At 32.4% G+C, this 144,179-nt stretch overlaps 10 protein-coding genes across 19 annotated transcripts in view; 7 read left to right on the top strand and 3 right to left on the bottom strand.

Annotated features, from left to right (window-relative positions):
• The window catches only part of LOC148305960 (uncharacterized), a 14,805-nt gene extending 850 nt beyond the window's left edge, over positions 1-13,955 (top strand). The window contains exons 2-19 of one of the 4 annotated variants that reach the window (XM_088265785.1): positions 167-243; positions 1,223-1,347; positions 2,133-2,185; positions 2,866-3,009; positions 3,493-3,567; positions 5,011-5,201; positions 5,975-6,144; positions 6,970-7,105; positions 7,843-7,943; positions 8,875-9,036; positions 9,577-9,733; positions 10,502-10,644; positions 10,902-10,977; positions 11,275-11,428; positions 12,416-12,564; positions 13,015-13,084; positions 13,290-13,388; positions 13,684-13,955. In XM_088265785.1, the coding sequence (XP_088121911.1) occupies positions 167-243; positions 1,223-1,347; positions 2,133-2,185; positions 2,866-3,009; positions 3,493-3,567; positions 5,011-5,201; positions 5,975-6,144; positions 6,970-7,105; positions 7,843-7,943; positions 8,875-9,036; positions 9,577-9,733; positions 10,502-10,644; positions 10,902-10,977; positions 11,275-11,428; positions 12,416-12,564; positions 13,015-13,084; positions 13,290-13,388; positions 13,684-13,821 (2,220 nt within the window). In that variant the 3' untranslated portion in view covers positions 13,822-13,955. Of the gene's footprint in view, positions 1-166; positions 244-1,222; positions 1,348-2,132; positions 2,186-2,865; positions 3,010-3,492; positions 3,568-5,010; positions 5,202-5,974; positions 6,145-6,969; positions 7,106-7,842; positions 7,944-8,874; positions 9,037-9,576; positions 9,734-10,501; positions 10,645-10,901; positions 10,978-11,274; positions 11,429-11,572; positions 11,729-11,827; positions 11,907-12,415; positions 12,565-13,014; positions 13,085-13,289; positions 13,389-13,683 lie in introns of those variants that run through there. The other 3 variants (XR_015838076.1, XR_015838077.1, XR_015838078.1) reach the window with 3 other exon arrangements.
• A 610-nt stretch (positions 13,956-14,565) lies between these two features.
• On the top strand, positions 14,566-17,066 carry mRpL48 (mitochondrial ribosomal protein L48). Its single transcript, XM_088265856.1, has 4 exons — positions 14,566-14,692; positions 14,769-14,882; positions 15,109-15,242; positions 16,588-17,066. Exons 1-4 carry the CDS (start codon positions 14,678-14,680, stop codon positions 16,883-16,885), a joined length of 561 nt encoding a protein of 186 aa, XP_088121982.1. The 5' UTR covers positions 14,566-14,677; the 3' UTR covers positions 16,886-17,066.
• Positions 17,067-18,454: 1,388 nt separating this feature from the next.
• On the bottom strand, positions 18,455-24,076 carry BBS8 (tetratricopeptide repeat protein 8). 2 transcript variants are annotated; one of them, XM_088265855.1, is made up of 7 exons: positions 23,995-24,076; positions 21,777-22,205; positions 20,844-21,122; positions 20,323-20,592; positions 19,900-20,054; positions 19,284-19,458; positions 18,455-18,758 (listed from the first exon to the last, which is right to left on the bottom strand). In XM_088265855.1, the coding sequence occupies exons 2-7, from the start codon at positions 22,065-22,067 to the stop codon at positions 18,549-18,551; spliced, it is 1,380 nt and encodes a 459-aa protein (XP_088121981.1). In that variant the 5' UTR covers positions 22,068-22,205; positions 23,995-24,076; the 3' UTR covers positions 18,455-18,548. The 2 variants fall into 2 exon arrangements, with proteins under 2 accessions (XP_088121981.1, XP_088121980.1); XM_088265854.1 differs by lacking the exon at positions 23,995-24,076 and having other exon boundaries at positions 21,777-22,292.
• LOC148305957 (WD repeat-containing protein on Y chromosome-like) lies at positions 22,673-35,761 on the top strand. Of its 2 annotated transcripts, none has more exons than XM_088265853.1 (16): positions 22,673-23,044; positions 23,687-23,887; positions 25,080-25,191; positions 25,483-25,883; positions 26,333-26,509; positions 28,223-28,456; positions 28,895-29,147; positions 29,451-29,587; positions 29,691-29,779; positions 30,643-30,843; positions 31,465-31,569; positions 31,644-31,750; positions 32,144-32,202; positions 32,943-33,124; positions 33,647-33,785; positions 34,005-35,761. In XM_088265853.1, exons 1-16 carry the CDS (start codon positions 22,757-22,759, stop codon positions 34,395-34,397), a joined length of 3,078 nt encoding a protein of 1,025 aa, XP_088121979.1. In that variant the 5' UTR covers positions 22,673-22,756; the 3' UTR covers positions 34,398-35,761. The 2 variants fall into 2 exon arrangements, with proteins under 2 accessions (XP_088121979.1, XP_088121978.1); XM_088265852.1 differs by having other exon boundaries at positions 31,991-32,202; positions 34,005-35,760.
• Rab3-GAP (Rab3 GTPase activating protein) lies at positions 35,025-47,899 on the bottom strand. 3 transcript variants are annotated; one of them, XM_088265850.1, is made up of 10 exons: positions 47,706-47,899; positions 47,186-47,397; positions 44,980-45,229; positions 44,121-44,292; positions 43,432-43,572; positions 42,595-42,838; positions 39,524-42,040; positions 38,957-39,154; positions 38,241-38,422; positions 35,025-37,824 (listed from the first exon to the last, which is right to left on the bottom strand). In XM_088265850.1, the coding sequence occupies exons 1-9, from the start codon at positions 47,785-47,787 to the stop codon at positions 38,249-38,251; spliced, it is 3,990 nt and encodes a 1,329-aa protein (XP_088121976.1). In that variant the 5' UTR covers positions 47,788-47,899; the 3' UTR covers positions 35,025-37,824; positions 38,241-38,248. The 3 variants fall into 3 exon arrangements, with proteins under 3 accessions (XP_088121976.1, XP_088121975.1, XP_088121977.1); XM_088265849.1 differs by lacking the exon at positions 35,025-37,824 and having other exon boundaries at positions 37,970-38,422; XM_088265851.1 differs by lacking the exon at positions 35,025-37,824 and having other exon boundaries at positions 37,970-38,422; positions 44,121-44,289.
• Positions 47,900-48,134: 235 nt separating this feature from the next.
• Positions 48,135-52,201, top strand: LOC148305955 (serine/arginine-rich splicing factor 7-like). Of its 2 annotated transcripts, none has more exons than XM_088265847.1 (4): positions 48,135-48,220; positions 48,434-48,617; positions 49,385-49,617; positions 51,438-52,201. In XM_088265847.1, the coding sequence occupies exons 2-4, from the start codon at positions 48,438-48,440 to the stop codon at positions 51,613-51,615; spliced, it is 591 nt and encodes a 196-aa protein (XP_088121973.1). In that variant the 5' UTR covers positions 48,135-48,220; positions 48,434-48,437; the 3' UTR covers positions 51,616-52,201. The 2 variants fall into 2 exon arrangements, with proteins under 2 accessions (XP_088121973.1, XP_088121974.1); XM_088265848.1 differs by having other exon boundaries at positions 48,135-48,249.
• Positions 52,202-55,330: 3,129 nt separating this feature from the next.
• Positions 55,331-79,219, top strand: LOC148305954 (cGMP-dependent 3',5'-cyclic phosphodiesterase-like). Its single transcript, XM_088265777.1, has 14 exons — positions 55,331-55,594; positions 56,825-56,941; positions 59,060-59,158; positions 63,823-63,965; positions 65,371-65,638; positions 67,186-67,328; positions 67,805-68,030; positions 68,371-68,525; positions 69,108-69,266; positions 70,464-70,552; positions 72,087-72,276; positions 72,510-72,654; positions 73,153-73,298; positions 74,194-79,219. Exons 1-14 carry the CDS (start codon positions 55,445-55,447, stop codon positions 74,375-74,377), a joined length of 2,214 nt encoding a protein of 737 aa, XP_088121903.1. The 5' UTR covers positions 55,331-55,444; the 3' UTR covers positions 74,378-79,219.
• Positions 79,220-80,277: 1,058 nt separating this feature from the next.
• Pgm2a (phosphoglucomutase 2) lies at positions 80,278-91,164 on the bottom strand. Of its 2 annotated transcripts, XR_015838071.1 has the most exons (11): positions 90,887-91,164; positions 90,630-90,797; positions 89,405-89,496; positions 88,463-88,708; positions 87,498-87,720; positions 86,785-86,969; positions 85,818-86,026; positions 84,541-84,839; positions 82,994-83,214; positions 81,526-81,735; positions 80,278-81,284 (listed from the first exon to the last, which is right to left on the bottom strand). XR_015838071.1 is itself a non-coding variant. In XM_088265779.1 (10 exons), exons 1-10 carry the CDS (start codon positions 90,962-90,964, stop codon positions 81,636-81,638), a joined length of 1,821 nt encoding a protein of 606 aa, XP_088121905.1. In that variant the 5' UTR covers positions 90,965-91,164; the 3' UTR covers positions 80,278-81,635. The 2 variants fall into 2 exon arrangements, 1 of the variants encoding a protein (XP_088121905.1); XM_088265779.1 differs by having other exon boundaries at positions 80,278-81,735.
• A 1,280-nt stretch (positions 91,165-92,444) lies between these two features.
• On the top strand, positions 92,445-101,035 carry LOC148305952 (START domain-containing protein 10-like). The gene is made up of 4 exons (XM_088265780.1): positions 92,445-93,491; positions 97,111-97,243; positions 98,918-99,182; positions 100,650-101,035. The coding sequence occupies exons 1-4, from the start codon at positions 93,185-93,187 to the stop codon at positions 100,749-100,751; spliced, it is 807 nt and encodes a 268-aa protein (XP_088121906.1). The 5' UTR covers positions 92,445-93,184; the 3' UTR covers positions 100,752-101,035.
• A 36,911-nt stretch (positions 101,036-137,946) lies between these two features.
• LOC148305951 (uncharacterized) overlaps positions 137,947-144,179 on the top strand; it is a 17,460-nt gene continuing 11,227 nt past the window's right edge. The window contains exon 1 of the mRNA XM_088265823.1: positions 137,947-138,615. Within this exon, the coding sequence (XP_088121949.1) occupies positions 138,085-138,615 (531 nt within the window). The 5' untranslated portion in view covers positions 137,947-138,084. The remainder of the gene's footprint in view (positions 138,616-144,179) is intronic.

The raw sequence follows: 144,179 nt of genomic DNA, 5'->3' as shown, positions 1-144,179 counted from the left end.
ATTAACTAAGAGTTATCTAACAACAATTCAAAATGAGATGAAATTATTTAAATCAAACAAGAATGAAAGAAACTCATTTTAGTACGTATTTGCAAAGGTAATGAATATGTTTTAAAATTTTAGTTTATTTATTAATGTATACATTAAAAAATGAATGTTTTTTCAGAAAATGACCAAAGCTCAGAAGAAGGCGCTCTTAGAGCAGCAAGCTGCTGAAAGAAAGAGACTTCAGGATGAAGAAAAGTACAATTTTGTGTTTATCATTTCATTCGAATTTTTATGTATACATATACAATTCATTACAATTTTTATGATAATTAAAACAAAATAATATATCTATGTAGAATAAGTAATCATGCTGATACACACACACACACACACACACACACACACACACACACACACACACACACACACACACACACACACACACACACACACACACACACACACACGCATACACACACACAAACACACTAAACAACAAAATCTTCTGAAATTGTAAATTGATGTATGAAGTAAAGCACCTGAAATCGTCTTAGGAATTAGAATGGCTTCATTAGGTTCATAGGGTTAGAAATAATTCAGTGAATTATCTTGATATTTCACAGTATGGTTTGATTTATTGTAAGTACAGACATATACAATTTGCTACGGAGCAATACTCACCACAAACGTGACCAGAAATGCTCAGACTATTACGCATTTCATATTTCTCGTATGAGGATGAGCCTCGATCTGTCTCAACGCTAGAGGTGGCTATTTCCCAGATATAAATATTCACACCTAATCAAAATGAATTGTAATTATGTCATTAAAAAATATCAATTGAAATTTTAAAGATTTTTTTTGGATACTGAGTTCAACAAACGAATCTTGTGATTATTAACATTTATTTCATTATTGTTATCACACTTACGATTTCTCTTCCTATGAAAAAGATATATTAATATATATTATAGGTGTCTCATCTGAGATGAAGCATTTTTCGTTTTAAAACGGTAGATGCTTTGTATCGGTTGAGACATCTATAATATAAATTGATATATCACCCGTAGGGTGAAAAATTTAGTGTCTGATAAATAAATATGGAATGAAAATAATATCAATACCAAAAGAAATTAATTTGTGTAAGTTGTTGGATTATTATTGTCGTTATGATAGAAATGTAATGTCACAAGATCTTTTTTCTGAGTGAATGTAATATATTCTCTGTTTTTAGTGCAGCGGAAGCAGCCAATAGGAGAGCGGCATACAAACAAATGATCATAACACTGAAAAAGCAGGATGATGAAGAACAAGATATAAGAGATGTTGTTCTGAAAAATATAGTCCAACAATTTAAAGGTAATTTATTAAACTTCTCATTCAATATGTGTACATTGGCGGGTTTGTTTCTAACCAAAATACTCGACTAATGATGGTGGCCAAGATTTGGGCTTAAGAGGAAAGTTTAAACCTCATGCATCTGTTCGAAATACAACATACTTTGAAAGGCGTTACAATATGATAATTATAGTGCAGGAATGATAATTATAAAATAATTACAGTTTTATATATTGACACTGTGATTCGACAAAATCAATCGAGGCATAGGCAGTAAGATCAGGTAGAAAATGGGGGAAGATAAAGAGGATTCACACACAAAAATGATGAACGATGGACAGTTTGGATTTCAAGGATAGATAGTAATGCTTCAGATGTTTCTTGAAGGTTATTAGAGAAAGTTCATTTCGTCATAGTCTAACATTTGAATAGTACAAGTTTAACTGAAGATTGGTGTGTTATGAGGGTGTAATATAAATACTCCCTCCATACTTACTATAACAGTGATTATTCTCTGCGAAAAATCTCAAATTTAGCCCTACCTTTTTTGAATTCACGTGTTTCGTTCCTTTTCACATGGAGCTTATAAAAGTCAAAGTAAATAGATATTGAATGTCGGGCAGAATGATGATAGTCACACAGTTTTAGGTGATCAAATACACTAGCCAATCAAGGTTATAAACCGAAACATCCATATTTCTCTCTTCAACAAAACTTTTTGTTTCTGTTGAGAAATAATTTTTAAAAATCTGTCCTTCAGTTGTAACTTGTAATACTTTTAAAAAAATGTATTTATTTTCTTTCAGATTCCACCAAAATGAAAATCGGACTTCAGACAAAGATTCGCGAGCAAGAAGATGTAAGGTGTTTTATTATTTTTATACCTTATATTGATACAAATAAATAAGGAGATCTATGATGATTGCTTTTCAATATAGAATCCCATTGAGTATATGTATGTATATACGCATTCCATGGATCGATATGGTCAACAATGTAAATGTGCTCCAAAGAGCAAGAGTAGAAAAGTTGCTGACTGATATCAAAGTCCGGAAGGTGTCCTATCTGGGGCGTGTGCTTAAAGGGAAGAAGTACAAGCTGTTGCACCTTATCATAAAAGGCAAAATAGAAGGTCAACAAGGTGTAGGCAGAAGACAGATCTCCTGGCTCGGGAATATATGAGATTGGGGTTGGAACTCTCGAGGCCCTGTATAGAGCTGCCCGAGACAGGGACAATTGCTCTCAAGTGATAGTCGACGTAGGGGTGATCTGATATGACACACAAAGAAGAAGAACAAATGACCATCAAAAAGATAAGTTGGTCAAGTTGGTTGAGTGTCTATTTCGTTGGACTTTGACCTCTTGTTCTCGGTTTGTATTATATTCCTAATGATAAATAATTTCTTCAGGTTGTTTTCTCATTCAGCAAAATGTTCGCAGTAAGAAGAATCCTTTTTCTGGATGTTGTAGAGACCGTCTCCTGGAGAACAGAGTTAACATTAACTTTGGTAACGTTGTTAACAAGCTGTATATTTTTAGTGGGTTGTGTACATGCGGACAGATGGGAGCCCGGATCCCCGACAGCCCCCAGAACTAAGCGCCGCTCTGTACCGGTGGCAGCAACAGGAGGCTCAGGATAATGAATTTCAGTTGACACAGAAACGGGATATGGAGATACAACCAGTAAGTCATCTCCTCATCACCTATTCATCCATTTGATGAAGTGCTATTGCCATATATCCAAGGATTGGCATCTAATTTTACTTTTCTTTTAGTTCAACTCTCTATTTGCTTTCTTTTTATAATTATTATTTCATATTATTTCAGTCTTACCACTTTTATATCATCATTAAAATATATATAAAGCTGTATTATAAAAAGAATAAGCATACCCTGCCTACCTCAGAACAGGTATCTCCAAATACCTAGTGAGGATAGAGAAAAAAAAAAAATAATAAATAAATAATAATAATTAGAATTGAGTACAAGAATAGATACCTAATCCTGTATCATTTGTGAGTATTACCATGTAATCCAGAATCATGTCTAACAATTAAAAAGTAATCTGGCATGATATAAGAGTCGGGCCATGCAATTCTAACCTATCCTAACCAATTTTCAGTTTTTAATCACTTGTGCATAATCTTGTTTATTATATATTTACAGCTCCTTGAAGTTCTAAATGGCATCATGAAGTACCCGGAAGGGTATACTGACAGACAATTGCAGATATTCTATGAAGTAATAATTCACTTACTAAATATTACATTTAATATGAGACCAAAAAATACTGTATTGCAATGGAGTGAATAGTAAGTTTTCAGAGTACCTACTTAAAAAGATCTTTTTATTTTGGAAAATGCGTAAACATTATACCTTTCTTATTATCTTTAATGTGGGTTCATGTTATATCTGTAAATAAATATTAATCATAAGCATTAAAAGTTTATCTTACCAGCGTTCTAGCAAACCGGTGCGTAAAATTTTTAGATTTCGCCGAACCAGACCTTAACTCTTTGTTGTCACATAATATTCCAATTGAGATCATGTATCGGAGCACGCTCGGTTTATTTCGTCCGCCACATTGTAAAAATATTTGAACCTCACAAAGAGAAAAAAATATTGGAAAGATGAAAAAAAAAATAGTGGAAAAATTCAGTTAAGTTATTGCACTTAGTAAAAAGAATATCGTAAAAGATATACTTTTATACACTTAAAAAAATGTACATGTTAACAATGTTTTCCTTTCTATAACTTGCAGGTCTCCCACAGGGCCAGAAAGAGATAGAAACATTTAAGACAAAAATGTGATCCCCGTTTTCTCCGTTTTCATAACTCATAGTGATTAAGAAAAGCAGTTGCTCTTTACAAAAGAGTGCATATTGGATAGTTCATGATTGGATGTGCTTGAACGACGATGTACCTTTTTGTGCACTGTCATTTTCTTTCTATATCTTTGTGTCGGAGCGCACCGACTGTCATTTGAAGCTTTTTCATTCGCTTTTTACATGCCTTTTAAACCTATAATACCTACTGTTATAATTGGAGCATTCTCAGTTGTTATGTGAATGTTCTGTTTATGTGTAGAATAAAACACAAATAAATGAATAAATGTTAAATCTATTTTTTTACAGGGGGGGGTTGGGGTAGTACCCGAAGGGCGAACCGGTTCTTGAAAATTTTTAATCCCATCACTACTCACCAGGATAAAAAAAATCTGTTGTTTGGTGATGGGAGTCTCAAAATGTTGACAGCAAATAATAAGATAGTAAATCATTAATACAGATATTATATTTCTTTTTTGAGCAGATTAATATAAATTTAAAGGTTTGCAGTTTATACCACTTATATTTTAAGCCCAATTGATTTATGTTTGAATTTATTTAATGTTATTAATGTTGTTTTTTTCATTCCTGTGGACAAACTATTTTGTGCAAATTTGAATTTGAGAATTGAGGACTATGTATTGAAAAGTTTCTTAAAATTTTATGCTATCCAGTATAATTTTAACAAAATAACGGAATAACCTTCATGATACAATAGACAAGCTGTCTCTCCAATATATTATGCTCTTTTTGTATTGTACTCACCCCACCACAAGAGATTTCCACATGACGCATTATGTCTGGAGCCTTACTCACCGGAATTCATTACTCCTATTTGAAATAAGTGCTGCATTTTCAGGTGCGGGAAGAACTGAACGGGGAATGGTCCAGGACTCTGGAAGCTTGCAGCAAGTGCTGGGCTACGCTGTCAGGCCCGCGCGCGCCGCCGTGTCCGGAACGTCATGCGCACGCCGCATGCGCCCACCGGCTGGCCACCTGGATCTATCCGCCCGGCCCGCGCAAGATGCTGCGTCCACACGAGGCACCCACGTGAGTCCGTTTTCATCGATCTTACCTAAATAAGGTTTTTGCGTTTGAGGGACGGTTGGTAAGTGTAAGTACGCGTAGCAGAGCACATAGTATTATTCATTCATTTAACCATAATTACCTCTTAGAAAACTAATCCTGTATTTTTACGGTTACAAAGATTTACTCAAAATATTGTTAACTTTTTACCCTCAATTGGCATCCACAGCACATTGGGCACACGATTTGTGCAGCATACAGCACTTCATAAAATATTGACATCAACATGACTTTTTGACTGCAAACCCAACATTCAAATCATAATTTCTCTAGACAGTCATCATCATATTGATTTTTGGTTTAAAAACAAGCATATCTTAATTTTTTTTTTTAATTGGATATAATTCCGATTTTTTTTTCTTCTTACTGTGTCATGATATATTTGGGTTTTATTATCCCAACAGCTGCTGTAAACATAGGTAAAACGGTGAATCACAAGCAAATATTACATATGTGTATAATGTGATCATTAAAGCCTGTCAATGATAGGTTGTAAACCCTGTAATTGCCCAGATTTCCGTATTCCCTAATCATAAAAGTTACTTAAAACATCTTAGTTTATAGTTTTATGATTCACTTTTCCGTTGGTAACATTACGTTTACTATTGCTGTTACTATTCGAATTTTGAATACTGTGGAGAAATCAGGTTGCGATCCTGTTTCCGGAAATTGCCGAGTGCGGATACTCTCCCCAACACTGATGGTCCACTGTAGCCGTACAATATGACCATGTCCAGAGAGCCGGAGGAGATCCAGTTTGTGGAGCTCGGCATCACACTGACGCTGCCTGGCGGACATATGTGGCGCGGTGTGCTCCTGCGCGCATTGTGGCTGTCGGGAGACCTGCTGAGCCCCCGTAACCCACTATACCGGGATCCAGATACTATTCCTAACACAAGAGGGAATGGTATGTATCTACTTTGAATTTATAACTTTATTTTTACTAAATTTTATTTCAGCATTTATTGTTTATTAATGTTATAACATTTTGTAATATTTTAATTGAATGTTATATGGACTTCATCATTTTTTACACATTTGTAATTTTTATAAATGTAAAAATCCCTTAGTAAGTACTTCATGAAAAACTTACCATATACATACTCAACTTTTTACAATATGCGCTTTCCTGCATTTACTATTCATTACTTTTAATGCCTACTCTCACATACACAAATTCACTTACTGATCATCCAAAAAAGTGTATTTGCAACCAAAAAAGAGATCAAATGTGCATTTCTTCCCTTTCTGTGCTTTTGTACACAAAAATCATATCTTGAGTTAAAAGATATTATATAAAATAGTACTGATTTGTTTTTAATCATCAGCCTTCTTCTTCCTCAAGCCCTGTCTGATCCCCTGGATGTTGGCTCAAAGTATGACTTCAGTCAACCCATTTTGTGCAATCCAATGCCTCTTAGACTTCTCGAATCACAATCCAGTCACATTTCCACTTTTCCAAGCCAGGACAGTTGACTTCTGATGATACAACATCTTTTTTCAATCTTGCCCCTAAAATCAACTTATGTATTTAATAATTATCACCTTAAGATCTTAAGGCGATTTTGTAAAGAAACCTTAATGTTCCATATATAATACATATTTTGAAACCAGATACTATAAGTTAATTTAAGTTTTATTAGAAATTATTGCTTAAATAATTCAGTATTTAGTGTTAAGTCTTATTACATTGTTAATTTGATTCCATATTTCTTTTCGATTCTATCTTCAGATTTGTACGAATATACAAAACTGCAATACGACAAGGTGGTGGAAGTGAGAGAGGCCCAAGCCAAGGCAAGAGCTGCATTCTTTAATGAAGTCAAAGCAAGAATCGACCAACTCAACAAACTTATTGGGGAGGACAAGTAAGCCCATAATATGAACAAATAAATAAAAATCATCATTGTATAAAAATAGATATTCCAAAAATATAGATTTCATTATCATAGATTAATGGGTGTAGTATGTGGTATGTAGAGTTATGACCATTGGCAACGTTACTTTTTCCACGTACTTGTTACTTTTTCTCAGTTTATATTTCTTTCTTGCCATTGTTTTGATCTCAAATATATCAGGTGCTTAGGAATACGCAATATCCAACCAAATGCATGCACTGATTTGCGTGATTAGCTTTAAATTGATGAATCCAAAAACCATATTATGTAGCAACTTTCTCATCTAATGGTATGGTGTAGTATGAATCTTATAATAAAATCTTGTATAAAAAGCAGTAAGATATCTGAGCCGCAATAGTAGTTTCTTCAACTATTAGCCACCAGGCTGTAAAATGTCAAAACACAAACTGTCCTTCTAGTTTTAGCTGGACTAAAGTTTGTAAATTATTGTATAGTTATTTGTTTATGAAACATACTGTTTTTTTAAGGTTATTTTGTCATTTTGTCATTAATTTTTGCTGATAGTTTGGACTGCATTTCAGCTTTATTCTCTGGATAATATATCAGCTATGTATCATGCCACACAATACATCCATCATTCTTTGATGTGATGAACAGCACACAGCATTAAAATATATTTAAAAAAATATTTTAGGAGGTGTGTATATCTCTAAAACGTTGAACTCTAAAATGTTGAATGTTTGTAGGTATGGAGGTCTCAAAGCAGAAAGGAATGAATTAGTGGAGTTAAAAATAGCTGAACCTGAGCCTGTCGTACTTCCGAGAGATGCCCTTTTTCAAGAAGAAGGTGTGAACAGTAGTATTGTACCCTCCTAATTATTGGTACATTATAGTTATGGAAATAATTTTTTTAAATTCTGGCTTTGCGATCTAATAATAAGAATGGTAAAAATATGTGTGTGTGTGTGTTTTTTTAACTGCTTATAATTACGGTGCTTATAATCTTATAATTATAATTGCTTATAATCTTATAGTCTGTAGCGCTTTATAGTCCATAAATACGGTACCACTGATTTCATGTTTCATATTACATCTGAAATGAAACACATATTAATATTTAAAGTATCCCATTTCTGTGCTATGAATATACTGCGCTTATCACATGTCGTGATGTTGTATTATTTATTTATTGAAAAATATTGAGAACCATTAATTTTTAACCAAATATTGAACATAATATGTAATTAATCCACAACATTTTTACTATGGGTTGCTCAAACATTGACACAAGTTAGTAAATTATATGCAGTGTGAGGGAAATTAGATATATTTTGTTTGTTAACAGCAGTCGCCGGAATCAATATACCCCAAACTTATCATGAAACTGTACAAATGATAATTAAAAATGATGAACATCATTTTAAGCCTAAAATCATTATGATGTTAATAATCTATCCAGAGAAATTCTGGCTTTAATGTTGGGTTCCACACTATGTGCTGCACAAATTATGCACCAAATGCGCGGTGGACGTAATCAAATTGTCAAAAACTGTGTGCAAATCTATGACAATTTAATTTATTTCTCTTCAATATATGTATATGTTTACACTTATTCAAAACCAATACAAAAACAATTAACAGCACAAATTAATAATCAGATAAATGGATACCAAAAATAACAATAACATACAATTCAATTCAAAATATGACAATTCAAAGTAGAGAATAAAAGTTATCATGAGGGTGTAATTGTTAACTTTTTTTGTATGCGGTTGCAGAGGACGAAAATACAGCGGCTTTGGATAAGTTGAAAGTGCAAGTGGAAGATAATGAGGTAAATCTCCGTAAATATCGACTATGTGGAGGACTTCTCTACATAGAGCTGCTGCAACAACCACCACGTCCCAAGACTATGAAGGGAGACATCATCATCACCATGAGTGAGTACTCTCCCATTCTATACAGATCGAGAATCATGGACACAAATGTGTGCTGCCAAAAAGTTTATCTTTTCTTTTATGAGAAAACCAATGGTAGTAGTTTTCATTTTGTCCGCGGGCACTCTGTACTACAGTAGAACCACTCTCTAAAGTTTTTTATGTTAGGATTACGTCTATATGAATATTCATAACGTCTAAAAAATACAATGGAAGAAAGAAAAAAATATGATGCAAACATCAGAACAAACATATTGTAGTCATACAGGAGAAAGTGACCAAGTGCATTTTTTTACAAAAACCTGATCATTGACTATTTGATATCTTACTAGCTCATATTGCCCTGAAAAAAATCCCAAAGGATTTTAAACTTGGACGTATAATATACTGACTTGGTAAAAATAACTAACTGCATTGATGTGTATTTTCTTGCCAAGCAAAAGTGACTTAAATGGCTTTCCTAAACATTTTACGTTTTGTTGGTTGGTCACTTTCTCCTGTACTTCGATATATAACATATACATTGGAACATATTGGTTGTAGTGGAAGCGCAGGAGGCTTTGAGTCCAGTGGAGTTTCATGAGGAGTATGTGGCACCGCCGCCACCCGCGGCAGGTGCTGTCCGCGCTCCCGAAGAGATTGAGGCCGACATTCGTCGCCAAGAGGCAGCGCTTGAGAAGCTGGTCCTCGTGCATATCCTGTGAGTCTCTAACTCTCTTTATCTGTCTCACAATATGAGATCGCGTTTCAATTCAGTTGGGGGTCAATGCCATGCTCCTGATGTAACTGCAACCTTTTTTTATAATTTATTAAAAAATAGGAGTTTTTGATTTTTATAGTGAAAAATTTGTTTGAAGTTTTGAAAGATTTCAACTTTTTAGACTCTTACATCCTCAGGTCTAGCTAGATATCTTCCAAGGACGTGATACCCTTTATAACACAGGGACAAATTCAATTTTTTCTTCTTCTTCTAACCCATATCCGCACCCCAATGGTGCATAGGGCACTGCATCATATAAACGCAGTGTGAAATTGATCGTTAACCCATGAAGGAAAGGTGATCAGGCCTCCGCTTCAGGTACCAGTCCAGAGTAATGTTGAATAAATTCACATTAGATGGAATAATATATTTCCTAGTATTTATCTACCCTAACACTAAAAAACTCGGATAATAAATCATATATTAAAATTTTAGAGGCTATTTTACTGGATAGATGTGAACTTAGCTGTGACAATGAATAATAGTTTATTCACAGACTAATTATTACTTTCTATCTTTACACAGTTCCAGGCTAGTATTTGCACTTACATTCCATTTTCTATCATCCTCTAGCAGAATCCTATTTCTAAAATACATACCTTTCAAAAAGTTAAATAAGTTAGGGTCGCATCCATCTCCTCCATCAGGCCATCAATCATAATACAATGACAGTCTTCATTGCGCACTTTGTATGATATTTTATTCCAGTCTCCCAGAGACAGTCCTGTGGCTGGAACCTCCGCTAGTCTGCTGCTGGGACGAGAAGCGCAACACCTGGAGCACCTCTGACATACACGACCTCAAGTACAATGAGGACAAGTTTACCCTGACCTTCAGGATCGGGATTTTCAGTGAGTACCAACTTGCAATACGCAACTTGACTATGTTCCCTACTCAGCACCTAGTGTGCGCCCTTTCACATAAAGATGCATTATATCGGTGTATTGGTACAAAAGCTTTTATACCTGTGTTAGTATTACTATCCCGATTTATGTCTTTATATGAAAGGAAGTATACCTAGTTACCAGTCCATACAACATATCATCACAACTATTGACTGTGCTTTGTCGTAAAGGAAAAAATATATTTTCATTGGTTTTTTTTTTAGAACCTATCGGATTTGCAACTCTCAAATACAGCAACCTTCCTTACCAAGGATGGGAATTGAAGCCAAATGTATCTCGGTAAGTATAAATATTAATACAACATATTCATATTACGTGGATGAATGGTAAAAGAATCCCACTCAATATTTTTTTAAAGACATAATTTTGTAAATACTTACCTATTATAAAAACATCAATACAAATTTCTTTCTATGAAAGCGACTAGAAACACAAATCTACAAATCCCTTGGTTGATGATTCTTGAAAATAAAAATGTCCAGATATTATTTTGTTAACTATTTAACAAAAAAAAAACTTTAATGAATGTGAGTCTCTCCTTAACTATTTTCCCAGTAATTATACTTGACTTTACAGCACTGGTGTTGTGGTGACTATCATGGGGGCAGTGATAGTTCTAGAGTTAGAAGTGTTGACTTCCGGAATCAAGGTAAAGTCCATTCAGAATGGTGGAACAAGGGCTCTACAGAATATGGTCTCCGAAACATTCACTCTGAGAGAACTAACAGGTGTAAGTTTTTTTTTGCATCAATTTTATGTGCACAAATTGTACACTTACACTATTAGGTGGTTCAAAGACATTGATATTATATTCCCTTAACAATATTACATCAAATTTATTCATCAAAACTCACAAGAGGTCCTCTTATTGTAGCATGATTTCGAATTCTGAATCCCATATGAAAGGATATGAAATACTGGAGAAGGTACAAAGAATGGCAACTAAAATGGATTTATAAATTTTGAGTAGGAAAAAAGACTACGAAGTTTGAAAGTGCCCACTCTGGAGGAGCGCCCACGGCACAACAAAGTAATTTAATCCAAACATTAAAATCTTCGAAAGACATAAACCAATTTTTTATGTGTTAACATTATAAAAATCGTGTATATATATATTAACACATTTCAGACAGGTGTTTTATACGCCTACGACCGCTGGCAACGTGGATTTGATAATTATGTATATATGGTTAAGACCTAAACAAAGAGATTGGTACATAATATTCATTTAAAACATCAAATTATTTCTTCTTTGCTGACTTTGAAATGAGGGCGGCGCAGAAGGTAAAAATACCCTTCCCGTCCTTAACCATTGATCGACCGAACGGTTAGAAATACCTTTCCCGTCCGAAGTGTGTTAAGGTATAGCACGACGGAGGAGTATGATAACTGTAATTAATTAAAAAAGTGTTACTATCATTCGGTCAGTTTAGAGCAGATTTCTTAGCAATATGCAATGTTTTAAAATGATTCGTAATTGTGTCACAATTACATAGTACATACATATAAAGTTTTTTCAAAACTTTTATTTGTGAGTGTAATTTCAATGCAAACTTTTGACAATTTTGGAGTAACTGCAACTTTTAGGCGACATAATTTCCAATTTTTCAAAACAAATGAGAGCTTAAATTAAACTTATCTCAAAGGTTATATTTTTCTAAATGTTTTTTATGCATTTTTTTTCAAATACAACAAAAACTTGATTGATTTCTTTTAGCGACTGCAAGCTGGTGGGGTAGACATGTTTCCCACAGAAGATGCACCCTTTCTGGTAGAAGGCAGTTGCTCCAAACTACCTGTCATGGAGGAGCATCTCTACCACTGTATGGCACACTGCTGTACAGCATATAACTTTCAGTGGTCAAGGTAGAGTGGCTATGGAATAATAAAGCTCCTACTGCAGTAAAACTGGAATTTAAGTCATTTTATCACTTTACTCATTTATTTACACAAAAAACCTTAAGTTTTGTAAAAAATTTAAAAATTACATTATTTTGTTTCACCCAGCGACATTTTTCTTTTAAAACTTTTGATAATTTATAATAAACAAAATTCGAAATATTTATTTTTCAGGCTCATTTTTATATCATTATTAAATTATTATCATTAATCTACCTTTTTTTGATTCCCAAACTGATAATTCATGAAAAATATATTTCTACAGCCACCACGCAACTTGTATGAAAAATAAACTGCTGGCATTGAATAACGACACAAGGATGCATTTATAAATATTTTGCTATGTTCAAAATTTATCATCAAACTAATTTTGAGAATTTGCCCAATCATGAGATAATTTATAACATTCTTTTGTAGGTGGAATGTGTCGGCTGGTAGGAGAGCCATCGTACAACAGATGAGAGAATTCTTGCAAACTGATATTGAGGTAACCTAACCTCTCCTGTTGTAAAAAAAATTTTTTTTGAAAACAATTTACTGTTATTATTATTATTCTTATTTTTTTTTTTTTTATATGTTTGTTTTCTTTGTTTGTTAACAATATAACTCAATTCTAACATTTTTGCTGTCCAATATACTGGGTTCAATTCGGTTATATGAATTTGATGGTTTGTATTGAATTCTTCTTTCAGACTTTTGAAGTTTTGCATGTCACCCCATTACAAGCATCACTTGTCGTAGCTACGGAAGTATCAGCTGAATATAGTACAGAGACAATACCTGATCTAGCTGTAAGTATTCTAAACATAAACCTTCTTTTTCAAATTGCTCAATGTCTCCCTGGGATGTCTGAGACTGGCTGCACAATCAACCTCCCGATTCTGGGCCAAGTCGAAGGCAGCGATAAATCAGGACTCCGCTAACATCTTTATTTAATCGATCCATACTATGAGACACTATCTTCATCTGTTTGTTGAACTGACTCTTTGTCCATTCTAGCATTATGCCTAAAGTAGACTAATATGTAACTATACACCGAAACTAGAACTGTTCAACATTTTTTTCATTACTTTGATTAAATTTTAGTTCTATCCGGACCTGTACAGCTTGGTGGCGGGACACGGAGGAGAAGAAGTCAAAGGAGTTTTGACCAAAATTCCCTGGGAATTGGTGGAAAATGTTAAAGATCTCTTGTGGGCCATCAAACCTTGCAGCTTCTCCTAGTCCAACCTTACCAGATCTGCTGATGCATCAGTGCCTATAATCAATAGGAGTAATTCTACCACAGGCTGTTAAATGAATAATAACCCTCTTATGTGTTAAAATATAAAATAAAATCTAATGCATTTACAATTTTATTTAAATTGTTTGATTTCTTATGTTTTTTTACAATAATTTTGGTTGATAATCCTAAATGTGCTTTTTTGATACTCATGTATTTTTCTACATAAAAATAAAACTAAATGTTTTATATTTATTCAACAGACAACATCACAAAAGTAATAAATTTGCTTTGGGAACATTGAAATTGATAAATTAAGGTTTTTTTGAGTAATTGGTTACAATAACATAAAATAAATTTTACAATTGAAAATGTAAAAGTCAATTTTACATTATTATATTATATTGCATGAAAAAAGTAATTGGACCGTTAAAAAATAAACTTTTGTTGTTGCAAATAATTGATAAATACTGCAAGTAAATTAAATCCACGTCCAGAATGTGTTTTTTTTTAAACTACGTCTTCGGGGTGAAGGATTGAAGTCTTGTTCCACACCTTAAATACAGTTTTAAAAATAGTTGTTCACACAGTATGTAATTTTTTTTTAAATCGGTATATATGACACGTTTTATTTTAAGATTACGAGGGTCAAAACTGCCAGGCGTCTATATTATAAGTCACGTTTTAGGTGTGTACTTACTCTATGGTCTAAATTTGACAGATTATGTCTACTTATCTCTGTGATCATTTTCAATATAACCTTCAAATTTAAAAATCAAATATCAAAATAAATTTACATATTGATAGAATAAACATACATGTCGATTTTTATTTTATAATCTAATTATAAAACAAATAATGGCGTTTTGGAAGGTACATTAAAAAATACTTCACAAAATGTAAAATAGGTATCCGAGGAGGAAATCATTATTATTTTTTTCATTTATAGGTGTCAAGATTTTTACTTTCTACAGGAAATAATATTCGTAAAACATCACCATTTCCTCGAAACTATTGCGCATATAATAATAACAACAATGTTTATGAACCAGATTATCTTGCCGTGAGTGTAACATTATATTAATTATCATATTTACGACCAAGTTTTAAAGTTTTTTTTGTCCTTTTGTATGTATTTTTTTTTAAATACTGCTATATGGCTCTCCTAGTACACTGTAACTTGCCTTAATGTTACAACGATATAGGTAATTCTGTACCCTGTATATTCGATGGAGTTATGTATAAATACACATATGATTCGTAATAAAGTATTGATATTATTTTTTCAGGAAATGGAACCGGATACTCCTATATATGACTCATTAAATATTCAAATAAAGGGCTATGATTATCCAGTTATAGAAAGTTTTCAGAGACTTGTCCATAAATTTGCAGAGACTTTGGATATTGAAGTTGATGAAAGGTAGGGATTTTTAATTAAAAAAATAATATATGAATTTTTCTAATGTTGGTACTTTTAAATTATGAAAAAAGTAATCAAGAACGAATCGCACACAAATATAAAATTAAATGTGTTCCTGAAAACAATGCATTTAAACAATCAACTTAATTAAGTTAAAAAACGATGAGGCCTTGCCTTCATATTTTTAATGACATGATCATTAAAAATATGAAGGCAAGATTCTGTGCTCTTGATTCATGGATTTGGTAATGAAATATATTTATATATATTTTTTTATATTTATTGTATTTAAATTATAACATGAGTCATGATACAAATAATATTTAATGATACAATATTTCAGTAACGAATTACCTCTCTAATAGAGCGTACTGCTCGTGTTTAGGGATCCCTACCTATTTTGCAAACAAAATATATTTAAATTGAAATTATAATTACAATTTATTAAATAAAATAATAAGTAATGTATATTTGAAGGAATACCGATGGCAAAAGTGAATGAGTTGAAGGTTGAAAACATTTATTTATTTATTCAGACATATAATAAAATAAGCTATATAAAACATTGAAAAGTATAAAGCAAAAAATTAAGATACTTTAAATTCAAAATAAATATTACACCCAGTTGAGGAAAAAAATGGAAAATCCGTCTCAAAGCAGTGTGTTAATTCAACTGCAGAAACATTTCCACAAAGTAAGCATTAATAATATATAAAGCCAATATGTACATAACATTAAAATGTAATATTATTTATTTTATTTTATTTTATTTTATTGGAAGGAAGAACAACAGTTACAATATATGATACATACAGAATACAAAAAATAAAATCATGAGTACCAATTATAGTTCTTCACAACTATACATAAGAGAGGTCTATATAAAGGAAGAGACATGAGACAAGGATGGGATAAAGAGAAAAGGAGATGGCAGTGATAGGAAAAGAAGAAAAGGAAAGGACAGGGAATAGAATTACTTTTTTAGGTTTATAAGATTTCGAACAATTTAGCTTTAAATTACGTTTAATATGTGTTTAATATCAGATAATATTCACATTTAAACTTTGTATTGTCCGGGAGGGTGACAATGGTACTTCTATAAAATACATTTAAAAAAAAAAACCTCTAAATTGTCAGTTTGTGACTTGCAATACAAACACTATACATATAGCAGAGATAGACTGAGGAAAACTCGGAATGATCAAGTACTTCAAATACATGTGTCAGACTGGAGACTTTTTAAGTGATGTGTTACATAGGTTGGGTCGATATAATAAATAGTTGCTTCATCGGCAATTATAGGGTAATAATAGTAAGATTATAAAAAGATCTCTTTATATTGCAGTTGGGCAACACCGTGCCAGAAGTTAAAACTACAAAAATACAGACCGATGAGTACCGTGGTCGATACGGAATACGTGCTCTCTGTATATGAGAGAAATATTCAAATCTGCGATGTGCCTTCCACAAGTTACTCGTTACTACTTCGACTGATACAAGAATCTATTCCGGAGGGGGTTTCTATAGAAGTTCACGAGTCACTAGAGGAACATCAAGAGATCCGATATGTTCCCGATAATCAGCTTAAAGCTCTCAAGGTTCAACTAACTGAAATGGGCGGTCCATCCAAGAAGAAAAAATAGAATATTACTTGATCATTGTAGGGTGATTAAATGAAAATATTTTGCATTGATCACTAAATATTTATGTTTAGTCTAAAATTGGATGACCATTTAAAAAATATGTATATACATGTATCCAAGGTGTTCAGTATTGTAGAAAATATGGTTTTGAATAATTACTGTAATAAATTCATATTATAAACTGGATGTTTCTTTTTTTATACAACTCATTTGAGATAACACTGAATGTTTATTTGTTTTTATTATTATTATCAAACTTATTACTTCACATAACATACTCTTATACATGGCAGGTGCCATGGCGTAGTTGGGTAGACTGCATCGCCGGTTTGATTCCCGCCAATTGCAAAATAGATTTATAAAATATTTTTTTTTAATTGGTCAAGGTGATTGTGATGTATTTTTCACATTTACTTTACCTATCCTTACTATCCTACGTGCAAACAACCCTCTAAAACATGGGTGGCCAACCCGCGACCCTTACGCGGCCCGCGGACATATGATGAATATATTTTTAAACCAGTGTTATAAATGTGATACACTGTTTTATACATCAACAAAATTTATGCGCTCAAGTATTATCTATGAGCCAAATTATGCATGTTGTTATAAAAACTCAATGGAGCGCTACGTGCAGCGCAGTCAAGGGATAACTGGAGAAGAGTCATTGCTTCTGCAAGGGTCACAACCCTCAGCAATGAGGATTAAGACGGAGAAGAAGTTATAAAAACAGTGAACTATATCCGTTCGCACACTCTTCAGCATCGTCAATTTAAGGCAATCTTGAAAACCAGTAAAGCTGTGCAATTTCAGCTATTGAAATAGCTTTACAAAAATTAAGTAAACGTAAAGAAATTAAAATCTCGTACTTAGTGGCCATTGATAAATGGGTTTTATTTTAAATAAAATTGGTAATATTTTTCAACGTTTGTTTCCTTCGCAAATCTGATCGTAGTAATTTTTTTTTTCACAACTACCCTGATTGCACTTTCTGATTACCTCTGCGTTCAAATTGTTTATAATACTTACAAAAAATCAATAAGTATGAAATTCGTTGTTATAATTTTTTTCTAATGTCTGTATGCGGCCCTTGGGAAAATTTTAGGTTAACAATGCGGCCCGGGGTGCAATTTGGGTTGGCCAGGCCTGCTATAAAAGAAGAAGCTTTGCGGAGTCATTTAGAAAAAAATCATCATTGCTAATTTACGCAGTATTCTCATATTTCAATGCGAGTCTAATATGATGATTATGGTCAAGAGTATTTATTTAGTATTGAGGGGTATAAATAATACCTCTGTTTACCCGTATACATGCTTTTTCCCAGGAAAGTTGGATCCATCATCCATTTAGTGAGCATTTAGATCATAATGGAATTATTAATACACGAGGAGTGCAAGATATGAAGTGAGTGGCTATTCAATATATTGCATCAAGAGACTCAATATATATGTACGAGTATGTAAATCTCTGACCAAGAACTCTCAGCTGTCCTTCCATTTCTTACTGAATTGTCTAGGTTTGAGTGTTTAGTAACATAAACTTGTATGATTCAAAAAGTTAAATTAAAAATACTTTCCACATGTTTATTTAACAAAATAGTATTTTTATAAAATATTGTTGATAGCCATTTTGTTTGATGAGATGACGCAATCTGATGATGTAACTAGAAGGCCTTAATATTGGTGAGGTTTTCTTTGGCCTCAACCAATGTAGGGTCGGCTGAGAGAGCTGCAGAGAGAAGAGATTGTGCAGTAGTGGACCTTCCGCGACGAGCCTCCAATGTTGCCAGGTTGTTCAAAGCGGCGGCATGTGAGGGATCCACACCCAGGCATAAACGCAGGCACTGAGTGGCCAAATTCACATCTCCGATTGACTAAAAAAATTTAATTGATTAACTTATCAATAAAAATGTTTATGTACATACATACTAAATAAATCTGGGTAACTTTAAACTCCTGGACAACATTGACCAAAATTAAAAATATTTCAATTTTTACCACTCTTATATCTGGTTCAGTGCACTACAGATATAACATTTTACTGACTTTGAAAAAGACACCTTCTTACTTAACAAAAAAATTAACACATTTGAAAACATATTTCACCAATCTATGGTATAGTATAATAATCATTGAATGTCAGTCTGGAGTTTGCGTGTTTTTAATTTGGTCATGGTAACAATTTTATTTAGCACATATTTTCTCGAATATATCTCAGAATTAATGGATGTTCTTATGCAGTACATTATTAAAATTTTGATATCATTTATAATGCTATTTAGCATTACCCTGATTTATCAGGTACCTAACGATAAATACGATAAGTATTGATGTATATTTAATATAATTTCTAACAAGGGAAGATATATTCATAACATAAATACACATATTTTACTTACCAACGCTAGATGTGAGAGATTGTACCATAGACTAGCGCACATATTAGGTTCTGTAGCTAGAAGCAGTGCCCTTCTAAAGCAAGCCAGGGTCAGGTCCCAGTGTTGTGCACGAAGACAGCATAGTGCCAGATTGCTGAACACTTCAGCTGAATAAGCCCCCATTGCCAAAACGCGTCTGTCAGTTATAATTATGTTAAATGAAGTAATCTTATATGGAATTATTAAAGACACATTTTCATAGACTAAAAAATCAGTCAATAAATAAAGTTTAAAATAAGATTATTATCATATAATTTTCAGATAAAAAGGGTATCAAAATATTCTACTAAAAAAATAATAACATATTTGTATAAATAACAGATATTTAAGAGTTACTGAAACATTACAGAATTGCAAAAAATATAGAATAACTTTGTACAATTTAATTTCTTTTGTTTGTTGATAAAACTCATCTTGAAGTAAAATAATATTTTGAATACAGTAATAAGAGCATCATAAAACGTATAAAGTAATTTTTATTATTTACCTAATATGAGAAGTAAAAGGTAAAATCTGAAGCACTCATTTGCATTTGTCAATGTATTTTTTAATACAAGGTAGACAATATTAATTTTACCTGTAATATCTAAGAGCTAGCTCCGGTTGATCATTATAGAAGTGGTAAACAGCGATACTGGCAATGGCTTCTGTATTCATAGCATCTTGTATAGCAACTAAGCGATATACTTTAACAGATTGTGGCAGTTCACCTAGGGCTTCGAGTAATCTTGCCTAAAATTTAAAACTCTTGAATGAATAACAAAAATTATAATTGATCTCTCTATTAAGCCCTTCTTAAATATAAACTTTTCATAATATTCCCATTATAAAGCAAGTGATACATACAAAAATCACATCCATAAAAACACGATAGTTTGATTATGTAATTATTGTTTTCACCACTATAACTCAAAAATGCAGACGTAGCTATCAATGCTTGAAAATAATTATTTTTAAATTGTCACTTAAAACATTTTGCATACATATTTTCAAATTTTACCTGTTCTGTCAGTAAACCGACATCTCCTGGAAAAGATTTTTCAGCAGCCCGACACACTTGCAGAGCGGCGGTCGGTTGGTCAAGGCGACATAGGACCCGAGATAGTCGCAGAGGGGTGTCACAACGCCGCTGCTGCTTGACTGCACTCTGGAGTTGCTGTTCTGCATCTCTCAATAGCCCCAAGGCAAGATAACAGCGGCCTAGGGCAACCTTCCACCACCAGTCTGAGAAGTTACACGCTTGCGTAGCGTGTACTGCCAGTTCCATTGCCTGCCGGTCAGATTGTGAAGTAAAGATTGGTAGCATATTTTTTATAGTTAAAGGTTTCATTTAAGTATTTAGTTAAGAAAGTTATAACTATGAAAGGATTATCATTTTATCAGTTTTGCTCTTTTTTAACAAGATTAGGCTTAGTTAGATAATTAAAAATTTAAAAGACCTTTTTACTTACAGAGGTTTATTTAAAACATTTCTTTTGAGAAATTGAAATCAGTATCATAAATATTATAGTGAGTATTTACATTTTTGTAATCTCCCTCATGGAAGTAGAGATATTCGAATAGTACTTTAGCCACTCTTTGATCCCTAGCATACTTAGGGACCTCGAGCCTAGACAGATCCACCAGAGGTTGACTTCTGTCGGCCTCGGAGGCTGTCCCGAGGCGCACAGCCCTAGCATGAGCCGTCGCTAGAGCAGCACGCGCTGTGGCGGGCGTCCGAGCCGTACGAGATAGTCGGGATGTACCAGCTCGGGCTGTTGCGGGAGTGTGAGCTGTGGCCAGACCAGTTCCCGGGCGCCGCTGAAATAACAATTGAAGTTCTCAGACACCAAGTACTCACCAAATTAGGTTACTGATAACTTCTATATCAATATTTTTAATTTAGGAAACACCCAGAAGATACAAACTCGTCGGTTGGCAAATCTTACAAAACCTAATACATTCATTAAAAATGTGATTAACAAAACTGTAAAAGTCTCATTTTATGTAATAGTTTTCCATTTATGATGATAATATGCTCTACATAGTGAGCGTTTATGAATGGTAGAAGATGATAATGATTGTAAGAAATAATTGTTCTATATATTATCTAGGATTTTCATGGTCATGCTAACTGTGTTTTTCTAGATTAATTATGCAATGTATGTCATTCATACTCCTTGTCTTTGTTCTGGACTGTATTGTATCAAACATTATCCAGGAATCAAGGTTTAGTATAGCGGTCCAAAATGTTATCAAGAAGTGCGATTGGTACATAATAATAATAATAATAATAATAAATTGGGTTGTGGTCCCATTGTTAGTTTCTGGGTTTGAACCCACTATACCACAAGTTGATTTCTATTTTTACTAACGGGGCACTTAGGTCTACAAAATAGTAAGAAATTGAAATATTTTTGTATGTTATAAGTAACAGAAGTATTTATCTTTAAAAAAACTTTTTTTTTCAAATACCAAAGCTGTGTTAACAGTCTGCAGCGGATGCCTGAGAGAAGTTCCTGGTCGTGGTGCCGTTGCCACAGCTTCGCTCCAAATCCCCTCCCCATTTCCCAGCTCTCTAATCCCACCGTCAGCCCCTTCAGCATCCAGTTCATCTAGTTTCACACAAGCCGTCAGTGCTTGCAATTGTAATATCCACGCCGCCTGATCCGAAGGATTGTTTAGTAAAATAGTTGCACATTTCTCTGAGCATTTTTCATATTTTCGATTTCTGTACAAGATGAGAGCCTCATATAAAGGTTCCATTTACTTTATTCAAATTTGAAATGTTGCAAGTTCTTACTTTATTATTATTTCATATTCTAAATTAACGGGGAATTGAATACTTAAACTTGTATAAGTGTTTTATCTTAAACTTAAAAAATTCCAGGACCAAAGATTCTTCTACAAAAGAACACAAACTAAATTAACAATGAACATTTCCAATGCTTCGTTTATGTATAAAATCAATATTTAATATCATGATATGACATTTCCCATGTTATTGTTTTTACTTGGTTGCCTAGAAACCAATTTGGAGAGAAAATAATTATGGTTTTTATGGCAACATTTAAATGTTGGCAATCAATGTATTATCAATCATGATTTCACCTCTCTATCATATAACTGTTACAAGGACTTGCAATTAAAACAAATAAATTAATCGGATATTTTAAAATAAAATGAATTAAAGCAAAATGTTTCACATATTTTAAAACGGTTTACTAATAATAACTGATGTAACATTCCCAAAACTGTCACTGTTTTTACTAAAAATAAAGAAGGCACTGAGTTTTGGTAGTTAAGTAACAAGTTATATTCATATTATTTAAAATAATTTAATGTTCAGAATTTAAAAAATAAATATACATTGTTGAATAAATTTAATATAATGACCTTTTTTACATTTTTGTTTGTAATTATAAATTAATTAAATAGTTTAATTTAATGTTATTATGGATGAAAATGAAGAAGAAGAATCGGAGAAGTCTGAGGAATCTCTTAAAATTGAAGAGTCTGTTATAAAAGCTAAAAGTAGAGATATAAAAGATGAATCTGTTGAAGAAATAAAAAAAAAGATTGAGTTGGATAAAATCTGTGAAATTAATAGCTTGCCACTGGTGAAAGAAAAGTTTGATGCTGCTTTATATAATGTTTTAGATAGAGTTGGATTACAAGAAGCTCTTAAAGATGTATTAAATATTGAGTTTGATGATGAGGATTTCAACATATTGTTTTTAAAAGTAGGTAAATTGTTCCATTTTTATTGGAATATGCTGTCTATAGATTGGGTCTCAATTACAAAGGAGAAAAAATCCAGTAAGATTAACACCCCAACAATATGGTTTGCATTCTCTGCAATATGTAGTTAACGCCTTTGTAATACTACCCTTAAGGAATGAAGTTTATTTGAGTATTTTGGGTAAAAACCTCCATCTCTTAAGGTTCTTGTGAAGTAAATAGAGTTAAAATTTTATTGTATTTATTTGAGATTCATTCTAAAATATTTTGCATACTAAGAAACAAGTATTTTTTTAACACTTCACTTTTCATTTTTTGCTTAGTTCAAATCTGTGCACAAATACTTGATTTATGTATTAACTCGGAGATTCAATAAATACTGAATCCCCGAGGTTATCAATATATTACTTAACTATTAGGCATGAATGATATTTAGCCAGATGCAAGATTAAAAAATGAAACAACTTAATATCTAAGACCCAGTAAAAATAATACCCAGATCTGTCTGTCCTATAGAATGTCCCAGTTATTAAAATTAGAAATCATATTAATTGAACTCCGTAACAAGTGACGCTTCATTTTATATTATTATTTAGAGGAAATAAAGTATATTTGTATGTTTCTTTAAATTGTATGAATTCTAGATAAACTCCAATAGAAATGGCGTAGTGAACTGGGATGAATTTGTGTCTTACTTGTTGTTGTGTTATGCGGCTAAGGATAGTTTAGAACTGAGATATGAAGCAGGAGGGCTGGTGCCTCCAATTAGCATGAAACCAATAATCCTCAAATCTAGACACCCTCACGCTATACATGAAATATGCTTTTCTCTCAATATTGACAAAGTAGGTGATGGTTTTTTTTTTAAATATAGCTATACTGTATTTTTATAAAAATTCTTCAAAAAATAACTAAATTATACAGATACTTATCACAACCAAGAAATTAATACCTTTTGTCAGTAAGAGAAAACTTCTAAGAACAGTTTTTTTCCATGTGATATAATGAATCCATATTGCCACAGTGATTTTTCTCCGTCATCGTCGGTTAAATATTCAAACTTTTTTTTAACATCAATATCAATAAATAAATTTAATTTTTTTTTGTGATAGACTTTCTAGATTCTATGGATACCTTGAAAATATATTTTTTATGTACATAAAGAGAATCTAATTTTATTTTTTAAATATATAGAGTACGTTATATCTGATTTATTTATGTCTGGTCTAGTGTGAAAATTTAATTGAATTCAATTTATTTATTCATTTTTAATTAATATACACATTACAAACTAAAATTTAAGGTGTATACATTAACGAAAATCTAAAATAAGTAAGAATACTATTGGTAAAGATGCAGAAGAATCCCGCTTCGGAATACTTTTTCAGACACATGGAACAGATATTCGGCGTCATATTCAGCATAGCGGTAGCTCTTTCTACAGTGATAACCAACGGCAGGTTGGTCCTGTATATAGGACTTTGAAACAATCTATGCTGACGCTGTCTTAGGTAGCTATCGGGAACATACAGACCAATCCTCCGGATGATTTCAGGATTATCGATCATACCGCGCAACGATCGATAAAAATGCGTAATCAAATACACATTCCTTCTAAAATGTATATATCAATGTTCCAACACACTATCATACTATTACTCGTAACAGTGAATCTCTTTTTTAACATTTTTTATTGCAGTTTTCTCAGTTTTTTGTTACATGTAGTTTTATTTACAAAAATAATTTCTTGTATAAGGACCTAATATTTTTAATAGTCGAAGAATTAACAAAATAACCGTACATTGTTTTACACTTGCTCTCCTCTAATTTTTTCAATCACTGAATACGTTTGTGCACCCATAGTTAAATTGATAATTTCATGTAAATGCCATGTTTACATTACATCAATGTGTCATCATTATCTGAAAAAAGCACTTTTTTAAAATTTATTATACGTGTTTAATTTTGATGGCTAAAAATGCTAAACTTTTATCTGCAAAATGATATTGTAAATAACTTTATTTAAAAACATAACAGAACAGCTGGGGCAATCCTATTCAAGGGACTTACGTTACCCTTAGTTTTGAAGGAGTCGTCAACTGGTGGACTTTGGATATGGAGTTGATTAGATCTACTACAGCTGATTGTGGTAAGTATTATTTTCTTGAATGTTTTTTTGGTGATACTGGTTTCAATAAGCACCTTTTCATCTTCAGGGATAGATATAAACTGTACATATCCAATCTGAAGTACTTGTCGAAATCGGTTTGAAAAAGTACCAAAAGTAAACGTGGTTAAAAACGAAGTTTACATTTTATTTTAAATAGTAGTAAGCATTAATTTCTTTGAAGTACAGAAGAGTTAGGTTCTCTTTCAAAATTACTCGGTTATTTTACTTTGAATCTTTTATATTATTATTCAAAAGATGATCAACTTCTAGCTATGAAAAGAGATTCCAATACAAAGACCACCCTCCTGCGAGCTGTATGCATGCCGGATGTGAACATCCTTGCCATATCTACTTCACAAAAAGAACTTTATTTCTACGATACCACGGCTGGAGGTCTGACAGCCCGAGTCATCATAGTAAAATGGGATTACAATATCAGCTGCCTTCATTTCCACAGCGATAATTTTCTTAAGCTGTTGCAGTCATTCAGGTTAAATGTAGGAGACTCCATAATAGAAAGGCCCAAGGAACAAGATCAGACCTGCTTTCTTGTAGCTGGAGATGAAGGAGGAAATGTCTTTATTATGTCGTTTAACACATGGAATCTCGGGCCCTTCCAAAAGAGAACTGGCAGGATGCTAACCAAACTCACTTTCAAAAATCTTGTTAAGGTCAGCAAATAGAGTGTATTTTATTAATATTTTCTAATGAGAGAATTCATTAATATTTCTCTTGATTCAAGTATTGGAGTAGGCTCTTAACTTCTTTTGCATAAATTGTAATGTTTAGTCAATACCCAATATTTAAAACGGATGGAATATATTTTTTTAATTATTCATAATCCTATTTATAATCCTATTTATAATCCAATTTATAATCCATGTAAATAATATATGATTAAAAAGTCAAATATTACTTTCTAAACAAAATTGAATAAAATAAAATTCCATGTGGAAACATGTGAAACACATTACTGATTTAAAGAATAATAAAACAATCCACAAAACATTCATTCACTATAGTTTTTTGTACAATTACACAGGAAAAGTATCCAATATTTTTAATTTGACGGATGAAAGGTTATGAATCTAGACTTTAAAAAAGATTATTAAATTTCTAGGGAAAACTAAGTGGAATGGCGGTGAGAGAGTTGTATGGACTACATAGTGCTCCAGTGTGCCAGGTGTCATACTATTCCAGCCTGAGCAGCGTAATATCCTGTAGTGATTGCACCACTGGACTGACTACTTACAGCCTAACAAATTCTAATATGCGCAATATTTTTGCCATTACCATGGTATTATCGATTGCCTCATTTTTTATTATTACTATAAAATAGAATAAATCTAAAGTGAATTCACAGAAATGGAACTACATACCAATATCCAAAAAAATATAATGTACCAATATCATAACAAGATACAACAACATATTGCTCACTCCTTTCAAGAACGTTATAAATCAAAAATTGTCAATTTTCAGTTGTGCATGTTTTCGGAATGCCCAAAAATTGTACTATATCCTAGCAAAAGAGGCATATTTTTAATTTAATATTTACCCGCTACAGAGCAGAAAGTGTTATTTTTGCATTTTTAAGAAAAGGTATTGTTTAATTATTTTTTTAAATATACTTAATATTTTTCAAATGGAGAAAAAACCTTCAGATTTTACCTAAAAAGATTAGTTACACAGTAAAAAGTTCAATAAGTGGCTTGATATTTATTTTTAATAAATTGTATTATTTTTTTAAACATTAAAAACGTTCTCCTGAAAAATCAAGTATTTTGATTTATGACGTTCTTGAAAGGAGTGAGCGATATGATATGCAAAAAAATTAAATTTAGTTCTAAACCTTCTCCTCCCGGTGATATGTATTTGCTACAACTTGACTTTAAAAATAAGAATATCAATATAAATTATAATAGATACGGGCTCAGAATTTTTGTAATCCTCCGTAATACTTTTACGTCCTACATAAAATTATTATAATATAAAGCTATTCATTTGCAGCGACAGAAATAAATAAATTGTAAAATAAATCGGGGATAGAATCACCAATACACAAACGTTTCTCAGAGTATGCGTGCGTGCCGCACTTTACGTACACGAGCATGTGGCTTCATACTGTTTCCGATGATTTTCGCTCATTTTGGCAGCGCACGAGTCGTCGTTCGGGGTGGTCATATCGCTGCGCCAGCTTTGGTGGCAATTGCAATGTATTTTTTTCTCTTTTTTAGGTATTTACCAAAGTTAACATTACAAAGTTGATGCATTTCAATTATGCTTAATAAAAACAACATTTAGGAATATTTACATTTTTCTCATTTTTAAATCACATTTTCATATGGTGTACAAAATACATATCACCAGTGCACGCGGAAGTTTTTAGCATCGTAAGGGAAGGGTTAATATAGTTTTTTTCTTTCTCATAGGCCTTTACAATAAGCTCACAATATAACCAATTCCTATAACATATAATTCCAAACATAAAAACAGGTCAAAAATGTTCTTTAAATTTTTTTATCACATACCTGTATGTAAAGAGTCAAATTATGTCCCGTGAATAGTGTCACATACTCTTGAGTCAGCATTTCAATTTACTCCCACTCTGCTATGACTGGGTAGCTATTTTTAAGTACAAATAGCTCAGCCTTACCTGAAAACTATTATTTTCAAATAAATTGATAAAGACCTAATAAAATGTAATGAGGGTCACAACCCTCAGTAATGAGGAATAAGACGGAGAAGAAGAATAATATAATGTAATCTTGGCAGTTCCTGGAGACCCTTAGTAATTGACACCATAATGGAATTTTGTAAATCCTCATTTTATTAGTTTGAGTAATTTTATTTCACAAATTAAAAAGAAGTAGAAAACTCTGGGCAGTATCGAAATGAAGATGAAACCTATACAATCTTTCATTTTTCTCATCGCCCATAGACATTTTCACTTGAAAGCACATACAGTCATATTCTATATGACAACATTATGATTGTTTGATTTTCACAGGGTGTTTTGTGCTTTACGTTTGATGAGGAATGTCATACTATAGCAACTGGCAGCAGTAACGGTACAGTCTTTCTGTGGAGTGCGTTTGTCCCGTCACGACCTAGCTGCAGATTCCGTGGCCACCATGCTCCCATCCGCACCGTCTTCCTGCAGTCCAAGAGTACCAAACTGTACTCCCTCGATACCGCACGCATCATCAAGGTGTGGAGTACGCGAGACCAGTCATGCCTCCAGGTGATATGAATAATATGTAATATGACATTAGTCCACCTTGCCAAGGAGTGCTTTTAACAGCAAATCAACACAAAATAATCCATAAAAACTACATATTATCCAATTAAAGTTTAAATTGTTAAATTTGGATGCCTAATTTACAGTAACTTGGAACTTAACAATATGTATAGCTAAAAATCAAATCTTGCCAAAAATATTTGTAAAAATATTTTTATGTTGAAATAATATTTTTATAAAATATCAAGAACATTTACTTCGAAATTCCATCTAATTTCCTTCTGCATATTTAGTCAAATTAAAATATCCTATTTTATTTTTTCAGGGGTGATATTATGCACATAAAAAATGTATACTTAATTGAATGTATCAGATGATCGAAATGTGTGTAATGTAACGGCATGGTTTATGATCTCTTTAATTAATTGATTTCATCTATAGACCTACAGGGACATACCATCAAGCATAGGCGACCACACGCCCATTGTGAGTGTGTACAACATTGCCAACAGAGACCTGATCTTGGCGAGTTTGCAAGTAGCCATCATTCGCTGTGACCCCAAACTGAATCAGCTCCATACAGACGGCTTTACTCATGCCAAGCCCGTGTCGGTGGTCTTGTACAATGCACTCTTCAAGACAGTGGTCACATGCGGGAGTGATAGCATCATCATATGCTGGGATATTACAACTGGTTACTCTTTTGTTAACAATTTAATTAGGAAAAATATATCCTTACTGATGTGGTCCAATTTATTATATTGGTATTGCTATAACAAAATTTAATAAAAATTCATTTGCGATTAGTATATATGCAAAAGCAAAGTTTTTTGTTTTCTCTGCAGTGAAAATTAAACTACTAAAATTAACAATAAGTGTCTTTACGTTTTTAACCCTTTGGTTAAGTGAGTGTTACTATATTGCCTTTCGCAACATTTTCTTATTTATTTGTATGAATATTGGGCAGAGTAAAAACAAACTACATTGGTTCCATCAGGTATCCGCCAAACCACAATATATGACGCTCATACAAGGGTTTTCAATGGAGAGACAATAGGAGTTGAAATAACAGCTGCAACTTTTGATCCTGGATATCAGTTACTTCTCACTGGAGCACGAGATGGATCTTTGAAGGTTTTTGTTTTCTTGTGTGTCCTTTTCATCTACATGCCTATTTTATAATGTATTTTTCATATTTAATATATTTAATTTAACATTAAAATTCATGATATTTTAGACATGGAACTTCAATACTGGCTCCTGTTTAAAGAACATGTCTATTGAATACATGAATGAAGTCACCTTTGTTTTGTGGATTTCAAATAGGTGAGGATTATTCTCTGAAATAGGTCTTGATTTGACAACATTTGAATTTATCTCAGTGCATCAACCTGAAACCTCTATCTATTGTTTTTACAGGGATCTATTAAAATAAACTATGAATTCGGGAAAACAATGAATGCGGGATTAAGAGGTCAATACGCAAATAGATACGACCAAGTAAAGATACCGTCCTCCCAATCTGCATAACCATTTGTAGGCTAAAATTTTAAGAAGAATACATGTTTCAGATGCAAATGTATTTATTTAAAAAAAAATACAAACCTGTATAGAATTTAAAAAAATAATTTTGTTTTTTAACTGTTTTATTTTCGTAAGTCAATAGTATATTTTCGGCTTTGCAAATAGTATTTTTTTCAGCATCTGTTATTGAATGTGCATTGTAGAAAGTTTTCTTTCAAAGAGTGTGCACGCTTCTGGAAATTCAGGTACAAGCCACTGCTCCTTTTCATCAATATCGACCTCTCCTGCTATCGGTTACACAAGCTTTCGATAGTTTCTATCCCATACGTTGTAGATTCTCTATCTCGTTGCCGTTGAATGTAAAAAAATTGGAAATAATGTAAAAAAATTAGACAAAATGTATTAAATATGCACCTTAATTCGAACGATAAATGCGGTAAATGGTGATAGAGAAACGATCGATGCGGTTTAGTTTAGTATGAAATTAAGTCGGGATAAAATAAATAAACGACGACACGAAAACGATTATTCGAGGAACAATAGATAGAGGTTTCACGGTAAATGCTTTTCTGAAGTCCAGGAATAATGTCATCAATTTCACATTCCTAAAAATAAAAATCATTAATGAAAGCTGTGAATATATACACATTGTTTTTTATGTTTAGAATTTTGGCTATTGGCTGGAACCGCCACATAACAGAGTTTGATGACAGTTCAATAAAGGCAGGAGACACGGGCAAGATTTGGGAGACCCGTCACACTGAGGACGTGTCCGGTGGTGCGCTGAGGTCCACCGAAGTGCTAGGAACCATCAGCTTTGCTGGAGAACTGATTCTGTGGAAACTGGATACTGGGAGACCTGTCAGGTAAGGCCGACTATAATATTTTTATTCACTTATGACTGATGGCAACAAGTTTCAGGGTGCCTGAATTCCTTTTTCGCAACTAATTTTAATACTACCCGTTTTTACCTGTATTCACAAACCACAAAAAAAAAACGGGTTAAGCTAGTCCTTACCCTTTGTAATATAATAATAATAATAATAAAACCCTTATCCGCACCCCAATGGTGCATAGGGCACTGCTTCATATAAACGAAGTGTTATCTTGATCGTTTATACATGAAGGAAAGGTGATCAGCCCTCCGCTTCAGGTACCAGTCCAGGGTAATATTGAATAAATATTACAGTGAAAAAATCACTTGTATTTATTTGACCCCCCCTGGGAATTGAACCCGGGACCTCCAGAGCGGTAGCCAAGCATGCTGACCATTACACTACGGAGGCAGACCCTTTGTAATATACTAGAGAATATAATTAACTTAAGTGGATAAGGGTAGAATACAGGGACCAATGACTGGTCTAACCATTTTTTAAGTATGGAGCTTTCTCTATCAGGAAAAATTATTAAGGCAAATGTGAATATGCGCAAGTATATATGATTATGAGTTATGTGATTATGTACATAATTTTTTTTAAATATTCCAGACAGTACTTGTGTCAGAATCCAACACAAAGGATAAAAATCCAATATTCCAAGAAAGCGGGATCAAAAAAATTAGGATCGTCTTCTCGATCGCAAGATGTAATGAGGTAATAATGCACATTTTTCTCTATTTGGTGCTAAAATGAGATAATACATTAACCTTATATTTATACAATCTCAGGGTGAGAAGGCCGCGAGACGCTCCTCCGGATATGCCTCAAATGATCCAGCAAGTATCCGCACATGCTATTATATTCCTCAGTACGAGGCCCATCAATGCAGAAACTGGTAATTTGTAGATCATCAGATAATTAAGTGAGCAAGTACAGTAGTACATAGTACAATAAGACATTTAAAATAGCCCTTATTTCTAAAGAAAAATTCAACAAAAATATTCATAAATCAATCCTGATACTTTTGATAAATTGAATTATTAAAAATCGAGGATTTAGTCAGTTAACATATATATTTTTTTTTGCTTAGGTCATTTTTTGTAGTGTGCTTACAATATAGTTGGTATATATTTAGCTAATTTCCTGATTGGACTGGGTGATGGAATGGTGCAAGTATGGTCTGAACATGCAGCGGGCGGCTACTTGACCTGCTTCTGTGCCGTCCACACAGAAGGAGATTACGTGACCTGCCTCACTACGGACGCCGATAACAGGTTCCTCTTCACAGGCACGGCTGCCGGCTATGTCAAGATATGGCTCATGGAAAATTACTACACTACCGAACAGGTAAAATCTATCTTCTTCTTCTTCTCATGATGGATACTGGAGATGCCAGACTCAAGGTTTCCAGGAATGAGACTTCTTTCTCAATTTATAAAACATTTCAAATGAGAAACCATATTTGTCATGCGTGGAGATTTAGTGTGTGGTAGGTGATTTTAAATCAATATTCGAGTTGAATGTAAACAGATGTTGGGAATAAGCATCTTTAATTATGGATTGCTAAGATACAAAACTTTCATAGGAATTTTTCAGATTCTATTGTAGTTTGTAACAGAGGAGCAGCGGGCTTCAGACATATAGCTTGACAAAACCCCTCCATAGTTTAATGTTCAGTACGCTCGGCTACCGTACTGGAGGTCCCGGGTTTTATTCCCAGGGGGGATTAAATAAATATAAGTGATTTTTTCATATATATTTAATCAATACTTATTTATATTCAAAAACATATTACATACATAAGTCATATGTACATAAAATATTCCCGATGAGTAATTTATATTTCTCATTTTGGGACATGGGATTAAGGTTAACAAGACTGGAACACAAATTATAGAGTAACAAAAAGTATTACCTCGGACTGGTACCTGGTCACCTTTCCTTCATGTGTTAACGATCAAGATAACACTGTGTTTATATGATGCAGTGCCCTATGCACCATCAGGTGCAGATTGGGTTTGAAGAAGAAGAATTAAAGTTTACTTTTATGTTACCTATATATGTATATAGCTTTTGAGTTGTGATAGGTGCACGTGAGCATGCCCCGGCTTCGCTTGATGTTTCCATTCCTATGGAAAGACCGCGTGGAAGGCCGAGCTAAGCGCTTCTGTCGCAAGCAGCCGCTGCCTCTCTTGTGCTCCAGCTACCGTGCTCATCTGCGGAGTATCTCCACTCTCGTATATATTGCAGACCGGAATTATGTCTTGAGGTATGATGTAAACTGGCTCGTCAACACAAAATACCAAAAATGTATATATGTATGGGATGTGTACATGAATGCATGTATGTATACACATATCGAGGGTATACTGGCAAAAAACATTAACTCTAAAATCCCCGTTATTTAAAGCTTTTAGCCTGAATAAAATGCCCGCTATTAAACTTAAAGTTGAATTTATTTTTAAAACCACATAAATATGACATTTCAAACTACTTAGTGTATTTTGCTAGTTTATAGAACTTTATAATACTGCAGCATTAAGTCAAAATTGCATATTTTCGAGTTAACGTTTTTTTTTTCAGTACACCCACGGTATATTTGTCAATGGAAAATTTAAATCATATAACTTCAGTTTATTTCCAACTACTTACCTCTCTAAATACAAGAGTGAAAATCTTTATTGGAGACATACAGCATTAACAAAAATATGTACCTTAGTACATAGTTTGTAATATGTAGATACAATAAAAACATATTGTAAGAAAAATTTAATTAAAAATAAAATTATAGTGGGAGTGCAGACAGCAGCGTGAGGATCTGGAGTCTACAGGGACAGTACCTTGGGACTCTAGGAACTTTCTTGCCTTGGACTCTGGAGCCCCGAAAGCCACCCGACGTTAAAAAAGTGGCCAGCTCCACCACTCTCAAGGTAAACATAATACATATTGTAACTTGCCACGTGAAATATAAACCTTTTTATATTCTGTGACAAGCGATGAGCCACATTGTGTGTAGATATCACGGGTTAAAATTCAGAATTTTAACACATTGTTAATTTAAATAATGTTTTTGGAGGACGAATACAAAGATAGTTTAATAGTTTGAGATATCAGATCAGATGTTTTTATTTGATGATTTTCATAAACAGGTGTGGAATGGTGGGAATGTATCTCGATACGTGTTGATCCGTGGACGCAGCAAGTTGGAGATCACCATGAGCGAGTTCCGCCTGCTGAGGACCATCGACGACAAGTTGCCATCGGAGCATCTCCTGGAGCGCGTCTGCCGGCTGCCTGCGCATCCGCCCCCCATCCCGTCGATCCTGCTGGACGACTCGCTGGCGCACATTCCCATCTACACGCACTTGATCACGCCGGGGGCGCAGGCACTGCCGCCCCGCCCGCGCTCCCCGCGCCTCGTTCGCGCCGTGCGCCAGAGGAGGGAGCTGCAAGGGCCACGCAAGCAGCTGCACTTCGAGGGACAGGAAACCGATATACTCAAGAGAAGCGGATTCTCGTTTTACAAGAAGGGAACCGAATGATGCTCACCTTAGACATAATGATGTCACAAGTTAAACAATTCACCCCTAAGTGCTTATATTTCCCAAGATTATTATAAACCATTTGTTTATTGTTTTAAACCCATTTTCTTCTTCTGGCCCCTATCTGCATCTACGTGGTGCATAGAGCTGCGCATCAAATTGACGCAGTGTTAACTCAATCATGATTATGTGAAAGGTGATCAGTCCTGCGCTACAGATTTATAAAATGCATATGAGAGAAGTGAAGGAGCTCAGGGAGAAGGACATTACTGTTATATGGAAAACGAAATAGAAGAGGAATAGTCAGAACCATGTAAAAGGAAAATAGGAATGCAGCAATGGCTAAGGCAATCATGGTTCCATACCGGTACTCGTACTCGTACTAGTTTGGGTAAGTACACTCGTAATACATTCTCTTGAGGATCCTCTAATATTTATTTGAAATTACCCAGGACTGGTCCCTGAAGCGCAGAGCTGATCACCTGGCCTTCATGTAAGTAACGCTCAAGATAACACTGGGTCAATATGATGCAGTGCCCTATGCACCATTGGTTCTGGATAGGGGTAAAAAGAAGAAGAATTACCATATGGCAGATATGTAGGGAAAAAAATAACTAAAAGCTACAGAATATTTTAATATATTTAATAATACAGAATATTTTGATATATTAAATATATTTAATAACAATAACTATTTAACAAAACAACACAAATATAGGCAGCTGGAATTATATTCTAATAAATAGTGAATTCAACATTTCCTAGGACTAGAGTATATATAAAATATCCAAGGAAAATTTAAGGTCTGTATATCAATCCCTAACCAGTTTCTTATGAAAATATTACAGAAGTTGTAACTAACTATGCAACAGGTTTCCAAAAATGTCAAACGGTCAGAGTTAAATAATTTTAATTCTAAAACGTCAAATATTCTCTCTGCCAGTTTTTACTAAGTTAATATTAAATTATTGAACATGTTAAATGATCAAATTTTTATTCCCTAAAGTGGCGGCAAAATATTTTAAAAATCTCTCCTGAATACTCGGTGTTTTACCTTGTACATACCAATATATTTAATTCTGAATAAGGCCTTTTTCTTGTGCCTGTAATATCAACAGATGTATCAAGTATACAAAATGAATATAATTTAAAGAGCTTAAAAACAAAATTTAACATGAAAAAAATATTATATAAATAAAAACATAGCGTTACATAAATGTCGTATTAAAATAACGAAAAGGTAACATTGTCATAACTTTTATTAAAAACTTACATACTGCAGTACAAAACTTAACTACAAACCTACATAACTTTAAATTTAATAAAAAAATATTCACCAAAATATTTTTATTGCTAAACCAATTATTACTATACAAATGGAAATATTTTGTATATTGTATACTACTTTTAAAAAAAAAAACAATAATAACTAAGTTTTTTTATAATTTTTTTGTCATTACTTCTTTTTTAGTGAAAATAATAAATAAAAACTTGAAATTTAATTCATTTTTAATATGATTAAAAAATATGAACTTTCAAAAACTCTAATTAAATAATCGATACTTTTTATTACAGTTTTACTATTATTTTCATATTTTATGAAAAAAAGTGAATTGACATGCTTAACATAAAGCATAGTTACATGAAATAAATACCTATTTTGAGGGAATTACAAAACAGGGTTCTATATTTTTGGTTAACGCTTTATACTAATTGGATTGTGTTCCAATCAGAATTTCTAGGTTCGAATCCACTCTTCTTGATTTCTATTTTTAATAATAGGCCGATAAGCCTTACAACAAAACGGTAAGTTGAAATATGTATTTGTGTTTATAACATGATTTTGTCAAAATAAATCTAAATTAAAACACCCCAGTAACATAACATTGCCAGAGGAAAATAAAACATTTATATAAATATTTAGGGGCATTAAAAATTAATGCATAATTTAATTTTTTTACTTAAAAAAATATATGACTTAAAAACTCAATTATAAAAACTCATTTTTAATTAATGTTTTACTTAGTAAATACCACTATTTCTTAAAATCTACTGTGACACGTGTTTCGATGCATTCCGCATCATTTTCAAACACCGTAACATACGGTGTTTGAAAATGATGCGGAATGCATCGAAACACGTGTCACAGTAGATTTTAAGAAATAGTGGTATTTACTAAGTAAAACATTAATTAAAAATGGATAGATTTTACCACAAAGTGACTGCCGAATCAATTAATGAAATTATAAAAACTCACTTAAAAACTCAATTATAATGCAGGTTTCAAAATTAATTTAAAATAATAATATACAATGAAAAAATACCCAATTCAATGATTTGCTAAAAATGTAATTCCAGAAGTCTGTTGCTCAAAATGTTTCCATCCCTGATTCCTTTGTTATTTTGTATGTTATAAAATGGAAAATCACAAAGTTAAGTGCTCAAATATTGATTAAATGAATCATGTACCAGCCAGTTTACAAAAGTATTTTGGACAAGTGCAGCTAAATAAAATAATGAAATTTAATTTGCAAAATTCATAATTGGCATCAATAACATACAGCTGAAAAAACACTAAATCATTATCGTTTATTTATCTCTACCATTTCAAAATGTACTTGTATTATTTTTATAAATTATTATCCACTGGTTTCATTATTGCCACAATACATATATAAATTTACCCAGTTTCTGTGCAGTTTTGATTAAATATATACAATCAAATTGTTAGCACCCAATAATCACAAGCTAGATTTTGCTGGTAATAGGTACAAACAATACCTTGGTAAAAGTGCATAATACTGTACACATAGAAAAAAGTAATCAAAATAATTCTTAATGCTTTGTAAAGATAGCATTTAAGGAACCAGTCCACAAGTTTGAAGGAAAAAAACCAGATGAGTATGAGAATCATACGGGTTATTCCCTTTAAATTTTTTAAAAACCATATTGAAAATGCTTTAATTTGTGCATTTAAATCACCAAAATCTTATTGAAATTCAAACACAATGGATCTAGTCCATAATACACTGTTTAAATATGTTATGAAACCGAAAACCTAAAAAAAATTATAAGTAAAATAAACATTTATAATAACGGGATAAGTTCATAATGTGTTCCAAATTCTAAACCTCCTTAACCCAAGTTCAGTAGTGGTGTGAATTGTTGACGTTCGTAGTAAATTGTAATGTCATAAGTCACTTTCGCAGGATGGATTACCAAAAAAAAAACAATTTAACTTGAATGTGGACTGGTTTGTCATAACCCCAGCCATTTCATATTGTGATTTCTTCATGAATTACATGATTTGTTCAATAAGACATGCTGACACAAAAAATATACAATAATACCAACATCCGTCGACTGCTGTGACTAAAATGCTCCTGGATTGGTTCGGACTTACAGCTGTTCAACTGTCAGGACAGTTCTGCAATGCAATTAAGTGAGTGTAACAATAAATTATCCCAATTTATTAATTGAAAAAAATGTAATTTGTTGATAGATGGATTTAAATTATTAAATAAGGTGACTTGACTATGGCAAAATTTGGCTACCGCTGGATACTTTCTATATTTTGAAATCAATATTCTAATGGCTTACAATAATAAATCTCTGATATTTAGTGCAATTAACTATAAATCAGAAAAAAGTAAGGTTATTTCATAAGTGCCTCAATTGATGATTCACTGATTTATATAATAAAAATCTAACTACATTACTACATATATGTAATAATATTAGATCGGATTTATAATTTACATAAAAACGTAGAGGATTTACTTTGTTTTACCAGAATTAAACTTAAGAAAATGTTGATATTATGAAATGAAAAATTAAAATTACCAATGGTATTATTTGCCAATCCCGAGATGTTCTTGGATATTTTTACATGAATCGAGGAGAATATTGGCCGTTTTAAGTTGAGGTGAGCTGGTGTCATAGCCTCCTCTTGCAATGATGGCTTCAAGGAGGGTACGAGTTGGATTTAAGCTTGTTACAACTGTCGTCTCATTATTTACTTCCTCCTGAAATAAATTGAAAATTAATACCAGCAAGAACTCATAAATCCTTAATAATATTTTTTTTTTTATAAGTAAAGAAAAGAATACTATTCAGAGTAAAAATATGTAAAGTATCATTGGGGTAATGCTGTCATACTTAAAAATAATATGCAGGTATAAACACAGTAGACAGGCATCATGGGGGTTTTATTATTTTACTTATTTTTACTGTTTTATAAAAGGGCTACTTAATAAATAACAATACTGCCTTTACGATGTTGGAGCTAATAAAGATCTCAGTAAACAAAGTTTATTTAGAATGCTGTATTTTATATTCATTCTGAGTGATGAATGTGAAAATGCATTGATTGCATGTAAAAAAAATGTGCAGTGTTCGAGAGACATGTTATGAGAATTTATAACTGTTGAAGATTGTTTATCGAAATCCATTTTGGAGATATGTATTAGCCTACAAAAGTGCATTTAATACATAATTTAATACATCAAAATATGTAATTGACTTAATTTAACATGCACAGCAACCAAATATGTACTTACTAAAGATTGCAAATAGGTTGTGACAGCTGTGGATAGAATGGAGAGAATGTCTCCCTTGTTAACAATGCCTTCCATGAAATATTTCAACCTCCTTCCTGCCAGGGGAACCAAGAGCTTCAGTAGAGGCTGAGCATCGGTCACAGAAGCCAGAGCATCTTCAGCTATACCATCCAAACCTTGTCCATATAACCGGACGACCTGTATATCAAGGAATAACTTATATCGTATAATATTGTAAATGACCGAAAATTGTTTTAAAATATCATCATGAAAACTTATACAAAAAAGAAGCAGTAGCTTGTATCAACTTACTTTGCAAAGTAACAGTAATTATGACTTAAATTAAACCAAATTAAATTTCCTTCCAAAAATGCTTTACAATATTTACAATACTTACAATAAGCAGTATTTGTATTTTATTTATAACTTATAAATAACTTAACAAGGGATAATCCTAACTGAACCTAAGATTAACCTGCTATGATTGTGTGAAACGAGTTAATAAATTGATATGTTAAAATGGAAGCATAAAAATATATAAATGTGTTTGTTTATGGTAAAACTTACATATATTCGCCTGACATGATCACTATCAACTCTCCATATTCTAGCGAGCTCATGAAGGCGATCTATCCACATGTGTTGGTCCAAAGGTAACTCGGCGCATTTGTTTACCAAACGTCCCAAGAACTGATGTCGTTGTACAGTTACTCGACTGTCAATGGACTGATGTCCCACTAAGACATTAACATCAGCTTTTAAGGAACCAAATACGCACCGCTGGCTTTCCATATCAAACAGATAATTCAGGTGCTTCCAAAAGTTTGTTCCTAAATAGCATTGGTAGTAGATTGCTGCACAAAGCTGATAATGAACTTGAAGAACGTCAATATTCACTTTAGAGTTCGCCAAAGCAACTTCAGCTAAAGCTAAACTGCTCTCTTCCCAAATCGGCTCAAATTTTAAAATTATGTCTCCACTTTCACCGCTAGACAGAGCGCTGCATAAAAATACATCGAAGAAGTCATAAATCACCTCCAAATATTTGAGCAGCTGGATTTCTGAGAGACCGATATTCTGTCTGCATAGCTTTTCTCTCGGTAACTTCCCAACTTTGCTGATAAGTTTGTAGGCAGGCTCAAATGTGTGAATTAGGTGTGTGGACCAAATTAAGGAGGCGATACCACATCGCATGGGAATTTGTTGGATGCTTTTTAAACAGTGTATCATTGTTTTCAAGTATGTTAATTCTTCTATGTGTTTTACCCAATACTTAGAATATTCCCAGCACATATTGATAATCAGACTATCAGTGTTTAAACTGAATGGAAATTGTTTTTTCAAAAGCTGTAATTTATCATGTAGGGACATGGTTTCTTTTTGTAATTTATTATTTGACTGTTCTGTTTCTAAACATACACTAATTAGCCCTTTGGGTTTAGATTCATTCTCTGTATCATTATCATTTTTGACATCACTCTCCATTATATCCTTGGGATCAACTCCAGCAGAACATAACCATTTGGCTGTCAATTCCGATATTGATCCTTTGCCACTACTATAGATGTATTTAAGATTAATTTCGGGTAATTCTATATGAAGTTTTGGTATTGTATTAATGTTTTCCAAATTCTGAGACAAAATAATACTAAGTAAAGAAATGTCATCTAACTTCCCGATGAGTAAACCCCACTGAGCATTATCTCTGCTTAGACTTACCCAAGCATTGTCTTCCAAAGTATTTTGGCTGTTTTCCACATTTTTCTCTATTTTTTGAGCAGCGGCTCGACATATCTGAGCAGTCACCATACTTCTAAAAGGACAAGGAGCTTCTATTAACAGGTTTCTTATAGACTGCCACCAGGGAGAGGTATCATTATACCCAACGGAAATATGTTCAAAGCCTTCAATCTCACAAATGTTCAATAAAATCTTCCCAAATCTTTCCATTCTATCGTAATCAATCTCTTCTATCGTTTTGGCCATCCAATATAAAAAGAGCAGTTTGCAAAGATCAGCAGGAAGGAATGGTTTCCATGTGGAGCATTCTGCCCATAGACATTTCCATTCGCAATCCCCGTTTATACAGGGATCAAATATTTGTTGAGCAACAAACTGGAGAGATTCCCGACTGGCATTATCTTTAAGTTTGAGGAATTCCTCATCGGCTGATGTATCAAAGGGAATGAAAAAATCTGAATGCAACGATCTCTTGTCTTCCACAAATGTAACCTTTGCATGAACACCACGTTTCTGTTGAGCTGTCGCTGCAAGATTCAAGAGCTGTTGGAAATTTAATAATTCATTCTCGGTAATGAGTGATGGCTCCGTTTCGTCGGCATCGCTACAATTGGAATTTTCCTCCGGGAACTGTGACAAATCATCATCAGTTTGGGTTTCACTGGAGCTGTTCAGAACTAATTTAGATTCCATGCTATTTTGGATTTTCGTAACTTCGCAGCTAATATCTTCTGTATCCATTTTATTTACATACATAAACAATCTTATCAAAGCGTGCAAGTTTTTAACTAGTACCCTTAATTTAGTAGTTTCAACAGACACAACTGTTTCATGATCTTCTTTTTGTGCTTGCAAACAATGAATATACAATAGCAAAATACCGGGAGGAACATTTCTGCTGGCTGCCATCATTTCAATACAGTGAATTTTGATATCTGATGTTTTTAGTTCTGTAACAGTGTTGACGACTTCTTTTTTTAACTGCTCAAAGTTGAATTCTTTTTCCTTGATCAAGAGCCTCAGTCTTTTTACCAAGTGAACATCTCGAGCTCTATCCGAGTTCTCATTATTGAGGGCAAAGTGGAATGGTATGGAGAGTTGCTTGATCTGGCCATCGGGGTCTATGAGAGCGAGGGACGGCTGCGCACTTCTGGTGCGGTGGCTTCCCTGCTGCAGGGAGCCGTGTGCGGAGTAGAGCAGTTTACCGTGGAGAGCTGCGGAGAAAGCGGCGATACGAGGCCCCCGGAGAGGCCACACTTCCAGGTGACCTCGCTTGCCAACATATAACACTATGAACAATGCGCGTCTGCCAATCGTCTTTCGTTTGTGAGTTTTTTCATGGACCTGGAAAAATGGTCAAATTAAAACATAAAATTACTAACCATAATAACAATATTTTGTGTGTTCAAATCTTTATATACAAATATTGGAATTAACCACCCGGAGGAATTTTGAAAATGATTTATTTATTTATAGATATATTAACAAAGAAAAAAAAATAGATGGGGACATGAAAGTCATGACAACTAAAAATATTATTAATGAATAGCTGTTAAAAAAGTATTAGAAATATAATAATGTATTTCGTAATGCGTGAAATAAAAAGGTATAAAGTTACTTTTTTTTAAATTTCATGTGGCTTTGAATAAAAAAAAATAATAAAATTTTTTAAAGACAAAATTTATACAAATCCTTTAAAAAATTGAGCTTTAGTATCTTGGAAAATAAAGATTTCGTAATAAATATTTGAAGCACTAACTTTGTGATTTGCAAATTAATAACTTTTATTAATTAATGCTGAGGAAAAGGCTATTCACTTCAAAACATGGCAACACGATGATTGAATTATATATAATAAGGTAAACATAGTTTTTGATACAAAGGAACTGGTAAATTACCTCAAGGAAGCCGCACTGGCCGTCCCGGTAGCCCTTGAACATGCGCACAACGACAGAGCGGCGCGCGTCCATGAGCCCCACGCGGCCTAGCGTGTCCTGCAGAAGCAGCAAGCGCCGGTCAGGGGAGGGGGACACCCAGGCGCCGCGCCGTTGGGGGTCGCGCAGCTCCACGGTGGGCAGGAGGCGGTCGTGCGCAGCGGGTGGTGCCGGCGTGGGCTCTGCACGACTGCCTCCGAGCCAACCCCTGAGGAGGAAAAACATTTTAAATACAACAATCAGGCTTAGCAAAAGTATTCAATATAACTCTGGTTTGTCGGGTAGAAAAATATTCAATACTTTTTGTAGAAAAAAACATTAAATACATATAAAGCGCCCTTGAGGTAGTATTTTACGAAAATGGCGCTACATAAATTATCCAAATTAATTTATTATATTTGATATACATATAATTCATAAAACTCATAATTAAACCCCAACATATTTTTACTTAATATAACTTTCATAAATTATGAATATAAAAAGTATTTGAAAGTTCCCAGGTTCAGTGTATATATTTCAACTGTTTTTTATTAAATGGATAGTCCGGAAAGCTTTCATTCTAGAGCCTAGTTTGCAGGTAGGAAAGGATGGATGAGAAGGAAAGTGAAAGATGTAAATAACATCGCAAACACCCAATCGAAGTGAAAATAAATCTTTTGAATTAATGTTGCTTTTGGTGGGAATCTAACTCGTAACACCATTTTTGCAGTACAGAATCTACCCACTTTTGTCACGACACTTCAAATTTAAATAAAACCCATATGTAATAATAGATGATATATAAAGAACTCGTTTTACATTATCTTATTAGCAGCTGCTTTTGCTACTTCAGTCAGTAAAGGTTGAGCTGTTCCTCCTTCCAGAGCTTGGTGGAAGCCGGCATAGGGCTCCCCTACACCTACCACCACCGTGTTGTGAGGCGCCACTGATCGGAGAGACCTGAAAACATGACATAAATCGCAATAGTAATTAACATGAAAAAACTCAGGAGATTCCCAATTCACAAACTACAAGCATAGACAGGATGTTTTCAATCAATGGATGCTGGTATTGCCCAGACAGTTTTTACAATAAAATTAATATTATTTTATATTTGATTATAAAATAAATAATAATAGTAGTATTCCATAACCAGGAATATATAAGTCATCATTTTAATAAATTTAAATAGAAAATTGGTTGTTTATATTTCTGGTCTCCAAAAACATCAAATACTTGAAAGTGGAGTGGTCAGAAGTCGGAACAATCGACGGGTATGTATGAGGAGATGGATGAATGTGGAAGACAAAACAAATATATGCAAACACAGAGTAGTGCAGCATTCAAAATTCATTTTAAGACAGAGAGAAAACAGGATGATGGTTAGTAAGTTAATTAAATTATTATATTATTTATAAATTAGTAAATAATGGTATGAAATAAAATATATATTTTCAAACTTAAATGGAATGTTAATGAGAAAAATAAAATACTATCTGAAAATGAACCTTGTATAGAATCCCTCGTGTATACTTGCAGTGGCGAAATAATCAAACGTGTTGGTCTGGTCTAGGCCGAGAATGCATGCATCGTTGATCAGGTTATAGCTGTGGAAACCGAGTTTCTTAGTCAACACACTGTTTCCTTCCAAACTCTCCACCCCCCTCCCAGCCTGTTCTGCTGAATATCAAATAACACACAATCTATGAAAATGTTCACGGGTAAAAGGTCAAGCATAATAATAAAATCTTCTTTGACTTCTATCCACACCAAGTGCTTTATGACAGTGTTCCGCAAACTGTTTATATTCAAGATACACCTACAAAATTAAGAAATTTCAGAGGTGCATATTTACCGTATTATGGTAACATATTTAACATATTATGTTCAATGAGAAATAAGAGCCTACTTAACTGAGTACAGGCAATCAAAATTTGGAGCAATTGTGTTATTTTCACAAAACTATACTTTTTTCCGCGGCACACCAACTAATCACCACGGTACACTAGTGTGCCGCGGCACACACTTTGCGGTACAATGCTTTATGGGACACTGCATCGAATCAATGTGGTGTTAACTCGATCGTTAATCAAATGACCTAAGAGAATTTACGGAGACAAAAGGTCCAGGTTCGATTACCAGGAGAATCAAAATAAAATTCAAAAGTGATTTTTCGCTATAATATTTATTTAAAATTACGTTGGACCTGAAGCGCTAAACTGATCACCTCATATAATCAATAACCAAGTAAACATTGTGTCAATTATGATGCAGTGCTCTATGCACCATTTGGCGAAAATGGCACTACATAAAATATCCAAAATTATTTATATTAATTAGTGATCTAAGTTAGGGAAGGTATTTTACCCCGTGCAAGCTGCACTCTCGCGTAGCTCAGCAGCTGTATCAGGCTGGAGCTGGCGAGCCGACACACTGCCTTACTATACACCACACTCACTTCATCCGTCTCGTTCCCGTACCGTCCCGTGAAGCACTTGAGACACAGAACTGGAGAGTCTTCAAATCTCTCCATGAGCAACAGCTGGCCTTGCTCCGTATAGAACCCAACTTCCCCGGATCGGAAGCCCACGGCTATACACACCCAGTCAGAATACACCTGGATAAATCAACCAAACTCAATAATACTCAATAATAAATATTACACATTTTATACACATATTTATTTTTATGGCAATCGATCAAGATGATTTCTTTACCAATACTTCATGGGTGCTTAAAACGATACTTAAAAATATATTGTCAATGGTTTCATGAAATAGTAATCAAACCTATTTATTTCCTGGTATGATAAGGAATACTAAATTTTAACAGTTATTTTAACAGTTTGACAATTTTGAATGTTTTTAGTATTAATACTTTTATTTAACCCATCGGCCTACCTGCCGCCAAACCTTGGCGGTAGGTATGTTTTTACATTCGCAAATCATCCGCACTTTAAGCTACGCCCCCATCCGTGGTAGTTCATATTATAAAGATACTTTCGTGTGATATCTACAAATCAGTAAAGAAAGCTTTTTGTAATGCATTATATCTTATAATTTTTATACGAATTTACTGACGACACTTGACCAAAGATGTCCCTGTAAGGATAGAATTATCCTTTCGATTGAAATATCAACTAAAATTGGTTAGAAATCAAAACTTTATCAAAACTTTAATATATATTATTATATATTATTTTTTCAAGTTTTCTTGTTAATTTATCACATTTCTGATCTAGACACATGATAAAATACATGCATAATAGTTATATGTACCATATTTACTGGTAAAACAGTAAAAGTTGTAATTTTATCAGAATTTATTTTCATAACTCGGTTGAATTTGAACGCCTTTGACGCTTTTAACACGCGAGCATTATGATTGGTCGGATTGATTTGTACCACAAAAATCAATCTGTTTAGTGCGTGATACCTTTTTCTGCATTTGAATATTATTTCTATGTTTGTTCTCGTTTTATCAGGTGCAACATATTAGCGCCTCATTGTTTGACAAACCATATCACCTCCCCTCTGAGCCGGGCAACTTTTTTACTTGCGGAGTTACATTCAATTAGCGTTTTTGTATACATGTTTTGAAAAAAAACAGAAATGCGGAAGGGTTAACAACGTTTCATTTACTTAATCAAAAAATTCTTTAACACATGATTTTCACCCCGATGCGTTAAAGAATTTTTGACGGCTGAATCAACAGAAAACAATAGTATCGACACACAACGGCACAATACCCCAGAAAAAAACTATTTAGAATAGGAATGGCTAAGGTTATCTACGGAATTCAACAGTCTGTTTAGATGTAAAACCAACATTACATAAAAACAAAATATTAGCACTATGGGATTGCAGTAAAATCTCTATAATATAACCGTATAATGATATAATGGACTAAATGCATGGAGGGAGTGTCCGTTAAAGCCGAAAGTCTGTTTAAAGGTCTAAATTTTTTTAGTTTTTTTAAAAATATGAACAGTGTATTAAGATATAAATAAACAATACAAAACACAAAAAATTCTATTTATTGTCTTTGGACACTTGTTGTGAAGTGACATTTTTTTTTTATATTGTTGCACTTGCTTTCAGTAATCCTGCTTTGAAAAAGGAATAAAAGAAAAATTCGTGTTAATATATGGATGCTTCAATTCAAGTGTCGCCGCATGTAAACAATTTTTAGCGGCCACGATAATCTTATTCATACTTTGTAATTATCGTGGCCGGTAAAAATTATTTACATGCGGCGACACTTGAATTGAAGCATGTATAATATTAACATGTTTCTATTTTTTTACATTTGACCAGATTCTTTGTCCGTTATATCCGAGATCCGGTAAATGGAGGTTTGTTATATCGAGGTTTTATTGTACTAGTCTTTGGGGATAGTGTGAACATTTAAGGTGAGTGTATACCTGGGAGGACTGCCCACAGGATAGTGTAAACATTTAAAGTAAGTGTATACCTGGGAGGACTGCCCACAGGATAGTGTAAACATTTAAGGTAAAAGTATACCTAGGAGGACTGCCCACAGGAGAGTGTTGACATTTAAGGTAAATGCATACCTGGGAGGACTGACCACAAGAAGAAATGGACAGGGCCAATAGAGCCGTGGCCTGACTGGGCAGAGTGCCATGCCAGCTGCCAACCAGCATAGTGCAGTCTCCAGCACTGTCCCACTGTGTGCAGAGGATAGACAGGCGGTCCTGTCGGCTGAACACCAGCACTGAACCACATGGAGACAAGCTCGCTTCACACTCACTTAGCCAATTGTCACCTAAAGTAGAATACAATACCTCAATATAGAATATAATATTCAAAAATCAATCCTAGGGGAATATGATGATAGTATTTAAATATGAATACAAAGTTTTTAAATTTTTATCTTCAATATTACACAGCATGTATCATTTAATTTTGTCTTCCTATGAAATATTTAAATTATAATGACAACCTGTGACTACAGACAATTTATATAATAAAATATAAATAAGTTTTTAAAATACGTATGTCATTACTTGTGGAAATTACTAATAAATACATCATATTTTTAAGTGTTAAAAATGTTTTAAATTAAGAACATACCATGCCTGTCTGATAAAAAGAGAGATTGTTTGACTCTTTCAATATCCTTACATTTAGAAAATACTTTTACTTGGCAAAACATTATAATGTAATTGATAATAATCGCATTCTAACAACAAATATAATATCCTTTGTTTTCAACAAATGAAAAAGTTTTTTGACATTTGACGTAAATGTCAGAAACCATATGACATACGGCTTTAGTTAAACTGAGAAAATAACTAAAAATAATTGCAGCAATTGTTTAGAAGAAAATAGTCTTTAAAATTGAACGACTAAGGGTTAAATTTGAAAACTGTTCAATAAATTGTTTATGGTTATTTCTGATTCAATTTTTATGATCTGGCAACAAATAGAAAATTATAAATTGCATGTTTATTGTTTGTGGCGGCTTTATGTCGGCTTCTGTGGTTGCTTTTGGGCTCGCTCACTGTTTTATTGGCTTTGGTTTCTGATATTCGATGTCGCGCATGTTTTCTTGATTATTGTGATTTTACAAAGGAGACCGTAATAAAGTACGTTAAATAAATTCTAAATTAATTAGGTATTAATATATAACATTATTATCCCATCTAATTCTCGTATTGATGTGTATTTTTACCTTGCGAAGTCGCCGATCTTCGGAAGATTCGCAGAGTTGTCGCCATTTTCGACTAATCTCGGCAAATTTTTCGTAAGCGTTTGGTGAATTGACTAACGTGTAAACTAATCTATATTCTTATTTTCAGCCTAATGGCCCGATACGGGTCAGAATGCAAGTTGTACGTAGGAGATTTGGGAAACAACGCTAGCAAACCTGAATTAGAAGACGCCTTCAGTTATTATGGTCCGCTGAGGAACGTTTGGGTTGCACGAAATCCTCCCGGGTTTGCATTCGTAGAGTTTGAAGACGCTAGAGATGCCGAAGATGCGGTGAGTTTCGTGGATGTTCTCATAATCATGCCCTCATTTGGTCTAAAAATCATGCACTCGGTAAAACCGGCGTCCTCTAAATTGACACTGAATGTCGAACAAAACATTGCGAGTAGCAATATTCGTGATTTATTGCCGGTCCATTGAATTGACATGTAATAAGTTTGTAATACCGCAAATGGGACAAACACGTTTCTCTCTTCTTTTTTATACGTATTTGCTAATTTGTGTAGTAGCCAAGAAACTACTTGAAAATTTTTTAAAAGCGCTACGCAGCGGCGAGTTTTGGACGAATTTCCTTATAAATTTTTTGACAGCCTCAATCCTCATGGCCTGATCCCATAGAGTAAATTTGCGGCGTATATGAGAATCCTCAATGAAAGGGAGATATTTTCAATAAGGAAGGCAAGCAGGCGCAAGTCTGCAGCATCACAAATTCTCTTCTTCATCTTTTTATAGATCCTAGAAATATGTCTGTGCCGCTGCCTGTTGCTCTCTGCACCTTTAGGGGGGTCAACATCCTTCAGGGTTTCCTTGAAGGGCAATACTTGAAAGTTTGTCTTCTGACATTCTGTTTACATGCTCATTCCAGTAGCTCGTAAATTTTATTCGGATAAAACATTTTCAGAGGCCATCTTTGTCCTATCCGCTGGCAGTAGAACCCAATTTTTTTTATATTGAAATTTACCATAATTTCGGCTGCTTTCAGGTTTTTTTGTAAGAAATCGATGCGTTTTTATGTGTTAGTGTTCTCTGTATTACATCAGGTGAGGGGTCTCGACGGGCGGACAATCTGCGGGCGGCGAGCGCGCGTAGAGATGTCCAACGGCAAGAGTGGTGGCGGCGGGGGGGGTGGCGGCCGCGGCTTCCGGGGCCCGCCACCGCGCTCCTCCCGCTCCGCGCGTCCCTTCCACCCGGAGGACCGCTGCTATGAGTGTGGCGACCGTGGTCACTATGCGCGTGACTGCTCCCGCCTCAATCGGCGCGGTGGCCGCAGGAGGTATACAACTACTAAATTTGAACTGATGCCAATTCTTCCCCCCACCTTATCTCTTTACCACTCCTTGTATGGATAGCATACATGGATTATCAGGGAGCCCGATTATCAAATAAATCTTTACAAATTAAATGCTGTTGAAGAGTGTTCAAGAATTAACAAATACATATTGCTATATGAAATATTATATTTGCGGATGGTTTCAACATTAGTAAACGTTTTAATTTTTTCCGGTTGACAATATGAATACCAGCAAATGTATGATGATATTAATCCGATGGAAATATAGCCATCTGTAAAGAAATTTTTAAGCTACATTTCTTTCATATATATTATTATAAATGATAATAATAAATGTAAATACTTATTTTTATAAAACCTTAAACATTAGATCTGTAAGTGCAAGGTAAAGAATCAAAATACCGAAACGTCTAATGGTCAAGAGAGACAAGTGAACAAAATAATTCACTCAATAGATTTTAGGAAGTATACGTAAAATTATTGAACATTATTATCATTTTCAATCATTTTTGCATTCTAAATCTGGTAGTGACACTGATTTGCCTCTCCTGAATATTTATCATTTTAGATCCTTTTTAAAATTACCTTGCACTGCTGATATGATGATATATTTTATATTGAAAAATCTCAAAAATGGGTTTTTTGGAAATTTAACTCCATTTTTCTTATTAAACATGCTATGTTGATAAAAGTGTTAAATATGCTGTATTATTTAAGTATAAGATTTGTTTAATAATGTGGCTATAAAATTGATACATTAAGATCTCCCATCATTAAATATTTAAATTCAAGTACCCGATTACGAGTGATTACGCGCACCCTGTGTCGTGTGAACAGCACTCGTATCGGTAGAATTAATTACACATTGTTGTTCCCTAAACTAGCTCTGTTTGCTCAGCAATCTGTTGAGAGTTTACTGTAGCTTGAGAATGTCAGGCGAAGAGTGAAAGCGCTGGCTGTCCTAGTATTAATAAGTGTGGTACGGAATAGAATATAACTTACATTGGTGCTGCTATGTTTTATAGGTTATTGTTACCCACTGTATCAGTGCTTATACTGGCCGGTAGTTGAGCCTCGTAGCTTCTCTGCGCTCCTAGGAGAGTATTCCCTTTCTTCTCTACCCGGCCACTGTCAGTGTGAGAGTAAGCGGAGAAACAGATATAGCTCTGCGACTTCCTTCAGCCCACGTTAGCTCCTCTTCTCCGTCCGCTCACGATCGCCCATCTTTCCATTTATGAGACGCGCACATTTACGTGAGTTATGTACGTTTACAAAATACAACATTTTTACTAATGTCACTTTTCAGTTTCTATCTTAGTCTACATTACATTAGTACCTCCGAGTTTATCACTACTGCGACGTGACTCCTAGTATCATCGCACAGTTGTGCCGCCACCGGGAACACAATATGCGAACACGGCGCTGCGATTCTGCATTCTCCATACTGTAACTTGTATATAGAAAACTCTTTCCTTTAATCGGACCTAAATCTCCATACATAATATATGGAATATGACTTAATATGCTATATCGGAATGGAATCTCATTATTTAACAATAACCTTACTGCTATATTAATTATTAAGTTTCAGATAGAAAATTACCTCTTTCAATTTATATGCTGTATTTTTAAGTCTGAGTTTATTCTCAGTGTACTCGCAAAAAGTAGATTTTATTATATATATACATGTGTATGTATATTTAAAAAATATGTTATGGGTAACTTGTAGTACAATGTATCATTGTTTAGAAGTGTGAATATTTGGTTTGCAGTGTTTTGATTGGTGGTGTTTGGTGTTTCAGGTCCCGCTCCAAGTCGCGGTCGCGTTCTCGCTCACGTTCCCGCTCCCGCAGGACCCGCAGCCGCACCGTGTCCCGCTCGCGCTCGCGTTCCCCGCGCCGCTCGCGCACCCCGCGCCGCACCCGCTCGCGCACCGCCTCCCCCTCCACCCAGCCCGCTCCCGCCACCAACGGGGACTAGTCCCTCACCCCTCACCCTCGCCCTCACTCCTCGCCATTTGCTAGTTACTCGATGATAACGCATTCGTTTTATTTTCATTACGTTGATAATCATTTATCAGACATTGGTACAGTTTATTTTTACATAAACACATTTCTGATTTGAGGGACCATCCCCTTTCCCGAATCCTATCCCATTCCTGTCATGTGTTATATTAATTGTATTTAAGATACAGAACACTCATTAAGAATAATGTCTGGCAATTTATGTGATCACAATATAGTGTTTCATTATCTCGCTTTTGTTAGGAAAAGATTTTTTATGATGTGAATACGCCAATCTTGAATTCAGAAAAATAAAATGATTGTTGCAGTCATTTATTTAGTTAAATACATGTTGCATACTAAGAATAGCACGCTGTTCAGTAAGTAAGCATGAACATATCCAGAAATATATTCTGGGTGAAATAAAGGAGTTATCCTCTTATGTTGCTATCTAATATGCAATGAATTTGCCAAATTTTTCTGTTTTGACATTGTCATAAATATTATTTTATTACTCTGAAACATTTGTAATTTTGATCAATAAATGGATTTTTAATACAAAACTCTTCGCCTATTTATTTATAATAAATTTGTTGTTCATGATATGAAGAATACAACAGGCCATGTGAAATGAGAAGGCTGCGTTTCACACTAGAGAAAGCTCGAAGCCTTCCAAGATTACTGGCAAGATTGACTTATGTGTGGAAACAACAGAATTTCACTGTAATGTTTTCATAAGGATTACTATTATATTCATAAGGATTACTATTATATGTATATATATTATAGGGGGCTGTAAATCAATTCAATTTTATGCATGGCATGCCATATTGATTTATACTTGTTTATGGTTCACAAATCGCTCACTCCTTTCAAGAACATCATAAATCAAAAAACTTGATTTTTCAGGAGAAAGTTTTTAAAGTTTAAAAATATAATACAATGTATTAAAAATAAATATCAAGCCACATGTTAAACTTTTTACTGTGCAACAGATCTTTTTAGGTAAAACCTGAAGGTTTTTTCTCCATTTGAAAAATATTTAGTATATTTAAAAAAAATAATCAAACAATACCTTTTCTTCAAAATGTAAAAACAACGCTATTTGCCCTGTAGCGGGTAAATATTAAGTTAAAATTATGCCTCTTTTGCTGGGATATAGTACATTTTCTGGGCATTCCGAAAACATGCACAACTGAAAATTGACGATTTTTGATTTATGACGTTCTTGAAAGGAGTGAGCGAAATGTAAAACTCGCATGCGAGTTGAACTTGTACAAAGTTCTTGGACATCTATGAGTCTAGTATGAGAAATAGGACAATTTAGCAGAAATTAGATAATATCAAAAAAGTGGAAAAGAGAACTCTGGTAAACGTACTTCCATAAAGGATAAGTATCAAGCTCGTCTAACTAAAATGCATTAGCAGAGGGAAGGAAAAAAATTATCACAGTCAACAACCCAAACAAAAGTTATGGAGAAATTTATTTATTGAGAAAATTCTAGCAACCATTTTTCAAGACTTTCGCTTTGAAATTTCTGTTGTGAATAGAGGGGTGTAAGATTTTCATTGAAAATTATACTGATGAAGCCAACTAACAGCCATAAAAATAAAGGACATCTAGAGATTTTCCTATCGTGAAATCTTACTTTGGTGAGAATAGGTTGACGTCGCCCACCTTATCAAGCTGATATACCTTGGGAATATTAGAAGGAGGGGTAGGGAGATGAAAGAAAATTCAGCACAAAAAATATACTTAAATTAATTTAATTAAAAATATCAAAATTATACGAAAGCGACTTTAACTTAAACTAATCTTAAATTTGCTATCTTAAATTAGCTTAAAATTAATTAATCCTATCTTAAATTAAACTTATTCTAACCTTTGGTGGAAAAGATGCGCCATGATGCTGGGGTGGCCGTGATCCTTTGTGAAAAAGCTGCGCCGTTGGATGCTGGGATGAGGTTCTTCTTATGACGGGCCGCCGTGCGATGATTCTTGCTTCTTATCTTCTTCTTCTCCTAGTAGAGCTTCAGCTCTTAATTTGAGGCTTATGACCCGGCGTGGGTTTGCTTTTGATACTCCGGATGAGTAACTCCCTTTTTTTATCTTCTTTCTCCCTGCGTAGAGCTCCCGCTCTTCTCCTCGTTTAAGTCTTAAAACCTGGTGTAGGTATGCTCCTTCTAACTGATTTCTCCCGACTGCTCGATCCCCCTGATCTCTCTCGACTGCTCCTTCCAACTCCTCGATCCCACTGATTTCCCGAATGCCCCTTCCAACTGATTTCCTCTTATTTCCCGAATGCTTCTTCCAACTCTTCTTCTTCTCTGTGTCTTCTGACTGACCAGCCGTCCAACTGGTCGATCTCCTCTTACGACTTACTCCCTCCAACTGATCCTTCCAATTGTTGGCTTCCAAGTCGCTATTCCGACCAACTGCCGGCTTCCAAGTCCCCGACTTCCAAGTCCCGGCTTCCAAGTGTTCGATCCCACTGATTTCTTCCCGTTATATTCGGTTTCTCTCCTTGAAGATCACGCCCTCGAAACCATTTTTCATTGGCTGACGGTGCGCTTGTATCCACCCCCAAAATTTTCAACGTCTAGACATTTCAATTAGCAAACTTAATTTTATTTATAATATAATGAAGAATGCTCTTAGTATAATAATAATAAAGACCACCGGGAAATAATCCCTTTACAAAGGCCAGTGGGTTGGCGACAGTTTTTTATGATTCAAACCTTTTAAATACATTTTAGTTTTACGACAGGTAAATTATAAAAGGTCGGAGCCATAAAAAATATTTGCGCGCACAGAAAACAAATTTACCTAAGACTCATTAATTAAATGGATTGACGATTGATTTTTTTAGCCAGCCTGAAAGGATAAACGTGGTTTCAGCACGTCAAGGTAATGAAAAATATGAAAGCTACCTTCTTCACATTCACGCCTGGTTTTCCTGTTCCAACAACCCCCATGGTAGATTTAGCCCTGACAATTTGTCTAATATAATTTAAAGTATTAGTGTCTACCATGTCGCATTTCATTTTAATATTTGGTAGGTATTTATAAGTTTTGTCAGTAATATATATTTTTTAAAGTTTTCAAATTTTATTCATAAAAATAAGTATTTTAGTGCGTAATACATAGTAATATTTTACAACATCTGCATTGTGCCACCGTAGTCTTGCATTATGTGGTATGTTTTTTTTGTACTTTTAAATTTTCGTCAGGAATGAGGATGTGAGGAGAAAAATCCGACAAAACCTCATGCTGGAAGTCCTGAAGAGGAGAAGGTGGACATGGTTGGGACAAATTTTCAGAATGTCACTTGAGAGCATAAACCCCTCATGTCTCTTCTTCCAACCCCGTGGATTCCGGCACCTTGCAAGGCCGCTGACGATCATTCATCGACTATACTCAGCGGAACTTTGAGATTCCGGACTGACCTGAGAGGAGGCCAAGGAGATGGCATGTGACAAAGTGACTTGAAGACGGCTCGTATTGGCCATATGCTTCACCTAAGGAGCGAACATGGTAAAAATAAATAAGTTGAAAATAATTTTAAATATACCTACCCCGTTTACTCTTAAGTTCTTACCTAGAAGAACACGAAAAGAATTATATTAAGTAGCCTTAAAATATTTAAAACTAAAAAACAAGTAAACATTGGAAATGGTCTAAATCAGTCTGAATGACAGCAGTCGTGAATAGTTGTGAGATGTTCAGAGTGTTCTGTTATAACCGGGTCAACGAGGCTTTGAAACCTTAATTGTTTGTATACTTTTAATGATTACCTTTGTGAAATATGAATGATAACGATTCTGTGTCTACTACTGAAAAACAGTTTCCAAGTGCTAAACATCTCGAAGTTAGTGATCCAGGGAAAATATTAGAATTATGCAGTTCTTTGGAGGAGAAAAATTCGACCGATTTGCAAAGGAAAATAAATATTTATGTAAGAATGATTCCCTAATATTGTGTCAAAAGGGTGTTACTTGTCACTAATTATTAATTAAAATAGTACCCGGTGATAATTATTCATAATAATAGTAATCGGAAAAAAAAACATTTGGCATATTAACAATTGTTGTTATTTGTCAGTAATAATTTATTTTTGCCAGTTGATCGATTAGGCGGGTTGTTTTGTTGTTGTTCTAAAATTTTATTATTTTGTATTATTAAATTTGAATTCCATTTAATATAAACAACTGAACTAAATGCATTGAGGTTTTATATATTAATATACAGACCAGATAAATGCATACCGGTCCCTTTAATTTTAAACATTGACGTAATAATATAGAAAGTATTTAAATTCTTTATTTAGCTTTATTTATTGTGTTTTGTCCCGCTTTTTTTAAAAAGTCCATTTGATGATAAATCATTATCAGCAAATTTTCGTTTTTTCATTTTACAATACAGGAAAGAGTTATTTTTTTTATTATTCAAACTTGTAAATATTGTGTTATCTATCTAATGGTAACTTTTATTTAATTTTTAATTAATATTTAATTGTAAAAAAATATTCAAGGGCTGAATATATACTTAATTTTTTTAATTAAATGAGCCAGGAAACACTTTAAATTTTATTGTACCTCAAAGAAGAAGTTTCGTAAAAATTTTGCTCTTATGTGTTTTATAATTTATTGTAAACTTTTTTTATCATAATACTCAATAGATGAAACTTGTTTTTTTTTGTTTTGAAAATAACATTGTTAATTTGAAGGCATCAAATTAAACTTAGTAGTTGGATTTCTGAGGAACCGGTTGGAAAAAAATATGTGGATACTGAACTGATAAACTAGGTGTGACAAATGAAATCAAGAATATTATTTGTTTGTTTATTTTTATGCTTACTTATCATGTTGTCTTTATTATACAAAGATGTATAGTTTTGACATTCTCCATCTGGATGGTAATTTTGCTTGTGAAATCTATTCATATAATAAAAATGACAAAATATAAATATTTATAAGTAGGTACTCCTTCAGCGTCCCAGGGATGGTCAGTAAAATTGACATTATTTTTGACACTCAAAATTCTCATTGTTACCTCTGTAAATGATCAATTAGTCACATCAATAAGTACCAATGACGTAAATATTTGTCAATTTTGTTTATCGTCTTCAGGGCTGTTACACATTTTTTAAACCTTATTAATAATTAATATATATTTATGAATACAGCTCCAAGATCAGACCGGAGCCAAGACATGCTTCCTTATGACATTGCTAGAAGCAGCGGAAGAAGCCATCATCCAAGCCATAGGAGAAAAATCTCTTGAAAACACACTAAGACTATCAGTAAGTATTTAAAGTGTCCTAAAAAAAGTCTCATGAATCTTAAAAACAAAGAACTTGGTTAGGGAAATATCTTGGTGGAATCGACATGAATTATTTATTTACAGTAAGCAAAGACTTAAATGTACTTTGTGTGATTGCTTTCTCATAAACTCTCATAAAGTAAACTTTTTTTTTTAATTTAAAAAAAGTGACCTCTTTGGTAATAGAGACTTCAACCTCAGCCAATGGATGAGAATAGAATAATGCATTATATTTTAGAGCTTCTCTGCAGAGTAGAAATTTTGGTCTGTGACCCAAACTCTCAAAGAGAAGATGAAGCATTTGAAATGTGGTGCTATAAAACGAATGGTCGAAGTCTCATAGGTTGAGAGGAATTGAAAAGATGTTTTTAGATGCATGGGAAAAGAGAGAAGAAGTTATAGACCTATAATGAAAACAAAGGTAGAGTACTTTGGCCAATTATGAAGGGAGAGAAGTACAAAATATTATATATTATACTACAAAGCAATGTTGAAGGTAGCATAGCATAGGAAGAATTAAGGAGCGCAGTTCCACTGTAGCACGAAGTCGCTGTTTAACTATTTCCGGTCCCCCAAAATTAAAAAAAAATGTAGGTAGGCAGTTACATTCCTATTGGAAAAAAAAAATTGTCTTCTGCTCCTCGTACTGTTGTAATAGATACGAGTGACAAAAATGCAAGCTTGGAATTTAAATAAATAATACTAATGATGAAAAAAATGTTGAATAACATCCGACATGGGACCTAAGAGCAAAAAATCTATGTCGAATGAGATTCGACATTGGACCAGTAACGGTTAAAGTGACTCGAACAAAACAAAATTAGCCACGATTTATAAAACAAATTTAAAAATTCACATTGAGTATTATTTTACAAGATTGAATATAAGAACTTATACTAAATATTTAGGCATATGCATATTGTGGGGTCAGATGGACGAAAGGCTATGAATCCTAGTCATAGACATTTTCTCAAAATTTTACAAAGTTGTTCTTACGTTTTTGTTTGTTCAGATAAACTATAACTGTATTAAAAAAATCTCTATTTTTATTAGCATCAATGTACCTAACAATAACTGTGGCATATCTACTTAACAAACAGTCGATACATATCTTGACACAGTTATCTCACCTTGGATCTACATAAAAGCTTGTCTATATTTTTGCCACTATAAATTTATTGATAAGGATTGATCGTCCATACTATGTTATCAGTTTTATGACTCATTCACTATGTTATATCGCCGACTACTGCTAAACATGAAACATTACAAACAAACTTCAGGTTCACCCTTCAAATTATTAACTATGATCATCCAATTTTATAGAATCATACAATATTGATCACATTTGCCTTTTAATAAAGCTAGTAAAATAATATTGATTACTATGCAATGGCCACTATCCCACTGAGACCAAATTTTAGATGAAAATCCAAAAACTGTTTAATTTTGTTTTGTATTTTTGTAATCTAACTCCAATTTAAAAGACTGTAAATTGAAATCTTACCAATACCATTTTTTTTGCCAGACTCCTCAGCAGACTCATAATTAACTTGATTTTGAATTTTTTCGGTTAATATTTATTTCAGGTTTAGGTTAGTTTCAGTTTGGTTAGATCGAGTTCTTACTCCTAAAATTATATTATATATTGTGTACAGTTCATATGCAATAATAAGTGTAATTTTATTTTTATGCTGTACAACATACGCCAAATTACCTACCGTTAAGTCTATAACACAAAAATCTATAAACTTTTGATTTGTATCGAGTGATAGAAAAACATTATTATTTTTAAATCTTGGAAAGAATTTCAGCATAGATGGTATGTTTAAGATTATTTTGTTTTCTCATGTAGTTTTCAAATGTTTTTCCATAACAGATGTAAATCGAACTTCCTCCAAAAAATGACCTTCTATTTATTGAAGATCTTTTATTTACACATATTTGTGTAGAATATAGAGCTTTATTATGATATGTCAAACCTTTGTTAGCCTGTTGTATTAGATTTTGTTAGAGTTAGATCTGGTTAGGAAATAATTCCTAAACTAACATTTATTTATTCTTATAAGTTTAAAATTTTGTAAATATTATTTTTTAGGCAACTGATGCTATGGTTGCTAATGTACTCTCTAAGAATGAACCATATGAAGCTAAGTTGGCCGATTTAGATACCGAATTTCTGGAGCAATTACAGCAGGTAAGAATATTATTGATTTGTATTTCTTTATTGTCCGTCTGTACCATATAGTGGTGTTAATACATTATGCATGAGGTGCCAGATCTCATTCCCACTGGAGCTAGTTGATGGTATTGTAAATACCAAATAATGAAAAATTTTAGTATGCAAACATGTGTATTATAAAACATCATGATTTTCTGTATTTACCGAACTGTTCATGCAGTATTCATTATTTTTTTTAAGTCTATCTTGAATATTGACAAAAAACATCAATAGTATTGACTGGAACATACATCTCGGCTTTTAGATAATAATCACCCTGTTAAAAGCAGTATGTGTAAATTTACTATCTTTTGAAGTGTTGATTCATTCAGTAAATGTTAGACGCGGCTTATGCAATGTTTGAGTTTATAATAAACTGTAGTACTCTCCAAGTTACCGGTACTTCATTCCATAATCTAGCCCATCATTTTATTACGATATTGTATTTTTATGGGAGTCCATATTATATAAATATTTTTTTCTGTATTTTGGTTTTCTTATCTTTATATCTAAATTATCAGCAACAATTACAATAGTGTTATGTACATAGTTTGAACTTTGGTATAATCAACGATTTTTACATTTAATTGGAAATACAATCTTAACAATAAAACAGTAAATGATTTATTTTATAGTAGAGCATGTGATTTGTACTATAAATATACACATTTTTATATGTATCTTTATGTTAATATATATTCATATATATATATATATATATATATATATATATATATATATATATATATATATATATATATATATATATATATATATATATATATATATATATGTGTATATATATATATATATATATATATATATATATATATATATATATATATATATATATATATATATATATATATATATATATATATATATATATATATATATATATATATATATATATATATATATATATATATATATATATTAATATATAAGAAAAATCTGCGATGTTGAAGATGTTGTGCGATGGGGAAGAGAAAGAAGACGTTTCTGGAGAGATCATGTGAGAAGAGCGAGTTCGGATCGAGTGATGAGGGTGGCAGCGGACAGCAGCATAGGCGGGATCAGACCCCCAGGAAGACCACCTAAACGATGGAAGGATAGCTGGTCTTCCACCTCCCAGGAGCGACCCGAGAATGACAGGACCTAGTCCTAAAAGAAGAAGAAGAAGATATATATATATATGTATATATATATATATATATATATATATATATATATATATATATATATATATATATATATATATATATATATAAATATGATTACAATTTAAATCATATTGGGCTTTTAAATTATTACCTGGTATTTGATAGAACGAAACTTTGGAAGGTATTATCAGCTTTATACGAGGATATTACATATGCATTACGGTAAATGGCTCATTTTTATCTAGGTTTGGCAAATCTCAAGGCGTCAAACAGGGATGTGTAATGTCATTGTGGCTGTTTAATCTATACGTGGATAATTGCATGAAAGAATTACAAGGTTTAAATATTGGAAACACTTTTCAAGAGACTAGTAAGAGATGCCACTTGCTTCATCAAGCAACTACAACCATTTGTAGCGCTGTGCTTTATGCCATATTTTATTTTAAATTAGCGTAGATGCATTATTTAATAAAAATATATAAATAGAAAAAACAATGCAATTACGTAAAATGATTATTATTCGTTATAATTCATTCCTTTTGGATTTATAATGCGGTAATATTATTTTACTCATAAATTCTGAACTATAACACCAACATATAACACTAAACGCTATAACACCACCATTTGCCATCTTCAACTTTGAGTCAGGTGCTAATTCAATAGTGAGTAATAGTAGACTTTGCCAACTTCATCTGTATCTCCGAAATTAGGATGATTATAATATTATATTTAAGGGTCAATAGTAACAGAATGAGAAATTGACTACAAATATCTATTGTGATAAAGAAAAGGTTGTGGTACACAAAACACCCCTTTAATGAAGATAATATGTATAATTCTGTTCACCTATTCCAAACAAGGTCAATATAATGTGATTGCAGTTATTCTTGAAAAATCTTGCATTCTCTGGTTTACAATATAATGTAACATTGAATAATGCATGTCATTCTTTCCATATCTCTATTGGTTTTTGAATCTCATGTAGTAGATCAGGTATAGAATAGTTTAACAGCCTTGATAGTTGAACCATAATAATCGAGCTACAAACGCACATATTTGTAGTCAATATTTAGGTTGCTCTAAGATAGTGTTTAGATAGTAAACGTTCTGTTTGCTTTGTAATGTAAATTTCCTTAGATTCTGTATCTTGTTCTGAATCTCGCAGGTACACACTGCAGGTCTCCGTATGCGTGTTTATTTAACTCTTAAAAATACAAAATTATCCATATCATTGTTATTTGCGTTCCCGTTTCTTCATAATTCTTATTATTATACCTATTGTTGAAACAATAAAATCATAGCTTATGTTTTCAAATTAATTATTTATACAGTAAAAAATATATAATTAAGAAAAAAATATAGTGATTTTTCAAAACATTGAAACATGTGTGATTTGAAGTAATGGTGGTATTTACCAGGTGGAATTTAAATTTATAATCAATAGATATTATATACCACAAAATGACTGTGAAATCAATTAATGGAATTATTTTTTGTAATGAAAGATAAATGAAGTTATTTTTCAAACACACATATTATTGTGTGTTCAAAGAATGAAGGGTCTTAAAGGTACATACGTACATTTTTAATATCTTTCCAAACAATTAAGTTGTCTACCGAATTGATCTTTTGAAAATGGCATTATTTTTTTCCCTGCCAGATGTGAATATAATGGAGGATTCTCACGGAATTGTAAAACACTTTATTTGTCATTAAAATGGTTGGCTTTTACAATGTATACATGTTGTGTAGCTATTAACATTCAATTAATATGTCACTCGTTAACATGACTAGTAATTTAGTTAATGACTCCACGCAGAGTTAGAGTTTAGAGCATGTACGATAGCATACATTATTACAGAATATGTCTTGCAATTACTTTAATTGCCTCATTTAGTAGTAATAGCATATTCTTAGTCAACTAGTATTTTTCAATCAACTAATGCACTGAAGTCACTATAGATAAATTGTGGTTTGGTATTTAAATTAATGTACTTGTGCATATACTTATTTTATAATACTTTAAAGATCAATAAAAAGTACTTATTTTTATCTTTTATATAAATCTGGCTTTGTATTTCAGACATATAGATGTGGATTTTCGTATGATATGTGCAATTTCTTGAATATTGATTAAGAACAGTAGTCTATTGTTATGAAGATGTTGTAATACCTGCGATTATAAGGCGATTACATTCAAGTTATTTAGTATTACAAAAATAATTACATCAATTGATTTGCTTGTGGTAATATCTATCCATTTGATGTTTAACTTATAGTCAGTAAATGCTACTATTTATTAAAATCCTCCATTAAATGTCACAAGGGCACAACTTTCAAATCAGGCTATGTTTCACATATACATTGTCGGTTCGAACCCATTCTACCACAATTTGATACCTAAAAAAAAAAATTAGAAAAAAAATTAATAACTTCATGATACTTAATCTGTGTTAATATTACAAGATATTATACATATATTATACAAGATAATATACAATTGTAATAATATTACAAAATAACTATGATCAGACATTTTTTTACACATTAGTTTATAAATAATCTTTGGTCCTATAATCTGATTTCATTACTAGAATTGAAATTTTTCTAATTCTACACTTTTTTATTACTTTTCTGTGATAACGATGTATTAGTCATATTGCAAGTAATGTACAACACGTTCCAAATGTAATACGCATAAAAAAGTTTTTATTTTTTACTCTAATAACTAGATCAAAAATACTATGTAGCATTACCAAAGTTAGAGTTAAATTTGGTTTAAAACCATTTTAACATTTTTATAAAAAACATTAATGAAACAAAAAAACTTTGTTATTCACTTTTTAAGCTCTCTTCCAAAATTATACTAGTTAAGTAACTACATACATGTTTCTCCAAAGTGCTTTGTATGAATTCAGCAAATTGTGTATTTTTGTGTAAATTCAACAAATTTGTACTCAAATAAATGTAATAAAATACCTAGGTACCTACCTATACATTTTATTAAGTACTTACAAATATGTAGTACCTACATAAAACAGTTCTACCACCAGATGTCGCATGCGTCGCACAGAATAAAACAAAAGACATCCGATAGAAAAAATATAATATTGTTAACTGTCAGAATCAGATAGATAGATAGATAGATAGATATAAAAATATTGTAAAGATTAATTAAGAATAAACTTTAATTATAAACTTTAATTACAAAGCAACACATTGTTTATTTTATTATTATACACCCACTTTACATATTATTTACACCCAATTTACAAAGAAAAATATTACCACGTTATATAAATATCTCTATTTGTTTTTTTTTACGCAGTTTGATTATGCCTTCGCAAGGCGAAACGCATATTGGAAAAACGAATAAATTTTACAGAATCATACATTTTGTTTTGGTTTAAGTTTTAAGGATCCTAAAAAGCTTTTTGACGGAGATAATAATAAAGAATAATATTTTTTTTGCAGATTGGCACCAAACCTGACCGGGTGTTAATGGTGCCAGTGAGGAATTCCACCAGAAATACCGTTCTTATTGCCGGACTAATTGGAGTAAACTGTGCAGTGGATTACCAACAGCAGGCCGTTGCACATGTCGAAGAAGTTTTTCGGTAGGCAATACAACATTTATTGAGATGATATTTATTTTATAGAAGTTTATGTTTAATTTGAAACATATCAAGTTGGGTAAACACTGTGTCTATACTTTTCCAATGGGAATGTTGGGATTGTGGAGTTGTTGGCATCATGCTACTGTTCAAAATACTGTTCTATACTTCTCCAATGGAAATGTTGGGATTATGGAGTTGTTGGCATCATGCTACTGTTCAAAATACTGTTCTATACTTCTCCAATTGAAATGTTGGGATTATGGAGTTGATGGCATTATGCTACTGTTCAAAATATGTTTGTTGTCGGATGGGAGTAGATCGCTGTAAACAGAGCATGAACGATTTTCGTGAGCTTATCCTATAGTTACAAAACAGAGTATACTTGTTTGCGATTGTGTTGGATATGCAGTTTTATACATTTAACTTTTACTAAAGTGTTTTAGGTGCTTTTGTTGTATAGAAGGTTGACTAACCAAAATATGTGACCGTGCTTATCTTGTAGTAATCCCTATGTTGAATTATTACGGTTATCTATAAGTACACATAATTTTATATATATTAAGTACAACTGGTATGCAACTCTTATCTCCACTAAAATAAATAAAAATATAATTCCTATTATTTTGGATTATCAGTTCCTTATATGTATTTATGTATGTATGTCAAATACAAGTATTTTACATGTTTGCATATTTTTATTTGTAGATGTTCTACTGATGTCATACGAACTTTCTATTTATTCTACAACTTAAAAAAATGCTTTCTTTCATGTATTTTTGAATTGTTTTGAGAAACCATCTGGTAGATTTTTGCACATGGTCAAGATCGTAATCCTTTATTTTGTTTTTTGTAATAGCGCCACTGCGGCGCTTATGTCTTAGTCTTCTAATTATAATTACTGACTTATAATAATTTTAAGTAGGAAGTAGGCAGGTACTGAATATGTATGAGGTGGACTAAGAATTAAACCTATATTTTGTAGTGCCACATTAAAATTTATTTTTTAAAAATGTTGTTAAAATTATTAAATATTATTGCCATCATTATTGACAACCTCTTCCCATCTGTTTTGTAAATTTTCAATACCCCTTTTGTAAAATGTCTTTTTCAAACCCTAATTCACACCCCAATGGTGCTCCCCAATACTGCATCATATTAACGCAGTGTTATCTTGATCGTTAACACGAAGGAAAAGTGATCAGTCCTCCGCTTCAGATACCAGTCCAGGGTGATATTGAATAAATATTAGAGTGACAAAATTACTTATGTTCATTTGACCCCCCCCCCCTGGGAATCCAACCTAGGACAACAATGTGTTAAGGCCCATGATATTTTTCCATTCTTCAATTCTGCAATAGCTTATTTCATTGCCTGGATGTATTTTAAATATTTCCATTGTATCCAGGTTCTGCTTGTCGTTAGTGATGAACACGGCGCGCGGCGAAGAGGAGTCTCGCTTGAAGCGGCAGTGCCAGGGGCTGCTGCTCGTCGCGCGCCGCCTCTTCTCCCAGCTGGACCACCTGGAGGAGTTGCTGCGCGGCATCATGGCGGAAGCCCGCTGCCTCACCTCGGCGCAGCGCTGCTCCCTGTTCCTCATCGACCCCGATCAGGGCGACCTGGTGGCCAAAGTCTTCGACGGCGTGGACGGCAAGGATTGCTCACGCCCGCATGACGTTAGTCAATCTACATTTTCTACATATTCTACATAATTGTTATTCATTAGATAGTAGAATTCTACGATAGAGACCTTGGGAGACAAAAGAGGTGTCGGAAGACCCCAAAAGAGATGGTCTGACGACATTGTCGCTATGGGGGGTAAAAACTGGCTGCAAGCAGCAACCAACTGGAGGAAATGGGAAGAAGGAGAACAGGCCTATATCCAGCAGTGAAAGTCAGAGGGCTCATAAAGAAAGAAGAAAGAAGTTATTCATTTCAGCCTTTTAACGTAAATTGTGGAGGTACTCACCAAAATGTTACATTTCCATTATAAATGTTACAATTCCATTATAAATGAGCAAATCTCTTGATGACCTTTTATAAGTGTCAACATATTTTGCTTAAAAAAAAATCCAAAAAAATTGCCAGAGATTTTTTTTAGAAAAATAATTGTTGCATGATGATGAATTTCCATTCCCCGTTGATGCAATTTTATCTGATGAAAAATCCATAGTTTAATTGTTTTAACTCTGTGCAAGCAACTGAGTATAATGACTACCTGTGCAAAGGTGACTGAGACATCTAATATATAAAATAGTAATAAATAGGAAAAAAACTTCACAAATTATTTGAATTTCATAATAATAATAATAATAAAATTGGATAACTTATATAGCGCCATTTTCGTAAAAAAATACCTCAAGGGCGCTTCACTGTGAATGAATTGGGGAAAATATTATGGTGGAAATGATTTAGCAAACAAATGTGTTTTTAGTCTTTTTCTAAAGATCATCTCACTCTCACTATTTCTAACCATTGGTGGAAGAGCATTCCACGCCGTCGGTCCTGCAACAGCAAAGGCACGCTCGCCAAATTTAGTGCGTTGGTTGCGAGCTGGTAAGATCACTTTGCCCATTGCAGATGTTGTAGCCGATGGAAGCGTGAGACGTCTATCAGCCAATTCATCTGGAATACACAGCTCCTTAAGATACTCTGGAGCCATATTGTGTATTGATTTATACATGAGTAGGCAGAGTTTATACTCAACCCTTTCGGGAAAGCGTAACCAGTGGAGTTTGTGAAGTAGTGGGGTTATGTGACTGAATTTAGAAATTCCAAAAATTAGTCTCGCTGCTGCGTTTAACACTGATTGCAGTCGAGTCATTTTATTGTTTGGTAGACCCGTGTATATACCGTTACAATAATCTACTCTCGATATTACAAACGCATTTATTAATTGACGGGCAGCATCAACTGGCAGATTCTTGCGAATGCTTTTAATTTGCCTTAGCTGATAAAAACATGTACTTGTTGTTTTGCTAATTTAAGTCTCAAGGGAGAGATCAGAATCTAAGAACACGCCGAGCAGTTTGACGGCCGGTGTAGTTGTACTCTTTGGATTGAGTGGTGTCGTGTTATCAATCAAATTCTGTCGTTTAGGTGTGGCTATCCAGAGATGTTCCGTTTTGGACGGGTTTAACGTCAATCTGTTTTGCCTTTAATTATTCCAAAGAAAATATATGCATAATAAATTTTGTATTAAAATATGTATCTGTTGATTTAGGCACCTTCCGAAGTGCGTATCAAGCGGGGGCAAGGCATAGCTGGCCATGTAGCAGAAACCGGCACCATTCTCAACATTCGCGATGCGTATGATCACCCCTTGTTCTACAAAGGTCTTGATGAAAAAACTGGTTTTGTTACAAGGCATGTTATTTCAACTTACTAAATTTGAACATTGTTTATATTCTGATTCTGATTCTTTTTAAAATATACTAAATTTATGGCTTTTTTGTAGAATCCCATATTATTATTTTTCTTTGTATTTATTTTAACTGATTTTAGTCCAAGCCAGTCCATTCTGAGCTCTAATTGGCATGCATTGAGTACTCCAAAGGTTGTTACTCTGAAATCTGTTAGCTGATAACGGTTTATGGAATTTTGGCTTTCATTTAATATAGAAGGCATTGGTACAGAATATGGTACCTACTTACCTTTTTTTTTTAAAAAAAAATTAAGTTATGTGTGTTGGTTGAAATGTTTGAAATTATGATTTTTAATGTTGGCAATGTAGATTTGGATGAAATGAGTATAATTTTAACATTTAGAAGAATTTTTATAAAATACAATTAAAATAATTTAAATAGCCATTTTAAATCAATGTAGATGATTTTTCATTACAGGAATATCTTATGTTTTCCGATTCGGGATGAGGATGGAATAATTGGCGTAGCGCAGTTGTGCAACAAGGTGGGAGGTAAATACTTCGATGCCTGCGATGAAGAGGTGGCCAATGCTTTTAGTATCTACTGCGGAGTCTCCATCATTCATTCAATTGTGTACAAGAATATTGCTGATGCACAAGCTCGGACTAAAATATCCAACGAGATGCTCATGTATCACTTAAAGGTAAACATTCTGTAATTAAAGAAATAATATTACTAATTATTGTTATATAAAATTGTATGATACTAAAGTATTGTCAATGTATCATAATTCCTAGATCTTCGTGATCCCAAAAATATTTTATTTATGTATGTGTTTCTTCTAGATTAACAAGTTTATAAATGATAATGCCTTGCTTCAAGTGATTTATAAAAATTGTCTATGATTAATCCACAACAAATTAAAAATGTTTGGAACGATATTGCAGTGTTCGACTCCCGTATTTATTGTTAATTCTCGTTGTGGGTAAATCGTGTATCATGGTTGTGTACTAGATTTCGATAAATGATAAATAATTGTGCAGGTGAGCAACCGAGATGTCAATAAGGTGACCAATTGCGGCAGTGACCACGTTCATCCTGGGCTCCGGGAGATCAGCTTCAATTCCCGTTCCCTCTCCCTACCTGAGACACCATGCTATGTGCTTCAAATGTTTGAATCTCTCGGATTATCCAAGAAGTAAGTTACCACCTTTTCATAGTGGATGCATTTTGATGAGAAATTTTTAGGTGATTCTATGGTGAAATACCTTTTTGCATTATTTCTAATTAGCCTTTAATATCCCAAGTCATAACCCTTAAGGGACTCAAACACAAACTTGTATGACTATTCCTTCACTTACGTCTTCTGTATCCCATCAAGTATATTTTACTTCCAAATTTAACTATCCGGACCTCAGGACTGATCATTAAGCCTATATAAAATTAACGATCTATAAAATTCCGCGTCCATCGTGTGTTTTTAAAGTTATGGTTATTTTTTACATGTAGTGATAAATACCAATACATATACATCCTTTAATGCTTAATTCATATTGTAGATGTGAAAGAGTAAGCATCTTTAGGTGTGAGTAGGACCCAAAAAAGTACATATTGTCAAAAGTAATGTGCACACTTCTTGTGCTTGTAAAACACATGTGATTAATGAACCCTTGGATTTCATAAAGTTTCTTTTATGCAGCGGAATGCATAATACTAATCAGTCGGTAAAACTCGCAATTATAAAGACTGGTTTGCATTTTAATTAAATTAATATTTTCAGGTTTGAAATAAAGCGTGACACCCTCGCTCGCTTCACTCTGTACTGTCAGAAGGGTTACCGAGACATGCCGTACCACAACTGGTCTCACGCATTCTCCGTCACTCACTTCGCCTACGCAATCATCAAGTCCATGGGTTTACTGGAACGTGGAATCCTCACGTAAATCTATTCATATTCATGACTAGAATAACTTAATACAAAAACATTATTGTACTTATACAGATCTGGTGTCCATTTCCTTTCAGAGAGAGATGATTGTAATCCTTAATTTATTGCTTAGAAAATTCTGTCTTTGATTTGTCTCATGGTTGGATTGATAAAATACAGAATATACCTTAGATTCCTATTAATCTCATATATTATTTACATATTATATGTTATCGTGTATGCGTATTGAACCTTCGTGTATGTAGGATGCTTTTTTTAAGACATATTTTTTACTGTAGTATTTCTCATTAACAAATTTTGCTAGAGTTCCTGAGTTTAAGTGTCAAATATGGTAACATTTTACTGAGTTATTTTAGTCGTCGGGTTGTGGTCTCGGGTTGTGGTCCCGACTCTCAAGTCAGAGTTTCTTGGTTCAAATCCACTCTACCACCATTTTACACCTATTTCTAATAATGAGCCGCTTAGGCTCACAGAAATATTATGAAATTGAAATATATGTGTTAATAATAAAAAAAAGACAAATATTTCTCTTTTTTTTAATAAAAAAAATATTGTGTATACTCAATTGGAGGACTCCTTTGGTGTTTAGTTTGAATATTGCATGTCTTTTCTTTTTATGATATGTATTATTGTCTTATAATATTATAAGGTCCTGATAGTTGTGTTTTTATTTGAAATATTTTTATTTTATTATGTAGTTTTTAATATAATTTTTCATACTATACAAAAATCGAATTAAATGTCATATCCATTGAAAATATTAACAATACAGCTGCCTCAAACCAAAACCAAAGATCCAAAGTAATCGAATTTTTTAAAATGAATTATAAACATTTATTTGCTCAGATTTTTTTTTAAATTTTAAAATTCCAATTTTTAAAAAAATATGTAATTTAATATAATTAATATTTTTTATGCATTTATTTTTGCAAATTTGGTTTTTATAAAATGCTCATTATGATTGTTTTTAAATTTCACTGTAATCTACTTATAACAAAAATTTGAAGAAAAAATGCATTGTGATCACTTGGTTTTGCTTTAGGGCAACTGATTATGTATTTTTAAAATTTTCAATGGGGATGCTGAATGCTAAAGAAAGTGGTGTGCGGTAAAGTAAAGAGAATGGATCCCAATCCCAGTTCCCATAGTCGCAGTGAGAGCTGTAGGTGTTTGTGTTTTGTGTTCCAGTGACCTAGAATGCCTATCCTACCTGGTGTCCTGCATGTGTCATGACCTGGACCATCGTGGAACCAATAATAGCTTTGAAGTCAAAGGAGGTATGGTTCCCTTTACTGTAATAATAGGGGTACCGTAGAACGGGGCTACTTGAACTTTGATTTGATACTTGAGCCCGGTACAAAAAAAAATATTTAGATCGTGGTATCGATCGAAGTATCGTGACAATAAGTGTCACTTGTCAGGGAAACAATGAATCGTTTAAATATAATTTATAATTTTCTTTATTTTCTATGACCTTCATCTTTCTGGTAACGTTTTAATGCCTTTTTCAAAAAAGTTGATGAGCATTGACTCAAAATATTAAGTTTTTATTCATAATTTTTTCAATATTTTTTTCCTTCTAAGAAATGTTTAGATAACCATTATCTTTTAAGTTATTGTGTAGATAGAATTCAGCAACCATTTTTACACACATCAGAAGTGATGACATAGTTTAATAAAGACGTTTGTGATTGCATTTGTAATATCTCTTTGCACACATTCACTCTGTCGCCGAGGTGCTCGTTGCTTAGCGCAAATCTATTAACCCCCTCTTTACACTTTCCGATTTTTAAACATTCCATTGAACACTTGACAATGAATATCCGAGTGTGCTTGTAATTTTTTGGAAAAAATTAGTTGGATTGTTTTCAATTTCAGTAGCCAGTTTAACTTCATCCACTTCAGTGTGTCTTCTACTTCTAGGGATATTCATCAAATCAAAGTCCCCATATCGATAAAACCATCTTTGACACTTGCGAATGTCCAAATTATCCCCTAATACATCACAAACGTTCCTGGTGGCAACCGTTGCTTTCTCTTCCTTCAAAAAATGATGTAGCTTCAAATTTCAAACGAATTCTTCACTCAGTTCAAATTGATTAATTGTAAATTGGATTATGGAAATTAAATAATTTAAACTAAAATCAGTTACAGGAAAGTGTACTTAAAATAAATACAATACTCTACTAATAAGAGAGAATACACATTAAAAATGGATGACACTATAAACGACATTAATTTCGGGTACCCCTATTATGTATCTCTGGACGTACTGATTAAATATTCAATGCTTATAAATTCTATTGAATATCGTTTTATATAAAAAACTGTATTATTACAGATTAACATATTTTTCTTATTATATACAATATATGTATGCTGTAATCGATGCCACGTGTGGTCCATGCTTCTATATGGTTGCGAGACATAGAAAATGAACATCGCCAACATTAACGAATTAAAGTCGTTTGCAATTTGGGCATATAGAATCCTCAAAATATCATGGATAAATTTTATCACAAATTAAACACTGTTAAATTTGTTCTACAGGACAGATAACATTTTGAAATCATTGCAAATATCAATATGAAGTTTTCACTTTTATAATATTATATATTTGTCAAGTTCTTATTTTTGATAAACAAATTTTGCAAATGAAGATGACAAATGTAATATCCCTTTATATGTAAAATCCGATATCCCTGCTGAGTGATTATTTCCAATTGAAGAAGGTTAATTCTATTACTAGATTTGATTGAAGTTGTCAACTAGCGCTCTAGGACGAGTGGTAATCTTTATTCCAACTGTCAGGTTCCCTACTGGCATCTCTCTACAGCAGTGAGGGCAGCGTGATGGAGCATCACCACCTGTCCCAGGCTCTGTGCATCCTCAACACGGAGGGCTGTTCCGTGCTCAAGGGCATGTCTGAGGATAACTACAACCGCTGCCTTCAGCTCCTTCAGGACTGCATTCTGGCTACCGATCTTGCAAACCACTTCAAGTTAGTCATACTTATAAATCAATCTTATAGTATTATGCAGTCTGCTTTTCCTTATGTGTTGTTTATGCAGTTTGAAAAAATATATTTATTAAAATCAGCTTTTGTTATTTTGCTAACCAAAAACTTTAAATATCTTGATGACTTTGTCCCATCACTTTGAATTAACAAACTTTACTGTAGTTATATTTTTTAAATGTTGCTAATGAAGTAAATAACACGCTGTAAAATTGCAGACACATGGTGCATTATGAGGAAATGATACAAGAAGGTTTCCGGAAAGATAACCCGCAACACCGTAAGCTGCTGCTCACCATGCTCATGACGTGTGCCGATCTCGCTGACCAGATCAAGGACTGGGCTTGCATTAAGAATGTTGCCGTAAGACATTAAACTTTATACATATTTGACTAAATGACGGCTCATGTCTGCGATCCTATCTGCCTCCGTAGTGTGGTGTTAAGCACTTTTGACAGTATTCCCAGGGGGGTCAAAATAAATATATGTGATTCTCACTCTCAAAATAAATATATGTGATGTACAAGACTTGTCTTGCCTTCATGCGATTGACGATAAAGATAAAAATACTACATCAATACGCATTGCATAGTTAAGTATGTACTTTGTAAACACGAATAACAATCCCGCAAGGATGACGATGAATCTAACGAATATGTTGGCTCACAAATATATAAGTTCTACTCGAAAGTATATTTACTTACTACGATGGTGCAATTTTCTACACCCCTAATTGAAACGCCTAAAGTTTATGAGGTTTACAAAAAAAAACTTGTTGCTCCATCAATTTTTTCAAAATTCTACCACCGACTTTGTTTTCTAAATGTACTATGTAGTTTTATCAATAAAATACAAATCTAGGCGGCTGTGTACACGGAGTTCTTCCACCAAGGAGATGAAGAGAAGCAGCTGGGGCTATCTCCCCAGGTGATGATGGATCGGGAAAAGGCCTTCATCCCTGACCTGCAGATACAGTTTCTGGAGAACATCACTCTCCCCGTCTACAGGCAAGTTACTATTCTCGCTTATTTCAAAACTCCCACCCAATTCTTCAAAGTGAATGGAAATGGTCTGTATACAATTATACACAGTTATGGCTATCTGTTTTCTCTACATATCCCCACAAGAATGCAGGAATAGTGCCTAATAGTTTACTCAGTTGATTCAAATAATGGTAACCGAAATTGAAGTTCTGCAAAGTGCAGTGATGTTCAGTAAAAAAATTACGGTTCACAAAATCGTGTTTTACTTGATTTTGCTGATTGGACTTAAATTGGATGAGTTCAGGAGCTGTTCCTGATAAGAAAAGTGGAGATGTATGGGGATTGCCTACATCTTAGGGACTAGACAGGCCACTTGAAGAAGAAATTCAGACTATGATGATTTGAAAAATAGCAAAATATCAATTCAATAAAATGGTAATTTGAAAAAGTTAGATATTTCTTAATTCGTAATTAAATTATATAAAAAATAATTCAAAATATTTCATCCAGAAGTCAAAATAAAATGATGATAATTTAATAATATTATGATGAGGTCAGGAGTTGGAACAATCGCCAGTTGTGTATGGGGAGATGCATGAATGTGGAAGAGGCGAGGAGTATTTGCAAAGACATATTGGCATTTTATTCGGTCCCTCCAATTTTTTTTCTGTAAAAGAAAATTGTTTAAAATATGAACCGTTTTAATTCTTTTTCTTTTGTCTCCAATCTGTGGATTGGTCTACAGCAACAAATGACACCTACTTCGCCACTCCAGTCTATTTTGAGAAACCCTCTTCGGCTCCTCATATGTCGAACAGCCTATGTCCTCGCAAAGATATTCGCAGCGTGGGCGTCCTCTGGCGTTTGTTCCCTCTATCTTTTAAATCAAATAGATATAAATAAGATTTGTTGTGACTAGGTTGCTAGCCACTCTGTTCCCGCCGGTGTGGTCGTGCGTCCGTGTGATGGAGGATCACGTTAGGCGCTGGGCGGCGGCGCGGGACGCCTTCGGGCGCGCGGGCGACGCGGGCGGCTACCTGCTGCTGCAGTCCGAAGACCTTGATCCGCAGATAGAAATGGTTCTGGCCAAGCAACCCGCTTAACTTTGCCCTGATGCTCTGCCCTATCATCACCAACTTTACAATTTACAGGAAAATTCTGAGTGGGGACTGATTTTACAAAGACTTATTTCCTTTTTATCGATTATAAAAGTTAATCAAAATTTTAGTAATGTTGCTTGTATATCTATCTAAATATTAATAATAAATTTGGATAGTTTATATAAGCCTCAAACATGGTATATATTTAAGGGCGAAGACTGACCGGAGCATTTCGTCGTAACGTAACATGTTACGATGCAAGCTTTCAGGCAGTCAGTACACCGAGCCGAGCGCTCCATAGTTTCGGATGCTCGCCGCGAGCGATGTTACGACAAAATGCTCCGGTCAGTCTCCACCTTAGTGAAAATGCTGCTTCAAGTTTCATTTGGAAATAAATCCTTTCGAAAAATCACTCCCCATGAGTAATCAATTGCAAAAATACACAAAATCATATTTATTGTATTTTCATGAGTTCAGATGACAATTTAGCTAGGGAGAATGTTATCTCACATCTCTCCTCCGAGATTTATGTAGTTGTTATATATAATCCAATGTTGAAATTGTACCTTATATTTCAAAGGATTATTAATCTCAATCGCACAACAACCTGAACCCACTCAGCTTGACAGTAGTGGATTTTAAGTACTACATAGAAAATAAAGTAGCATTTTAAACTGAATCTTGAAAATTTTATTTTAAAATTTGAATGTTAATGGATTACAAAAATAGCTTAGTTGTAGAGTACAGACTGGTTCTGTAAACTCCGCTTTAGAGATATTTAACATTTAAAATCTTATACAATACTTTTTATGTAACAGTGTATGTATGTACTGTTTATTTTATTTTATTTGCATTCTTTTGTCTTTAAAATATTGGGGTAAATTTGGCAAAAAGTGAAAACTGTATTTTGTCCGCAATAAATATTATGTACAAAAGCTGAACTGATATTTAGAAGGTTTTAAAAATGTTATTTTTCTCTTTGATAAACTAGTCTTGTTCTATTATAAATTGTTTACCTTTGTTTTCCATTTTTCACAAGTAAAAAAAATATAAATATATCACAATTTTTTTTAGATTATATTATATTAAAAAATACTTTTTAGAAATATTTTCTATTGTGTTGCAATAATTATTCAAATAGTATAATGTCCACTAATTTAGCTATGAGGACCTACTAGGGAGTTAATATAAGCAATATCGCCACTGTTCACTGCTGCAACTTTCATTATCAACAATTAACAATTTCAAACATTGTTTTTAGTACATTCAACTGTTTATTGCTGTTATAAATGCACTTTTAAATTTCACCCCATGTGATAAATACAAATAAGAAAATCATTTTCCTTTAAAATATCAAAACAGTTTCATCATACTGGAGAACAGAAAGTCAGTAGTGATGTTCCTGGTTTATGTCGGTTTATATTTTATATATATTGAGATGTATTTAATTTTAATAATGTACTCATGGTTTTTATTAAAATACCAGCAAAAACTTGCCTAAATAGACTTATATAAAATGTCGTATTCCTATACCTATGTAGAACTAAAACTTGTTATGCATGTTGGTCCAAAAAATAATAATTAGGTAATTTAGGTATAATAATGTGACTTGTTCTTTAAAACCTTTTTGCCTAAATTAAATGTTATATCCATTTATCTTAATCATATCTCTGTTGAATTTGTAATAATTAAAATTATTAACTTTGACAGTTGTTGTTAGATATAGCAAACGTTAATTGTTACAATATAGAAGGTATGTATGTCTTAATATGTCTGGGGATGGTGAACAAAATTGTCACAATTATATTAAATGAATTACAGATTGAGTTTTGATAGAAGCACATTGATAGGAGACATTAATGCATCCGTTTGATCATTTCACTACGCTGTTGACAACCCTTTCACTTGCGGCAAACATAGCCGATGTGTCGAGCTCTCCAAATTCAGTTCCATCACATCCGCTAAGTTTTAACTTGAATTTATATCGCAATCTCCCAAAGTTACTGTAAGTAAAATCAAAAGATCATTTCAACCACCCTACTCTCGGGTTATTTTCAGGCATATTTTTTATAAATAGGCAAAAAAAATCACAATGTTTGTTGTCACAAAATATTGTCAGGTATGAAACAAAAATTGATGAGACAAAAATTTGTCAGTGTATCCGGTACGCATTAAATATTTTTGAAACAGATATTTTTTTCTCGTGCGCGTAGGTCATACGGGTTAGCGCAGAATGGTGAAGGAAAACCGCGCGTATCACGTACGTTCGTATGTGTAGGGCGGTTAATAAAAAAAAATCAATTGAATAAAAACAACACACTGTAGATACTTTCCCAGACAGCCAAAAAGCAATTGGGGTGAAAACATTGATGCACTCATTGAATTTATGCAATTATGCTTCAATTGAAGTCGTTAATCTCATGATACACAGACCATATCCGGCCCATTAATAAGTTGAGTAACTTGGAGTAGATTAATAAATTTAATGTAGATTAAAAGTTTTAAAGCTATTCTGAACTTTTTTAAGCAATATTTTAGTGCCTCAATCAATTTAAAAGAGTGAGTATAAAAGCTCCCATAGTGCTCCTTCAAAAGATGTGTTGCCTTCAATTTAGATTATGAAATATTTTAAAGCTATTCTCAACTTTAATGCAATATTTTAGTGCCTCGATTAATCTCAAATCTAGTATGCATAAGAGTAATAGTACATATTGGTAAGGTATTTAGTGTCTCAAATTAGCGTTATTTGAACAAGTAAATGGGATCATGTCACAATTTATTTTGAATACTAAATACTCACTTGGGGGACTAGGTAGAGATTTATTATTTATAAAACTATATTAATTATATAGATACATATATATTATTTCTCGCTTCCCGATAATATTTTTAATTCTGAAGCTTTAGAATGTGAAATCTTTCATGTGAAGATTACATTTACCTATGTATTTTATATGCCTTTTGTGTAACGTAACTAAGATTGACTTCATTGTACAATTGTACATGTCTTGCGCTTTGATAATATATTTAAAATTAACTTGTAACATCATTCTCCACCGTGGAAACTCATGAATTCCAATCGGTGCATATTTTTCTATAGTAAATGTACTCTTCTTTAATTGTATCGTTGAATATACTAAATAATTCAAGTTTTAAATTTAAATTAATGTCTTGCAAAAGAGAGAAGATTTTCTTTTTTCTTTACATTGCATATTTCGCAATACAGTTGTCAGTGACGATTTTGTACTTTTAAAACACATGTGTCATTTGAAAATATGTTATATCAAGTTTTACGTGGTTATATTTTTTTTAAACCACTAGTAATATGCTGTTATGATAATACTTTTAATGAAAAATGAAGTATAATAATGGAGCAATAAAAATAAATTTTGTGATGCCAAATCTTTGCCAAATTAATTTTAAAATTCTGTAAAATGTTTACTTTTCTCGGAATCTTAATTTTCGCAGTAACTTAATGTACATTTTGGTAATCATATCCACTGTAAAACATATGTGCAAAGTAAAAATCTTTTATTATGAAAATATTCGATCATATCTTTAATATTAGATTACAGAAATATGTATATTTATTATTCATATATTTTCAGTATATTAAAACTACTTTTCACTTTCAAATACATAGTTCATAAAAAATACTTGATATAGTAGTTATCTGAATTTAAATTTTTACCGTCTATATCATATTTCTTGACTATACTGTTACCAAATTATATGAATGACTTGAGGAATATTATATTTAAGCAATGTGAATATTAACTTGGGAATGTAAAACTTTTTTCTTTAATATTGACTGTTTTATATCTCAGGGAACTTACATTTTCTTTTGAAACTTGTAAGAAAATATAGGATAAGCCATTAGTAAGTGAGTGTTGAAAAGCAGGTGCCATCTTTATATTATATTTATTAGCATTTTTCATTCGGGTTTGATTTTTTATAAAATGCAAACACATACAATTTGGAGCGATGTACGCAAAAAAAGCAAGTAGAGATGCTTTAATTGTTGTAAACATTTTTCATTTGATGTTTTGTGGGGAATATCGTCTCGAAATTCAACAATATTGTATGGCCACTCGGCAACCTGGATCACTCCATTTTAACTTCTTTTATGGTGCTACCTGTAAAGCCAGGAGTATATTAATTGTCCAGTATCTTGTCATTCGGAACGCCAACGTTCAAATGTTTGTTCAAAAGGAACACTGGTTCACATTATAGAAAGTGCCCTAAAATAAGCCGAAGCATCAATATTTTATGAGACCAAAACAAACTTCTACACAACTAAATGCCTAGAAATATATCAATCACATATTTTTTTCTGATTTATTATCTGATAAAAAAATCATTCACTACTTAATGGCCCATTTGACTGTATAATTCCTTTCTACTCTGTGAGTTGTGCCATTTTTACATGATATAACATTGTCTGTTGTCTCGTTATGCATGTTAAATTTGAATTTGTAATAGTTATTTGAATAAGGAATTTCTGGAAAATTGAAACAAATAATTAATGTAGTAGAATTTCTCTAAATGTACGTAACTACTTAAAAATAATAATTATTACTTTCACCTTCAAATTAATTGTTTGGTGCATTTCTTACTAAAAAAATTAAAACTAATGCAATAAAAATGTTAATATTTCTAGTTTTCTGTAACGATTTTTACTGTTTATTTTTTATACTATCAAAACTCATTGACTGCTAACAGACCCATTTTTAATGAAACTCGATTTAAAAAAATTGTGAGTAGTTTAACAGATTCTGAACATTGACCAACCTTGTCTAAATTTGAAACATGTACATTCCTACTTATTATATTATTAAATTATTCCTCTGTCTGATTTAAATACATAATTGTGTAATTAGTAACTTTGGATTTACAATATCACCAACAATTTTTAAAAAAATGTTGGGTACTTTCTGCTCCTGTTCAGGTTGTGAAAAACACAAAATATTTTTCAGATATACATTATAATTTTAATTTACTTTATATAATCATTAATTATTTGGGAATCTGGAATTATTTTAATTTTAGTTAGTTTTGTAAAATTAAATCATTGTATTATTCATTGTTGTAATGATTTATTTATTATTTATTTATTATGTTCTCACACAAAACATGAAATAATGTAAATCCTAGTCAGTGAGTCTTTATCGTCAATTATTATATTTACTTAGCGGTTTATGTGAAAATAAAATTCTTGTAACTTTCATTTGTTATCATTTTATCAGAACTCAAAATAAAGATAATAGTTAAATATTCTGTATGTGGAAGATCATAAAGAAGTTGAAAAAGAGTCTCAAATGGGTATTATATATCATAGCTTATGTGTGATGTATAATAAAGAATTTATGTATGTACAGATACCCGAAAATTCTGAAAAACCTTGTGCACAGATCAAGAGAGAGTGGATTGGGATGCAAGATTTCCAATCTACCTGCCCTGTTCTTTAATCTTAATTGCATAGGTACCAGAAAAAGATAATCATTTGAAGGCTGACCGGAAATATAGCGATCTTTGTTCTCATGGTGTTCCTGCTTTTGTTATTCAACTGGAAACACAATCTGTAGTTGTTTTAAAACGTAGTTTCTGGTAAGGTATATGCCATTCCACAATGTTATTTAGCAGAATACAATGTTATTCTTATGTCTTTTTCCATGTTAAATATTCACTTTCAAGATTATAGATTTTTTTCGGCATTATCATGAACAAAAACTCTGCACTTAAGTGGTACTTAGGCACTGCATCCGATCAATATGCCGTTAATTTGATCATTAATTGTATGAAGGCAAGGTTCTGGTATCCTCAACTCAAAATTTTGCTAGCTATTGACAGAAAGCGACATTTAGTAGTAAAAAAAGATATTTAGGTGTTCTAAAATAAAACAGTTTTCCAACTGCAAAAATTATTTCTTTATTTCGACAATTTCATGCTACAGCTTAAAATAAATATTGTTAGCGAATGTCGGGACTCTACATAAACGTTCGTGTAAATTACACAAAGATGCCGGTAAATATTGTATGGTTTTGATTCAACGCCTGCTACAGCCTCTGCTCCTTCTAAATAGTCTGAACAAGGCCTTAGGAAACAGGGCATATGTAATCGAACCATGTACTTTTACGTGATCAGTCCTGCGCTTCAGGTATCAGTCCAGGGTTATGTATTAAATAAATATTTGGACTTCCTCCTGGAAATCAAACCCGGGACTTCCTAATAGTTGAAAAATACGTTACAGGTGACAGTTTTAATATAAAAATAATAAAAAAATTCATGCAAATAATAAAAACAATAAAAAACCTGATTACACATTGTACATACAGATAATTATGCTACAAAAGCTTACAATAATCTTTGTATAAAATTACAAAGTGTAGAAAAGATAAACCATAAAAATCTATTATGTATTTTTTACAAAATTCAGGAATAATAAAAATTACAAATTACACTGAACACTTTTTTAATCTATATTGACGATTAGCACTAAATAAAACATACCTATATCAAGGATAAATGTGGTGAAAAATTCAAATTTATTCAAATGAGATAGATAATTTAATGTAAAAATTATGATTTAAAAAAATGTTATGTTGAAAACATTTTCATACTAAAAATATCACACAATAGGAATGTTTTTAAGTGGCCATCGAATAAAAATAATATCATATAAATGAAATACTTCAATCAGCGTGATTTCACTTATATCTTAATGATAAAACATTAGTAACTATCAATGTATTGAATAGCTACCATGTAAAATTACAAATAAACTTTAGTCATCAGTATTATGAAATATACAACACATTCTACTCGAGGTGTGTCACAACGCAAAAGGTCTGCGGATGATGTGGATCACCAGTGGACATATTTAATGTTTTATTTATTGTTTCAGCATTTACTTTGTGGTAAGACATGTTGAAATTATTAAAGAAAACACTTGTTTTTTACCACTTGAGTTTATTTATGACAACTACATAGTTTCGGAAGCTAAGTTTACATTTAGACCTGAAGATCGAAGCTTAGCTTCCGAAACTTGTTGTCATAAATAAACTCAAGTGGTAAAAAATAAGTGTTTTCTTTAATAATATCATCATGTCTTACCACAGAGTAAATGCCGAAACAATTAATAAAATAACTACTCTGTTTACCCTTGTATGTGAGCACTTTGATTGGGCGCATTATTGATCCTTATAAATTAATAAAATAAATACAATTAGTGGACTAGAACATGCTATAGGTATCTTTAGTATTACTTCCTCTCGATGAGGCCATTCTCTTTGGGCTGGAGGAAATGTTCTATGATGGCGGACACCATCTCCTTCAAGAGTTTTTTAATTTCTTCTCTGTCACTGAAAAAAACATTTCCAAATTTTATTAGCTCTCTTTAAACATCAAAATATTTATCACAAACAGAAACAGATATCCTTTCCCCATCCAAAAATTACAAGTAATTCACAGCAACTGAGTCACAGATTCCACGTTCTTTCCAGCACACAGCTGAGTGCCTACTAAGTGAGAGCGAGAGGCCGGAAATCGGAGTAATCTAATTGTATCGCTCTCTTCTTGCGGTAATACCACATTTATTAGAGTAAAAGAAATAACATGTCGCTAGCAGACAAAAAAATTATGTCCTGATATATGAGTACGTAGATCTTGCGGCACTGATTTATTGTCTTTTTTTTTTTATCAAAAACAATATTTTGAAACATTTGGAACGATTGAAAATTATAAACATAATTAAAATTTTAATTTACTCTAATATTATTTTTAAGATTACAAAAAATGTGAAGTAAGTCTAATAATACTAAACGCAGGCACGACAGATGCCGTGGCATACTTGGGTAGACGCTCGACTGTGAAACTGACGTCGCGGGTTCGATTCCCGCCAATTGCAAAGTGAATTCAAGAAAGATTTATTTTCAAAAGGGCTGGGTGTTTGTGAAGTATTTTTCACCTTTACCTTCCCTATCCTTACTTTCCTTTCTGCAGACAAGCATCTAAAATAGACGCTTTGCAGGTTATTCCTTTTAAAAAAAAGTTATGGAATTAAAATTGAATTTGGATTAAAATATTTGTAGATTATATTAGCACTTTTAATGTTATTTTATTTCTGACATCTATTGTATTCTTGCCAGTGCTCTTTCATTTTAACCTAAAATAAAATGTATACCCACACATAGGCCATGCCTTCGTGGGATATTCGTTTGTTTTAATATTATATATTTTTATGTACTTGTCTCTCTCTAACCTTTATCTGCACCTCAATAGTGCATAGGGCACTGCACCATATAAACGCAGTGTTATCTTGATCGTTAACACATGAAGGAAAGGTGATCAGCCCTCCGCTTCAGATACCAGTCCAGGGTAATATTGAATAAATATTAAAGTGAAAAAAATCACTTATATTTATTTGACCCCCCCTAAGAATCGAACCCGGGACCTCCAGAACGGTAGCCAACTGTGCTGACCATTACACTACGGAGGTGGACCTTATGTACTTGTAATTTTAATAGAAATTTAAATAAAGAAAAAAAATTATGGCGGATTTTGATTCCCCTGTTCGAGCCGGTTAGGTTAAAAAGATTGATAGGAAATAAAGGATCCTACCTCTGGCCCGGCTTGGCGCACATCTCGGTGTAGTACTTGAGCTTGGGCTCGGTGCCGGAGGTGCGCAGGGTGGCCACCAGCCCGTTGGAGAAGGTCAGCGTGAGCATCTCCCCGCCCGTCATGCGCTGCTCCAGCCCCGTGCCGGGCGCCGCCGCACCGTCACCCGCCACGCCCAGGTCGCGCACGCTCTCTATCGGCCACTGCTGCAGGCTCTCCGGGTACTGACACAATCATATAACACATTATTATTTTTAAAAAATTGAAAATTTTAAATTCAATATAATTACATTTTTTTAATACAATTTCTATACATTTCTACTTAATGCAAACTTATAATTTTAGTTGCGCTGAGCCTCTCCAAAAAAAGAGACTGAGCCCTTGTGCTTGGAGAGGTTCATTAAAAAAAATTGTTCATGTTATATATTTAAAAAATATATATCCGTATATATATTTTTTTAAATTTAATTTATTTGGATTAACAACAGCAACACATAAAACAAAACATTAAAAGAATATACATAAAATAAAGCCAATTACAGTTAACCACAGAAACACAAAAAGTTTAGTACAAAATATCTAGTTGGCAAATAAACGCGTATCTATGAGAGGGCGAATGTGCATGTGTGAAGTGTGTAAGAGGGTGTGTGTGTGAGATGTTTATTACAGGGGAACATATCGCTCACTCCTTTCAAGAACGTCATAAATCAAAAAACTTGATTTTTCAGGAGAATGTTTTTTAAGTTTAAAAATAAAACACAATGTGTTAAAAATAAATATCAAGCCAATTATTGAACTTTTTACTGTGTAATAGATCTTTTTAAGTAAAACCTGAGGGTTTTTTCTCCAATGAAAAATATTTAGTACATTCAAAAAAATTATTAAACAGCGCCTTTCCTTCAAAATGCAAAAACAACATTTTCTGCCCTATAGCGGGTAAATATTAAGTTAAAAATATGCCTCTTTTGTTGGGAAATAGTACATTTTCTAGGCATTCCGAACACATATACAACTGAAAATTGACGATTTTTGATTTATGACGTTCTTGAAAGGAGTGAGCGATATAAGTATTTTTTTACGAAAATGGCGCTATATAAGTTATCCAAATTTATTATTATTATTATTATTATGCAGTACGAGGTAGTTATCATGTTAAGTTTTCTAGCCTGTATATGCTTGTAATGTTTAAGTTTCTTTTTTAGAGTGTTTGTGTCTTTTATGTTCTTAATTTCTAAAGGGAGGCTATTGAATTTTTTTTATTCCAAAGTATATGTATTTATATTGGTAGTGTTTTGTGCTGCATTCGGGTATTTTAAAATTATTTTTATTCGTTCCTGACTAAAATTGATATCTTGGTTATGGTATTTAGCCAGATAGTATTTCAGACGATGAGAAGTCTGAAATACACTTAATGGACTTACAAGGAATTATCTAATGTTTTTATATTCATATAAAAAGCATCAATCTACCAGATGGGTAGAAATACCTTTCCCGTCGTAAAGTATAAATTAACAAACTATAAGGTAACAAAAATGAATATCAAAAGAAACCTTGGAGGTCCCGTTGTAATTTCTGAGCTTGTGAAATATCCTGGCCGTGATGTCCTTGTCGTGGCAGATAAAGTAGGAGTTGTCGGTGATGTGGAAGCCGTAGTGTGAGTAGAGCCAGTCCAGCTGCTGCACGAGGCTGCGGCCCTGCAGCGCCAGGTGGCTACACAGGGAGCCCACGCACACGGCCGCACTCACCCCGTCCTTGTCCGGCACCTCGGTGCCACACATGAACCCGATGGCCTCCTCGAACGCAAACACCGTGCGCTTGCCTTCTGACAAAAGCTGGATGGCCTTGTTACCTGTACAAAATAGATGTTTTTATTCTTTAGAATAACAAATTTTAGAATAATAATAAACAACAACTATAGACAGTGGAACCTCGGTATACGTCTCCTTTGGAATACGTCTCGTTTGGAATACGACTTGCGTGCGTGCAAGAACTTGTTAGTTCAAATGAGTCACAACACCGCGCGATACTCTTGTTACTTTTTACGTGTGTCAGTATCAAAATTGCTACCCTACGGTGATTCTTCTCACCAAGGTAAAGTGAGGTTAGATGTTCATTTATTTCACCTAAGTTTTTTTTTATTTATGTAGCTCTGACACCCCTGTCTGACATACAATTATGAAAGGCCATGTCTCGCTAGAGCGCGTATGACATGAAACGATAAAGACTATATGTTATCATTTAGTTATATGTCTTATAAATTTAGTAAAACTTTTTATTTAAATTTATAATTGATTTAATCCAAAATCTATTTCAGTACCCAGCAGTTTTTAAATTATTTTATACAACCACGTCAATGTATAATTTGCCAAAAAATTATTAATCATTTTCCCTTTATTTTTATGGGAAAAATACATTTGGTATACGTCCTGTTTGGTATAAGTCTCATGATCTGGAACGGATTAAGGACGTTTACCGAGGTTCCACTGCAGTTTTTTCCACAGAAATTTTATTTGACCAGGGAATGGGTTTCGTCGTAACCGACATCATCAGACTGGTGTTAGGCTAGAGAAAATTTTAACGTTATATACACAACGAGGCAGAGGTTGAAAACCATGATCTTGGCACTAGGTTCCTCTTCCTGCATTACTTGTTAAACCACAAATGAGGTGTTGCTATTTGTCATTAATAACATAACTTTCTGTAGAGGCTCTATAATATGGAGTTCTGCACAACCTTACATTTTAATCAGGGACTTTACTAGAAACCGAACCCGGGACCTAATGCACCTAATTTAAATAAGTAGTCTAATTTCAATTCATGTTCTCACCCATCCATTTGAACCCTGTGAGTGTTTCTAAGTAATTAGCGCCGTGTTTTCTGGCAATGGCTCGCAGCATCTTGCTGCTGACTGCGCTGCTCTGCAGGACCAGGGTTCCGGGATCCACTCCGGGCTCGGCAGCCAGGAGGGTGTGCAGGCACCACCAGCCCAAAAGGGCTCCGGCCTCATTACCGGTTAATATGTGCCAGGATTGGGACCTGCAAACGTACACAATCATCAAAATAAAGTTGAGCTGGGATCGTATATCCATAAATATAAATGGAATTAAATTTCTTAAAATTCTCATACAGGTCAACACACATCGTGTCCATACTACTGCATGTGAGGTACATAGTATAAAAAATAATATTAAACTTAATTTTTACCTTTATGGTAATGTAATTAGAGACATGATAAATTTATAATTAATATTATTCATTTATTCTTTTAATTCATTCATAAAAATAATATTATTTTGTTATAACGATTTTTAAAAACCAAATTAAGTAGTTAATTATTAATCTGTTTGAATGATTACAAATCGATGATTTATAAAAATGAACCCATCATTGAAAGTGCACAAAAAGATCTCCAGGAATTTATGAAGGAAAAAGTAAGCTTTCACATTAGCAAAATGTCCCGGTGACCTTTCATTTCAATAATTTTTTTACTCAAATAATATTTGAGTCATTATTAAATTAAAATAGAATGTCACATTTTCTTTTTTTTTAAAGTTACTATAATTTCATGTAATTCAAGAGTGAAAATTCTAGGCAAAAACACTCGCTTGCTTCTATCTATGGGTCTGAATATAAACTTGATTTATAGTTTATATTCAGACTTGTAGATGAAAGCATCTATATCTTCCGAAACTAGTTGTTAAAATAAATATAACTCAAGTGGTGAAAAACAAGTGTTCTCATTGAAAATTTAACCAAATAATATATATGGATTAAAAGGAAGAATAAACACCAACTCAGTCTGGTATTCAGCAATGGCCAATCTGTCGGCATCAGGGTCATTAGCCAGCAGTACGGTACAGCCATTCCTCTCAGCACACTTCATGCCCAGATGCAGGCTAGAGGGCTCCTCCGGGTTGGGAAACACTACAGTGGAGAACTCAGGATCTGGATCCCGCTGCTCCTCCACCACCACGAGTGGCTACAAACCAGAATAATCTATGTATTTAATCTATTTTGTTACAGAAAATTTCAAGCCGTGGTATTTAAAACCATTGATTTAAGAAAAACCTTTCAACAATCCACCCCGATAAATTGAGGGCCTGCTGTATAATATTTGTGCAATAGTTATTGCACCTTCTTGCATTAAAGTGGACATTATTTTGCAATAACCGCATATATGTTGCAATATGAGAAAAATTACCAAAGAAAATAATGTGTATCTACTTAAATATTTTCTTTCGTGAATTGATTTGGCAGTCAGTTTGTGGTAAAATCTATCCATTTTTAATTTAAGTTTTACTTAATAAATATCACTATTTCTTACAATATACTGTGATATGTGTTTCGATGCATTCCGCATCATTTTCAAATACCGTATACGGCGTAAGTAAAACTTGAATTAAAAATAAATATTTTCCCTCCAACTTTTGTTTTCTCTTCATTTAAAACTAATTATAATACAGAATAATCATAACATGAAATTGGTTTTGAGAAATATTTAACATACCTGCAGTCCCATATAAGCAAATGCTTTTTCCACATATGGATAGCCAACTCCATGCATAGCGCTGTAAGTAAATTTGATCTTTGCGGCGGCAATGTCCACATCTTGGTCGGATGAGATGAAGGTTCGCAGTCTGTGGAAATATTCTTGTGTCACGGATTCCAGCGGGTCCCACACCAGAGCATGAGACCGGATCCCCTCAATTTCCCAGTGTGAATCTGGTACACTGAAATTATGGAGAGGTAAAAAATATAAAAGTTACATACTATATTTTAATTAATATCTTTATTGATTTGGATCGTGTGACTTAAGCTTGCAACTGTAGCTTGCTTAATCACTTAAATCTGTTATCAGATGCAGTACACATTTATTTATTTTTTATGTCCTCAAAGGAGTATCGACGATAATGAACGTCGAAGTCCATCTGTCAGTTGGTATGATGTAACTCGTATAGCAATGACATCTGTGGATATTTGTTTGTAATTTTGTCATAATTTAAAAATACTTTGAAGAGGTGTTTTATTTATTTATTTATTATTTTTACTTAATTTCTATCTTCATAATACATAGATTTTGTGAACAATTCTTTTGTTTCATGTAAAAAGAACCCAATTCTCAGAAAAAGGCGTACATCAATTGTGGAGGTACTCACCAAAACGTTACATTTCCATTTTATATGATTTTAAGTAATCAGGAATTCTAGCTTGTAAAATTGTTATGTTTTGGTGCGATGTAATGATTTTATATTGGTTTAATACACGATTGGTCATGTTTTGTCACAACTTTAACTAAGATTTCCATAGAAATATGAAACATTTTCTTTTTACAGTAAACATAATAGATTTGCATTTAAAGGATTTTTTGTGCAATATTGAAAATGTAACTTTTTGATGAGGACCTCCACAATTTCTAGAAACTTCTAGAAAAGTTAATTTTAGGGGTACAAAATTTTAGATGTATTAACTTACACCAAATTGTCTCTAATGGCGGCTTCGATGTTCTTATCATGAGGTCGAATAATCTGAGCGGCATTTCCCCAGTAGACCTTGTAGCCGTTGTCCTCCTTGGGATTGTGCGAGGCGGTCACCATGACTCCCGCTGCAGCGCCATACAGCTTCACGGAGAAGGACACCCATGGGGTGGGGCACACGGCGCCAAACAGGCACACCTTGATGTCTGATGCCACAAACACGCGGGTCGTAAGCTCCGCAAACCTAACAAAGTCGTATGCATTTTACAATTTTATTTTATTTATATCATAAACCGGTTCGCTGCCACGAGCGCGTTAATGCTCTCTCCGATTCCGTGCTTGCCAGGCCGGCCATACAAAATGAGCGCTCTCGTTTGAGCTTGTTACAAGCCAATATCAAACCCAATTGCAATCTTTTTTAATTACAATATATAGAGACACCTATTAAGAAGATCAAGAAATACTAGAATATTACAATTTCCCGATATTATCAAAGTTACAGTTATCTTTCAAAACCTTTTCACAATTTTGCTGAAAAATCACGGCCTGCTGGGTGCGGCCATATTAATACCTTCCGGGATTGAAAAGGTTGAATGGTGAAATACAAATATAAAGCAAATAGACATTTAGCATAGATAAATGCATCTTCAGGATGAAGAATTAAAATATTTACCTTCAGTTAATATATTTTTTAAATGCAATAAAAAAATCACATTTTGATAAAAACTAAGCCTTTAATAAATATTATATGTGTATCTGATAGTTTTAATGTTATTTTAATAAATAAATAATTTGTTAGGTTGTTCATTTGCACTATTTTTTTTTTAAATTCAGTAATTCTTTTACGAATTTTTTTTCAAACCATGAGCTTACATTTTTTGGATATAAATTCACAGATAATTCTTATTCTAAATTACGAAGACAACATGAAATTATGTACCTTTTACTATTGTATCGGCCATCATATCCCACAACAATACCAGCTTTTAGTTGTTCAGTTGAACAACTTTTCTTCAAGTATTCGCACAGGCCCTAAAAAAATAAATCTTTTTTTTAGTTGAACATAAAAACAAAATTTTTAAATTAATTTTATGAATTTAATCATAAATGGGGAAAAGTAGAAAACGATAAATTTAATGATTTATAATAATAATCAGGGCTGTGTTTCCATGTAACAAGGTGGAACGGCATTCTCGAAACTTTCCTCAGGGATTTTTTTTTTTAATATTCATAATCAATTAGACAAAACAATGTTTGTGCTTACGTAATTACAATCTTTATTTATATAATTCGTCAAAATGTTTTTTTAATCTATTTTTTTAGTGACATAATAATAATAATTGTTCATTCCACCTTGACTAAGCGGTATATAAAATGGAATACAATTACATTTTCTTTTCTATGTTATCAGTTAAAAAACTTCAAATTCAAAGTTTAAATCTCCATGACAAACTCTTTTAGGCATGTAGTTCCGATATGAAGGAGATTCCAATTTTCATACATATTTTTATTTTTCTCTTTTCTTTTTCTCTTCATAACATTACACTTGATACGAGGGACACATTACAGCTTTTGTACTGTTGCTATAACTTATATTGGTGTAACCATGGCCAATTATATATCAGTATGTATGAAGATGACATAAAACGATAAGGAGATCCTCATAAAATATCAAATTATAAAATTACATATTTGCAACCTCAGAAAAAATTGTTTTCAAGTCATTTATTCCAAACGATAGAGGTTAAAATAATAAAACATATTTGCATTATCGACTCAAAATGGCATAATTTTTGATAATATATTTTTGCCAGTAGTGAAATGATACGCTGAATTGATAAGCAGAAACGATTGATGGATGACCTTTATTGACCTTGGTTATAAACATTGATATAGCATATTTTCTGAATGAATACAGTTGCAAAGGTGAAGGATTTAAATTTCAACAAATACTCCAAACAACCCACCCACCTATGCAAAGAACAACAATAAAAAAAAATTATTTTTGGAAATGGGATAAAAAAAATTGCTAAATAACATGTTATTTAATCAATTCAAAATAGATAGAAAATATTTACTGTGCAAAAATAAGCATCACTGAATCCTGTTAATTTTTAAAGGATTTTATTTAAAATATGACATTATTCATATCATGCGAAAATTACCTGTGCAGATTGAAGCACCACTAAATCGTTCATACAAGTAAAACCGGCTTTCATAGGTCCCCTGAGTCCTGCAGTTCCAAATGACAATCTTCCCAGCAAAACAGATGATAGTTTACTCCATTCTGATTTATTTATCAAGCATAAGATCTCAGAGCGTGTCTTTTCATTCTGAAAATGTATAAACAAAAGTTTATGGATAACAAAAAAACAACAACAACAAAACATATAATGTAGCGGTGAAAAAAATAATTGTTTACCTTGTCCCATGAAAGCCACTGATTTATTTTCACATCCAATTGATCGTTGCCGCTTTTCACTTGATTTTCGCCGGCCATCGTAACAACCAGTTAGACGATTAAACGCGTTTCTCGTCAGAACTGATTATGATATGAGACTCAAGACTCGTTATCAAAATAATGGAAAAGTCTGGTATCTGTCGCTATCTACCCATAGATGATAAACGTCATTTTGACCCAAACGTCAAAATTACTCTTATTAGATCCTGACTTGAACATGAAAATTTTGTATGTAACTATAATTCTTATGCTTATAGGGAAAAGATTGCTTTTTCATTATTTTATTATATATTCTTTTTATTTGGTAGTTGTCTATGGATTTATCCTGACATCCGTTTCCCTTGATTTGGCAGAAGATTTAATTTTTGAATATGGTTTCATGGTTTTCTATAAATTACATGAATGTATTGACACTGAAATAACAGGAAAACGCGCTTTAGATTAGTATCGGTAGATAAACAGCGTTTTTTTTCTGTAAATGTCTATAAAATATAAATGAAAATTTAATCTGGACTTTTTTTCTTCTTTTTTTAATGACATCATGAACATGATTTGATTATAATAGAATATAATCAACCAAAAATTAATTGAGCACTTTTTTGTTGTTTTGTTTTTACAAACAGGAATAATACGTAAAGGTAATATAAATATCAAAGGATACAAAACATTATCATCAATTAGCTAAAACAGATGGAAACACTGTGGGAAATATTTTGCTTGGGAGCGGCGATGAACTGTTGAAAGTGATTTACGGGGCGATTTTATATGATTTTAGTTGATAGCGATTTAGTCCCATCTTCTGGGCTAAGGAAATAAATTATATCTCTAGTGATATAATATTACCTTGTTCGTTTATAATAAGAATATAATTACATATCTATTTAAAATATTATATTTGAAACATGATATTTTGAAAACACTCTCTCCTCATCGTTTTAATCGTTATAATGCCACTAACATTGTTTTATAGTGGTATTACAGACTAACTTAATTTCTTTAAAAGTGGTATTATACAAAGCGAACGATAAATGATAAGGATAGTGTTAAATAACCATACCACAATGTTTACAATGCTTTTAATATACAAAATAAATGAATATGTTGTTTTAACTTCCTCGCGAATCGAACATGGGGCATTGTATGATATCTAAATGTGCTGACTGCTAAGTATATTACGAAAGCAGATAAATAAAAGCAATTAAATAACTTTTTACGTTTTACATAGTTCATTCTAATTTTGTTTCACTGTATTTTAGTCGACAAAGTATACACATAATACGTAATAATATCGAGTTTCACACAAAACTCGCGACCTTAATTGGACTTGCAGATTACGAATGTAGGTATATTTGTTTTCTTGTTTTTATTAATGTTTTTATTTTTCCTTTTCGAAAGTCGTGGTTGTTCAAAAAACAAGAGCGCCAAGCCAAATAGGGCGCATTAAAAAAGGAGTTGGAAAACGATAAATTCTCTTCGCCAATTATTTTTTGTTGGATTAGACCTTTTTTCAGTATTCGAAAGCTTGACCTTTGAGTCTTGAGTGCTGGAAAAAAATCGAAGGAGATGTGAAAGCACCAAGGAAGTAAAAACCGGTACCGATTCCGAGTTTTCTTTATTATGGTTTTTAACTTTTTTAAATTTCATTACCATTATATATTTTTCGATGGTTGGACTAGTATATAATCTTTGGTTGGACTCATTTCGAGGAAATATCAACAATTATTACTTGGTTTTTCCTGACAATGAATATTATGCGCATGCGCGCTTTTACGGGAAATGAAATATTTTTGACATAAGGATTATATTTTTCGTCGGTGTACATAGTGACCGATTTCTTCATGCATTATTAAGTTCAGAGAATATCGAAGACTCATTGGTTTTCGAGAAGGCTATCAAATAAACAGCGTTCACCGTTTGCGCAATTGAAAGTTAGCGGGCCACTACATTACGTTGATTGAAATTTATGATAAAAAATGCATTAAAAACAAAGAGAAAGAAAATCTGCGGACTGTAACCTGTTGCAATTTCAACTCCGATAAAGACGGTGTTCTGTAATGCTCTAGTATTCTGTTCCACCGCTTTTCATTATTGATTTTAGTCGTGTTTAACCGTAAACGAGCGCGATATACCGTATCTAATCTCGGGTAAAGCGGGCGCAGCCGAGGCGACGTTTCTCGGTGCCGATATTTGACAGTGAACGGAACGAATGATGACACGGTGGCACTCGGAGATATCGGCTGAGCTCTCTCGCGGCAGGTGATGGAGGTCGGCATCGTCAGGGTGGCGGAGGACGGCGACTTCTGCAAGCTCAAGACGCTGGTAGACAGCCACGAGGGCTGGAAGCTGGAGTACAACAAGCCGGACATCCAGGTGTTCACCAAAGCCACAGACGACAAGTGCAACTTCAAGCTGATCAAGATCATAGCAGTGCTCACCGAGGTGGACGCCATCACCGTGTACGATGTCCTGCATGATCCTGACTACCGCAAGGAGTGGGATACGCACATGATCAGCTCCGAGGATATCGGATTCCTGAATATCAACAATGATGTGGGATACTATGCCAGTAAGACTTTCTATTTACCTTCACTATCCCAACAGCTGTTATATTTTTTGTGCGTATTTTTAAGAAAATCACTATTTCATTTTTATATTTTTGATTAGAAATACATTTCAGTTCAGTTTGATAATTTTGAACAAATCAAGCTTATTATTGTGGGCACAAAAATGAAACCAAGGACTGTTTTTAATGGCACGGTATGAAAAAGAATTAGCCCTTCACAAATTCTTCCTGTGTAAACAAAATTATTGCAGGCATTTTTTTTTACTGGAATGCTAAATTATATTGTGCTTCCAATTATTTCTGTATAACATTTACTTACTAAGAATTTAATTGCAAACTAAATATAAGCGTATGCAAACTCCATTAGAGGGCAATCCTATGTTAAAAAATTATTACCTAGAAAAATTAGTAAACATTAATTTATCATTATATATTTTTAATGCATGAAATCCCTTTTCTGCTGTACGAGTTGTTATAACTATTTTATTTTGTCTAATATGCCTTTTATTGTCATTTAAAAAAAACCATTAGTAATCGCCTTGCACAGAGTGTATTTATTATTTATTAATTTAATCGACACAATTTTTTTACTTTATTGAAAAAAATATTAAAATACCGTATTATGTAGAGTAAAATATATCCTGTGTATTTAAAAAAATTAATAAAACATATCATGGACCCAATGCAGTGCAGCTGTCCAAACTAAAAACACAGTAAGAGACATTTTTTTGTCTTATGTTTTTTTTGCATTTTTGGACTAAGTAAAATCTACTTAGTCCAAAAATGCAAAAAAAATGTACTACAACAAAATGTCCCTTACTGTGTTTTGAGTTTGGACAGCCGAGTGCCCTATGCACCATAAGGTGCAGATAAGTTTTTTCATTGATCCACCATGCACCATCCGTATCTGTATGGTGCATAGTGCGCCACATCGGATCAACACCGTCTTTACTTGATTATCAATTTTAAGAAGCGAAGGTCCTCAATCCGCAGTTGTGATTTTTCAATATAGGAGCGAAATGTATTTAATAGGATCCAAATGACATACATGATGGAAAAACCGGTATTCGTACAACCTTGTGTAAGTTAAATATCTGGGATTTTGTAAGAGTCCTTTAGTCCCCCAAATTAACCAAATATGAAGGGTTAGAAGAAGAAGAGAATGTTTAAATTATCATCATCACATCAGCCCGTTGAGGTCCACTGCTGGACAAAGGCCTCCCCCTTCCGCCTCCACTCCTCCCGATCCTGCGCCGTCCCCATTCACTGTCTTCCAGCAAACTTCCTGATTTCGTCCACCCATCTCATCGGTGGACGTCCTTGAGGCCTCTGGTTCCTCGGTCTCCATACCAGAACACGTTTCGTCCATCTGTCGTCGGTCATTCTGGCTATGTGACCAACCCATTTCCACTTCAGCCAAGCAATTCGCTCTACCACGTCACAGATTTGTGTCTGGCGTCGGATCCAATCGTTCCTTTTTTTGTCTCTTAATGTTATTCCAAGCATAATTCGCTCCATGCACCTCTGTGCAACTTGCAACTTATGGGAGGATTGCTTGGTCAGAATCATTGTTTCCGCGCCATAGGTTAGGACGGGTAGAATGCATTGGTTTAACACTCGAGTCTTGAGTGAGTTGGGAATGGGGCTTTGGAATGTGGAATTAAGCTTTCCAAAAGCCACCCAAGAGAGATTTATTCTTCTATCCTCATCGCTGGTCTGGTTGTCTCTGCCGATTGTGATTTTGTGACCAAGATAAACATAGAATGTTTAAAGATCTATTTTAAAACTTTGATGCAACTGTTTTTACTGTCCACCTCCGTGGTGTAATGGCTTGCGTGTTTAGCTACCATGCTGGAGGTCCCTGGTTCGATTCCCAGGGGGGGGGGGTGAAAATAAATATCAGTGATTTTTACACTCTAATATTTATTTAATATTACCCTGGACTGGTCCCTGAAGCGCAGGAGCGATCCACCGTACCTTTGTGTAAGTAACAATCAAGATAACGTTGGGTCAATACCATGCAGTGCCCTATGCACCATTGGTTGTGGATAAGGGACAGAATTTTTTTTTTATTGTATGTTTGCGGAGATTTTTACTAAAAATATAGTTGACATTTGTAATTATAAATAAAAATGGTCAGTAAGCCAATTTTTATTTATTAACCAATTTAAATGATTACATTTTATCATTTAAATTGAATGAAATATACTATCCTTTTTTTTTAGAGCGGAAGCAGAGCTCTGTTATCAAAAATTCTGTGTATGTATTTAATTACTGGATTAAGTACTAGTTCCTACTTACTTCATCTGATTATATATTTTATCTTTTTTATTAATGGGAAAAGTAAATATAAAACTTATCGTTGTAATCAATTTAGTTATGGAGGGTTATTTGAGTACTTATTTAATATTGACTTGATTAAAGTGGTTATACCTAGATTAAAATGATGAATAATGAAACAATATTTAGTGAAAATGTCTAACGAATCGTATCAGATCTGCGTATCCATTGAAAACATAAGTTATTGGTAGATACTACATGTTAATCGTTATTTACAATGTCTTATATCTATTTAACCTTTATGTGATCGTATAATGTTAAAATGTCATAAGGTTAGTTAAGTGCCAATCAAAACTCGTCAGTTTTGGTTTCAATGTCTCAAGTTAGTCCTGCACTCACTATTATTTAGTTGTTCACTTATAGTTTTGAAATTAAATGTGAAACTAATATAAGAATGAGAGTTTCTATGAGTCAAAGGAATTTTAAAATCGCAGAAAAAGAGATACAAGAAAACTAGTCCAAACTCAATACAAAAAGTCATCTCTATGATGTGACTTACATAGTCTCTTTATAATTTGGCTCCATTCCATTACCCTTTTTTAATCTCATTTGAAATTATAATCTCTAAGTAAATATATTTGTTCGCCTCCGTAGGTCAGCACGCTCGGCTATCGTTCTGCAGGTCTCAGATTCGATTTGCGGGGGGGGGGGGTCAAATAAATATTAAGTGATCTTTTTAACTCTAATATTGATTTAATATCGCCCTGGACTGGTACCTGAAGCGGAAGGCTGATCGCCTATCCTTCTTGTGTTAATGATCAAGATAATACTGCGTTTATATAATGCATTGCCTTATGCCCCATTGGGGTGCGGATAAGGGTTTGAAGAAGAAGAAGAAGAAAATACCAAGCGCGCCTAACTCTAGATGTGATTTGGCAGTCAAATTTTAATTTAAGTTTGGTAAAAGCAGTCGAGTATATTTTTAAAATATACTTTATTTATTTCATAGATACATACATTTTTTTAAAAAAATTATTACTTTATGTATTATGGCTCTTTAGGCATAGCCTGTGTTGAGCCGAAATACTTACATGATAATACAATTTTTTTTATTTATTATTATTTTTTTATTTTTTTATTGTTAGATTATATACATAACATACAATAGATACAATAATAATTTACAGTATAAAGGTTTTACAATAAAATAATTACACCTGGACTTTAATTAATTCACTTTCTACCTTGTCCTTCCAACGAGAAGCAACCATAGACGGACACTGTTCTTAATGACATGATCACTACTGGAATTTTTAATTTTAAATAAAAATGACGCTTCTAGTGTCCTGCCCGTCACCATTGAAGAACCGAGATTTCGTCCTGCAGAGGTCCTGGCTAGACACCGGAACCGAACAGATGATCATCAACCACTCTGTCTACCACAAGAACTATCCGCCGAGGAAAGGATTCATCAGGTCAGTTTACTATTCGCAGTAAGCGTCTATATCTTGCATATAAATGTCTTTAATGCAATGTACAATGTACGGGGCTACTTGAACTTTGATGTGATACTTGAGCCCAGTATAAAAAAATTTAAATCTGTATATTTGGTCTACAATAATGAACGTATCGTGACAATAAGTGTCACCTGTCAGGGAAACAATGAATCATGTCGATACATTTATTATTGTTTGCAAAATACAGATCTAAATATTTTTTTTGTACTGGGCTCAAGTAACACATCATTGTTCAAGTAGCCCCGTTCTACGGTACTTCTTATATTATATGTTTTTAGCGAATTGTTTAGTATGTTAAATGAGTAATATTTTTACATTTTTACCACGTTATATATTTAAAAAAAAAGTATTATTGACCGCTATTTGATCTTCAATGCGCTATTGCAAGTGAAACAATAGAGACAAAATTTACATTACAGATGAAATTAAATTAAATTATCCGACTAAATAACATAAATCCGAATGATATCCATAATATTATAAAAGATTTTCACACTCTCAAAATATTGTGAATAAAAAACTGGTAAAAATATAAGAAATAAAAATTGAATTTCATGTTTTCAGGCATCTCCTAGGATGTAAGTAATTCTGGAAAAATCTTTTTCATAAAGGTACTGCTAATAAAAAAAATAAAAACGTACTAAACTCAACCAGAGATGGTGCCAAAAAAGCAGCATGTGCAAGAAGATGTCAATTGAAGCATTAATATAACTTCCGAAATTTGAGTAGTGTAGTGATTGCGTGTTAAGAGTTACCACTTAAACCAGCCTATGACAGATTGTAAGCCCTGTGAATACCCAGACTTCCATATTCTTCATCATCTACGTTAAGATATCAATGTAATCCATAAGTTTATAAACAAAAATCTAGCGACCAGCAACTAGCAAAAGGATACCAGATTGATTTTGGATTAATGTAAATAAATAATTATGTCTACAAATATTCAATATTTACAGCAAATATTACACTTGTGTAGTTATTTGAAATTGATATATCTATTATTTACCACATCCCTCGGATGACTTCACTACCGACCTTTACAGAAATCAATAACATGCGGGCTGACATTTCCATTACTAAGTGGGCGGGGTAATTGTTTTTTAATTATTAGTTGGGAATCTATATTTATTCAATTCTGAATGCTTTCAGTACAATATCACAGACATACAGAAATTAACAAACAATAAAATATTTTGAGTATTATTATTTTGTATTATTTTTTGTGAAGCTACAAATACACTTTTTTTAGATGGAAATTGCATTTATTATTTACCTTGCTTATTATATACAAGATTTAGAGATCATTAAGTGGATTTTGTTTCTTCTAACAAAGATGTTTTATTTTAATCTGTGTTGGGAACATGAAGGATAATCTAGTGTGGGCCAATCAGGAACTTCTCAGAATTTCCTTATTGCTGGGAGGAAACCACGTAAAAATCCCCAGGAGAAGGCGGACTGTTGATTGTCATCAACAGACCTTCTGTTCCACTAGAAGAGGGTTCTGCATTTTGTGTCCTAGCTTGGTTTATGGTACCAATGTCCTTCACTATTTTTATCATGTATGATACCACCTCTCTTTAAATATTGAGTGATTATCGTACAATGTATAAATGAAAATTATGTGTTTTTCAGAGCAATATCCCAAGTGACGGGATGGGTAGTGCGCGGGTCAGAGCGTGGCGCGCGCGTGGCATACGTGTCTCGCACGGACCCCCGCGGCCGTCTGCCCGCGTGGCTGGTGAATGCCGTCACTCGCGAGCTGGGACCCAAGATGGCTAAGAAGTTACACCAGGCGGCGCTTCGCTACCCCGAATGGAAGGCCAGCTCGCCCCGTCCGCACTGCATGCCTTGGAGGTTCCCCGACCAGATCCCGGGGGAGCGTATAAGCATTCTGGATGTAAGTTCATGTCTTCAGTTGAAATATTAGATTCTCCTTCTACAATTCATATGGGCCGAGTTGACAGTAGTGTTAACAAAAACATCAATTTGAAACTGGATAAAAATTAAACACTAATTTTGAGTCTACATATACTTGTTTATTAACGTCACATTTGTTTGGCATTCTAGAAACATTTTCAAAAGACGCTAATTTGATATTGTATTTGAAAGAAGGTGAAATAGTTATTAAGTCAATAAAAAAATGTATATGCCTGTAGATGCAAAATCAGTGTTTATTTTATAACTGCAAAATTAAATCTCACTGAACAAACTGCAAAATTAAATCCATCCTCTTGCTAGGTTTCAATTAGTCATAAAATTAAATCAATATATTCTTTCAATAATAATCAATAATTTCTTTCAAATATGCAATTACAAGTTTTTGATTTAGATTTTCATACTGTGAAAATCTAATTACAATTTTTAACAATTTTTAGTATATATTTAGATCAAAACAAACAGAAGTTTTGTTAAACTTGCATTCTTATGAAATTTAAAAAAAATACAAAATAAATTTAAAGAGATATAAAAACAATTTTTAAAATCATTCACTACATGAGGAGTAAATGTTCTAATATCATGTACTTTGTATGTGAGTAGTGACTTATGTTTACTAGCTTAATAAAGTAATTGGTGTTATCTTCTGTCAATAGTATAATAAGGAGTAAACAAGATTAAGCCGTACCTATTTGGTAACTAAATACTTAATGAAATTGTCCGCCTCCATAATGTAATGGTTGCGCTTTGAGCTACCATCCCGGATGCCCAGGGTTGGATTCCCAGGGAGTGTTGAGATAAATATTAATGATTTTTTACCGTAATATTTATTTTACTATCCCAGGCTGGTACTTGAACCACAGGGCTGATCACCTGGCCTTCATCTAAGTAACAATCGAGATAATGCTGCATTTGTATGATACCATCTGTATGATACCATCCTATGCACCATTGGGTGCAGATAAGGTTTAGAAGAAAAAAATATTCCTTTAGTAAGGACAGAAGTTGGAGTCTAGAAGTAATCTACACTCAAAGCAAGTGGGAATGATGAGTCTCTTCTTGCTTGCAATATTGCGAGTTCGTTGTCAGCTCAGAGTGTAAAACATTTATTCTCAATAAATCTCTGATTGTCTCCTACCAAAATGATTTCTTTTTTAATGTCAAATACATTTTACGGGACTGCCACCACTTAAGACCGGACATAAAATAATTTCATATTGAAAAGAATAATGTTTTAAACACTCTTCTTATCATTCATCGTTCACCTTGTGTAATATCACTTTTACACAAAGTGAATGATGAATGATACGGAGAGTGTTATATTACCATACCATAAAGTTAACAATGCTTTTAATATACATAATAGTAATGTTTTTTGCTGCAATTGTTGATTTATGATGATTTCTTATACACGAAAAATATGTTGTAGTGCATCGACACTGGCCAGAAGGGGTCAACGGAGACGCTACCCGATGAATCTTCACTCAAGCAATGCAAGAGAAGGAAATCTAGACTCTCAGACAGTGATTAATAACAATACTAAAGCTGCCTACTCACTACCACCACAAACAAGTAGCGTTCGGCAATTTCAACTAGCAGATATATGTATACTCTGCTCAGAATTTCTCCTTCAGTGAATGCGCTGCAAATACATTGGAGCAAAGCACATTAGTAGCTGTCCAATTACAACATGTTTGGAGAAGAGTATGTTGCGTGGAGCATCACATGTTCGCTCTTGAAGTGGGTAACTAGCATTATACATATAACTCGTTCTATAGTTTTAAGGATGCAACCAACTGTATTAAAAAAAAAAAATTATTTCATATATATATATATATATATATATATATATATATATATATATATATATATATATATATATATATATATATATAATATTTTTATATATATATATATATATATATATATATATATATATATATATATATATATATATATATATATATATATATATATATATATATATATATATATATATATATATATATATATATATATATATATATATATATATATATATATATATATATAAATATCTACTTGCTTCTCTGTTTGAAGTAAAGTAATCTATGCTCTTTTGTTTTCTGATTTATACTTTATTTACTGCGGAGAATGAAGCAACCATCATATCCTGTATTTTTCTTCAAATCAGTAAATCAATACTTATGCACTCACCTTAGGTTTTTTAGTAAGTACATACATATATGATAAATACAGGGTGAGGCATAATGTCAGGTGATTTTGAAACGACTGAACAGTAAAGTATTTAATGTTTTCCAAATGTATAAAGAAGCATCTAAGCAAGGGAGTATGTCGCCGTAAATTGTTTTTCGAAATTACACCCGAAATATTAATTTAAAAGCAAGCATCGTTTTTATTTAATTTTTGATTAAATATCTATAATGAAATATCTTTCGACTTAACACAAGTTTGTCATTAAATTTTGAACCACTTCTGGTCGGATTATTCTAAGAGTAAATTTTATTGGCAGAATGACCGAGTAGAAGGAAAAAAATTATTGCTTTTAAATAAATCTGTCATGAATTTTTTTTAAATGCTTGTGTTTCAATGGATCTTTCAAATATATATGGATATATTTTTTAATGTGACCACACACTTTTCACAAATGTATTTTAATATAGAGACAATAAATTTCGTCCAATATCTAAATACTTATTTTTTCAGTCATTTAAAAATCTTATACTATGCTCCACCTTGTAACATAAATGCATATATGTAATTTTTTTGACTACTTATAAATCGACTGATCTATTTAAATCCCTATTTGGAGTGCTTAGTGTGTGACATCACAATAATAATAAAGACGTTTCATCTTTTTTTTTTTATATGGATCAGTTTCATTAGAGATATTGAAATAATTCTAGAAAATAGTTTTAAAAATCCATTATAATTAGCTGTTGGATGGTGATTTCAAAAGTATAAACTTTTCACCCATATTCAATATAATTTTATTAATTATAGAATTTTTTATCAAACTGCATTAAACGTAAATGCTAATAATTTATAGTTTACCTTGATTACTAGACTTTCATTCCAACTGACTATTAAAAGTGAGTAAAAATGAATATGTATAGATGGAAATTTTGCATCAAATGTGACAACATTTTTCTAGTCTCATCATTTCCTCATGTTGAGATGAGTAGTTGACTTTTAGCTCTCCAGCGACAATGTATAAACTGCATATTCGTATATGAATCTTTACAACTCTGACATTACCGTCTATCGTGCCAAATATTATTTTCTCTCTCTTAATCTAAAACCTGAGGCGGACATCTTATCTATAAGTTAAGCGCAAGTTACGATGTCTTAATTTTATATGCCGATAAAGAAATTAGATCGTAAATACATTCATACTTGAATCGAGCTTACTTTTGAAATTGCTTCCATTCAATTATGTTATCTGTAGAAAATATATTTTTAAATTTTGTCACGTTACTTTGTGTCGTCCTACTGATGAAACTAAATATAATATTATCATGGTAGCTGGATGGAAGATTTTTTTACATATTATAACGGACAATCATCGTCACAATACAACACAATCATTTTATAATAACATTTTACTGTTGGTTTCGACAATTAATTATTAAGGTATTTGTGCACCCAATTATAAGGCATTAATATAAATAACCAGAAGCAGGGATAAACCATTGCCAAAAAATAGGTTTTACCGTGATATGCAGTGGTAACATTCGTGAGGTTCAGGGTTTTATTCCCGGGGGATTAAAAAATTTAGTGTTTTTCACTTTGGTACTGTTTTAAATTCAACCAGTCTGCCTCCATAGCGTAATGGTCAGCACGCTCAGCTTCCGTACAATTCCGAGGGGGGGGTCAGATAAATATAAGTGATTTTTTCACTCCATTATTTATTCAATATTACCCTGGACTGGTACCTGAAGCAGAAGGCTGATCGTCTTTCCTTCATGCGTTAATGATCAAGATAAAACTGCGTTTATATGATGCAGTGCTCTAGGCACCACCGGGTGCGGATAAGGGTTTGAAGAAGACTGTTTTAAATACCATGAACTGGTTCCTGAAATGCAGGACTGATCACCCTGCCTTTAAATAAGGATCAAATTAGCTCTGCATCTGTCAAATGTAGTGCTGTGTACAGTTGGATGTGAATAAGGTTTAGAAGAAAAACATATGATGTATAACCATTAAGTAAGGAAATTGAAAATTGCCTTATCTGGACATAATGCTGTCCATCTTAATTGAGTTGTCTGATAACTACATGATATATTTGTTCCTTAGTAGTAACTTTCTGTAAAATTGTAGAAAATGACCGTTTTTCCTACCGGTTGAATGGCAAGTTGCTTTGATTATTATTATTCCCAAATGAAATAATAATCAATTCCTTGGATGGTATTTACTGCATCTGATTGTACATGATCGTAGTTAAAATATTCCTTTAAAGGCACTATTAGACTTGCACATGGAAATTGATGAAAATTCAATTAAAAATTAATAATTAAGTGTCGGGTTGTGGTCCCGTGGTTAGTGTTGCGGACTCTTAAGTCAGAGTTTCTCATTTCGAACCCACTCTACCACAATTTGATACCTATTTCTAATAATGAGCCGCTTAGACTCACAGTAATAGTATGAAATTGAAATATTTGTGTGAATAATAGAAACACAAATATTTATTTAAAAAAAAACTTAAATCTTTCTATTAATTCATTCTATTTATTATGTATTTAGTCTATTTCAAACATAATCAAGTATGCCAATTAAGTTTCATTTTCAAAATGTTGTATCAGTGATTATGTTCATCAGCTGGATTGAAATATATACTTCACAAATGCAAATAACGCATTCTTTTGTATATTCTTTGGCAGTTCTATACCTTTTTAATATTAAATTACAAATGTTATCTATGGGTGTTGTTTGAAATAGGGATGCCGCATGCACAATGGTGTTTTACGTTGTCAATGTTGGTCATATTAATATTGTTTGTATTTAATGTATTATACTGCTTACCTCAAGAAGCACAAATGAAAATTATTGGCCTTATGAATGTATGTATCACTTTTATTGCCTTAAGCTCTTCTCAATAAAATGTATATAATTAGTTTAAGTGCAATTGTTATGGCTAGAATATAAATTTGGTATTATTCTCAGATAGACAACATTGTCCTCCTCTTTCTTCTTACTATTTTCCTGTCCCCGCAACGAATGCAGATTTTGTACTCCATTCAGTTCCCTGACTCTGATTGAAAATGAATAACTAACAAAAGCAATGGACTGTGTGGCCTTTTTATAGTGGCAATTTTTATTTCAAGATCTTTTTAAAATATAATTTATATTTGAAGCACTAACTTTGTGATTTTCCATTTTATAATTAAAATGTAACTTTGTTTTAAAATGACCATAAATCGTATTTTTTATGCCTTTTTTAATGAAGGTAGGATGAGGTTTCTTAAAGTATTTAGCTGTTGGTAATTTTAAGAAAAGTATAGAAAAATAAAAATTGGTTCTGTTTCCACACTTTTTGAAGTGTTTAAAATAACCTTTTTAATCTATTGACCAACATACTTTTATTATATGATATTTTCTAATCACTCTATACCATTTTGGTTGGATCTCTAACAACTGATTTGTACATTTATTTTCAAATGCCACTTGGGATTATTTTTTTCTTTTACCGAAATAGACTAAATATTCCATTACTTTTCATGAAAAAATAATAATGGCAATTCTAAATATTGAAGGTTGTCCATTGTGAATAAATACGGTGTCTTGTTAATCTATATTGTGATAATGTATAATAAACTATGCACTTTGAGTCATCAGATCCTAGTTCCTAGAAAAGCATTGTCTCTCCGGGTCTTTTCCTGTCCATCTTGTGAGATGTTTGCCGCATTACCATATACAATCATAAAACAAATATTGTATTTATGTAGCCTAAGTTTTTTTTTTACATGTATTAGTAATAATACAACCTCTTACCTATCAACCTTTTTTTTTATTGTATACACATTTTAAATTACTGATTTTTTATTCAATATTTGACTCAAAAGTATTTTTAATTTTATATCATATTATGTTAGATATCTAGTACGTAAATAAATTTATATTTTATATTTACCTCAAAAGTATTTTGTTCATACATAGGAATATGTTATTTTCTTTTATTCGAACTAATTAAAATTAACAAAATCAAGTGAATGATAGGATTTTTTTCAAATATTTTTCTTTGAATATAAAATAAAAACTTTGTGTATTTTTAACGGCTTTTTTAAATGTTTATTTTCATTAATTTTATATTTTTTATGATCAATTGTATTGATACATTATTTTTCTGATGAAGGTGCAGTACTGTTGGAACTAGAAAATAAACACATCAATAAAGTAGTTCTTTTTTATTTATATGTAAATTATATAAAATAGTGTTACTTAATGTAATATTCTGAATATAATATATTTAAAATGAAGCATTCTGGGAAAAAGTGGAGTAAGCTACGAGAACAAATAATCAAATAACTTATGTTTACATTTTTTAATTTAAAAATAATCAAATACTACATATTATAAAATATTACAAAATAAATCCACATATCTTTGTAAATTAAAAAATTCCACACTTTTTAACATGAGACCCTACAATTAGTAATAATGGATAGTAGTTTGTGTGGATCTGGATAGCTGGAGTATACCTTGACTGGACAGTTGGATATTCTGATACCAAATATTGGTAATGTTTGCAAAGATATATCTTTTACTCCTTGTAACACTGTTGACAGTAGATGTTCTTTAACCGCCCTACACATACGAATGTACGTGATACGCGCAGTTTTTCTTCACCATTCCGCGCTAACTCGTATGACCTACGCGCACGAGAAAAGTTATCTGTTCCAAAAATATTTGATGCGTACCGGATACACTGACGAATTTTGTCAGGTTTCATACCTGACAATATTTTGTGACAACAAACGTTGCGATTTTTTTGCTTGTTTATAAAAAAAAAAAACTAAAATAACCCGAAGATAGGGTGGTTAAAATAAAACTATCGATACAAACGGGAAGGTCCCAATTTCCAGTCCATTTGTTGACGTGTGGGATGCTCCACTTTTATACTCACCATCTCAAATAGACATTAAAGAAACTGTTTGAATTGTGATAGTCACATTCTAAATCGACATTGATCTTCCAAATATGTATATACACATGTAGAGTGCACATGTGTTACGCACAAAAAAAAAAAAATTGTTATGTAGGTTTGTTACTGTAATACATTTTTAATGAAGTTTCTGTCCAAAGAATTATGTCATAATTAAGAGTAATATCGATAAATACATTTTATGTAGAATTCAAACTAGCGTTTATGAATCTTGTCATGAATTAATTAAATAAAAAAACAATAAGTTGGTTTTTTCCGCATTTACTGTAATGTTGGTTGAGAATGAGTGTCGTAGTGTGAAATAAAGATTCGGGTGATATTTAAATGAAGACCTTGTGTCAAAAGAGATCTAGCTCCATAATACAAATAATATATTTTCATTTTAAAGATTTTTATAATGATTGTCTTTTTACAACATTTTGAGAGTGTCCAAATACTTGTTCACAAAATCTGGATTATCTCCATTTACAGGAGTTATTTTCATATTATTTTTTGACATCTCATCAAAGATGAAGAAGAATATGGAAGTCTGGGCATTTACGGGGCTTACGACCGTCATAGGCTGGTTTAAGTGATCACTTTACACACGTGTAACATTCACCAATTCTACCCATTATTGACAACCACACTACTCAAATTCTTGGAAGTTCTATATATATGAACCAATTTAGAAACCTTGTTCATGAATCACTAGAACTTCACTAGAGACCTATGACGGTCGTAAGCCCCGTAAATGCCCAGACTTCCATATTCTTCTTCATCTTTGATGAGATGTCAAAAAATAATTGTCTTTTTATTTTTAAATCATCTAGGGTCAGAAATATAGTCTTCATAAAAACAATATCACTTTGCGGGGGAAATATTAAGATATGTGTCACCTTAATTTGCCAAAGAACTTAATTAATACAATTAATAGATTCTTTTTTTTATTTTTAAATTCTCGATTGGGTATTTGGTAGTTTGTTTCACCACAGCACTTTTATAGCTAGTAAAACCTAATTGTTAATACAAAATACCATTTCTTTTTCATATTACATAATATAATTTAATTAACTTTGTTTCCCAAACAATTTTACATAATTACTTAAAATTAAAAATAAAATATCGATGGTATTGTAAGTGCTCAAACAAAAGGTACTATCTGGGTAATATATAATTTATTTTTGTTTTCTATGCATTATTGATTATTGAGTCAGTTCACTGTACACAATTTAATTGATTAATTGTTTTATAAATTTAATTAACAATCAAACAGGATTGAAATATTTACTTGCATTTAAGTAGTTCATTAAGTAATTTTATTGATAGGTTAACAACCAATCTGGGTAACATTGAACGGAACTGAAATATTTTATTTGGCAATTTTTATCTTCCTAATAACTGCTGCGGTGAACTGTTGTGACTCATATTTAGTCGAATGATCAATCAGAAGGTCGTCCTTCAGTGATAAAAAAAAGTACATATTTGGTTTATGTACAATTCATTAATTTAACACATTAACTACCAAAAGCCGGTTAGTCGGCTTTTTGCTGCCAAACTTAAACGACCAAACACCAATTAGTCGGTTTTTCTACCCTACGTACTGGAAACAATTCTAACGATTGCACAAATCACTATATTATACATCACAAATCACTATATATTTCAAATTTGAACTATTCATTTAAAAATAATATTTACTACGGACTACTACTACTATTATTTGTGAAAATTTTTAATTTTGAAGAGAATAGTTTTAACAAATACGAAATATTTCTATAATGAATCACAATACGACACGTTTTGCTCATAATTTCAAATTTACAAATTAAAAATAAAACAAAATAATCAAGCACTATTATTTGTAAAAATGTTACATTTTGAATAGAATATTTTTAATAAATACGAAATGTTTGTAGAATGAATCACAATAAGACACTCTTTGCTCATTCATAATTTCAACGCCCACTTGTTTCACTTTCACGGCCTCGAGTGAGGGCTATCTTACGTCGTGAGTATTCATTGAAAAAATCATAATAATCTAACGATTGGTACAGAAATTATAAATGTTTTTGTTAAAATGTGCACTTTTTGCTAGTAGTACAAATTTGCATGGTAATTGAGGAAAGTCTTAAAAAAATTGTATGTAAATGAAGTTTTAACTATTTTGTCCCCACATCCATATGTATTTGATTAAAACTTTCATAACAAAAACATGTGCAATTGCAAAAAAGTGAAAAAAATGTTCAGAGTTACTCAGATTGGGTGTACTTGAGGGTACATGTTTGCTTAATCTCTGGCAATATTTGTGATAGTACTGTACGTGAATACTCTAGCCAATATGCCTGAACTTGAATTATGGTATTATCTCAATGGGAGGTTTTAAAACATTTTTAACCTTTAGATGTTTTACTATTAATAGGGTATAACGCGTCATCAACCATGGAAGCCGAACCTCCACAGTGTCTAACAAGTTTTTTTAAAATTTTTAAATAGGAATGTAGGAAAGTCCATGCATTTGCAGGACTTATTTATTATTTTTATCTAATAAAAACCATTCACAAGCTAATTCAGGATATCACCTGCAAATTTTTTTTCTGAAGTAATTTTTAGAAACCTTTTCACTATATCGCTCACTCCTTTCAAGAACGTCATAAATCAAAAAACTTGATTTTTCAGGAGAACGTTTTTAAAGTTAAAAAATATAATAAAATGTATTAAAAATAAATATCAAGCCACTTACTGAAATTTTTATTTTGCAACAGATCTTTTTAAGTAAGACCTGACGGTTTTTGCTCCATTTGAAAAATATTCAGTTTATTAAAAAAAAAAATTAAACAATACATTTTCTCCAAAATGCAAGAACATCATTTTGTGACCCGTAGCGGGTAAATATTAAGTTAAAATATACAAATAGACATATCGCTCACTCCTTTCAAGAACGTCATAAATCAAAAATCGTAAATTTTCAGTCGTGTATATTTTCGGAATGCCCAGAAAATGTACTATATCCCAGCAAAAGAGACATATTTTTAACTTAATATTTACCCGCTAAAAAGGTATTGTTTAATTATTTTTTTAAATATACTAAATATTTTTCAAATGGAGAAAAAACCTTCAGGTTTTACCTAAAAAGATCTATTGTACAGTAAAAAGTTCAATAAGTGGCTTGATATTTATTTTTAATACATTGTATTATATTTTTTTAACTTTAAAAACGTTATCCTGAAATATCAAGTTTTATGATTTTTGACATTCTTGAAAGAAGTGGGTGATATGTGTACATACTAAAAATACTGTGTAACTTATATTTTTGACTCACATGTAACTGCTTTTTTTTTACTAGTTTTCATATACACATGAGCGTTTCAAACGAATGTAAACATATTTTCTACTCATTGTTGAGTTCCAACATTAAAATAAAGCTGATATCCATTCCCAACGACCAAAATATTAACTTAAAACGGCCAGTACATTTTTTCAACCAAAAATAATAAATTTGTCCGCCTCCGTAGTGTAATGGTCGGCACACTCGGCTACCGTTCTGGAGGTCCCGGGTTCGATTCCCAGGGGGGTCAAATAATTATAAGTGATTTTTTCACTGTAATATTTATTCTATATTACCCTGGACTGTTACCTGAAGCGGAGGGCTGATCACCTTTCCTCCATGTGTTAACGATCAAGATAACACTGCGTTTATATGATGCAGTGCCCTATGCATCATTCGGGTGCGGATAAGAGTTTGAAAAAAGATAATAAAAGAGGACAGGAACGATGGATAATCCATGTCTGTTCGTTATGGGTTTATGTTTAAAAATCTCCCATTGTTATGTCTATATCAAAACGCCTTTAAAGAAATCTGAATATTCTGTAAAATTTGCCTTTATTAGTTTTATTTGTATAAGAAGTATTTTGTCTCTTTGTACCTCGAATCTGCGATCAGCTTGCTTGTTCGTATTGTTACAATTTTAACATAATATATTACAGTGACGTTATTATAATGTTGTTAATGTTATTAAGCTTAACTAATGTATTACATTATTATTACTATTACAAATCATTATAACTCTTTAATCTTTGTGGTATACAAACCAATTATACATGAATATTATACCTAATAAATGCAATTTAATGATTCGATTGTTTTATTTTAATTTGATTTTAATGAATTTTCCTGAAGTAATAAAACCAAAAAATTGTTAACATTGTGAAAAACAAATAAAAAATTAAGAACCAAAAAAAAATTATGGTTGAATTTTTTTATACTTTTTTTAAAGGAATAACCCGCAAAGCCTCTATTAGAGTCTTGTCTGCAGGTAGGATAGTAAGGATACGGAAGGTAAATGTGAAAAATACACCACAGACACTCAGACTAATTGAAAATAAATCTTTCTTGAATTTATTTTGCAATTGGCGGGAATCGAACCCGCGACACCAGTTTCGCAGCCGAGCGTCTACCCAACTACGCCACGGCGCCTGCCAATACTCCTAAAATAAAATAAAAATTTAAACAATACACAAACTTTGTTTAAAATTAAAAAAAAAGGAATGTAGCAGTGCAAAGGTGGCCATTATAAAATCAGTACCAGTCCACGGTAATTAAATGAAATACATATTTGAGTAAAACATCACAAATATTTATAATATAATATGTTTTTTACTCTAATCCTAATTAATATCACCCTGCACTGGCACCTAAAGCGTAGGACTGATCAATCACATTGCTTTCACGTGATTAAACATATTGGATAAAACTGCGTCAATGGGATGCAGTGCCCTATGAACCATTGGGTGCAGATACGGGTTAGAAGAAGAACATATAAAAAGAACACAAATAGGTTTGTTTTATAAAAAAAGATCCTTAACCTAGCCAATGCAAGGTCGTAAAAACTGTAAATGACCAAACTTCTATATTCCCATCTCAATAAAAACTTGTGAAGATATAAGTGTAAGTCCCTCTCCAAGCACAAGAGCTAAGTCTCTTTATTTGGAGAGAACTGCGTTATTAATTTTAAGATTGTAAAAGTTGAAATGTATAGAAAATAAATTAAAATTATTTTAAAAAGCACTTTTGTAACCATATTAAATAATAAAATAATTATTTTTTTCATATAAATAACTAGTAAAATTATCAAATCTTTAAAATTAAAATAAAAAAATTAAAAAAGACTCACCCCTACCTAGACTCCATACCGAAGAATATATTTTTTATTTTAAATTTATTTTGTTTATTTTTAATTTTAATTTTAATTTAATTTGTTTAAAAATAATAATAATTGCAAAACGAACTCCCTCTCTAAACACAAGTATCTACATACTTTATTAGAGAGGTAGAAACGTTATATTTCAAATGTATTGTATATTTACCAACTATTTTGTATTATTTAAATATGTATTTTGTTTAAAAAAAATGACAATTAAAAAAATAAATAATAAGTAGGGTAAAATCCAGCATTTGTGAGCAAAATATTTCGTCACCCTCAAGAAAATTGTGAAAAGGACGATATATTGTATTCTCGGCCACCATATCCGTTACTCGCGTAATGAGATAAACGAGGGTGAAGGCCGACGTGACAATAAATTATCTCGTTTGAGAACATCATCCGTCCATGGTGTGCTGTTTCTTATGGGGCTTCACATTGTACCGACCCCGTTCTATTTCCCCTACAAGTCACCCAGGGACAGGACAAAATAATGAGATAACTTGGCTGATCAAAAACTGGATCACATGTTATTTGGGTGCCCGTTAAATGACGGCTACCCGAGCTTCCTTTCAGACCTTTTTAGCATTAACATTTCATTTCTTATTAATATCTCAACCTTATTAACCTCCCCTAACAAACTCTCATAAATAAATTTGTAAATTAATATATTAATAAGGACAAAATAATGAGATATCTTGGGTGATCATAAACTGGATCACATGTTCTTTGGGTGCTCGTTAAATGACGGCTACCCGAGCTTCCTTTCAGACCTTTTCAGCATTAACATTTCGTTTCTTACTAATATCTCAACCTTATTAACCTCCCCTAACAAGCTCTCATAAATAAATTTTTAAATTAATATATTAATAAGGACAAAATAATGAGATACCTTGGGTGATCAAAAACTGGATCACATGTTCTTTGGGTGCTCGTTAAATGACGGCTACCCGAGCTTCCTTACAGACCTTTTCAGCATTAACATTTCATTTCTTATTAATATCTCAACCTTATTAACTTCCCCTAACAAACTCTCATATAAATAAATTTGTAAATTAATACATTAATAAGGACAAAATAATGAGATACCTTGGGTGATCAAAAACTGGATCACATGTTCTTTGGGTGCTCGTTAAATGACGGCTACCCGAGTTTCTTTTCAGACCTTTTCAGCATTAAAGGTGGAGACTGACCGGAGCATTTCGTCGTAACATAATGTCGTAACATCGCTCGCGGCGAGTATCAGCGAGCATCCAAAACTATGGATGGAGCGCTCGGCTCGCTGTACTGACTGCCTGAATGCTCGCATCGTAACGTGTTACTTTACGACTAAATGGCTCCGGTCAGTGTCTACCTTATTAATTACGTTCCATTTCTTATTAATATCTCAACCATATTAACCTCCCATAACAAACTCTTAGATAAAATAATTTATACATTTCTTAAAATTAATTGTATAAATTTGTAAAGGTGTATTATAAATGTAAAATAACTTACCAATCAAACTTACTAATAAAACTAACAACACTAACAGAAATACTAATATTTTTAATTCAAGAGTAAAAAGTGTAAATTAAAAATAACTCGACACTGGCTAAGACACTCTAGAAAGGTGAAAAGCCATTAAAAAAGAAGAAGAAGAAGAAGAAGACAATAAAAACTGTCGATTGATAGACCATTAGTGTAGAACCTGCGGTTATTATCATTTTAAGCATATTTGTTTAGTACATCGTCAAAATCATCAACGATTTCATTTAAAAAAAAATATTTCATCATTTACATGATTACATATTAAAATAATGTGCAAAAGGTTTATTTTACTATATTTATTTGTGAAATTATGATGAAAGAAAATTGTTTATGCAATCAAATACAACATTAGCAAATGATTCGATGTATTTCAAGTCTACCCACTTCTACATATTATCCATTTGTGATTTTTTTCTTTATTTAATATTGAGATTCTATTGTTAATGACTTAATAGGTAATGGAACCAAGTATTATAACTTTATTGCGTAATAATCAAAGATCTTTTGGTTAAAACAAGTATGTGTTAGATTTTGTTTGATGTATCTCTTTGTTTAATAGAAAAATATTAAATTTATTTAAACTATTTCTTATTCTCAAAGGCCTCAACACAACGATAAAGAATTTATTGGGAAAAAACACTAGTCACTCTCTAGGGCAGTGATTCCCAAAGTGGTCTATATCGACCCCCAGGGGTCTATGAAAACTTGCAAGGGGTCTATGTTTTAATTTGAATTTAAAATATAAATGTATAAAACCTAACATGTGTGGTTCAAAGTGAGTAACACTACATATACCGGCTGTCAAAAATACATTTGAAGTTAATGAATTTGATAAAAATCAATATCAGGCAAGGCAAGGGGTCTACGAGATAAAAGAGTTTGGGAACCTCTGCTCTAGGGTAACAAGTATTTAAACTGTCCTTATAATATGTAGGAACATAACTAATTATATTAATTTCATCATAAATTGATTCGGCAGTCACTTTGTAATAAAATCTATCCATTTTTTATTAATGTTTTACTTAGTAAATACCACTATTTAAAGTGGTATGTACTAAGTAAAACATTAATTAATAAATTAATTTCATTTTGAAATCGATAAATCACTTTTACATATGGATAATTCTAAGTTTGTTACACACTCTATTATACTGAAAAGATAAAATTAGAAAATGCTTGCAGTCATTATTCTATCCCCGTTTTTCTAACTATAATATTTAATATAATATTTTCTAAACCTTAATTAAGTCACTGCTTCGTATCGACCCAGTGTTTTCTTGATCGTTAATTATATGAAAACAAGGTGATTGAACCTGCGGTTTAAATCAATATTAGACCGATATTTTTGTTGACCCCCTCGGGAATCGTACCCGAGATCTATAACACGGTAGCAGAATGCGTTAACCACTAACTCTAAGGGCGTGGTTGAGCGTTCATATATCTTGAATAAAAATATTTGCTTAGTACATATGATTAGAAATACAATAGGAGAAGTATTCAATGGGATGATTAATTAAGGTAACAAAGCTCAAACGGTAAGATAAGGAAAACAGATTGGACTCAATAATGTAGGCATTAAAAAAAAATTATGATAATTTATTTATTCCTCCTTTATTTAAAAAAATATATAAACACGAGTTTACTATATTTTTTATATTTTAAATGTATTATATCTGAAGTAAAGATGGATTAATAAAATTTCACCACTCAATTCACGTGGTTATATAAATTTTCCGATGGAAGGCTCTTGTTTGTGTTTGTTGACCAATTTGTGTAGGTACATGTGCCACGAATTGAGTGTACATGCGTAGTAAATATGACTTCGAGTTCAGGCTTCAGTTCTAAGGCCTTCTTCAGTTGGACAGACGCTCTCAGCTCCGAGGGAGTGCGCGCCTGGAACATTCATTCCCAATATCTCGAGACCTTTTTGATTCACACTTCAGTATTTTTTATTTCGAAATGCGTGGGCTATTTTCTATGTTAAATGTAAAATATGATAGGCCGGGTGATTGCTGTTAAATGTAAATTAAAATAGCCCGGATGACTGCTGTTTTGATTGCTATATAGTATTTAATAACATACGAGGATGTCTCCTTATAACGGAAATAACGCTATAAAAGTGAAAACTAAAATAAGTGATAGTGAAGCCTTGGTAGAAGGGTCAGTAAAAGTAGTGATTAGAAAACACAATAATAATAATTCGATAGATTTGGCTACAGGATTAAACAAACTAATTAATGGCAACGAAAAACTAAATAGGCACAGCCAACTTTTAAATTGCGCTTCCTTATCAGAAGCTTCGATAACGTGTAATAACGATAATGCGAAACTTTTAAACAATACACCCATTAACAAGCCGGTTGTTCAAAAACCTGTTGAAATATCGATGAACGATCTTTCCCAAAGTGAGTCGTCAAATGATGAAGAAAATGATGAAGATAATGATGAAGACGAGGACGAGGAGGATTGCGAATGTGATCAAACAGAACCACAATATCAGCAAGAAGCGATCGAACTAGCGACAAGAGATGTTGAAGAAGGTGATAGCGAGAGACACGAGGAGATCAGGAAGATGGAGAAGTCGATGAGGAAGAGGAGGAAAAGGAGGAAAAGGAGGAAGAGATGGTGGGCGACGGCGGACGCTCTGATCAGTGGAGTGGTCGTGTGCACCCTCGGAGTATCCTCCTGGCGAGGAATGTGGAACCTGATGGACCTCTACCCTGCCTACTTCCCCATGTGGCCTACTATAGCAGTTGGTGTGGGACTTCATATCGCTTTCACGTTTCTCAGGTAGCTGAACAAAACATTAAATATGTATGAAACATTATTTAATATATAAATATATATATATGTATATATATATATATATATATATATATATATATATATATATATATATATATATATATATATATATATATATATATATATATATATATATATATATATATTAAAAGAGAAATATTTGTATATTTAATATTTAACAAAATACTTCAATTTCATACTATTTCTGTGAGACTAAGCGTCTCATTTAATAATAAACCGCTCTAATGAAATAGGTATCAAATTCTGGCAGAGTGGGTTCGAACCGAGAAACTCTGACTTAAAAGTCCGCGACACTAACCACGGCACCATAACCCGACAATCATAATATCAACAGGCGACAATCATAATATCAACCGTGACGTAGTCGAGCAGACGCTCGACTGAAACTGGCATCGCGGGTTCCGTTTCCGGTAAAGATTTATTTCCATTTGGTCTGGGTTTTAGTGATGTATTTTTCACATTTACCTTCCCTATCCTAATGATCCTACATACCTTTAGACAAGCCAATGAAAATAGAGGCTTTGCGGGTTATTCCATTTTAAAAAATCAAACGTATCATGAAGATTTCAGATAGCGTTAAGAAATTGCCAATTCTTTGCTGAAAGTTCTTTATGACAATTTATACAATATTCAATTTAACAACCTGTTAATATACCTTTTTGATATCTCAACACAGATTATTTAAGATATTATTATGATATACTCGTATAAGCCTGGTAATCACCCAGGTTTTCATTTCTCATTTCAAAACAAAGTTTTTACCCTTAATATTTTCTCCATGGAAGGGGTTGATTAGTCTGAAGTCTGTACCATGGGTCGGTAGAGTGTGGCTCCGGTCGTATGATACCATACTTTCAAAAGATTTTTATCAAAAAATAAAATCCTTATCAAGTATGAAATCAAGTTTTATTGATTATACCCGTAATTTAATAAAGGTCTCAAATTATTTTAAACATTAAATGTTAAAATCAAATACCGGTTTTTCGAATCTACTGATTATATTTTTTTGTTAAAAAACACATAAAAATGAATTTTGTGACAATTGTTATGGCATTTTCAAACGAATGTGGAAAAAAAAAACATAAAAGTAAAAATAAAAATGGATTTCTACAAATTAAAGGAAAATGTATAAAAAAATACTAAAATTATAATTAAGGTTTACTATAATTGAAAACAGATTTGGCTCTCAAGAGAATTTTAAAGAGGAAGACCGAGAAAAACATGGCACGATCAGGTATGCCAAATACTTGAAAGTGGTCAGGTTAGGAGTCGTAACAATCGGCGGGTATGTATGAGGAGATGCATGAATGTGGAAGAGGCGAAGAGTGTTTGCAAGGACAGAGTGGTGTGGCGCTCTATTCTCTCTGCCTACCCCTGCGGGGAAGCGGCGTGATGGTTAGTTAGTTAGTTAGTAATGTGAATATTCGTCTCTTTGGCTAATAAGTTTGTCGACCACTGGTCTATACTACATTATATTACGTCAACGAGCCCGAAACGTGTCATGTACACGTATAAGTACGTATTCGCATAATAAGTATAAGCGCACATCGTTTTCCAATCTTCTTGTGACAACATAATATTGTGTTATCCCTCTAATATTGTTGGATCGTAAGGAAACGTCGCATTCAAGCTAGAAATAGCAAAAAATATTCGCCCTCTTGGATTGATGATGAAACACTGCTAAAGTGTCAATACAAATTGAGTAATGAAAACAATAATTGGTCCTCATTTTTTTTAAATTTTATAAGTTATTAAATAAAGCCTAAATATGTATTATTGAATAAATATTTAGGTTACTTAAAAAAAATTACTGTGGGAGGAGTTTTAGTTTAAATAACGTCAACTAAAATTACTATCATGGTTCTACATTTTATCACAGAATCGAGTTTTTAAAAATAACGATATATTCGCTGTAAATATTCATGGTAATTTACTTTATTTTCAACCAATATTTTTTTTCTTCAATCATTTAAAAATAATCAAAATATGGAAAAAAAAAATAAAACGCTTTCAATGTCAATGGAAAACGCTAGAAAAGTAAAAACATAGGAAGGGAAAATTAAAATACTCTGCAATGGCATTTCAGTAAAAAATAAAATTTACTTGTTCATTTATTTCTCGGTTCTTCACCGAGCTCCTTCACTTGTGTCATCTGTATTTTTTAAATATATATATATTTTTAAATAATTCGTGAAAAGAATATATAATAAGAAATACTAAGAAGCAATACGACCAACCAAATAACATACTAAAACAAATAACAGTAAAAACGCTTAATTTTTTACATTATAGAGTTGTTTAAAAAGGATGCCGTACTTGTAAGTGAACAAGCATTTAAAATATATACACAGTTTAAGTGTAAATTATCAAATAATTACAACATTGTAAACTCATTACGCTGTTAATTGATACATCAAGGAATGTGTGAGTAACAAACACAAATAAACACAAATAAAATTGATGAGTTTTGATATTTGAATTAATGTGAAAAGTATCGAGTGGCGTGAAAAATTAATTATATTTATTGAAAACATCTGCAAGAAGTAGATTTTTTGCAAAAACTAGTAATTTTCCGTACTGTTAAATATAAAGACATATTGAAATATCAAGTTAACGATATTACTGGGTCGTGTCTACTCGATTTAATATTTTAACGATGTTTGCCTTAAACTAGCCGCTGGACGCCTTAGACATGTTGGTTTAGTACTTATTCATTATGAAAGTTTGTTGGGTACTTTAGAAATAATCAAACTGTGGACTTAAGCTGTCCATGAAATGTAAAATATTCATTGATTTAATATCAACACCGTTTTACATAGCTTTTACACCGTAGCTATAATGCAATTATTTCTTTTGTACATCATTTCCATTGTAAATTACATTTCAATGAATATTTATTTTGCTTCTTTAGAATGGTTTTAACGAAAATAATGAAAATTTAAATTTGTTACTATAATTTTTTATTATTTTATATTTTTTTTTTACTTTTTAACAAGCCATTTTATATTTAATCAAACAATATTATATTATTTATCTAAAAAGTACTATAATAACAAAAATATGTTTGTTTTCTTCTCTTTGTTTTATTTCCGTACATAGATCATTTTTAGATAATTATTGGTTGGTTGGAACTTCCAACTAGGAATATTAAGTTATTTTCTTATTCATCTTCTTCTTCTTCAAACCCTTGTGGTGTATAGGGCACCTCAATGGTGCATAAGGCACTGCATCATAAAAACGCAGTGTTATCTTGATCCTTAATACATGAAGGAAAGGTGATCAGCCCTCCGCTTCAGGTACCAGTTCAGGGTGATATTGAATAAATATTATAGTAATAACGAATCGTCAGGCAACTTTTCTTTCTCGCCTTTCTTTTCGTATTCGGGTAACGCCAATGTGATTTTAGACCTCAGATACGGAATGCGGTGTGTGCAGGGAAAAGTTGACAAAAATAAGTTCTGTAAAACAAAAATACAGTTTATTTAAAATTCAAAAAACAGTTTATTTAAAATTCAAATTCAAAGGTTAATTTCAAATATTTACTTTCTAAAGGAAGTGAGGCTAGGTTAGGGTTGAGATTCGTCCTTATGTCCCAATACGTCTAGACATGTCACCGTTATTGAAAGTGGTGTCCCGATGTCACGTCAACCTAAAAATGCACTGTTATTCTGAAAATTTTGATGTCTTGAAAGATTAAAACAATCTGAAAATAGGGGTGTTTAATAATTACAAAACTTCCTCCTTCTGCCGATATGAGGTTATTGTTCTTGTATCAGCCTCCGTTGTGTAATGGTCAGTATGCTCAGTTACCGTACTGGAGGTCCCGGGTTCGATTCCCAGGGGAGGTTAAATAAATAAAAGTGATTTTTTCACTTTAATATTTATTCAATATTACCCTGGACTGGACCTGAAGCGGAGGGCTTATTACCTTTCCTTCATGAGGTCATGATCAAGATAACACTGCATTCATATGATGCAGTGCCCTATGCACCATTGGGTGCAGATGAGAGGTTTCAAGAATTGTTCTTAAAAACCACAACTCGTTATCTACTTTGGATGTAATAGATATTAGTGAGAGGGAGGGCTTTTTTCCATGTAACGGCGTTCCGGCACCTTTTTTCACGGATAATATTTTTTTTAATTTTCAAAATCAATTAGACGAAACAATATTCGTGCTGACGCAATTACAATATATATTTATATAATTCGTCGAAATGATAAAAAATGGTAATGTAATGAATATTTAATGATATTTGAATACATATTTTTTTGTAAAAAGCTTGACGTGAAGTGAGTTCCTAGACGTTTTTTGTTTTAAAAGAAAAGCCCGAAGAAGAAGTATACTTGTCTGTAGGCCTCTTTATACAAAAATACCACTTTATATAGTGATATTGATATTGTGTTTAGGATATTGAATTTTAATTTGCATCATAATTGTAGAATGTAGGACCCAAAACAGAATTTCTTTATGATTCTCTTTAATATCGTTAACTGAACATGCCTATGCTCGTCTGCAGCGCTCTTTTCGCGACTCTCCCATGCACAATGCGTTTTAGTGGTAGTACGGCAGACATGTAGCCAGTTGAACACCCTTTATGACGAGAGATTCAGACGCATTTAATTTGTTTCAGTTTCTTGCGGTTTATCCAGTGATAAAAGTGTATATATTCAAGCGCATTTATAGGTTGATTTTCGTTAGTATGATCATTTTCGTGTGGAAATCAACTCCTATCATGGAACATCTCGTTTGTACGCACCTCGGACTGAGGTGATTATACGTCTAGACGGGTGACGACGGTACCAAGGCAAGTGACCTGAGATTTTAGTTTGTCTCTAGCTTAGTTGGAGTAGCCGAGCATTAGCGGCATAATGACCGTGCTTAAAATCAGACTTAATAGTCTGCACGAAAATCATCAAAAATAAATACACACAATGCACATACAGACACTCCAAAATACACATATTTATATTTGAATATGTGTATTTGTGTGTGTTATGGTGGAGACTGACCGGAGCATTTCGTTGTAACTAACGTCGTAACATCGGATGTTTCTACTCAATGAAAACTTCTTTCATCTCACCATAGATCGGCTGTCCAAACTTAAAATACAGTAAGGGACATACTTTTGTAGTACTTTTTTTTGCATTTTTGGACTAAGTAGAATATACTTAGTCTAAAAATGCAAAAAAATGGTGTTTTGAGTTTGGACAGCCGTCTATGTCTATAGTAAAATTGTACAGAATTCAAGCACCATGTTTCGAATTTAAACAATATATGTAGAAGTTCCAAGAATTTGGTGATGTGGTTGTCAATCATGGAATGAATGGTGAATGTCACACGTGTGTAACGTGTTCACCTAACCAGCCTACAACAGGTCGTAAGCCCTGAAAATACCCAGACTTACCCACATATCTTCATCTATGTTGAGATGTAAAAAAAAAATATATCATTTAATATTCGTTTTGAGTAGAAGTTCTTCAATTTCACAATGTACCTATGTATAATAAGTGAGATTCACGATGTAACACATCTGTTTACAATGGACATACATACATATCGTAGTCGTACACGAGAAAGTGACCAACTCCCAAAACGTAAAATGTTCAGGAGGGCAATTCAAGTCACTTTTGCTTGGCAAGAAAATAAACACCAATGCAGTTAGTTATTTTTAACAAATCAATATATACTTACCAAGTTTAAAATCCCTTGGGATTATTTCAGGGCAATATTAAGTTATTATAGTAAGATATCAAATAGTCAATGATCATGTTTTTGTAAAACAATGCACTTGGTCACTTTCTCCTGTATGACTACGATATATATATATATATATATATATATATATATATATATATATATATATATATATATATATATATATATATATATATATATATATATATATATATATATATATATATTTATATAAATATATATATATATATATATATATATATATATATATATATATATATATATATATATATATATATATATATATATATATTTATATAAATATATATATATATATATATATATATATATATATATATATATATATATATATATATATATATATATATATATATATATATATATATATATATATATATATATATATATATATATATATATATATATATATTTATATATATATATGTATATGTAAATAAATAAATATATATATATATATATATATATATATATATATATATATATATATATATATATATATATATATATATATATATATATATATATATATATATATCATTTAATGTTCGTTTTGAGTAGAAGTTCTTCAATTTCACAATGTACTTATGTATAATAAGTAAGATTCACGATGTAACATATCTGTTTACAATGTACATATATACATACGTGTATGTGTCCACATGGTAGAATGTGGCTCTCCCCCCACATGTTGCTCATCGTGTCGCTGTGTATTGAGGTTGTGGGTTTAGTGACTTGTGGAGTAATTAATTTATACCCGAGGGGGTTACGGTAACATTTAATTGCCGAAAGCACCCAACTAGGCGAGCCTAACAATACGACACTTGATTTTAATGAGGACCTTAAGTGTCATTTTCCCGTGAACTTTCTACAATCTGACAATCTTTACCTAAAATGGTAACAGTTATATGTCTCGTTATTTTATACGAGTTAGAGAAATAGCAGGGGTTTGGTAGTAAATTTTTTTTTTTTTTTTTTTTTTAGATAATTCATTATTTATTTATTTTATAAATCACAATTTTTAACATATATTAAAAATAAAAATAAAAAGTTATTTTGCAGAGACCCACCAAGCCACCTTGTGTGTCTTGTCGGTGGAGTTCTTTTTGCATACATTTTTTTATTGTTTTTTAACCATTTTAACCTAATATATACACACAAAAAAGGAGAAAAATTAACAATATAATCTTTTTTACAATGTTCATAAAATTAACTCTTGATCATTTACCCATTCCTTTATTTTGCCTTTGTTCCATCTTTTATTTTGACCTCTAACATCCGTCGGCAACAAATTAAAAATGTTCGGAACGATATATTGCAGTGTTCGACTTCCATATTTATTGTTGATTCTTGGGACTATCAGACCTTCGTTTTGTGTAAATCGTGTATCATGGTTGTGTACTAGAAGATTTCGATATTTTTGTCTAGTTTGTTGCTCAACGATGATACTCATCCACAATATTCCACGTACCGGCAGTAATTTTAAATGCTTATATAACAAGATTGGATTGTCCCTTTGATTATATATATGACTGGGTACAATTTTTTTGATTATGGAATATTGCAGATTTTGAACCATTTTTAAATTTGTTTTCGTCGAATGTCCCCAAGACTTAATTCCATATCTTATTAAGGATTCTACTAAAGAACAGTATATAATCTTTAAGGTTGGTTTAGGCAGGATAAAGTACAACTTATAAAAAGTACTCCCTAGAGCCCGCAGACGATCACAGAGTTTTATAATATGCGCATCCCATTTGAACTTATTATCTATACATAAACCTAAATATTTAAATTCGCCCACAAATTCAATCCTATCGCAACTACAATTTTGTTGCTTTTTATTGTGCAAACAGTCAAAATTGTGTGCAATAATATTACCTATCTGTGCAAATTTGTTTGCAAAGTGAGGTGAACTAATAAACATACATTTAGTTTTCTTTGAATTGATTAAGAGTCCAAAATCATGCGCCCATTTTAAAAGCTGATTAAAATCATATTGTAATTTTTCTTTAGCTTCTAATGGATTTTCACTTTCTATGACTAAAGCTGTGTCATCGGCGAACACAAATCTATTTACATATTTAAATATTTTTTTCATCAGTGAGACATATATTATGTACAGTTTTGGTCCTAAAATCGAACCTTGTGGAACTCCAGATAAATATTTTTTGTCTTTACTGAGAACATTTTTGATTCTGATTTTCATTTTTCTCCCCGTAAGATAATTTTTAAAGAAGTTTAGCAATTTTCCCCTTATGCCTATTGATTCTAATATACTGACCAGTTTTGCGTGACATATAGTGTCGAATGCTTTAGTAAAATCTATGAAAATAACAATAATGTGCTTTAAGTTATTTAAACTACAATTAATTTTATCGGAGAATTTTTGCAGCAGGTCATCACAACTGTTTTTCTTCTGAAATCCAAATTGATACTTGTCTATTATTTCAAATTTTTCCAAATATACGTCTAGATGAATCGATACATACTTCTCCAAAATTTTTTCAATTGACGATAGTAATGAAATTGGTCTATAATTATTTACGCATGAGTGGTCTCCTCCTTTATGTATAGGTCTTATTATACTATATTTTAGTTCGTCTGGAATTTGACCACTGTCCATTATTAAATTAATAAGGTGAGTTATAATAGGAGCTAGAAATAAATTATATTTTTTAATGTCGTACATCCTAATGTTATCTATACCTGTTGTTTTTGTGTTTTTCATTGATTTTATAATAATTGCTATTTCGGGCACCTTGGCTCTCGGCAAGTACATGGAGTGTGGTCTATGATCGAGTTCCATCTTACTAGTTTTAATTACACATTGATGAGTTAGACTATTAACCCCCTCCTCGAAGAAATTTGCGAACTCTTCGGCTACTTCCACAGCTGACTTCGTTTTCATAAAATATTTTTCTAAGACAGTGTCACAGTCCGCTTTATTTTTTCTTCCCATCGCTACGTTTATTTCATTCCATGTAGCTTTGATGTTACTATAGCAGTTTTTAAATTTTTCATTGTAATACGCAGCTTTTGTTTTCAAAATAATCTTATTAATTTTATTTCTATACAGTTTGTATTGCTCTTGAAACCTTGTGTTTTTTGGTGAATTTTTCCATCTTCTCCATAACATATCTCTTATTTTGATTTTTTCTATTAAATCAGGATTTACCCACGCTTTTCTTCCTGTATTATTATCTTTTCTGCTCTTCAATGTTATTTTGCTATTTTCGTATACTTCATTAAGGAATATTTTAATTTTATTATAAAGAATACTTGGATCAGTTTCCGTTAATAAGAGATGCCACTGTATTTTCTTCATATTTAAATCGATATTTTTTTCCGCGAGGTATACATACTGTTCGTGTTTACTTTCTTGTTTTTTCCTGGAAGTAGAGATGGAGACGGCAGTCATGTAGTGGTCAGCAATAGCGCACTCCAGAACACAAGCTTGTAGTAGTACGCACTCCCTATCACGCACATAAATATGGTCCAAACACGAGCTAGTCGTGATCTGTTGTATGACAGCTTCCCTAGTTGTGTCATTTATGCATCTTGTCATGCCATGTGATGCCATCATATTTTCATATGTCATAACAACGGCATCCTTAGAGTCCATCAAATTTATGTTGATATCACCAATAAATATTATATCTCCTTTTTCTTTAATATTTTTCAACAGGTTATCAATTTTGTTGATGAAAATTAATTTATTCGTTTTGGGTGGCCTATAAATCGACAACAAAGTAAAAAGTTTACTCTATATTTTTCTTACACTATTACCCTGGACTGGTCCTTGAAGTGCAGGAGTGATCACCTTGCCTTTCATGTAAGTAACGATCAAGATAACACTGCGTCAATACAATGTAGTGCCTTGTACACCATTGGGTGCGGATAAGGGTTACATTAGAGTACAATAGATTCAGGTGCATAGGACACCGCATTGGGTCGACACTATATTAACTTCGCAAATTACAATATTTGAAGGCAGAATTATCAATACTAATCGAAAGCGCAAATATCCGAGAAATTGGATATTGGAAATAGGAATATAATGTATTTTCTGTGTACAGATGACAAAAGTGAAGGAGCGTAGCGTGAGTGATATAACTGCTTAATGTGAAAGGAAATGGAGGAGGAATATTAGGTGAATAATGAAGAATACTAGCAATGGTTAGGGCACTCAGGGTTACCTTACACGTACTCGTACCCGAGGACAAATCATTATTACTGATTACTTATTTTAATAGCCACAACTTGATATACAAGTAGGTATATATAATTGGTTACATAAATAAATACAAATAAAAAAACATTCAAAAGTTACACAACATTTCAAATAAAATTTAATCATTTGAAAATATTTTTTTAACAATAAAAATGTTGTTTTTTGACATCTCATCAAAGATGAAGAATAATATGGAAGTCTGGGCATTTACGGGGCTTACGACCGTCATAAATGTGTGTGATTATAATCCAGGATTCGGATCTCACATACTAATATAAGAGTTTCTGCTTAATAAAAAGCTTCTTTACATCTCACCAATAGATGTCTCTAGTGAAGTTCTAGTGATTCATGAACAAGGTTTCTAAATTGGTTCATATATATAGAACTTCCAAGAATTTGAGTAGTGTGGTTGTCAATAATGGGTAGAATTGGTGAATGTTACACGTGTGTAAAGTGATCACTTAAACCAGCCTATGACGGTCGTAAGCCCCGTAAATGCCCAGACTTTTATGTTCTTCTTCATCTTTGATGAGATGTCAAAAAATAATATGAAAATAACTCTGTAATTAGAGATAATCCAGATTTTGTGAACAAGTATTTGGACACACTCAAAATGTTGTAAATAAAGAAGTTGAGTTTTTTTTCTTCTTGAATACAATTTTTTTTAGTTATCTTATACCATTGACATTTTTTATTTATTGGTGTTTTTTTTTTTTTTTATGTAAATAAATATTGCAATTAGCGTTCATCTCGATAAGGCGTGAAAATTAGCAAGTCGCATATGCCATTATAACAATCTAACTGCATGTTGAATGAACAAAACTATAATTGGTTTCCCGCTGAAGGAGCATTCATATCAATTCACGCAATAACCGTTCTAAACATTAATCCGTAAGCACAAGTTCTGGAATATTGTTGTAGTTATTTCAACGATAAAATGGCTGTACAATTTGCCACGAAGAAGTAATAATTCCCGCATTTCCATCACCCCAATGAAACGGTTAATTTGGTATTCGTAATAATTTGAAAACGCGTCCATTTCCCGCCCTTTCCTTTCCTTTCAATTAACTTGTTTTTCTGACCTCAAAAGAGGGTTCCTACCCAAAGTACTTAGAATAAAGATTCTTTTATAGGTATACGTATCTAGCATACTTTACACAAATCCTACGTCACTCACTTATTATAGGCTTTATATATCCCCGTTAATTATACTTTTTCGGTACCTACGTAATAATAGACTTGGCGCCTTAGTGCAAATGTCTAAAAACACATATTATTTATTGATTGATCAGTTATTGCAATAATTTGTTTAAATAAACTATACAAAAGTTAAATTTATAAAATACTACATTTAATGTTTTGGAAAATTGATAGTTTTTACAAAAAAACAACATAAATTATGAAATTGTTTTATAACTTACAAAAATTACTTGTTGTAGGATCAATACATATCTTATAACTTGATTATAATGTCGACTGGTTTAAATTTTTAAACAGTTTTTTTTCTACAGAATAAAAACAGTATTGATAATACATTATTAGCAATGCTAGTATTATAGGATAGCATTTGTTTTATTGGTCAGAAAATCTCAATTTATCATTCCAAATATTAATTGTATTTTTTATTCATATTATTTATTTGTCTCAAAGATGTTGGCATGACTAAGCCACGGGTTTAATACAAAAAAAAACTTATTTGCATAGTCTTATTTTACATAAACATAACGTCTCATACTTTTCGTTGTACATGTGACAAAAATGTTTACTTGATGTTGGAATTTTTTTTAAAAATAAAAACATCACGAGTCACAACATTATACAACATCAAATTAGGTACCTAGGAACGTAATGAACGTACGAGGTAACAGAGCTCTGGACTAGAAATAGTAAACATTTTTCTATTGCAACAAATATATTGTGTTACACAAATATATTTTCGAATAGTTTATAGCAAAGTAATATTATTTTTGTTAAGTTTACTTTCGGTTGTTTACTTCATGTAAAAACCCTTCTATTGTTTAATATTATACTTAATATATTATTAGGGAGATAACACGCTTATATAAATTATTTACAAAGAACGATGGGTTTGTTTAAACGGTATCGCATTTTTAAATTATAATTCGTTGATATGAATTGATAAAATATATATTTCATTCCTATCCTAGTATTATGGAAGAAAAAATTATTTCGGGAAATGCGCAAGTTACTTGTACGTACATGCTTGTATTTAGGAAAACTTCAGCTGAGATGAATTATGTTTGCTCCAGCTGAGTTGATAGCGCTCGGGAGATGAGAATGCCAAAAATGTCACGTATATCAATATAACCCCGTGGAGGAGGCTTGGCTAGACTCTACAGTGTTGTGCACATTATTGTATTCTGTATGAAGTACCACAATACCAAAATCAATATTCTACATATCTCCGTTTTGTGTAATAACAACCAAATATACATTTATTTATGATAGATACTCACGGTACAAATGTATGAGTTTTGTTTAAATTAAATTGATAAATTTTGAAAAATGATTAAAATTTTATTGCGATGCTTTGATATTTCCATTTGCCCTTACTTATAAACAGAAAAATAAGTAATTAGTAACCAGTATAACCGAAATAAAAGTTTATCCAATCCTTAAATATTTATAAATATATATATATATATATATATATATATATATATATATATATATATATATATATATATATATATATATATATATATATATATATATATATATATATATATATATATATATATATATATATATATATATATATATATATAAATATATATATATATTTATATATATATATATATACATATATATATATATATATATATATATATATATATATATATATATATATATATATATATATATTTATATATATATATATATATACATATATATATATATATATAAATATATATATATATATATATATATATATATATATATATATATATATATATATATATATATATATATATATATATATATATATATATATATATATATATATATATATATATATATATATATATATATATATATATATATATATATATATATATATATATTTACATTTGTAAATATACCCTGTAGAGAGGCGGGAGGGAGGAAAATAAGAAAGATAAAAGAACAAGTCAAAGATATATTGTACGAATCGAAGGAGGGACATACCACGATATTAATGTCAACTCCTTTTCGTAGGTTACAGATTGTTGGTTTGCTTCTTTAATTGTCGGCCTCCACCCGACTCTATCCTCAGCTCATCTCTTCAACTCAGCATATTCGCTACACAAGAATATCCGGATATTAATGTCGACATACAATGTTTAATGATCTCAGCGCTGGTAATGTCGAGTTGAACGTTAAAAAGCTCCATATTCATCGCTAACCAAATAGGATGAAATCAAATTAGATGAACGGGTAAATATAGAAACTTTTTAAAGAGTTTTTTTTTACTTGTGGAATCGCTAAGATGTCAGTTGCCTTTATGTTAATCAATATATGTTCATTTGATCCATCTATCATCATCAGCCGGATCCTCACTGAATTGTGTCGGGTTGTGGACCCGTAGTTAGTGTCGCGGACTCCGTAATTCAATATTTGCGAGTAAGGCCTTTATATGTATTTTTTGTTTTAGCGTTTAATATGTAGAACTCCATTTTAAATTATGTATTAATTTTAAATCAAACACAGATTTTTTTAGTAAGACTAAAAATATCTGTGTTTGATTTAAAATTAACCCTTTCCAGTCCCCCCAAAATTAAAAAAAAATCTAGGTAGACAGTTACATTCCAATTGCAAAATAATCTTTTGTCGTCTGCTCCACATACTGTTGTAATAGATACGAGTGACAAAAATGTAAGCTTGGAATTTAAATAAATAATACTTATGATGAAAAAATTGTCGAATAACATCCGATATGGGACCTAAGAGGAAAAAATCGATGTCGAATGAGATTCGACATTGGACCAGTAAGGGTTAATACATTAACCTTAATATGTGTTCGTTTCATCCCTCTATAGAGGCCCGCTGCACTCGCGCATGACGTCCGCGGCGGCGGGCTCGTCTCGGGCGGCGCGCGTGCTGCGCGGTGCGTCGGGGCGCGCCTACTGCTGGCTGTTCATGCTGGCGTGCGTGCTGCAGTGGCGCGGCGAGTGGCTGCTGTGGGCGCAGCGCGTGGTGCCGGCGCCGGCGCGCGCGCTGCCGGCGCGCGGCCCGCTGCTCACGGCGGCCGGCGTCGCGGCGCTGGCGGCCGCGCGCGCCCTGCGCAACCTGCTCACCATGCCCTTCTTCGTGTCCGTGGACCGCCCGGACAGCACGTACGACTTCACCACCAGATTCAGAAAGGTGAGCCAACTATGATCTAATAGATCTATTCTTTATCTGAAGTGGGAATAGGCCGAGGTGTGGGCATTCTCAAATCTATTAGGGCAGGGGTTCCCAATCTTTTTCAGCCCGCGGCGCACTTACAAGTTTAGTATTTTATCACGGCGCCCTACTTTAGTAATCTATTTGGGATAGATAATGTAACTATATATGTATATACATATATTATAGTCGGTACCTACAATAATAGTAGTTGGTTAGAAAGATGCTAGCTCTCAAAATAGAAATTGTTGCTTTAATAATCGCTTTTTTTGCTTTAATAACCGAGAATACTTGTGGTTTTGGATAATGATAAAGGATCGACTCACGGCGCCCCCCTTTACTTTCCACGGCGCACCAGGGAGTCGCGGTGCACACTTTGGGAACCTCTGTATTAGGGTAATATTGAATAAACATAATAGTGAAAAAATCACTCTACACTAAGTGTACCCTAATTGGTCGACTAAAAATCGCTGTGTTAAACATTTTGTGTAGTTTTAAGTGTGTAAATGGTGCTATGGTGGTGAAGGGTGATATTGTTTGCATGCTGTGTTAGTGATTGTCCTGACAAAGAGACGGGTACGTGTCGAAACCGGTAGACATAAAAATCTCGGTGAGTGGTTATATACTAATATTTTCAGCATTTTTGTAAAAAAAATGTAAAAATGACTAAACACAAAATAAATGCTTTAAATATTAATCATATTGAGAATAAAAAATCACTTATTTTTATTTGACTCTCCCCCTTGGAATCAAACCCGGGACCTCCAGTACGATAGCCGAGAGTGCTGACCATTAATTACACTACGGAGGCGGACTATAAACTATGGACTGTATATTTAGTATGAATAAATCGCTATCGTTAGATTAAAGAACTATCCATAAAAATACCACGTTTCTTTCATCATAAAAGTTTTTATACAATTCTCTTCTATATAACTGTGATTTCTTGGGTAGATAGTGTTTATATTTTACGCTTAGATATTAGATTTCCGTGTAAAGTAGCATCGTTTGGGGATTGTTATGTGTGCTTTCAAACGAGTGATAAATAAGACTTCATGCCAAGGTTGAATAACGACACCATTGTGCCATATCAATTTGAATTCCCTTTCGTCGGGAACACCAAATGACCCACGTTAAGGGTTGCTCTATATCAAGACGTTTTTCAGGATCTGGTAACACTTCCGCATAACAATGGTTCATTATTACCGTTCACTTTCGAGTAAATTTATTTGTCGAACAAACATTTTATGTAGGATTACATTTCCTCGTGAATTTGGTCAACATTTTTTTCTTCCTTTTTTTACGGCCGTAGCAAATTTGTACAAAGTAAACATAATAATATAATAATTGTTATTTTTTGATATCTCATCAAAGATGAAGAAGAATATGGAAGTCTGGGCATTTACTTTATTTGCTTTCTTTGATGAGATATCAAAAAATAATATGAAAATAACTCCTGTAATTGGAGATAATCCAGATTTTGTGAACAAGTATTTGGACACACTCAAAATGTTGTAAATAATAATTGTTGCATAAAATAATAATATCTTTTTAAGTATATTGAACAAGGATGAACATATTCATTCATTCGAACCCTTATCCGCACCCCAATGGTGCATAGGGCACTGCTTCATATAAACGCAGTGTTATCTTGATCGTTAACACACGAAGGAAAGGTGATCAGCTCTCCGCTTAAGGTACCAGTCCAGGGTAATATTGAATAAATATAAGAGTGAAAAATTCACTTCTATTTATTAGACCCCCCTCTGGGAATTGAACCCAGGACCTCCAGAACGGTACCCGAGCGTGCTGACCATTACACTACGGAGGCGGACATATGAAAATATTAAACAAGGAATAATAATCACCCTGAAATATTGTAATTATTATTGCTTTATAGTTAGCAAGTGACATGTTCTAGATATCGGTATGGTCCGCGAATTCATTGCCGAGGTTTTGCATTCGGTGAATGGGAGTATTAAATCCAGACACTGTCCGGCTGTTATTAAAGCAAAATATTTGACAGTTTCTCGTGTTAAATGATTGGGACATAAATAGTTATTATTTAAATTAACGAGGTACAGTCTAAAATATCGTTTAAAATGTTGTATAAGTTAATCTGATCAAACAGCTTTCTCCTATCACACAACGTTAAACTAAAAATAAAAAAAATTAATAAAAGACTGACCCTGAGAAAAAATAAAATAATGAATATTTCAGAAAGCCGAAGGAAATTTATTTTTGTAAACAAATAATTTACTCCTTTAACTTATAAATTATTTACGCACAGGAAGGCGTGCGATTGCCAGTAGCGCCTACATCCGGCAAAACGCTTAACATGTTTCCTGAAAACTGATAATGAAATTAAGATTTCATTTACACTTTTCTTTGATTTTATTATCATTCAAATGTTAAGTGTTGTATATGTATCAGTATTATTTTGTTGTTTTAGTCTAATGAAGGGTCATCCATCTAAAATGATATTTTTTCTAGAATTTCTAGAAAATTAACGTCGTTCATCCCATATTCTTATAAACGAAATTAATTTAGTAGAAATTAAGAAAAACTCTAGTATCACTGAACTGCAATAAACTTTAGTTTGGCAGATTATGTTTTTTCAGATCACTTTCTGTACCTTTTTTATATCTAACCTTTATATTTAACCTTTATTTTGTATATCTATATGTAGACGATGGACGGAAAAATATATTTTTAAACTCCAATACATACGTGACACCTATAGTAATATTACAAATATGGTACAATGACAGATCAAATAGAGTCTCATAATAAGTATATGTTTCTTAACTATTTTTCGTTATTTTAAAAATCAATCGATAAATATACTATACTTGAGGAATACGCCTTCCAGCATCATTATTTCTTAATTTGTTTCTAAAATGCTCCTATCTATCTAGCGTGACGTATAGTGACGTATTCGTACAAGCTATTTCTGATGCATATAAGACCCTAGATGTCAAAAAATGGTTCGTTATTAGCCGTATTTTTGTCAAACGCACTCCTTGCATACTTCGATGATCTTCAAGAAAAAAATAGCTTAGTAAAATCATGGTTACAGTAAAATGAAACCAGCTACACTCTGTTCACAGTTATTGGTTTATTTAACATTATCTGAATTATTGCCATCTGTGAGACAACTTCATAAGCAGTGAGGAAATATTTTCATATCTATTTTAGTTGTTAGAATTTTCGCCGCTAGAGGTTTTCGAATTGGAAATAATGAATGCATTTACGTGATACTAATAAAATGTTTTAATATTATTCCGTATACAAAATTTGTTTTAAATTCGCAGCTTAGGATTTAAAAAAAACACTAGTGAGTCTTTTTTGACATTCATTCTACTAATTTCATATTTATATTTTTTTCCACGTATCAAAATAACTCATGTTTGTGCATATTTATATGCTTAAGATAGTAAACTAAATTATGAACAAAATTTAGAGTGTGTCCAAAGTAAATAAATTAACTGGTCAAATTATAAGCTAAAATAATAAAAATGAAAATTATATTTTCTGGCGTTTCTCATGTATGTGATTATAATCCATTCGGACCTCACATACTAATAAAAGAGTGTCTGCTCAGTAAAAAGCTTCTTTTCATCTCACCAATAGATATCTATAGTGAAGTTCTTGTGATTCAAGAACAATGTTTCAAAATTATTACATATATAGAGAGCTTCCAAGAATTTGAGTAGTATGGTTGTCAATAACGGGTTGAATTGGTGAATGTTACAAGTGTGTAAAGTGATCACTTAAACCAACCTATGACGGTCGTCAGCCCCGTAAATACCCAGACTTCTATATTCTTCGTCATCTTTGATGAAATGTCAAAAAAATATGTATACTGTATTAAGAACAATTTATTTTTTCTTCAAATTATTTATATTTTTATATGTAGGCAAAAAATATATGTATGTAGGTACCACATTACTCATGAAGTAGGTACTCTACAATTGCCATATAATAATTTGTTTGCTTTCTGAGATTATGTTTTGGGAATAGCTATTTGCGTATCTCACTCTTATCTTTATTATACAGTTTGAAAAACTAGATTATATTTAAGCCACAAAAAAGACATCATAAACTTTCTAAAATTTATCTCGAGACCTATTGGTTTTGTAAATTCAGTGTTTAACTTTTACTACTGAATTAAAATTGAATTAATTTTTTTATGAATTAGCGAATGAATTTATTTCTGAATATCCTCAACGCAACATAATTACGGTTTTTATTTTGTATTAAAGAACCTTATTATTAATTTAAGTGTTACTTAGTAATTACCACTATTTCTTAAAATCTATTGTGACACGTATTTCAATGCATTTCGCATCATTTTCAAACACCGTGTCACAATAGATTTTAATAATTAGTGGTATTTACTAAGCAAAACTTACATAAAAAATTTATAGGTTTATATTTACCACAAAGTGACTTCCGAATCAATTAATGAAAAAGAAACATTTATTTTAGAATCAATAAAAATATTTCTGAATAATTCATAAAGTCATATTTTTGCAAAAAAGTATTCGTATTGTAGAGGATATACTCTTTCAGAAATCTGGATTATCTAAATCTGGATATAAACATTGTGGGTGAGTCTATTTTTTCACAAATCTGGATTATTCCCAATCAGTAGTTTTTTTTTAAATCAAGCCTATGACGGTCGTTAGTCCTGTAAATGCCCAGACTTCCATATTCTTCCTCATCTGTGCTGAGATTTAAAAAAAATGTAATTAATTAGTATTTTACCAACATTTATCGTTTTGCATATTTACTTCAAGAAAATACTTTGAGACCATATAAGTGTGACACAGGCTTGAGGGGCTGCAAACAGGGGAAGTATGTCAGACGGTACAGAATGCAGTGGAGAAACATCGAACTTGTAATACTTGCATTTTATTCCCGCTCCGTCCGATGTCACCAATAATGCGACTTTTTCCGAGATTTTTTTTCTTTGAATTTAAATTGTCAATTTTTTTTTTATTAAATTTAGTTTGATTCTTCAAGAATGATCTGGAAAGGGTTTGCGCAAGTCTTTTGTTGAAATTTATTATGTCTTACCTAGTACATAAATTGTAAAGTCCTTCTCTTTTAACCCTTATCCGGACCAATGGTGCATAGGGCACTGCATCGTATAGAAGCAGTGTTATCTGGATCATTAAATACGCGGAGGAAAGGTGATCAGCCTTCCGCTTCAGATACCAGTTCAGGGTCATATTAAATAAATATTGGACTGAAAAATCACTAATATATATTTTGACCCTCTTGGGAATCGAACCCGGGACCTTCAGCATGGTAGCCTAGCGCACTAACCACTACAATATGGAGGTGAACGTGTTATAAAGTAGCTTCTTGTAAATTGTCAATCAACATATTTTATCTGTCCGCCTCCGTAGTGTAATGGTCAGCACGCTAGGCTACCGTTCTGGAGGTCCCGGGTTCGATTCCCAAGGGGGGTAAAATAAATATTAGTGATTTTTTCACTGTCATATTTATTCAATATTACCCTGGACTGGTACCTGAAGCGGAGGGCTGATCACCTTTCCTTTATGTGTAAACGATCAAGATAACACTGCGTTTATATGACGCAGTGCCCTATGCACCATTGGGGTGCGGATAAGGGTTTTATTATTTTTTATTATAACATATTTTAAGAAATGTACTAGTAGTTGAAATTTGTGGCTTACCTACTGCATAATTTGTTATTCCTAGACAAGTCTTTAAAAGTTTTATTGAATAGTTACCAAACAAAGAAAAATAAAGATTAAAATTTTATTTCCTTAATGTTATTTAAGTAAGGCACTTTTGATCGCGATTTTATTTGTTTGTTTTTTTGAGAAATGACAACGTGAAACAAAACATAGTTCATTTTCATAAACTCAACGTTATTAGTATTGGTGGTCATAAACGTTTTAAAAGGATTAATATTTATTACAAATTTCTATCGAAAAATAAGATAAGCCGCACAGTCAATATGGCCACGAAATGATGCAGAAGGCAAAAATGAGTAAACTTGTTTCGAATGTCATTTCATATGATTTTTTTCTCAAAGGAGATCTTTTGATCTAGCGTATCAAAATTATCCAACAAATGAGTCCTTTAAAAGTTTTTTTTTAAATTTATATTGAATTGCTGGATTTTAAATGATGAAAAAATATATCATTTTAAAATGATATCGTTATAAATAACCTTTTTATTAAATTTCACCTCGCATCATTTTATTTTTTTTAAAACTGAAACTTAAAATTCTCTAAGACATTTCTGGGCGAATGAAATTCAAAATATCAAATATATGGTACATATTTTCATTATATCGCTCACTCTTTTCAACAACGTCATAAAAAAAATTGATTTTGCAGGAGATCGTTTTCAAAGTTTAAAAGTATAATGATATGTATTAAAAATAAACATCAAGCCACTTCTTGAACTTTTTATTGTGCAACAGATCTTTTCAGGTAAAACCTTATTTTTATTCTCCATTTGAGAAATATTAAGTATATTTAAAAAAATAATTAAACCATACATTTTCTTCAAAATGCAAAACAATACTTTCTGCCCTGTGGCGGGAAAATATTAAGTTAAAAATATGCCGCTTTTGCATTATTTCTGGGCATTCCGAAAACATGCATAACTGAAAATTGACCATTTTTGATATATGACGTTGTTGAAAGGAGTGAGCGATATGTAAAATCTTACTTTTGTAAATAAACGACATGATACAATATATTGTAGCATATGAATGACTTTACAACGATTGAATATTAAATCACGGAAAAATGTGATATGATTCTTTATATTTAACATTTTATTCTACTACCGAATAATTTTCATTTTCCCTTTACGTTAATTGAAATTTTCGATGACGAAGCGTATTGTGTTATTGTTTACAGTGTCGCGAGTCATCGTAATTTCGGTACGTTAAAATATAGGAACACGTTATGATGTGACCGCGCTGATAACCCTGCAGAGATGCGCGAATAGTAGTCGTGAGGAGGGAGCTGCTCCTCTGAGCCAAGGACTATTTATCCAGTCGGTACGTCGACCCGCGCCAAACTGTTATCTACTCGACCAACATACTTGTACTTATTCCTTCCTCGTACTTTGTGTACACCGACATCAGCGGCTAATCAGCGCTCTGCTGGCGGCGCGCACTGTCATACCGCCAACCTTCCGATCCTCGCTGTTCGCGGCCTATTGTCATCGCATCGTCACGTCGCGTCAGTTGTTCCGAATGATACGTCACTGCATCGATGATCGCGCTAGTGAAAACCAAACAAGATAATCGGGATGTAAAAGAAAAAGGTGCTACCGAGATTGTGAAAATGTTTCAATTGGTTATGCTTTAGATTACCCGGTCGTGTATTTTTCATATTTGGTAAACGAGCAAACGGTTCCATTAGTTCAGTGGTTGCCGCGAAGCGACGCGGATTACTCTTTGAAAAATAATGTCGGTTGTTTGGTATCTCGCAAACATATGTAAGTTGCGAGTTTTCTATGACGATTAATCGTAAGACAAAGACGCGCGCCCAGGTGGCGGTGCTGGTGCGCGAGGAGAGAAACGAGGAGAGGAGACTCGGAAGGAGCAGGGGACGGGCGGCGGGGAGGAGGGGAGGCGAAGGTCCGCCAATTATCCGAGTCCTGGCCTGGCGCAATTACCTCTCGGCGAGGGGGCCGCCGTAGTCGGCAGTCAGTCAGGCGGCCGGACGGTCCTCCGCAGCAGTCCCGAGCGCCCCGTCCCCTAGCTTCCGTCCCGGGCCCCGCCCGCGCGCGGAGTACTCGCGCCATGGCAGCATGAGGGGCAGCACCGCGGGGCTGGCGGAGGCGCTGGAGGGCGAGTCGCGCGCGCACGGCGCGCTGCTCGCCGTGCTGGACACGCTGTTCTCGTGCGCGCTCGTGGCGCCCGCCGTGGTGGGCTACTGGCGCGGCACGTGGGAGCTCTTCAACCTGCTCGTGTTCCCCGACTGCCCCGTGCTGAGCAACGCGCTGTCGCTGGCGCTGGGCACGCTGGGCCACCTGGCGCTCATGCTGGCGCAGGCCTTCTTCAAGCGCCACCTGCACCCGGACAAGGGCCGCCTGCGCTACTACGCGTGGTCGCGCCTCTACACCTACGTGTACGGCGTGGTGAGCGTCAACTCGTGGCGCGGCCCGTGGGGGCTCATCGGCATCCTCATGGGGCGCGGCAACTCGGCGGCCCCCATCGTGGTGAGCCTCGTGGCGCTCGCGGCGCTGCGCTGCCTCAGGAACATCACGGCGCCCCCCTTCTCTCTGGTCATAGACAATCCCAAAGACTACTTCGATGTGCCTTCGATATTTCGTGTTTCGGTGAGGCAAATTCATCTTACAAATAATCAAATTTCGACAAAAAATATTTTACGCAAATTATAATATTGAGTTTGCCAGTATACGCGCGTATACTTGGTTAAGTAATATACATTAGATTTGTAAGGAATAAAATTAAATCACAAACGAACTACGATATGACAAATATAAGTTTTAAAGAATGAACAAGTTTAATTGTTTTACGTCGAAACAAGGGTGTAACGTAAATAAATAGATACCTAATTCATCAATTTCAGTAGCGTGGTAAGTACACGTATTTACTGGTTATACATGATACGCAAGTTCTGGATTTTCTTATAACTAGATTTTATTTTATTTACCAAAGACGCCGGATAAAACAATATTATCAATTTGAACAGCTTTTAAATATGATAAAGATATTTTTATACGATAAGCTGATTAAAAGTGACAAATTACACTTTAATAACAAATAATTATTATTGATTGCTACTTTGATTACAACACAATTCATCGAAGGGCCAATTCTTTAAATAATTGCAAAATGATGACCAATTTTTACATAATAATCAACATTAAAAAATGTGTAAATTATAATAATACAACCTTTCGTAAGATTTATCCATGATTTCAGTATCATATTATTTTACTTGATATTACCTTTTTGTTTTATTAAGTGATAAATTTAAAATTTGATTACTAAGTCTTATGCTTAATCATTCGTTTAATTATGGTAATTAAAAGGTGGAATTTCCCACAATTAAAAAGAAAATATGATTCGATTACTAAATTAAGTAAGCAAACAAAAACGCTTTGAAATAAATATTCGTGTTACATCATCCTGTTTAATTAGTCAATAATTGTTTTTCGTAACAATTAAATGATAAAGTTCCTCAATAATATCTGTATGCCATGGTTAATTTGACAATTTTGTTTGTTTTTTTTGTTTAATAATGGTAAATCCAAAACGTTAAATTTTGAATAGAGACAAACTCATGATTCAAAAACAAATATTTCCATGTCATTTTTTAGAAAGTATAAAAATATAATTGTGTACTTTAGTTCAATATAATTTTACGCTATCATAAAATTTACCGGCGAAATATTCTTTAAAAAAACGGATGAGGTATCATTATAATTTAGAAAATTGTATTGTGGTTATCTTTAAATCATTATGGTGGATGAAAAGAACGGTGTAAAGTTAAATAATCTAAACTTAGTCGTCTCTAAATAAATAATTTAAACAATAATAACCGAATTACAAACTCAAATGCATTCATGTAAATTATTAAAAATATGTTTCACGAAAATAATATTATAACGTACAAAGATGTCATGTTCATATCGCTCACTCCTTTCAACAACGTCATATTTCAAAAATCGTCAATTTTCAGTTGTGCATGTTTTCGGAATGCCCTAAAATGTACAGTAAAAGCAGCATATTTTTAATTTAATATTTACCTGCTACAGGCAGAAAGTGTTGTTTTTGTATTTTGAAGAAAAGGTATTGTTTAATTATTTTTTTAAATATATTAAATATTTTTCAAATGGGGATAAAAAAAATCAGCTTCTACTTAAAAAGATCTGTTGCGCAGTAAAAGTTCAATAAGTGGCTTGATATTTATTTTCAATACATTTTATTATATTCTTAAACTTTAAAAATGATCTCCTGAAAAATCTTTTTTTTATATATGACGTTGAAAGGAGTGAGCGATATATGACAAAAGAAGTAAGTGGTTCTGATTTTCAGAGATTAAATGAAAACAAAAAAATACAATTCAAAACAAAATAATATGAAAACACTTAAATATATTAAATAAATATTAAAATGTTTCATAATAAGAAATCGAAAAATAAAAATAATGGGGATTAAAAATAAAAGTAAAAAACAAATCAGAATAAATTTGGTGAATGGTAGAATAATACAAAAACATATGAACAAATATTTTCCAACATACCACGTAAAATTTTACAATATAATTTTGAAAAAAAATCGATAGGAAAAATTAAAATTTGTCTCATAAAATCAAACATTTTTCAATAGTTTGATTGCGATCTAATTTTTATTCTCAAATTCTGGATTTGCTCCACTTAGGAGTTGTTCAGTTATTCAGTTTTATTTATCTTAATTATGCGTATAAAATATAAAACAACATTAAAAAAAATGTGATTTAAGAATATATATGAACTTTTTTAAAAATATTATTTTTCGTGAATACCTCCGAAGTTTTTTAATTCTAATTTAGAAACTAAATACACTGGTATATTATGAATAGTATAATTTGCTATTAAATAGTTACGATGAACATAATTCATTGTCATGTACATTCTTCCCCTATAATTTTCATATAAGATTCCTTAATGTAAGCGGAAGGTCTTTTACTGATTGTTTGAAATTGGTGATTTTTCAGGGTCAATGGTAAGAAGATTGCCTAGAACAAGGCGTTTCCGTTCAATTTCATAAAATTCTTCAAGATTTTAGGGAAATATTTTATTTGAATAATACAAATATTTTGTTCCTTATACTTTTGTTTTATTTAAATGTTATTCGGTCATCCAAATAAAAGTAAAATAAAATAAAAGTGTAATATACAAAATATTTGTATAATTCAAAGAAAATACATATTTCACGAAGGTCTCGAAGAATTTTAAGAATTTATTATGTCGTAAATACAATCGTTCAATTTTAGACCAAAGAATTAAGGTTTTATAATTCTTTAATTCCACGTAGAGCAATTAGTCACTGAAAAATGGCCACTTTTTTAGCCGAATTTTTATAAATTCTCCCGTCGTCTTATCTTATGTCTTATTTAATAAAAAAACGTTTTATTTTAAGTATTAAGCTAAATATTTTAATATTGTTATTTTTTTCAAATGTAAACTCCTCATTAAGAAGAATGTATTCTTCGTAAATCAAATAGACTTTTTTTTACTTACAGAGCTAGTTATTACATTTACACTTAACCTTATTTTATATCAAACTAAAGGCTGTTTATCAAACGTTTTATAATAACTTTATAACCATAATATATTAATTGACCTTAAATTGTTTAGATCTTCACCTATTCAATGTTAAGATACGAGTAGAGTTATATGAGCATAAACACTTCACTTTATTAAATAAAATTCTCTCGTTATCATAATTACGCATATCATATAATTAAAATAATATAATTATTATAATGAAACCTCTAAATGTAATGCTTCTGAGGAAGTCATATCTGCCTAGTACTTGTTCAGTCGCATAATCAAAGAAATTTAAAATAATATCGCTAGATTAATATTTCATGAACACTTTTTACAGTGACCTCGGCATCTTGCTGTCGGCCGATTAGAAAAACAGTGTTATCGTTATTGATATAACAATATTATTGTTTTTAAAACAAATTTGTGACTCGGTTAAATTAAACATTATCACAAATTCAGAATATCGGGCTACTAAAATCCGGTTCCTTATTTTATGTATACAGATATGATATTATATCAAGTAGTTTTTCATTTTTATTTAAGAATAATAATAACTTAATATTAAAACAAAGATTTTTTAAATAATAAAGATATAGCGATTAATCGCATAACTTATCCCATACATTTTTTTTCAAGTAAATGATAACGCAAATGATTTTTAACTTAGAGATGGATGATTTTTAACGTTTTAAAAAATGGTTTTTAACTAAATAGTAAATGATTTATCATGCATATACTCCTAATAAACAATACTCCTACAGCTCGCTCTTAAATATGTGTTGACAATGTTCTAGAGGATGGGCTGTATTGATTTATTGGCAGTAACCGATTCATTTTTACAAATATAAAACAATGTAAAACCAAAAAAAAAATGAGAGTATTACTAAATACATACTAATTTATTATCGACTGACAACGAAGAAAGTACATTTACGTTGGCATGCCTATGATAAAATGATAAAAATTTTATATCGGCCTCCAATAACATTTTTCTTTGTTATGACCAGTATTATTTTCCTTTCAAAATGAATAAAGCAAAAATACGCAGATACTTATATTTGCGAGCTTTTAAATTAATGGATGATAGTTTTTTTAAGACAATAAGCAGAGGCCCCGTGGTCAAATTTATAATAAAATCTTTTGATAAATATCTTTTTATACCTGATTTTCAAAATTATTTTAGAATATACTTGGGCTAGCTTTTACAAGCATTTTTACAATCATTTCGTGTTATAATAATAATAAAATTAAACAACCTTTAAAACAATATTTAATTAGGAGTCGTATATATTTTTTTATATTCCGAAATAAATTTAACATTATGCAATTAAAATCACACAAAACTATATAACACACTTTATTATTATTTTTAAATAATTTATTACCAAAATATAGGTGTATAAAAGAATGTAGACATCCAAAAAAAATCATTCTAAGAAATATGAATTTTATAATTGAAAACATTATATTTAAATGCTCCATAGTTAGCTTCATCTTGTTCATTCGAGTAATACATAACTCCTTGATACCATATTAGTATATTAAATTTAATATTTCAACACGTTAGTGATTTATTAAATATTATATATATTAAATATATCAATCACCATTTGTTTAACTGTTTCGTGTTATTAAGATAATGAAGCACCTAATTATATTCTTATGAATGTAGGTATTATAAAATTCTCAAAATAAATGACCCTCTGATAACATAATTTTACTGCTCTTAGAACATTCTCGAGTAGTGCAAATATTTCCACTAATCTCTTTTATCAATTCAAGGTGATAATTAATAATTATATTATTAACAACATGTGATAAATCGTCATAATACGGAAGAAATTAAATAAAATAACAACGTGCTTTCTGAGAAATGTTTTTAATACTATGATAGTGATTTTTAAGCGTAAATACGAATAATAATAAAAACTTTAATAAATAACAATTAGGTTTATTTTTATTTCAATTTGTGAGGCTCAAAAACAACTACTAACTTTTATAAACCTAACCTAACCTAACCACGTTTATCTAATTCCAACGTTCTAAAATAACGATTAAATTATTAAATTATAATTATTATTTTTCTAAAATAATAATTATATGGAAAGACCTTTATTTTTATCTATTTTTTATTATTTAGTGACAAAGCTTACACGAATAATGTACATCGCACGAAATAAAAACAGATGGTGAATCCAACTCAAAAAAAAATCATCAATAGGAAAAATTCTTACAACGAATGCTCTTTTCATTGAAAAAATCCAATTTACACAAATAGTTACGCAAGGGATTTAATAATTATATGGAAAGACCTTTATTTTTATCTATTTTTTATTATTTAGTGACAAAGCTTATACGAATAATGTACATCGCACGAAATAAAAACAGATGGTGTATCCAACTCGAAAAAATCATCAATAGGAAAAATTCTTACAACGAATACTCTTTTCATTGAAAAAATCAAATTCACACAAATAGTTACGCAAGGGATTTAAAAAAAAAATAAGAATAATGCCCTTTTAGTAAAATTCAAATCCGAATTTTCTTGTAATGAAAAATGTCTATTACCAATGTTCAAATGCCAAATTCTCAGTTTGCAGATATTTTTCCTATTTGAAAAT

Source organism: Brachycentrus maculatus, unplaced genomic scaffold (assembly GCF_059751285.1).
Source record: "Brachycentrus maculatus isolate JH-2025_06_01 unplaced genomic scaffold, ASM5975128v1 h1tg000258l, whole genome shotgun sequence".
NCBI classification, from domain to species: Eukaryota; Metazoa; Arthropoda; class Insecta; order Trichoptera; family Brachycentridae; genus Brachycentrus; species Brachycentrus maculatus.
The sequence above is the reverse complement of the archived record's forward strand: the minus strand, read 5'-3'. Positions and strand labels throughout refer to the sequence as shown.

Coding starts and splice junctions, on each gene's coding strand:
- mRpL48 (XM_088265856.1), top strand. Junction 14,883..15,108: donor ATGAACCAGATTATCTTGCC/GTGAGTGTAACA, acceptor TTATTTTTTCAG/GAAATGGAACCGGATACTCC. Junction 15,243..16,587: donor GATATTGAAGTTGATGAAAG/GTAGGGATTTTT, acceptor TTTATATTGCAG/TTGGGCAACACCGTGCCAGA.
- LOC148305952 (XM_088265780.1), top strand. CDS start 93,185: ATGGAGGTCGGCATCGTCAGGGTGGCGGAGGACGGCGACTTCTGCAAG. Junction 93,492..97,110: donor TGATGTGGGATACTATGCCA/GTAAGACTTTCT, acceptor TGACGCTTCTAG/TGTCCTGCCCGTCACCATTG. Junction 99,183..100,649: donor AGCGTATAAGCATTCTGGAT/GTAAGTTCATGT, acceptor AATATGTTGTAG/TGCATCGACACTGGCCAGAA.
- LOC148305957 (XM_088265852.1), top strand. CDS start 22,757: ATGGATGAAAATGAAGAAGAAGAATCGGAGAAGTCTGAGGAATCTCTT. Junction 28,457..28,894: donor GAGACCAGTCATGCCTCCAG/GTGATATGAATA, acceptor TTTCATCTATAG/ACCTACAGGGACATACCATC. Junction 30,844..31,464: donor GATACTGGGAGACCTGTCAG/GTAAGGCCGACT, acceptor TAAATATTCCAG/ACAGTACTTGTGTCAGAATC.
- LOC148305954 (XM_088265777.1), top strand. CDS start 55,445: ATGAATGATAACGATTCTGTGTCTACTACTGAAAAACAGTTTCCAAGT. Junction 59,159..63,822: donor TTCTGGAGCAATTACAGCAG/GTAAGAATATTA, acceptor TTTTTTTTGCAG/ATTGGCACCAAACCTGACCG. Junction 70,553..72,086: donor TAGCTTTGAAGTCAAAGGAG/GTATGGTTCCCT, acceptor TCCAACTGTCAG/GTTCCCTACTGGCATCTCTC.
- Pgm2a (XM_088265779.1), bottom strand. CDS start 90,964: ATGGCCGGCGAAAATCAAGTGAAAAGCGGCAACGATCAATTGGATGTG. Junction 90,798..90,886: donor AGTGGCTTTCATGGGACAAG/GTAAACAATTAT, acceptor ATACATTTTCAG/AATGAAAAGACACGCTCTGA. Junction 87,721..88,462: donor GCCATTAGAGACAATTTGGT/GTAAGTTAATAC, acceptor CCATAATTTCAG/TGTACCAGATTCACACTGGG.
- BBS8 (XM_088265855.1), bottom strand. CDS start 22,067: ATGGAACCTTTATATGAGGCTCTCATCTTGTACAGAAATCGAAAATAT. Junction 20,593..20,843: donor ATGAGGGAGATTACAAAAAT/GTAAATACTCAC, acceptor TCTGACCGGCAG/GCAATGGAACTGGCAGTACA. Junction 18,759..19,283: donor ATCTCTCACATCTAGCGTTG/GTAAGTAAAATA, acceptor AAATTTTTTTAG/TCAATCGGAGATGTGAATTT.
- LOC148305955 (XM_088265847.1), top strand. CDS start 48,438: ATGGCCCGATACGGGTCAGAATGCAAGTTGTACGTAGGAGATTTGGGA. Junction 48,618..49,384: donor CTAGAGATGCCGAAGATGCG/GTGAGTTTCGTG, acceptor GTATTACATCAG/GTGAGGGGTCTCGACGGGCG. Junction 49,618..51,437: donor CGGCGCGGTGGCCGCAGGAG/GTATACAACTAC, acceptor TTGGTGTTTCAG/GTCCCGCTCCAAGTCGCGGT.
- Rab3-GAP (XM_088265850.1), bottom strand. CDS start 47,787: ATGTTTTGCCAAGTAAAAGTATTTTCTAAATGTAAGGATATTGAAAGA. Junction 47,398..47,705: donor CTTTTTATCAGACAGGCATG/GTATGTTCTTAA, acceptor ATTCTACTTTAG/GTGACAATTGGCTAAGTGAG. Junction 42,041..42,594: donor GCCAGTGCGGCTTCCTTGAG/GTAATTTACCAG, acceptor CCATTTTTCCAG/GTCCATGAAAAAACTCACAA.